The sequence below is a fragment of the Dasypus novemcinctus genome, chromosome 3 (assembly GCF_030445035.2).
Source record: "Dasypus novemcinctus isolate mDasNov1 chromosome 3, mDasNov1.1.hap2, whole genome shotgun sequence".
Classification (NCBI taxonomy): Eukaryota; Metazoa; Chordata; class Mammalia; order Cingulata; family Dasypodidae; genus Dasypus; species Dasypus novemcinctus.
This window is the reverse complement of record NC_080675.1, coordinates 134,342,899-134,487,077: the sequence shown is the minus strand read 5'-3', so window position 1 is coordinate 134,487,077 and position 144,179 is coordinate 134,342,899. Positions and strand designations below refer to the sequence as shown.

The 144,179-nt window shown below is 40.4% G+C and overlaps 1 protein-coding gene and 1 pseudogene across 1 annotated transcript; one reads left to right on the top strand and one right to left on the bottom strand.

Moving 5' to 3' along the window:
* The first annotated feature begins 31,784 nt into the window (after positions 1-31,784).
* On the top strand, positions 31,785-73,985 carry ANXA2 (annexin A2). The gene is made up of 13 exons (XM_058294289.2): positions 31,785-31,915; positions 41,900-41,958; positions 44,856-44,955; positions 58,174-58,268; positions 61,233-61,346; positions 64,659-64,749; positions 65,917-65,996; positions 67,364-67,423; positions 68,832-68,925; positions 70,208-70,303; positions 71,144-71,202; positions 72,395-72,517; positions 73,621-73,985. The coding sequence occupies exons 2-13, from the start codon at positions 41,911-41,913 to the stop codon at positions 73,678-73,680; spliced, it is 1,020 nt and encodes a 339-aa protein (XP_058150272.1). The 5' UTR covers positions 31,785-31,915; positions 41,900-41,910; the 3' UTR covers positions 73,681-73,985.
* Positions 73,986-104,146: 30,161 nt separating this feature from the next.
* Positions 104,147-107,390, bottom strand: LOC101415038 (ERBB receptor feedback inhibitor 1-like; annotated as a pseudogene).
* Between the last annotated feature and the right edge of the window lie 36,789 nt (positions 107,391-144,179).

Genomic DNA, 144,179 nt, shown 5'->3' with positions numbered 1-144,179 from the left:
TGGAACTGTATAACATAGTGTATTGGTCAGCCAAAGGGGTGTTGATGCAAAATACCAGAAATTGGTTGGGGTAAAAGCTTACAGTTACCAGGCCATAAAGCATAAGTTACTTCTTCCACCAAAATCTTTTGCCACATCTTGGAGCAAGATGGTTGCCGATATCTGCCAGGGTTCAGGCTTCCTGGGCTCCTCTCTTCCTGGGGCTTGCTTCTTTCCAGGCTCAGGTTTCCTCTCTTCGCAGGGCTTACATCTCTTTCCTCACAACCAAGCTCCTCTGTGTACTTACTTTCCGGGGCTTCAACCCAAAACTCCAGCATCAAAACTCCAACATCAAAACTCCAACTCCCTCCTTTTGCCCTGTCTTTCATCTGTGAGTCCCCACCTACCAAGGGGTGGGGACTCAATGCCCTATTGACGTGGCCCAATCAAAGCCCTAATTGTAATTATGTAAATGTGAAACTTTACACAGACCAGTTTACAAACATAACCCAGTATCTATTTTTGGAATTCATAACTATATCAAACTTATACATATAGTAAACCTTATGAATATGGGTAAAATATGAATATGAATATGGGTAAAATTGCATATATAAGACTTTTTCTTGCTTATCAAATGCATATTAATACTACAAGATGTTAATGTCAGACAAAAAAAAAAAACCATTATGTTAGGTGAAATAAACCAGCACACAGTATTATTGTATGATTCCACTTATATAAAATGTAAATATAAATCAATTTATAAAGATGAAATTAGATTAGTATTTATTTAGGTTATTTATGGAAGGAATGCTAAGGTGCATGGAGTTTTCTTTTTGGAGTAATGAAATTGTTCTAAAATTTTCTGTGGTGATGAATGCACAATATTGTGATTATCCTCAAAGAAATTGATTATACACTTTGGATAGATCATATGGTATGTGAATATATCCAAATAAAACTGCTTAATGAATAAATAAATATACAATTTGCAAGAATAACCAGAAATAGCATCTATGTATGGCAGTGAAAAGATAGATTGAGAGGTAAAGAATCTTCTTGTTTGTCTGGAGTTTTTTGTTTGTTTGTTTATTATTATTGAAATAATGAAAATGCTTTAATAATGATTGAAGTAATGAATGCACAACTATGTGATTATACAAATACCATTGAATGTACACTTAAGATGAATTGTATGCTTTATTACTATGTATCAATAAAATTGATCTGTCTAAAAAATATTTGGAAATCACATATCTGACAAGGGCTTAATATCCAAAATATATGAAGAAATCTGACAACTTATCAATAAAAAGATAAAAAGCCCAATTAAGAAATGGTTAAGACTTGAAAAGACATCTCACCAAAGAAGATATACAAATGACCAGAAAGCTAATGAAAAGATGCTAAATATCATTAGCCATCAGGTAAACACAAATTAAAACCACAATGAGATACCGTTTCATACCCATTAGAATGGCTGCTATTTTAAAAATAGAAAAAAATGTTGGAGAGGATGCAAAGAAATAGGATCCTCATTCACTGCTGGTGGCAGTGTAAAATGGTGCAGCCTCTGTGGAAGACTGTGGAAGACAGTTTTTCAGTTCCTCAGAAATCTAAGTATAGAACTACCATATGACCCAGCAATCCCACTATTAGGTATATACCCAAAAGAATTGAAAGCATGGGCACACCAATGTTCATAGTAGCATTATTCACAATTGCTAAAAGATGGGAGCAACCCAAGTGTCCATCAACTGATGAGTGGATAAACAAAATGTGGTATATACATACAATGGAATATTATTCAGCCATAAAAAGTAACAAAGTCCTGAAGCAAGTAACAACACTGATGAACCTTGAGGACATTATGTTCAATGAAATAACCCAGACACAAAAGACCAAATATTGTATGATCTCACAGATTTGAACTAATTAGAATAAACGAATTCAAAGTTTTAGCATCTGGACTATAGAATAACGGGGGATAGATTGGGGCTAAAGAATGGGGAGTTGATGCTTAATTTGTACAGAATATTTAGGTTCATTGTAAAAGTTTGGAAATGGATGGTGTTGATGGTAGTACATTATTGTGCCTATAATTAACAGCACTGAATTATATGGGTGAACGTAGTTACAAGGGGAAACTTTAGACTGTGTATGTTACTAGAATAAATTTTTTTTTCCTCTCCCCTCCCCCTCCCCCATTTGTCTGCTCTCTGTGTCCATTCACTGTGTGTTCTTCTGTGACCACTTCTATCCTCATTAGTGGCCCCAGGAATCTGTGCTTCTTTTGGTTGCGTCATCTTGTTGTGTCAGCTCTCCGTGTGTGCGGCGCCATTCTTGGGCAGCCTGCACTTTCTTTTGTGCTGGGCAGCTCTCCTTACGGGGCGCACTCCTTGCGCGTGGGGCTCCCCTACGTAGCGGACACCCCTGCGTGGCAGGGCACTCCTTGTGCGCATCAGCACTGTACATGGGCCAGCTCCACACGAGTCAAGGAGGCCCGGGGTTTGAAACGCAGACCTCCCATGTGGTAGGCAGACGCCCTATCCATTGGACCAAGTCCGCTTCCCCTAGAATAAAAATTAAAAGATAAAACTATAGGACTCTATAACACAGTGAACCCTATCATAGGCAATGGACTATAGTTAATAGTACAAGTGTAAGAATGTTCTTTTATGCATTATAACAAATGTATGACACTGATACAAGGTGTTAACAATAGGGTGGTATAGGTGGGAAAATGCTCTTAATGTAAACTGTGGATGGTAGTTAAAAGCACTGTTTTAATAATTTTTCCTCAATTGTGACAAAGGTAACTACTATTTTTTTAAAAAGTACAATTACAAAAAAGTGCTATTATTAACTGCAACAAATATTCCACCCCATTGCAAGGTGTTGGTGGTGGGGTACTGTATGAAAATCTTGTATTTTATGCACAGTTGTTCATTAAACCCACAACTTCTCTAAAAAAAAAATTTAACAAAAAATGGTGCAGAGAAGGGTAAAGACAAAAGTAATGACATAAAACAGGAGTCCTGTTTTTAAGGTCCAGAGCATGTCACAAAAGTATTTTCTCCTCCTAATTCCTACTATACTTTTTGTAATATCATTAATTCTATCAGATGTTATATAATTCTCTTTCAAGTATTTTGCACAAATCTCCTAACAGATTGTAAGCGCTTCATGGGCAATGATTATGTCTTTAGACAGCTGTGTATCTAACCTAAGACAGAACAGGGCTAAGGAAACTGTAGAAGCTCCATCAACATGTGCTGAGTTGTGCTACCTGAGAGCTCCCCATAAACCAGCATGTACCTGAGTAGTCTCCACCTCAACTTTAGAACTTCCTACTCACAAGGACAGCTCTATGGACAGCTATGAACCCTGCACAAGAAATGAAATAATACGCCCATTTAAAAAAAAAAAACTTGCATTTATTAAGGGCTTTGCAGCTACAATTCAGGACATGAATATATAGTCTGTGATTCTTCCTGAAGTAGGGTTTAAAAAAAGCTTATCTCTGATCGAAAGGAGTGACCTATGTCCAATCACGGTATGCTGGAAAGAAGATGTCTGTTCTTTCACGCAGTTCTTGAGTCATCACCATCTTCAGATACTGTTCTCAATTGCCAAGTAAATACAAGTTGTCCACAGTTTTGCAAATTGGTCTCTCAACAAACCTCTGCCCAATTTGAGCTCCTGAAAATAAACTAAGTTTTTTTTGCTTTTAAATATGTTAGATGGGACTCCAAATACATAGAATATTGTGTCCAGGAGCAGTCTCACTGACTACATAATCCTTCATGAGAATATATGTAAATTTGCTCCTGGAATTTTCAACTGCAAGTGAGAAATAAGTTCAAAATAAATGTCTAAGCAATTAAATTTCAGTTAAAATTTCTATGCAAATAGGAAATTGAGCATATTTTATGTCTAGTTTGTATTTTATGGAGTTTTTTTTTTTTTAACTATTTAGCCATGTCCCAACGATGCACAAACAGCAGTTTTACTAATGTGAAAAGTAAATAATTTAACTATTTTGCAAGTATAATGTCTAACCTATGCCCCACCAAAAGTGATGCAAATGATAGTCTTCCAAGTGCCAGAATGGGCAGCTGGAAATAATTTCTATCCAGTTCCAATATGCAGTCTCACAGACTTGCACAATGAGAATCTTTTGAGTTCAGGGAGTGGGGTGGAGGAAACTGTGGAATCACAGTGCATTAAATGTGAATGTCTCTGTGTATGTGTGTATTTTGCGAGGCTAATAAAGTTGTAGGTCAGTCCCTAATTCAGTTTGGCTTCTTTAATGCTTCACTCTAGTGCCTGAAAACTTTTGCTTTTAAGGAGCAGGGACTGTGTAACTTAGTAACTGCCTAAGGGCAAAATGTCATTTTGCATACAAGGGCATGCTGAGTTTGACAGGACAAGACTTGCCTCCCAGGAACCTCATGCTAAGGTTAATTCACCTCCAGCAGTGGGGAAGTCCAGAGCCTTCAGATTGTTAAAACTGTCAGCTGCAACTTTGAGAGAAGTGTGAGAGACTCAGTCTTAGAATAGCCAGGCCAGAGTTGAGTATTGTTGGAAGAGCCTGTGGAGGGAGGAGGGCTGAGAGTCTTAGCTCCACTATTTACTAAGGCCACATCTTTTCCTCTATTTGATGACTCTGCCTTCCCAGCATATTATATAGGCTATAGTAGCCATCAAATAAATAATGGATATATAAGATCTTTTCCAATAGCAAGTCACTCTCTAAATGTGAAGTATTGTCAGATCAAAGCAAGAGAAGTGTCCTTTGAGCTAGAACTTGAAAGACAAGTAGGAATTTCCCAGATTGGAAAGGGAATTTCTTTTTTTTTATTTTAATATTCATTTATTTAATTCCCCACCTCCCCTGGTTGTCTGTTCTCTGTGTCCATTTTGCTGCGTCTTGTTTCTTTGTCCGCTTCTGTTGTCGTCAGCGGCGCGGGAAGTGTGGGCGGTGCTATTCCTGGGCAGGCTGCACTTTCTTTCGCGCTGGGCGGCTCTCCTTACGGGGCGCACTCCTTGCGCGTGGGGCTCCCCTACTCGGGGGACACTCCTGTGTGGCAGGGCACTCCTTGCGCGGATCAGCACTACGCATGGGCCAGCTGCACACGGGTCAAGGAGACCCGGGGTTTGAACCGCGGACCTCCCATGTGGTAGACCGACGCCCTAACCACTGGGCCAAGTCCGTTTCCCTGGAAAGGGAATTTCAAGCTGAAGGACAAATTATGATCAATGAAGCAAAGGCATAATAAACACATATAGCAAGTTAGAGTGGCACATCATCCAGTGTGGCTAAGACCTAGCCAGGGTGCCTACCCACAGGGGAATAGAAGGAACCGAAGAAAGTTCATGGAGAACTTGTGAGCAATGTGTCTGTGGACAGTATCTTGAGATGGCAAGTAATCAAAAGACTTTTAATGGAAATGGAGATGGTAACATGGTTAAACTTCTATAATTGAAAGTTGTTAGGCTCTAGTATGTATGACCGATTGGAGGCAGGGTAGAAACTAAAGAAGTCCCTATTTTGGGGGGACTACTTTTCAATCTAAACTTAAGGTCACAGTGAGCAATCTTACTTGGCAATCTGTGCACCCCCTGTTTCTCGGGGCCAAATATACCTGCCATATGTGTGAGAATGTGGCCAAGCCAATGAGATAGAAGGTGTAGATCTTAAATCTACTGGGAGTTGGACTTGGAAGGAAATAGGGTGATAAGTACTGGAGACCCTCACACAGGGTGAGTCAGATGCCTTTTCTTCCTCTAGGGCCAAAAGCTAAATGGGGTAGGAACTCCTTTGTAAAAAATCTTTCTTTGGGGAATGGAATTCAAATTATATCCCTTGAAAGTAGAATCTGAATCCAGACAGAAAGGTTAAAACTGTCTTGGTTCACCAGGCTGCTATGGCAAATGCCACACAATGGGTTGTCTTAACCACCATTTACATGGTTTCAGAGCTAGAAGTCCAAAACAAGGCCTCTCAGCAACGCTATGCTTTCTCCTGGGAGTCCGTAGCATTCTGATGCTGGCTTGGGGCAATCTTTGGGGTTCATTGCCTCCCATCCTTCATGAGTTCTTCTTATGTCTACTCTTCTGGTTTCCACCAACTCCCGACTTCTGTGTGGCCGTCTCTAACTGTCCTAATTTCTTTTCTTATAAAAGACTCAAGTAATAGGGATTAAGGTCCACCCTGATTTAGTTCGACCACATCTTAACTAAAAATAACATTTTCAAAAGGTCTACTTATGAATGGGTTCATACTCATAGGAATGCAGATTAAGAACATACTGCATTTGTGTTGAGGGACATAATTCAATCTACCACAGATCCTCCAAAGAAAATCACTTTTAAAAGAATGCTTAACTCTGTAAGTGTTACTTTTTTTTAATCTTTATTTTTTTAATGTTACATTAAAAAATATGAGGTCCCCATAAACCCCCACCCCCTCACCCTCCTCCTCCCCCCATAACAACAACCTCCTCCATCATCATGACACATTCATTGCACTTGGTGAATACATCTGTGAGCACTGCTGCACCTCTTGGTCAATGGTCCACACCATAGCCCACACTCTCCCACAGTTCACCCAGTGGGCCATGGGAGGACATACAATGTCCAGTAACTGTTCCCGCAGCACCACCCAGGACAACTTCAACCCTTGAAAATGCCCCCACATCACATCTCTTCCTCCCACTTCCTACCCCCGGCAGCAACTTTCTCCACACCAATGCCACATTTTCTTCAATTACTAATCACAATAGTTCATGAATAGAATATCAGTAAGTCCACTCTAATCCATACTCTATTCCTCCATTTAAGTGTTACTTTTACCAAATTAGTCTCTCTTAACATTTTAAAACTTAGACTTGGGAAGTGGACTTGGCCCAGTGGATAGGGTGTCCATCTACCACATGGGAGGTCCACGGTTCAAACCCCGGGTCTCCTTGACCCATGTGGAGCTGGCCCACACGCAGTTCTGATGCGTGCAAGGAGTGCCCTGTCATGCAGGGGTGTCCCCTGCGTACGGGAACCCCATGTACAAGGAGTGCACCCCATAAGGAGAGCCGCCCAGTGCAAAAGAAAGTGCAGCCTGCCCAGGATGGCGCCACGCACATGGAGAGCTGACACAGCAAGATGATACAACAAAAAGAAACACAGATTCCTGTGCCACTGACAACAACAGAATTGGACAAAAACAAGAACATGCAGCAAATGGACACAGAACAGACAACTGGGGCAGGGGAGGAGGGGGAAGAGGAGAGAAATTAAAAAAATAAATAAATCTTAAAAACACACAAAAAAGCAAAAACAAAAAAAACTTAGACTCAAGGATATAGGAAAGAAAAATAAAGGGAACCAAGCGGCTGAGCCCAGGTGTCCAAACTGAAACCCGAATTGCCCCCTTGGAGGGGCTTGTCATCACATGAGCTCCTCCTCAGAAGGTTTTATTGTTTATGTTATACTTGCATTCATGTTTAAATGTTGTGACAGTGTGACATTATTTTATGAACCCCAAAAAGAGAAACATTATTTTGTAAACTAATCTATTGCTCTGGTGTGGATATCCTTTGATTGCATTGAATTCAGTTGAGGGTCTGTTGATTAGATTACTTGATGAGATTGTTTTGGGCTTTGGAGTGAGCCATGACTCAGGTTGAATCTCTGCCCTGTGCTAGGTCAGATATAAATGAACATTCAGACAGACAGACACAGGAAGACAGAGCTCTGCCATGTGACAAAAAGGAGAGGCTCAAACAGCTGAAGCCCTGGGGAGAAATGAGCCCTTTGCCTGATAGCTTACAGCTGAACTTGTGATGAGACCAGAACAGCTGAGACGGATATAGGAGGCTTGGAAAGAAACAAGCCCTATGCCGAGAGAGAGGATACAGGATTACTTAAGCACAAGGCCCCAAGAGGCTGGGCCCCATGGAGCAGCTCAAGAGGAAAGGGTAAGCCAGAAGGGGAAGGCTGAAACCTGGGCAGAATCAGAGGCCATCTTACTTCACCACATGGTAACATGCCAGGATTAACAGTAGCTGACTTTGATGAGAAAGCATCTCTGATGGTGCCTCAGTTTGAACTTTTCATGGCCTTGGAACTATATGCTTTTTACCCCCAAATAAATTCCCCTTATAAAAGTCAAAAGATTTCTGGTACTTTACATCGGAAACCTTTGGCAAACTAAAACAAATATCTGAAATGAATACTGTAGACTTGAAAGAAAAAATTGGGTTTAACAGGTAAAAGCTAAACAGTAATATGGAGTCTGGCACTGTTAGCCCATGTGAGTTCCAAGTCTTCTTTGCTGTTCAATATTAAGGTTCCGAAGACTTCACGTGTTTTAAGCCCCGAGTGGTCAGGATCCTCTCCTCTTACTGTCCTTTGTCCATCTTAGTCACTAGACTTGGGTTTCTCAAAGCTCTTCTCAATTGGCCAATATTTGCTTAGACTTTGAAAATACTCCTTAAATAGAGGAATTCCAAAAATATTTTCACAGTTTTCGCAGTGGTGGCACTAATGAAATAAACACACCTTTTCTACATACTTGATCCACAGAAGCAAGTGATTAAGTCTCTTTGACTGTTATTATACTGAAATCAGTTAAAAATAATCAGGGGAGTAGATGTGGTTCACGTGGTTGAGCTACTGCCTCCCACCTGGGAGGTCCTGGGTTCAGTTCCTGGTGCCTCCTAAAGAAGACAAACAATGAACAGACATTGAACAAAACCAATGAGCAGACAATGAGAAGAAAAAAAACGAGCATGGATTAGATGTGGCTCAAGCAGTTGGGTGCCTGCTCCCACGTGGGAGATACTGGGTTCAGTTCCCAGTGCCTCCTAAAAAAAAACAAGCAAAAAAACCCACAAAAAACAAAACAAACAATAACATCAAGCAGACAAAAACAAAACAAAACTCAAGCAGATAATGAGCACAAACAATGAGCAAAAACAAAACAATAAGCAAACAGATGAGGGTGCATCTCAGGGGATGGGGGGAAATTAAAACCATCAGAACAGTGAATTTTTAAAAATAAATAGTTCCATCTCTCTTAAAAATAAATGGTGACACTTTCTGCCTATATAGAGTACATAGACACATGTTACATTTCCTCTTTCATGGTTGAGTAGTGACCTTAAAACCACTATGAATAACTACAAAGGCATTGGCCAAGTTGGGATATCTTACTTCCTTTCTCTAATGGCTAACTGTCCCTGACACAAATAGTCATTCTCTTATTATATCCCACTAGCTCTTTGATTTCATTTCTGATACAGTTGTCAAATTACATTATAATTAATGATTTACCTCTACTAGACCTTAAGGGTAGAATTACCATGGTTTTCTTTTCCTATTTTTTATCTGCTGTAAAGCCCCACCCAAGTGCCTGGCTTTTAGTGGATACTCAATGTTTGTTAAAATAAATGAATTTGTCTTGGGAGTCTTGATATTTTTTATAGTCAGGCAGACACAGGTGATCAGAACCAACTAGGGTTCCATCTGTACTAGAAGAAGCATTTTACCAATTTCATAGAAAAATATTTATGAAACACTTTATAAATACTTAAGTGCATGTAATTGCTGATTAAAGAAGAAGGTTAGGAGACATGGCTATAGGAATACTTTCAAAAAACTCTTTCTGAGTTAGAAGTATTCTGAATTAGATTTTTTTTTCATTCTTTTACAATCCCAACAGTTTATCTTAGATTTCTTCCTTTTCAGCTGCAACATAACCTGAATACTGGAGTTGTTTTATTCACCCCACCCAAGTTGCTATAGCTGATGAATCATAGAAACCAGAGAAGGGAAAGACCAATGAAGTCATTTGGTTCATCTCCAAATTAGGGAGTGGAGAGGACTAACATCTAATTTTAAAAAAGGAAGAAAAAAGGGACCTCAGCTGACTGGAGCAAGTCACCCATCTGTTTGCCTTTAGCTTCTAACACAGTCCAGAGATCCACCCTATCAGAAAGCAATCACACATTCTTACAAGTGCCTGAGTCAGGAAAGCCAGATGCCAAACCGTTAAGATGTTGAACCAAAATCCCACTGCCAAGTAAAAAGTTGGATTATGAATCTTTTGATGGTTCTTTTGAGACTTAAAGAATTTAAGACTTGGTTTCAGCTGGAATTTACAATATTTCAGAGCTAGCAAAAATCTTAGAGATGACCTGGGCTAAAATGTTCAGTTCCCAGACGCAGAAACTAAGGTTACAATGTCAAGAAATTATAAGTGTGCCAAGGTTCAGGTCCATTTCTCTCTGTATCACAATATCACAGTATCCTCCTTCACAACACTTCCCTCTGCCACCTTCATTTTGTTCTTCTTCCTCTTCTTCTTCTCCTGCTTCTCCCCCTCCTCCTCTTTTTCCCTTCTTCCTTCTTTGCTGCTGCATTGGAAGAAATGGACCAAGATGAACTTAGCATCCTTGCCAGCTATTCATTCTAACCAAACCTGACCCCACCCCCAGGTATGACATGTCCTCGATCCAACAAAACAAGTGATGTCACTTCAGCTCCATCTGCACCCGCTGCCCACCACACTCCTTCTCCTTTCACTTGTTTCTGTGTTGTTCCTGCTGCAGAGCCTTGGCTTCATCTCTTCTTTAGATTCTGCCTTTGTCCTTTGCACTTTTTCACAAATCACAGTGTTCTTCATTCCCTTCCTTGGTATCTGGCTTAGCTCTACCCCCTCTTCTTATGTTCTCCCATAGCATCCTCTGCACCAACACCAGCCTCTTGGGTTACAAAATCAGGCTTCAAATTGCTCACTCTTTGCTAACAACCTATCACAGAGAGAAGAAAAATATTTGTACCTTATCGATAGGGATAGCATCTGCTTAAGTATCCCCTGTGTAAACCCTCATATCTAGTTACCTTAGTATGCCATAACAGGTTCACATTATTAGAAATGTAAATTTCTTCATAATATTAGTGATACTTGACATTGCCTGCTATTATTTTTTTCATAATATTCTGCACGGCCTCATTTTACTTTAAAGTGGTGTTTCTCATGGGAAGCGGATGTGGCTCAACTGATAGAGTGTCCACCTACCATATAGGAGATCCAGGGTTCAAACCCAGGGCCTCCTGGCCTGTGTGATGAGCTGGCCCACACAAAGTGTTGCCGTGTTCAAGGAGTGCCGTGCCACACAGGGGCGCCCCCCATGTAGGGGTGCCCCATGTACAAGGAGTGTGCCCCGTAAGGAGAGCCGCCCCGCGTGAAACAAGTGCAGCCTGCCTAAGAGTGGCACCGCACACACGGAGAGCTGACACAGTAAGATGACGCAGTAAAAAGAGATACAGATTTCTCAGTGCTGCTGAGAATGCAAGCGGACACAGAAGAACATATAGCGAATGGATACAAGAGAGCAGACACAGGGTGGGGGGGAGGGTGGCAGAGAGAAATAAATAAAAATAAAATTAAAAAAAAATAACATGTTTCTCAGTCACAGGTATACATTTGAATAACCTGGCAACTGAAATCAAACACTCTGGGGTTCCACATTCCAAAGAGCCTGAATTAAAACAACAGTTTTGCACTGATATATCCAATTATAGGGATACCCTTCCCAATTTTGACAAAAAGGGAATGGAGATAAGGAGGAAGGCCAATCATATTTAATAAAAGTGATATATTGGTCATTTTTATTATGCAAAAGTACTTCCATTTAGAAATCTTATTTGACCTGTTTTAATGACTAGATAAAACCTGTTTATGTATAGCAACATTCATTTGCATATATATGATTAGTGTGCCTCATTCATTACATTTGCACATTAAGGATTGAGTTTTAGAGCTAAAGGAGATTTCAAAGATCTTTTAGTCAAAGTTCCTCATTTTCCAGATGAGAAACTGGGAACCAGGAGGTTTAGATGACTTGCCCAAGAACATCCAATTAGTATAGGAGCTAGGACCGGAAACCCTGCCTCCTGGTTTCTATGATAGTTAGCACAGCACCCAGTAATAGGCCAATCCAACTAAGTCAGGTCTTCAAACAGGAGAACCTGCCATGGGCCCAACACTGGGTGAGTTGCTGGGATTGCACAAATGAGTAAGAGCTCTCAGTTCGATAGGGCAGCCTGACACATAAACAGCCACAGCACGAGATAAGATTTGCAATACAGATAACACAAAGGTTATATGAACAAAGCATGCGTCTACTCTACCCTTTCAATAAACTGCATACCGCAAGTTATCTTATTTGTTAATTTGCTTAGCAAACCAGGTTTTAAAATATGTGTTATGACATATCTAAGCTTTGGCCCTGACTGGGCTGAATATTCATAGATTATGATTAGAGAAATTAGAATCAAATGAGATATGACAATATTGAGTGTTTCTTTATCATCAGAAGGTACTGTGATGTCCAATTTTCTATTTTCAGATCTTTTTTATTGTGTTTTCTTAAATATATAGCAAAAGTACCAGCAATAAACTTAAAGATTTCCTCAAAGCCTGGCATGGGCTATGATGATCTTAATGTGAAGAAGACAGCTCTTGTTTTCACTGGCTCCACTTTTTGTTGGGCCATTTTTAAAAGCATAAAAAGTAATAGCTATCCATTGTTAACAAATATCAAATAATATAAAGAAGTGTATATAATAAAAGATGAACATCCTCTTTCACACCTCTACTCAAATCTACTCCTTTCCCCAAAGCTAACCAATATCAGTTTGGTGTATATCCTTCCACACATTTACATTTGTGTATGTATGTATACACACCTGCACACACATATATAGGTAAACATACATAAATAGTGACATTAATAGAATCAACTAGTCATAATGTCCCGCTTTTAAAAAAACTTACCTAACATGGTCATCAAAGTTTAAAAAATATTCAAAATACTTAAAAAATACATCTAGTAAAAATTCAATACAGATGAAAACATTCAAAGTGTCCTGTGTTTATGCAGCAAATGGACACAGAGAACAGACAACTCAGGGGGGAGGGTAGAGAAATAAATACAATAAATCTTTAAAACAAAAACAAAAACATCAAAATGTCCTGTGTTTCATACTCACTAGAAATATTGATTTCATGAAAAATACTGCCTTATTTTAAATAAGCTCTTACAACATGAGATATATGTTTTATTGCAGAAGTATTTTTCAGTTGATGACAAATACTTAGCACCAAAATATTTTTACCTATTTTGTCCAAAATTACGTGGAAAATGCTGCTTGAAGGAACAAAAGACACTAATAGAGTTGGAATATTCATCCTCTGACTTGCCAACCTATAAAACTGCAGTAAAATGTGCTGAAGTAAGAATTAAGATGCTTAAAGCTAAGGAAGTATCCCTATATTCCAATAGGATAACATAAAAATGATCATGACAAGGTGAAAATTTGTAGCCAAATTACTTTTCATAATGCTTTATATATCAATATTATAATTTAGTATGCCAGCAAGACACAGTTAGGTACTCATTTTCTGCTTCCTTTCATTTAATACTGTATCTTGGAAATCTGTCCGTGACAGAACATATTGATTTACTCCATTCTTCTCAGCAGCTTCATTCCTTAATATCATAATTAATATAGACTCATTGATGGATATTTATGGTATTTCAACATTAAAACACTGCAATAAATATCCTTATACATATATTGTCATGGCCATGTTTGACCAGCTCTTTAGGATAGTTGTCTAGAAGCACAACCACTGAATCAAAGGGCATGAACATATAAAACATTGATAGATACTGCCAAATTGCTCTCTGTCCAACAGTGTGTGAGAATTCCCATCCATCCATTCCCATCACACTAGATTCTATCATCCGCTGAGTTTGTGTAAATATGGATAAGATGATGCATTTATGGAGAGAAATCCAATAGTAACAGGTGCTGGTTAAGATAATGTTAATATAATAATGAAACAACCAAATGTCTGTATTCAATGAACTTTTAACTAGTTGTGGAGAACAACAAATGAAAAAATTAATAATGCAAGATGATCATTGCTGGTGGAGAGATATTTTTAAATGTTAAGGGAAGCAGAGATTTGAGTCAAACGGCCTGAAAGCTTTGGGAAAGGCTCCCCTTCATGAGAAAGTAATATTTGATCTGAACCTTGAAGCATAAGGTCAAATTCACCATTGAGGAGAGTGGGGCGGGGCACTCTAGTAAGGGAGGCAGCATGGAGAAAAGCAGGGAGATGTGAATGTCACGTGCATGGATGAAGGGAAGATGGTGGTAAATCTGTAAAGTCAAGTCACAGGCTGCTGTGGAGCGTTTTCAGGAGAAGGGTCATATAATCAGAACTATTAATATGTCTTAGAAACTTAATTATGGCTGCTTTGTAGAGAATGCCTGTTAGATTGTTTCAGCTGGCAAAAATACCCCCTCTCCCCTGCCAAATATCTCAAAACTAAATAGAAAATGTGATTCATTCACACATACATGCCCAGAGTACTCTGTGTTGTTTGCGTCATGATTCCTTAACTCAACACACATTTGAGGACTTATTATGTGTTTAGCAGGGCTAGATGCTAATTTTTTTTTTAAAAAAAGCTAATGAAATAGCTCCAATGTTTCCAGCATTTACAATGTACTAGGCACTTTTTATACATTGTCTAATACTAAGTTTCACAGATGAAAAAACTGAGATTTTTCAGAGGTTTCACCTGACCGTGAAGAAGCAGAATCAGCATGAGAACTTGGGACTGGTTTAATCCAAACCCCATGCCAGCTCACTTTCTCACTTTACCATTCTCTCACCCTCCCTCCCTCCCTCCCTTCCTTCCTTCCTCTTTAGTAAAGTTATATGTGTAAATAGTTCTAAAAGTCAAATATTTACACAAGGATTCTATATAAATTAGGGTAAAGTTCATTGGTTGGTAACGGAGATGGGAAATAACTAATTTAAACAAGATTGCAATCTATTTATTCTTCCATGTAAAAGAAATCTGGAGTAAAGTAATCCAGGGCTGAATTGATGGTTGCACATTCATCAGAAAAATAGTCTCCATATAACTTTTTGTCCTGCCATCATTTGTGTCTATTTTCCATCTTTAAAGTTTTCTTTACGGTACACAGTTACTGAGGGAGCTCCAGGCATCACATCAAGTATCTGGAAGAGGATATAAGAGATAAAAGGAGTTTCAGGGCAGAAAAAAAAAAAGCCTATATCAACAATGTTTTCTCTTTAAGGAGGTCTAAATGTAATATTTTACCTGGGTACAATCTTTTACCTGGTCTTCCTCCCAAAATCGGGGTTTTATTTTTAAGAAAGAAGAACAGAGTCAATATTGAGTGGACAATTTACACTTTCTATCATACTTAGAACTGTCCCCCATGCACATACATACACTCAGACAGCAGTTACTTGCCTCGATCCACAATGCCCACAATTTCTGTTCTCCAAAATGAAACAATTTCAATACTTTTATCTATTCTTTTGGCAATTTACCAACATAATACTAGTACATTTATTAATGTTTCTTAATTTTTCCATTTAAAATATGATCTATTTATTGTCTACTATGAAAAACAAGGAATTATCTTTCATCCACCATGCTTGCATACTCATAATCCTGAACTGGTTCATTTAAATACTGTTGCCAGTATTATGAGTATAGAAACATCACCTGCAATTTGGGCAGGGCTCAGTTATCTCTGTTCTATGAAGCTTCAGCAGGATTGTCTTATCAGGAGGTTGGAGGATCCACTTTCCTAATGGCTCATATAACTGGCAAGTTGGTGCCAGCTGAGAGCTCAGCTAGGGCTGTGGACTAAGGACCTTGGTTCCTCTCCACATGGGCCTCTCTGTGGACTGCTTGGGCTTCTTCTTAGCATGGGGTTGGGTTCTAAGAGCAAGTACCCCAAGAGTACAAGGTAGATCTTCCTGGTATTTTTAAGACCTTCTCTTAGAAGTCACATAGCATCACTTCTGCCAAAGTCTATTAGTCAAAACAGTCATAAGGGCTTCCCAGATTGGATAATAGGGAACATGGAATTGACCTCCTGGAAGAGGAATGGCAATAGAAGACTATATGGGATAGGAGATTGTTGTGACCATCTTCAGAAAGTATACTCTATCACAGTTCAGACTCTGACCATTATAGTTCACTTTTTTTTTAAGATTCATTTTTTATTTCTCTCCTCTTTCCCTCTTCCTGCTGCCACCCACCCCCCCCCCCGCCCCGCCCAGTTGTCTGCTCTCTATCCATTCGCTGTGTGTTCTTCTGTGTCCAATTGTATTCTTGTCAGTGGCACCTGGAATCTGTGTCTCTTTGGTGCGTCATCTTGTTGGATCAGCTCTCCGTGTGTGCGGCGCCATTCTTGGGCAGGCTGCACTTTCTTTCGTGCTGGGCGGCTCTCCTTACAGGGTGCACTCCTTGTGTTTGGAGCTCACCTATGCAGGGGACACCCCTGCGTGGCTCAGCACTCCTTGCACACATCAGCACTGCGCATGGGCCAGTTCCACACGAGTCAAGAAGGCGCGGGGTTTGAACTGCGGACCTCCCGTGTGGTAGGTGGATGCCCTATCCATTGGGCCAAGTCCACTTCCCTACAGTTCACATTCTGCACAGCTCATGTAGGGTGAAGCCACCCACCTCTCAGATCATGTCCTGTACAAACTTGAGTGTTTGGTGGTGAGGCACCCGGGGCACTGATCACATTCTTGGCCACCTTAGGGCTCTCGTTGAAGCCTGGGGTCATGGGGTAGCACAGAGCCACCTCTGTGGCTGCCATGGTGGAAGGCTAGAAGATCGACTTTTCAGAGGGCTTACTCACAACGTTGGTAGGATGGTGCTGGCTATCCACCAAGAGCTCATTCAAGACCACAGGTCAGTTTCTCTTCATGTTGTCCTCTCCTCAGCCTGCTTGGGCCTCCTCATGGCACAGTGACAAATGTCTCAAGTAAATGAGTGGAAGCACATGGCTTTTATGACCTAGTGCCAGAAGAATACTTCTTCTGTATTCTATTAAGCAAAGAATTTATAAACTTGACATTCAAGTTCGAGGGGAGTGGGCATGGACTCCTGCCTTGATGAGGAAGTAGCAACGTTCTAGAAGAGTATATGGAATGAGAGATATTAATTGTGGCCCTCTTTCAAAAATATATAATGTTTAAGTAATATTTTGTTTTCCTGGGGCTTTTCATTTATAGTTTTCCTTGTGACTCTAATTCATTCCCAGACCATCTAATAAAGGTCCCAGTTTCCTATCAGTATTTTCAAACACATTGGATAATTGTTTCCTTACACTCTTTTTGAGACACCCTTGTGTCTCAGTTCTCTAATCTAGGCTGTGTTCTGTACAGCTATGGCACAAAATTGTCCAAAGGTTTCTTTCCCATCATTCTGAGAGTTCTGTTCAATTATTTTTGCATTGGACAACCCCCCCCCCCCCTTTTCTGGATCCAATGCTCCTGTTTCTTGCTTTATTCACTTATCTTGCGGGAGCACATCCTTCAGAACTTTTCTGGGTATTAGCACGTACTGGGTTGAAGAGTGGCCCCCACAAAGTGATGTCCACATCCTAACCCCTGGAACCTGTGGACCTTACCTTATTTGGGGAAAAAAAATCTTGGCAGATGTAAATGAATTAAGAGTTTTGAGATGACATTATCCATATGGGCCCTAAACCAATGACCAGTGTGCTTATAAGAGACAGAAGACAAGACACAGAAACAGAGGAGAAAGCCCTGTGGAAGAAGAAGTAGAGACAGAGATTGGAGCCATGCAACAAGGAATGCCAACAGACACCAGAATCCTAGCAGCAGGAAGCGTTCTCCCCTAGAGCTCCAGAGGGAGTGTTTCAGATATTCTGGCCTCCAGATCTGTGATAGAATAAATTTCTGTTGTTCTAAGCCACCGAGTTTGTGGTAATTTACTATGGCAGGCCTAGGAAACTAGGGTTCATGGGAATAAATTTACTGAGATCCTAAACTTTGGGGGAAAAAACGTCTTATACATGCATCCTTGATTTATAGTTTGGCTGGGCATAAAACTCTAGTTGTAAAATGATTGTTTTTTCTAATAAATGTTTTCTGATGCTCTTTCCTAATACACTGATAAGTCGGCATTCATCTGTCCACATCCTAACCCCTGAAATCTGTGAATGTGACCTTATTTGGGAAAAAGATCTTTGCAGATGTAAATAGGTTAAGGGTTTGAGATGAGAGCATCTACTTCACCTTTTGTACATTTTTAAAATTAATGATATTATTTGTGTGTATTTAGAATCAATTTTGACTCATTCAATGTGATACAATCAATTCCTATCAAGTTATTCAATTTGATGCTCAAATTATCCCAAATTTTACTAGTGAGAGCCCTTCAAGCTGACTCTTGTGCCTTTTTTAGATGACCCCATTAGGTGCTTAACACAAGACTCACTTCGTGCTTTCCCTGACCCATGCCTGAAATCAGCCATTCCTTCAAGAAGCCCTTATTCCTTTTACTGGAGAAGAGTAATTAGAAACCAAGATCTGGGTATCAAGTATTATGCAGTACTTATGCATAATATGATAAGAATATCATTCACATATGGCTTTAAAAAAAATCTCTTTGGAAGCATTTAAGCACTTATTTCTGTCTCACTCAGGGTTCTGTTATTTCGTGATAATATTCCCTGGGTTGGTTGGTTTATTTGAAAAGTCAATTCAGTGTGACTCTTTCCATCTGAAAACTCATGGCCTTCAGTTCTAAAAAGAAATTGTCTTCAGTTATTTCTTTGATAATTTTCTCCCTCCATTTTGTCTATTCTCTTTCTAAATTTTCTATTATTTGGATGTTGGGCCTCCCAGTTAGAGCTTTTTCTTTTCTCATTCTCTCCTGTTTTCCAGCTCTTTGCTTTCATGTTCTATTTTCTGGGAGAGTTTGTTAGTAAGTGTTTAATTATCCTCCATATCTGTAATTTAATTTATTATTTACTCTCTCACATATTTTTTAATTCCAAAGAGCTCTTATTTGGTCTTTTGAAAGTTACTTTTTTATAGCATCCTATTCTTATTTGATAAATGTATAATAATATCTGCTCTTATCTCTCTGAGGATATTAATGATAACTCTTGAAGTTGTGTAATATTCTGTGCATTACTTTTGTTTCCTTGAAGTTCTTTTCCTGTTTGGTTGTCTTTCTTCAGTCTATCCTTTGTGTTAGAAGCATCCTTCAAGTGTCTACTGATCCTTAACTGCTCACTCAATGTTTAAGACTGGTGCGCCAAAAATCTAACAGGAAACTACATCCACAGGGACGGGCCTGCCAACTGGTGGTCTTCACTTTAAGGTGATCAGGCAGGGAAGCGTCAATGAGGAAACCCCAACAGTTCACACCTGTAGGTTTTTTGTTTTTGTTTTTTAATTAGGAAGATCAGTTTCCTCCAGTGTGGAATGATCCAATCTTATACCTTGCAACGAGGAGAGGCAGGTGGGATAAGGTGTGATAATATGCTGGCCTACAGTGTTCTTGTAGGGGAAGGGCATTGGGAATTTCACATCTCAGTATGGAGACTTTCTATTAATTCCCTTGATTTTGTCATGGACCTCCCGCCCTGGGTTTTGCCTCTTGTACCCAAGTCCAGAATATTTCTGTGTCAACCCTTCTAGAGGGCTGTTGCTTGAGAGTCCAGTCTGTTGCTGGAGTGCTGAATTGTTGAATTATAAGGGACTGTGAAGGGTTTCTCAGGTTAGGTGCTTCTTTTATAGACTTTCAACCAATCCTCCTGCTTTTAGCCCCACAGCCACCCTCACATTTGATGGTACCAGACGCCTCCAATTCTTAAGCCTTTCTGGAGTTCTGTGGCACACACACACACACAAACATGCATCCTGCTGTCCCCCAATGATAGAGTAGGTTCCAGACTTCTAGGTCTGCTAAGTCATTTGTTGTTTGTCCATGTGTTTCTTAGTTTTCCAAATTTGTCAGTGTAATTACTTTCCTTGCTCTCTTTGTCCTGGGGGAACAATCCTACAGTCCTATATTCCCACAATACGTCAGATGGGTGTCTACAGAATAATATCCTCCACTACCTATAGAATCCATCCATCCATCATCTTATTTTTTTAAATTCATTTCATAGTTAATTGCAGAATTCAGTACAATTTGACCCTAAACACTTCAGGATTCACATCATTAACTAGGGAGCAATATTTACTTATAAACCTTTTTAAGGTAAAATTTATATAATATGCAGATATTGTAACTGTACCATTTGATGTGTATTGGTAAATATATACACCTATAACCCAAACCCCCAGCAAGACATAAAACATTGCCATCACCTCAGAGAATTCCTTCATGCCACTTTCCAGTCAATTCCCATCTCTATTCACTGCCTAAAGCAGCCAGTATTCTGATTTTTTTCTAGTATGGTTCAGTTTTACCTATTCAAGATTTTTGCATAAATGAAATCATACATTATGTACTCCTTTATGTATGCCTTCTTTCCCTCAGCATAATGTTTCTGAGATTCACTCATATTGTTGGATATATAATAGTGTTTTGCTTTTCATTGCTGGATACTGTTTCATTATGTCAATATATCTCAGTTTGCTTATCCATTCTTCTGTTGATAGACACCTGAGCTGTAACCAGATTTTAAATTTTTTTAAAAGAAGCTGCTATGAATTTTTAGAAGCTGATATGAATTTTTTTTTTTGGTACAAGTCTTATTGTGGACATGTGTTTTCATTGGGGAAATAACAGGAGAGGGGTACCTCGGGTTCCTGAGGTTCATGAAGGCAGTAAACTGCTGGATTTAGATTTCATGTTTGAGAAAGCCATATTGCTATACACAAAAATGAATTCAGCAAGTGGTTATTAAGGACCGACAGTGTTAGGCATTCTTTCAGGAAATGAGGGGCCATTGCCAAAATAAACGGGCATAGATTGGTTCAAGTGAGATTTCCCTCACCAATAGAGACCTTAACACTTTCCACAAGTGAAGCAAATGGCTTCCTTTTGAAAATGAAAATGACAAAACATATTTTAGAATAGTTCATTCTTTCTCTAAATAATTTTGAGGCATCTTCCAGGAACTAGCATTATATATTTTGTTGAAAGAATAAATAAACAAACAGAGTTAAATGTAAGGTATTGTCCAAATTTTGCTGAATTTATGAACTTAAGAATTCCAGGTCCCAGAGAGAAAGACACATTTAGTACAGGACCATTCCTAGCCACATCTTCAAGTACAAGACATTATAATATACTAATTGTATATAATAGACTCAGGGAAATAACAGCCTTATTATTACTGCGAATCTAAACCACGCCCATGGACAGCCTATATCTCACAAGTAGTGGTGGTGTCTGAGACATATATCGTAATGGAAAAAGCAGTGGATTGAAAGGCAGAAAAGTAAATTCTATCCCTAGCTCTGCCACCTACTAGCTTAAGGATTGTGGTATATTTTCTGCAAAGATGGTTGTCTCCCTTGAAGTGGTGGTCTATATTTCAGCCTGCTCCCCCACCTCCCTTAAATCTGGGTTATATGACTTGATTTGACCAACAGAATGCAGTGGAAGTGACTTAGTTCCAGTTATGGGCCTGGCAGCTTCCACTTTCACCTCCTTGGGGAGAGGCTCTTTTGGATCTTCTAGCCCCAGTTGGGTCAACCTAGCCAACATTACATAGACCAGACATGAGCTGACCCACTAAACTCTGCCCCTTTCAGAATAATGAACAAATAAACGGTTGTTGTTTCAAGCCTCTCACAGTTAGAGGCGGTTTATTTTGTACTAATAGGTAACTACTGAAACTAAAATTGGTATCTGGAGGTAGAGTGCTGCTGTAACAAAAACCTAAAGCATGTGACCTTTGGTTTTGCTGCCAGGTGGTGACCAGAGATTAGAAGGCTGGAGAGGAGATTATTAGTGGAGGTCAGAAGACAGTAAGGAAATTGCTAGGGGAGACTGGAGAAAAGGCAACCGATGTTAGATGGTGGCACAATGTTTGACATTACTGTTACCTATGGTAACATGAATGATAGACACTTTGTCTAATGTAGTTGTGGATCTAGCCAAGGAGATTTCCAGGCAGAATGTTGAAAGTGCCAATGTCTTCTTTTTGCTGCTTTGATAAGGTACAAGATAAATTCAAGAAAGATCTGTTTGGTTTTCAAGCAGATTTCTAGCCAATGAATGATTTGCAAAGTAAGAAAGAGAAATGCTCTCAGCATAAAGATCAAATCACAAGTGTGGCTACAAAAGCCTTTGTTAAGACTTCAGAAAGATTTAATGTATTTCCTAGAAGACCAATTTCTAAGAATTTTATATGCATTGTCCCACTGCAGTCTGACATGCACAGAATAGAATGGGGTCTATTTCAGAAAAAAATGTGAATGTGCATTTTGGAGCATGGAGTAAACATCAGTAAGATTTACAGATGACCCATACAGTTAAGAAAATTGTAATTTTGGATCATGTAATGAATCTCAATGAGATGTATAGAAAATGCTTTTTTTTTTTTTTAAGATAATTGTATTAATGGAAGAACTGCTACCTCAGACACAGAGATAGTTCATATTGAAATGAGGCTACTGGGACTTTGAGTTTCTACTGGCATGAAGCAGACTGAGAGAATGATTCAGCAACAAGTTGGAGCCATTCTTAAGTAATAGGAAAGACATCTCAGAGAGTAAAGCCAAGAGGACAGAGGGCAAAACCAAAAACTGAGCAGGTGATCTATCAAAATGTCAGTAGCCTTTTTTGCAGAAATCAAATGCCAATCCTCAAATTCATGTGGAATTGCAAGGGGCCCTGAACAGTCAAAATAATTTTATCAAGAAAGGGTACTCGACTTTGTCAAATATCTTTTCTGTATCAACTGAGATGATAATGTGAGTTTTCCCCCCTTTGTTCTATTAATGTAGTGTATTACATTGATTTTCTTATGTTGAAATACTCTTGAATTTTGGAATAAATCCCACTTGATCATGGTGCATAAACCTTTTAATGTGCTGTTGGATTCAGTTTGCTAGTTTTTTCGTTTATTTCTTGTGTTTTGTTTTTTGGGGTTTTTTGGTGTTTTTTTTTTGAGGATTTTGCACCTATATTCATTAGGGATATTGGTCTGCAATTTTCTTTTCTTGTGATATCTTTATCTGACTTTGGTGTTGAGGTGATACTGGGCTCATAGAATGAGTTAGGAAGTGTTCCCTCCTCTTCAATTTTTTAGGAGAGTTTGAGAAGGATTGGTGTTAAGTCTTTTTTGAGTGTTTGGTAAAGTTTACCAGAGAAGCCATCTGGTCCTGGACTTTTCTTTGTTGGTAGGTTTTTGATTACTGGTTCAGTCTCTTTAACTGATATTGTTCTGTGGAGAATTTACTATTTATTCTTGAGTCAGTTTAGGTGATTTTTGTGTTTCTAGAAATTTGTCCATTTTAAACTGTTATCTAATTCGTTGACATACAATTGTTCATAGTGTCCTTTTAATTTCTGTAAAGTCAGTAGTATTATTTATGATTTTTATTATCTCCTCTCTTTTTTCTTTGTCAGCCTAGCTGACAAAGTCAATTTTATTGATCTTTTCAAAGAACCAACTTTCGATTTCATCAATTCTCTCTACTGTTTTTTTCCATATCAAATGTAATGAATTTTTATTTTTATTGAAGTATATCATTCATACATGAACACACATAAACAATAAGTGTATAGTAAAGATTGCAAACTTACAAAATAAACATACATAACATCACACAAAGGTCTCATACATCACCCCTCCACCAACTCTTTGCACTGGTGTGAAACTTTTGTTACAAACTATGCAAGAGCATCATCAAAATATTACTACCAACTATATTCCTTATCTTACATTTGGTGTATTTTTCCCCCAACCCAAACTATTTTTTTAAAATATATTTTTGTTACAGATATTGTGAAGTTGCAAAACAATTCTACAGATGTGTAGGTTTCCCATACAATTCCACACCCTGGCGGAACATTTGTTACAGATTATGAGATAATATCATCAGACTATTACCACCAATCATGGTCCATAGCATACATTTGGCACACTTTTTCCATACACTTCCATTATTAACACAGTACAGCTTGGCACTGATGCAAGAATATTATAGTATTGCTGTTAACCACAGTCTATAGATCATACCAATTGTAGTTTTCCCATATTTTTCCATATTCCCATCACACTGCAATAGTGATGTACATCTGCTCTAGCTCACAGAATCTCTATTGGTTTTCTATTCCTGTTTCATTTATCTCCACTCTAATCTTTATTATTTCCTTACTTTTCTCAGTTTGAGTTTAGTTTGCTCTTCTTTTTCTAGTTCTTCCAGATGTGAGGTTAAGTTATTGATTTAAGATCTTTCTTCTTTTTTGATGTAAGCATTTATAGTTACAAATTTCCCTCTGAGAACTGCCTTTACTGCATCCCATAAATTTTGGTATGTTGCATTCTCGTTTTCATTCATCTCATGGCATTTCCTAATTTCCCTTTACTGGGAAATGTATTGTTTAATTTCCACATAGTTGTGAATTTTCCAGTTCTCCCTCTGTCATTGATTTTCAGGTTCATTCCATTTTAGTTGGAGAAGATACTTTGTATGATTTCAATACTTTCAAATTTATTGAGACTTGTTTTTTGACTTAACATATGGTCTATCCTAGAGAATGATCCATGTGCACTGGAGAAAAATATGTATTCTGCTATTGTTGGACCAAGTATTCTACATATGTGTTAGATCTAGTTGATTTATAGTATTGTTCTATTTCCTTATTAATCTTCTCTCTAGATGTCCTATAGATTTTTGAAAGTGGTATACTGAAGTCCCCAACTATTAATGTAGAACCATCTATTCCTCTCTTCAAATCTGTCAATTTTTTGTTCATATATTTTGGATGAATTGATCCTTTTATCAATATACAGTGTACTTCTTTGTTCCTTTGAACAATTTTTGACTTAAAGTCTATTTATCTGATATTAGTATAGCTACCACTGCTCCCTTTTGCTTATTATTTGCATGGAATATTTTTTCCATCCTTTCACTTTCAACCCATTTGTGTTTTTTAGACTAAGGTGAGTCCCTTGTAAACAGTATGAAGTTGGATCATGCTTGCTATTCATTCTGCCTTTGATTAAAGAGTTTAATCCATTTACATTCAAAGTAATTACTGATAAGGCAGGACTTACTTCAGCTATTTTGTCATTTGTTTTTCTGTATATCTTAGATCTTTTTTTTTGCCACCATTTCCTCCATTGCAGACATCTTTTGTTCACACTGATCTTCTATAGTGAAACATTTGATCCCCTTCTCATTTGCTTTTCTGTATTTTGTGTTAACCCTGGAGTTTACATTTACATCCTGAAGCTATAATCATCTAGTTTGAAATGATACTATCTTAACTTCAGTAGAATACACAATCTCTGTTCCTATATCTCTCCATCCCACTCTTTATGATGTTCTCGTCACAAATTATATCTTTAAAATTTGTGTACCAAATGACATAGAAATAGAATTTTATCCCCCATAGTGGTGGTTATGCCTAAGACAGCTAAGAGGGGGACAAAAAGAGTTAATGCATGTGTATTTTAGTGCATGCAAGAAATAAAAAATAAAGTTACATACTAAAAATAAAGGAATAGTTACATTTATATTTACCCACGTCTCTAAATTTACTGTGGTTCTTTATTCTTCATATGGCTTTGAGTTACTTTCCTTTCATCCTGAAAAACTCCCTTTAGCTTTTCTTATAGAACAGTTCTAGTGGTAATGAACTCCCTCAGCTTCTATTTATCTGGGAATATCTTGATTTCTCCTTTATTTTAGAAGGACAGCTTTTCTGGTATTGAATTATTGGTTGACAAAAGCAATGTCATATCACTGCTTTCTCCCTTTCATGGTTTCTGCTGTCAGAATGGGCACTTAATCTTACTGAGGCTCCTTTGTACATGACAAATTGCTTCTCTCTTGCAATTCTCAGGATTTTTTTTTTTTTTTTTAATCTTTGGCATTCAACAGTTTGACTATAAGGTATTTGTGCAGTCTATATGGGTTTATCCTGTCTGGAATTCGGTAACTTTTTGGATATGTATATTCATGTTTTTCATTAAATCTAGGAAGTTTTCAACCATTATTTCTTTGAATATTCTGTCTTCCCCCTTCTTTCTTTCTTCCCCTCTGAGTCTCTCACAATGTGTATATTGTACACTTGATGGTATCCCACAGGTTCCACAGGCTCTGCTCACTTTTCTTCATTCTTTTTTCTTTCTGCTCCTTAGACTGAATGATTTCAATCATATTATCTTCAGGTCCACTGATTCTTTCTTCTGCCAACTCCAATCTCCTGTTAAACCTCTCTAGAGAATTTTTAATTTCTCTTACTCTGGTCTTCAGCTCTATTTGGTTCCTTTTTATGATTTCTATCTCTTTACTGATACTCACTTTTTTGTTTATCTACTGTGTTCCTGATTTTCTTTAGTTCTTTATGTTTTCCTTCTTTGTGAACATATTTAGGATGATTTTTAAAAACTCTTTGGTATGCTTAAGATCTGGTTTTCTTCACTGATGGTTTCTAATGCTTTATTTTGCTCCTTAGCATGGGCCATCATTTCCTATTTCTTTGTATGTCTTGTAAAGTCTTTTGGTGCACACTGGGCATTTTGACATTTTAATATAGCTCTTGAATTTTTCACTGAGGTATCATTTTGTTAAGCTTGTGTCCAGCTATTGTTATGACAGAGATTTACTTGAATTCCAGGAACTAACAGAAAAGAAAAGAAAAAATTAAAAAAAAAATTTAAGCTGTCTCTGTAAATTATCATGTGCAAGTGCTGTCCTTCAGAGCTTAGCCTGCCTAAAAATAAGTTTAGAGAACAGCCAAAGGTGAAAGCAGAGTACCTCTTATTCCACAATCTTTGTGATATCACTCTCTGCCAAAACAATTTTTAAAAAAGAACAAAGTTAGAGGACTCACACTTCCCAAATTCAAAACTTCCTCTAAAGCTCCAGTAATCAAAACTGTGTGGTATTGGCCATGGAAGATATCAATGGAATAGATTTGAAAGTACAGAAATAGACCTGCATATCTATGACCAATTGATTTTTAACAAGGGTGTCAAGGCCATGCATTAGGGAAAGAATATTCTCTTTGACAAATACTGCTGGGAAAACTGTCTATTCACATGAAAAAGAATGACATTGGACTCCTACCTCATACCATCTACAAAAATTAATATGGATCAATAACCTAAATATAAATGCTAAGACCATAAAACTCTATAACATAGGAGAAAATCTTGGATACAACAATGAATTCTTAGATATGACACCAAAAGCACAAGCAACAAAAGAAGCAGTAGATAAATCCATCTTCATCAAAATTTAAAACTTTTGCATATCAGAAGATATTATAAAGAAAGTAAAAAGACATCTTGTAGAATGGGAGAAAATAGGTACAAACTGTCTATCAGAAAAGGGCTTAATATCCAATAGATACAAAGAACTCTTATGTCTCAACAATAAAAAGGCAGGCAACCTAATTAAAAGAATGGGTAAAGAACTTGAAGACATTTTTCCAAAATGGATATGCAAATGGCTAATAAGCACACAAAAAGATAATCAACATCATTAGCCATTAGGGAAATTCAAATCAAAGCCACATTGAGGTACCATTTCACACCCACAAGTATATATATTAATTTAAAAAATGGAAAATAACACATGTTGGAGAGGATGCAACCCTCATGTTCATTGTTCATGGGAATATAAAATGGTACAGCCACTGTCAGAAGCAGTATGGTGCATCCTCAAAAAGTTAGATATAGAATTACCATATGGCCTAGCAATTCTATTGTTAGATATATACACAAAGAAATTGAAAACTGTGATTTAAACAGGCACTTGTACATCAATGTTCACAGCAGCATTATTCACAACAGCCAAAAGTGGAAGCAGCCCAAGAGTTCATCAATAGTTGATAGGATAAACAAAATGTGGTACATATATACTGTAGCAGTTTGATATAGTTATGAATTCCAAAAATAGATATTGGATTATGTTAGTAAACTGGTCTGAACATGGGCATGATTAAGTTATGATTAGGGCTTTGATTGGGCCATGTCATTAGGGTGCTGAATCCCCACCCTTTGGTGGGTGGGGACTCACAGATAAAATGCTTGGCGAAGGACAGAGTTGAGGGTTTCTGATGTTGGAGTTTGATGCTGAAGCCTTAAGCTGGAGCCCTGGAAGTAAGCTCACAGAGGAAAGAGAAGTAAGCTCCAGGAAGAGAGAAACACTGAGGCCAGGAAAAAGGAGCCTGAGGAAGGGAGGAACCCAGGAAGCCTGAACCCTCGCAGATGTCAGCAGCCATCTTGCTCCAACACGTGAAAATAGACTTTGGTGAGGGAAGTAACTTATGCTTTATGGCCTGAATCTGTAAACTCCTACCCCAAATAAATACCCTTTATAAAAACCAATTGATTTCTGGTATTTTGCATCAGCACCCCTTTGGCTGACTAATACACATACAATGGCATATTTTTTGGCCATGAGAATGAATAAGATTCTGAGACATGCTGTAACATAGAAGAACTTTGAAAACATTATGCTGAGTGAAATAAGCAAGGCATATAAAGATAAATACTGCATAATTTTACTTATATGAAATGTCTAGAAATGGCAAATTTCTCTATATTTCTAGAAATAGATCAATTAGAAGTTAGATGGGAGGGGATGTGGCTCAAGCAGTTGAGTACTTGCATCCTATATGGAAGATCTTGGTTTCAATTCCCAGTGCCTCCTAAAAAACAAACAAACGAAAAACAAACAACAAGCAAAACAAATGAAAACAACTCAGGGGAATCGATGTGGCTTAGTGGTTGAGTGCTAGCTTCTTACATACCAGGTGCCAGGTTTAATAGCCAGTACTTAAAAAAGAAAAGTTACCAGTTGTTACTTGGTAGGTGTAGAGTATTTGGAAAATTTGGAAATGTAAAAATAAAATCAATATCTAAAATTTTACTAGTTTGCATATCCTTCCTCATTACAGTTCACATCTAGTTTATTCCTTCCTTAATTACAAAAGTCCAAACCAAACAAAACACCAAACCAAACCAAACAAAAAACTGAGCAGAACAAAAGATTAAAGCAGGGCAGCTGCAGGCTACATCCAGCCTGTCACTTGTTTTTGTACAGCCTGTGAGCTAAGAGACTTGGCAACTTCAACTTTTGTTTCTTGGAAGCCAGCTGCCATGACTACCTTGGTGTAGCGAGAGAGGACCTGGAGGTTGAGAGACCTGAAGGCCTGGCCAGCCCTTGGCTATTCTATGCCACCCTAGCTCACACACCAGACAAGGGACTGAAGCACCTTTGGATCCTCCAATCCCAGTCGAGTTGCCCCAGCCCAAACCCCATGGAACAGAGGCAAATTGTCCTCACTGAGTCCTGCAGAGTTTGGGAGTAATTTGTAACATTGCAATAAGTAATTGATATATGGACCTTGGGTGTATTTTTTAATCTCTTGAGTGGGCAGATTTCATTTGGGCTCTGGTTTCCTCGTCTATAAAAATCAGGGATAGGACAAGTGACTCTTTAAGTTTCCTCTCTGCTCTAGTGTACTCTTATTACTCTGTGAATAATTATTTTATATTCTGTAACATTTTAGTGAGTGTCTATCAATGCTATTAGAAGTACTAGTAGAGTTGTTGAGGTACAGCAGATAGTGATCGAAACAAAGCTGAAGGGGAGCCAATGGGCTCAGTGGTTGAGCGACTTTCTAGTTCGAGGTCCAGGGTTCAATTCCTAGTCCCGTTACCTCACCAAAGGAAAAACAAAACAAAACAAAACAAAAAAACAAAGTTGAGGGAAGGGAATGTGGCTCAGGCGATTGGGCTCGAGCCTGCCACATGGGGGACCCTGGGCTCCATGCGCGGGCGCCTCCTAAGAGGAAGAGCACACAATGAAGAGACAGTGAACTCAGACAATGAGGGGGTCGAAATACATAAAATAAATCTTTAAAAAAAACAACAAAAAACAAAGTTGAGTCCTTAGAGAACAATACACACAACAGCAGACAAAATCTGAGGTCTGATGTGATAAACATTCTCCCCAACCATGGGGGTGGAGAGAAAAAAAAAGGAAGGCGAATCTTTGAACTAAGAGATTCAAAAGTTCTTTATACTGTCTGAACTGGCCTCACATTCCTCAGAAATAGCAAAGCATGACTTACAATAACTTCATCGGCGCCAAGTTCTTTAGCATGAAGCAAACACTGACTATTGTAAAGATGTATATAAATCTGGATTCGCAGGATGACCAGGATAAGTAAAACATTCTTTTGGATTCTTTGGTGGCTTTTATACATTCCAAATGATTTGAATGAAATCTTTTCTTTCATTATGGGCCTACTGTGGTACAATCAGTAGTAAGAGGCTGTGGAAGCTGCTCTGCAAAGTAGAGAATGAAGCCAGACGCATTCACGCTCATGTTTTCTGGCAGTGTCCCCTAATGTCCCAAAATGTTCAAGGAATAGGGAAACACAGTTTCTCCTTTGAAGACCATCATGTTGAAGAACCATAATGTGGCCAGAAATTGTATCCAAAGTGTTGCTTTATTTTCCTTTTGCCCTTCTGTTGGGGTCTATCGTGTATAATTCCTTTTGAAAGGACTAGGCCACGGGGAGCTCCAGAGAGCCCAATTCTGACAGGAATTTTGCAGCTAACTTGCAGGGTGATGTAAGCATGCCTTGGATGTCTTTTGGCTTTAGCCTCCTCTTCTGCCACATGAGCACTGGATGACCTTTCTCACATTCTGATTCCCAAGAGTTAGCTGATGCTTAACTGAAAAGGAAAAATGGTTGTGTAGATAGAAATGGGAGATTAAAACACAGAAGCATCAAGGCGAGGAGAAAGAGCTGTGTGAAGGGAGACTAAAAGGAGGAAATTTTAAAGGCGCACTGAGAACTCTGCGGAACTCCTAGCAAAGCATTCCTGTTAGCTTGAGGTTTGAATACAGTATTTGCTCAGTCACACGCACGAACGTCGATTTGCCCACGTGTTGGCCATGTAGCTCATGGAAGTAAGGCAAGGCAAGGAAAAGCAAGAAGCTGAGCAAAGCCGCGCGAGAGAGCTGGCTAAGTGGCTGGGAAATTAAGGCCTTAATAAAAGAAGGAAGAGAGGAAACATCTTTATTGGAACTCGGGGTTCAAAGCCACCAGCCCCACCCAGACCGGGCCCTCTGCCACCGGGACGCGCAGAGCGGCCAGCCTTTCGCGGTGCGGGGCCGGGTGCTCACGCCGCCCCCACAGGCGTGGGGCGATGCCGAGCACAGCCGGGCTGGGATTTTGGCTCCCGGGAGCCCTCAGCCCGCGCGCTGGGCCTCCCTGCTCTGGGAGAGGCCGGGGCAGGCCAGACTCCGCCGGGGCCGGGCGCTCGCCCTCCCCGCGCTCCAGCCACTCCCGGGAACCGCTAGTGTGTTTGCGGACGGTAATGGGTGGCTAGCTGGGTGCCAGCGGCCCTAGCTCAGGGGAGTCCCGTTTCCTGGGACAATTGTTTTCTCCATTGCCTTGACGCTTAAAAAAAAAGTGCCTTGACCAAGCCTAGGGGCTACTTAAGTGGTAATTTATTAACCCAAGCGCGGGCTGAGAACTCGACGTGGCACTCACGAAAGGCGGAAGAAACCAGGCCGGTACTGGGCCTGCAGGAGTCCCGCGCCCGCCGGGCGCCTCCGCGGGGCTTTCAAGGAGGCCAGGGGCGTGGGGGCCGCTCCCTCGCGGAGCCTCTCCGGGAACGTTCCTTGGCGAGGCCGGCCCTGCGGGCGGGCGGGCCGGGCAGGCTGAGTCACCCGGGGCCCGGGTGGGAGCGGCCCGGGGCGGGGCGGGGCGGGCCTCGCCTCGCAGAGTGAGGATGTGGCGGGTATAAAAGCCCCTCCCAGGCCGGCCGCCTCCGCTCGGCTCCTGGGGACGCTCGCTGCTCTGGTCGCCAGGCCCAGGTAAGCCGGACGCGCCCGTCCCGCGCGCGTGTCCGCGGTGGCCCCGGGGCCGCCGCGCTTGGAGGGCGCGAGAGAGGCGGGAGGAAACGGCCTGCTGGAGAGAGGCTCGGGCGCCCGGGGCCCGGCAGGCCGTCCGCGAGAGGGTCCCGCCCGCAGAAGGGGCCTGCGGGGCGGGCGCAGCGGGGAAGGGGCGTCGGGGCAGGGCTGGCTGGGGGGTGCAGCGCAGAGGTGGGGGGTCGGGCACCCGCCTGACTCCTCGCGGGAAGCCGGGGCGCGGCTGCACCCGGGAGGGGCCGGAGGGAAGTCCCCCTTTGCAGAGGCGCCCCGCGGGCTCGGAGCAGGGCGTGGCCGCCGAGGGAGCCGCGGGTCCCGAGCGGAGCCGGCCTCCGTGGACTTTTCCCTCCACGTTTAGCAAAAGCTCTACCACCATTTAGAAAGTAATTAGAAAGTAATCCCCATCTGTTCTAAATTACTTTACTGAAAACAAATTCGCATTTCTGGAGCGTGAACCTACCAGCAGAAGGAAAGCAATGGGGAGAGGAATGAGGGTGGGAGTTTTCAGGAGCTGGCTAGTCGTCCCCCCCGCCCCCCGCCCCCGCCCAAGTAAAACCAAAACTGTGACAATAACAAAAAAATCTCAGCTGCTTTTGTCTAGATTGTCATGAAGGACAGCAACTTCTGAATTCAGTGTATCTGGAGAGCTTCCCTGTTGCTTGAGAGTCACAATCAGCCTGGTTGAGCACATTTGTATCAGGAAGTGTGTCTCCCCCCCACCCCCCCGTGGTTCTGTGGGGAGGCTGCGCTTGACTGTTGCTCTTATGATGCGACAGTGAGTCAGGGACTGAGGGTACAGAAAAGGGCGTGGCTCCCTGCCAGCTCGTTGCATCTCTGAGGCCCGTCCCCAGCACCTGGTTATGGGAAGGCTTGAGCTCTTATCTCTCAGAGTATTGTAAGGCTGCCCATTCTTACCTCCATCCACACAGGGTTATTACCGAAGATTTAAAAAAACCCATACTTAAATGGAATGAAAACCTCAAGTGCTATACAAATGCAAAGTGTCATCATTGTTGTGTTTAAGATTTGCCAAGGGAGCAGGTGTAGCTCAACGGTTGTGCACCTGCTTCCCATGTATGAGGTCTAGGGTTCAATCCCTGGTATTTTCTAAAAAAATTTTTTGCCATTTTAGATTTATGAGTGCTGAATCTGTAAAAGGGCCGGGCCTCATGGGTGCATATTGGATTTTTCCTTACCATGACCATAAGCTCTTGGAGTCCAAGCTCCTGGGCTTCTGAATTCAGATCCATTCTACTGATGATTCTGTTCAAATGTGTGTGTGTGTCACTGTGCCTGTCTGGAGCATGGTGGTGTGAAATGCAGAACGTGCTTTCCCAGTGAAACAATGTTGTAAGAATGTGCTTTGGTTCCCAGGCTAACCCCCAAAAACCTATTTAATATGCACTGTATCCAAATACTGATAGTACATGCTTGATTTGGGGGTGGGGAGAACAGGGTCAAGGAGGAGGATGTGTGGGTAGGTAGAATGAACAACTGAAATATTTTTCTAGAATTTTTCTTAGTTTCAAGACTGGCGTTGATTAAATTATTTTAATAAGAAAATGTCATCTTGGCCCCTCTCCACTTTCTTCTCTTAGCCTTCCTCCCACTTCCTTAGAGTCTGGGAGTTCGACATGTTACAACAGCCACCCAGCTTGTTCCGACCTGTTACCTTCATTCCTCTGCCTCTTTCAGTGTAGTTACACCCAGTTAGGGGATTAGCAGATTGAATCAATATTCATTAAATTATCAATTGTTTTGTGGTCCTAAAATTCTCAGCAACCCAGAGGAGTTGTGTTATTTAAAAAAACAACAAAAACTGGTTAATCTAAACAGTTCTGTAATTTATAGAACTTGAGGTTATGAAATCAAAGAATAAAAATATGCAGGCAGTATGAAGGGAAAATTTAGGTGAGGGTCAGGTCCAGAGAAGCAAACTTGAAATCCCTATGGCCAATAGCACTAAAAACATTTCAGCTTAGCCGCTCTCTCCCTCCCTCTAAGTGCATCAGTTCTTAAAATCAAGGTTTCACCAGAAGTACCCATCACATCTGCAGTGGAAGGGTGTGGCCATCTGTGTATTTTTTTAGTTGGAGGGTTGGTCTGGAGATGGCCTGCCTTTTATAGTTTCCTGCAGTGCCAAGTGGCCTTCCTGCCTGTGGAAAAGGCACAGGGAATATTGCTGACTCACTGGCTTTGAGCACGAGCTCAATTATGGATTGGAGTCTTAGTATTTAAAGTATTAAAGTATTGATTGCCATTAGGCCTGCAGTCATGGCCGTTAGTTTCCTGGCTAATTTCTGAGTTAAGTAGTTTTCCTGGCAAGGTAGTAGCTATTCTATAGTTGGCTATCAATTTTGAGGATTGAAGGCACTTCCTACCCAGATGGGTGCGGTGTCTGGAACTAGTGCCCTGCCTTGAGCCTTTGTCCCAGCTCTTCTACAGGGCTCTGGGCCTAGTGAGGGAGGGTGGACATGTCACAAAAGGATTCCCAGACTCCAGAGGGCTGTTTAAAAATCCAATCATTGCACAAAATATTTTTTAAGCACCTACTATGTGTGACTCCTAGCTATAGGCTCTGGGGATATAGCAGTGAGCAAAACAGACAAAAAATTCTTTATCTTGGAGACTGTAAATCTAGCAGACAGAGAAAGAAAAGAAACAAACTAAATGAATTTTATAGGCAATTGTCAGGTGTTAAATTTGACATTTACCTAAATTAATGTGCGTTTTCAAACTTGGCTGGGGCTCGTTTCCCTTTAATCCAGCTATTCACAGACCCAAGCATCCTATTTAGACTGCCTCCGGGAAGCGTTGTATAAAAGTTCCTCTTGACTTTACCTGCCTTCCACATTTGATTGTGAGAATTAAATAGAAATGACAAGTTCCTCTTTTTTTTTTTTTTTTAACCAATGGAAATCCACTTTCCTCATTTTCCCTGGTGCCACACCCTATTCTAGTTATAGGCCATACTAGAGAAAATATCCTGTTTAAAAAAATTCTTCCCACCCGTTTACTGTCTGGTATATTTTACCTTCCGCAGTTGCCAGAGGTAGTTTCCAAACGCTTTGTTGAGGGGCAGGTCAGTAGTAGGAATCAGGAGGTGCCCAGGCTTGTGCTTCTAAGTGAGTCCACCAAGGTTACCTCCAAATCTCTTGTCTGGTATACCGAGAAACTTCTAAGCTGTTTTAACTCAACCCTGACAGAGTGCAACTTGATGGCACTCTGAGCTCTAATACTAAGCTTGGGGCGGAAAGCTCTGATTCAAGGGAAAGGCTGTGACACCGAACCCTTGCGGGTTCTCTCCCTGCCACACCCAGTCTACACGCTCCTAGCTCAGGAAGTCAGGAAGTCAGAGTCCCAAGGCCACTTCCTGGGCTTAGGGAAGGGATGGGCTGCGTATCAGGATGAGAAAGAGGTTGCTCTTGGGGTGGTTGATCTCGCAGGCTTTGCAAAGATTTGCACAGAGGCAGGGAATTTAAACTTATAGGAATTGGAACTACATTTAAAATGTTTAGTCTGAGGGAGAGAAAGAAAAACGAGGAAGGAAGATGTGTTCGAATAAAAAAAGAAAGACCTTTTATCATGGAAAGGCCCAGTCTATGTAAAAGATTCAAGAATGCTAATGAACACATATTGCACGCTGTGCTCAGACCTGTAAAGAAACTAGAATGAATAAGACACAAACCCGGTGGGTGGATGGTGGGAAAGACATGCTCCACTCTGGTATTTCACAGACACATAAAGAACCACCCGAGCATAGAGCAGGGAAGTGGTGCCGGAGAAAAGGCAAAATTTATTATTAAATTTTGATTCCTGAGGATTCAGGAGTATGTCGGCTGATCAAGGTGATGGCGTTCCTGGTGCAGGGAGCGCGGAGAGCCAGGCCTGGAGATAGCAGAACAGTGCTGAGTGTGCTTTGAGAAGACTTAGCCCAATCTGACCTCGGTGCTGGGTGCTTTTGTGCGTGGGTGTACGTGTTTGTCCGTGTGTGTACACACACTCGCATGCCTGAGTAGGAGGAATTTAATGGTGGAAAGGTGGGTAAAGCTCAGAGTGTGGAAGAACTTGAAGGCTAAATTTAAACTTTTTTCTGTAGGGCTTGGGTCCCAGTTAGAAATCCAATATTTGAGCCATCAACAGTGAGATTGAGTTGTAAATGTGAAGATCTGGATTTCCCAACCCTGAAAGAGCTTCCTGCCAAGTGATGTCATTCTTCCTGCTAGTTTCTTTCCATCTACTCCAACCTGATAGCAGAAAACTGGCAGAGAAAGGCCCTGAGAGCGAGAAGCTGCAATGCATCTGTAGATAAGAAGCATTGATTCAGATCAGGCAACAAAAGGGACCTGTTGCAGCTAGTCCTGTTGAGTCTGTCCTGCCCAGTTAGATCAAGGCTACTGGGCAGAATTCCTGGAATTTTGGGGAATGAGTTGGCTGTGTGACTCAGGCATTAATGAAGACCATAAAACCAAGGAGAATAGTTACGTGCTTTTAGGAAGTTTCTGTTAAGCGAAGCTGCTTTGGGTGGGGAAGGGTAGAGTACAGTGGGAAGAAATCCCCTCTAACTACACACACACACACTTGTGCACTCTACCAGCCCTCCCCCCCACCTTTCATTTAAAATTCCATCTGGTCTGTAGTCTCTAGAACAGCATACAGTAAGGGTTTTAGTGGGGAAACCCAGCCTCCCAACTTGCACCCCCCTCCCCCATTTTTGCTTTAAAATCTTCCCCTTTATCATCCAGTCCCTGATTGATTCATCGGGGTTGCTAAGGATTTGTTTTGTGGCAACCCATCAACATTCCACGTTTTAAACTCTAAAGAGGGCGTGTCCATGAAACTGCTGGATTAGACTCAGTTTTGGCAGTGCAGACCAGTCGTACTGCAACATGTTTTTGTTTGTTGGAATTAATATTGGGTTTACAGGAGGTGGTGGTTCTTCGTAATTTAGTATGATAGAACTTGTTTTTACTATTTGAAGCATTGACTTTTAGATTTACTTTTTTTGTTTCAACTTTTTTACAAACTTTCTTTTCCTTTTTTTTTGTGGGGGAGAAGTTAAAGCTGCCTCACTTGTACTTTTTGTTGTTCTAAGTTATTGGGGTGAAACAGTATAGTCTACAATAAAATCTACAGGGCTTTTAAAAAAGGACAAACTCTTAAATTATCTCTGAGAATCATTATTTTAAATGTAAATGACTTTTATTTTCCAACAATTGCAGATTTCATTAATGTCTAGTTTTGCATTCTCAGAGCTTTCTAGTCAGGCAATTAACAGTCTCTTTTATTACTGTTTTCAAGGCCAGAGGAAACCGTTCTGTTCCTTTCATTTGGGTGGAGCCAAGCAAGACTTTTCTCACCCCAGTGATGTTATTTCAAACCGGTTTGGTATGGGTGTGGCTCTTTCAGTAAATCTCACTGTACCTCTCCAGTTTAGTTTTTTAAATAACTTTCCCAGACAAGGGCCATTTTAACAGTGTGCCCTTCCCTGGGAATTACAGGTATTCATGTGTAGAGGTACTCAGCAACAGATTGAGTTTGCTGATTTTCTTTTTCTTGTTTGCAAGTTGAAACCAGTTGGTGAGTTGGGTGAGGTTGAGATATTGGAAAGAGTGATGCAAACGGCCATCTCTGTGTTCCATTGAGACGTCTGCCAGAAAAGGAGTGGTGGTTCTACTTCTTGGGTGTTTATGAATTGTACATTGTGCTGAGGAGTTGGTAGAGGTGGCATGGTGTCACATGGACGGTAGATGCAATTTTTATTCTCATTCAAAACAATAGGTCCACTAAAGGCAGAACTCCTGATTTTATATTTTCAGTAAGAAAATTCAACCTCCAGAATAAATGTTTTGGTGAACAGATAAATGTAAGCATTGGGTCCACACCACCTCTTTCCTTTTGAAACCTTCTAGTATCTCCCAAACCAAGCTTAGTTTTCCACCTTTCAGAACCTTATGTTTTAGGCTCCCCACAGGGTACCACACCAGAAATGGCTCGTGGCTCTTTTTCAGACCTGTCCTGTTGACCAGCCTGCCACCTGGAATATTCTTCCCCTTGCCACCTCCCCAGGCCTTCCCCATATTTCTCTGGCTGGAACCTCCCACGGAGATTCTTCTTAAACTAGTCAGTTAATGCTTCACTGTCAGGCCCTTAGCTGGTCTTGCTTGTGCTTTTATCTTTCCATGTCTTAATCTCTTGGAATGAAGAACCATTGTGTTGAGGTTGAAAGGGCCATGACTCAGGAGTCAGGGGAGGTGGTTGCTGGTTGCTGGCCCTGCCTCTGCTACTCTTAGCTGAGTTTCCCTGGACAAATCCCTCCGCCCCGCTGGGTCTCAGGTGCCAAGAAGGGAAGAAATCTTTGGAGGTGGTAGTCTGCATTTCCTCCCGTGTGTCTGCCTCTCAACGCCCTCAGTGTGGTACAGCCAGAGTGTGTGCTTGTTCTGGGTTTATTAATGGATTACTTGAACGTTCCAGTGTTTGTAACCCACAAAAGCACTGCCAAGACTTCCTTTTCTCTGCTTTCAAGGGTAGCAACACACTGACACTTTCTCTTTAGTCAAGTATACTATATTAAACTAATGTTTTAACAAACTTTTATGGGCAGCAAATCTGACTCTCCTAGTGACTAATCAGTCTTGTGCAAAATGACTTTTCATTGCCAAGGGATTTGGTAATGTGAAGAAATGAAGGCTGTGTTTTTCTTTCTAAGATGAAAGTGTGTTGCCATTAAACTTGCACGAAATAGGAAATATTTATATGGTTACAAGGACACTTGCATGGAATAATAAGCCTCATGGATATCGCTTTGGGGTTATTGTGACATTTTTGCTTTTTCTACAGAATGATTATAAATGTAATAAATTAAAATGCCAAACAGAAGTTCATTCCCCCCCCACAAGTTTATTTAGCACCTAGGATGTGCTAAATATTCTTCAATCTGTGGGAGAACTGGGACTCCATTGGAGAGATGTATAACATACCCCCAGCTACCATGGATTTTGCTTATGCATTTGCCATTTGATGCTTGGCACATGGCAGGCACTCAGTAGACTTTTGCCAAATGAATGAATTTACTGGTATCAGAAAGTGTCCTTGGCATTGAAAGGCAAGAGAGAACACTGTGGAATTGGAGCAGGAGCCAATGTAGCGATGACTTAGAAGAAGGTGAGGGTAGGACATAGGGGAAACATGAACCACGATGCTGTGGATTGAAGGAGTGTGGTGTGTTTGGGAGAGCAAGGAAAAAATTTCACTTCTGTCTGCTTTTGCTAGGGAGAAGACAGAGGGAGAGGTAAAACTGGATTCTGATACCAACCTCTGAAAGCTGGACTCTGCTGGGACAGAGGGAGCCATTGAGTAGACTTTGAACTCTTTTGACATGATGAAATAGATTTAGTGGGTGGTGACACATAGCACTGATTTGATGAAAGAATAACACAACTGTGGAGGGTAAAACAGAAAGAAGAATTTGAGGGTTTTAAAAAAATCCCCATTTTCACTCTCCTTCAGTGTGTTATGGCTGTGGGAGAAGAAGTAACTTGAATGGAGAGTGTAAAGAAATGTCAGATTGTCTTTGATCTGTACCGTACTGGGTGGTCTTACGTGGGACACATCTAGCCAGCTGTCTCATAAGTCAATGCTCAAGAGTTGGGAGACAACTTGAAAGAACAACACAATAAGAACTTACTGTGCTGCAGAAAGGTGTTTTCCTAAACATCAGAACCAATAAGTGGAATTTAACTCACCTTTCTTCTAAGTGGAGACAACTGTGTTTGCAGCTCTGCCTTGCTGATCCTTTGTTTTCTTTCTTTTGTGTGTGTGTGGCACTTTTATTCCTTAACTGTTTACAGAGTAGGGACTAGAATTCTACAAGGGAGGTGACAAAGTTTATTCTTCATGCTAAACCAAGTCCAGTACTGATTTAGTCCCAGGGGTGATAGTCAAAGCCAGAATTGGTGGTTAGATGTCCTAGGAAATGTAACTCAGCTTTGATATTTCTCAGACTGAAGGATTCTAACAAGACCCTCTTTTCTTGGCCCAAGTTGAAGTTGGAGGATTCTTGCTGTATCATGGCAGACTTAGAACCTGTCTGTCTTGACAAGAAGCCTCAAACTTAGACTTTAATTGACCTGTGCAGTCTTTCAGACCAGTGCTACCCAATAGAAACAGAACGTGAGCCAGATATGTAGTGGAAAATTTTCTGGTAGCTAATTGAATTTAAAAGAAGCAGGTGAAATTAATTTTAATATACTTTCCTTAATCTGATATATACCAAAATGTCATCACTGCAATGTATAAGCAAAATAAAAATGATTAATGACAGATTTTACATCTTCAAAACCCAGTGTCCATTTTATACTTATAGGACATCTCAGCTAGAAGTAGCCCTACTCCAGGAGCTCAGTGATCAAATTTATGTGGCTGGTAGCTACAGAGCGAGACTTTTTACAAAGCAGAATTTTACCCCAGTGGCAGAAAGTGAGGAGGGTCTGAAAGTTGTAGGAGTGGGGGAAATTGAAATACCCGTGAGTTTCTTCTTACTATGCTCACAAATCTTCTGCGAACATCAAGAAGGGAAAAGAGTGGTCTAGCAGAGAACTCAGGATGAAAATAGTGTGGAATTACATCTTCAACCACAAATTAGGGCATATCCTCTCCTCTCACAGTCCCGCCTACATCCTACCCCACATAGGGCCTGGAATCTGCTTAGTCTAGAGCTTTCCAATAAGTTAGCAAACATCTATGTCAAATACTCATTCCAAACCAGTTTTGTGAAAATATTTAGACTAAACCAAGTAAAGAGAATAGAAAGCCGAATTTGCATGTGCATAGTTTTCTTGACCAAAGAATCTTAAGCAAAAAGAGACCAATGTGAGTGGATGCAATTCAAATGTCATTCTCTGCTCTATTTTCTTTAATTTGGGGGTGATTATATCGAATGACCTGACTTCCATAAGTTGAAATTAAATTGCTGCCAGTTGAGTACTACTTATTGGCGGTGGTTGGGCATATCATTTCTAAGAACTTGATGATTGCAAAGCTGGGAAGCCAATTCATCAGGCTATAGTATCACTGCCCAATTAAATCTATTAACTGGAAGATGACAACTTCAATTCAGCCATTTTGAATCCTAAATACAAAGAATTCAGCCCTTTATAGAATGAGTTAAAGTCAGAAAATCCATCCATTGCCATTTTCGTAAACAGTTTAATATCTTCTAAGCAACCTTTGACTAAGAAAATAATTATGAATAAGGGATTCCGTTTAGGAATGGGACAGCATGAAATGCTGTTGATTTCAGTTCATAGTTTTATGGCCCTTTGCAATATGTTAAATTACTTATGAAAAATACAAAAGTGTAGCGGTTGGCTTGGCATGCTTATCACTTTGTATAAGAAGTGGGATACTCAATTTTGTCGTGTTTAAAAAAGTTTCATTAACTGTGAATAGCAATTTTTTTTTCTTGTTGTTTTTTTGAGGTACTGGGGCTGGGGATTGAATCCAGGACCTCATCCAGGATACAACCATTGAGCCACATCAGCTTCCCTGAGTTGGTTTTTTTGTTTGTTTTGCTTGTTGTTTGTTTTTGTTTCTTCAGGAGGCACTGGGAACCCAGAACCACCGGTGTGGGTGGCAGGCGCTCAACGGCTTGAGCCACATCTGCTTCCCAGCACTTTGTTTTTGTGTTCACAGATCAGTCTCCCCAAGTTCTGTTTAAAAAGAACAAGAGAAAACTGCTTAGTTTGGTATTTCATCCCAAACCTAAACAACCTCCCTCTAAGCTTTAATTTTACCAGTTAGAAGATGGGAATTGCATCTATTCATAAAAATAACTTTAATATCCTCAGATGAAATTAGAATCATGTGTGACTGTGCTTTTGGGGGAAAGGAAAACCTCTTCATAAAAACTTTCTTGTACCTTTTTTCCAGTTTTTTTCAAAATGTCTACCGTTCATGAAATTCTGTGCAAGCTCAGCTTGGAGGGTGATGTAAGTATATCATTTTCATTTTGTATAATTTTTGTGAACTGGATCTCTCTTTGGATAACTCTGCTTCTCTTTTTCCTGGTACATCTAAGGAAAATGGGGACAAATTTAGACAATCATTATTTGGTTCCCCACTCTTCTTCTTTACTTTAACTGTTCCTAGCACTTCAATTTGAAAGAAATGTCATGGCATTACAAACTTTTTTGCCATCACATTAAAATTGCAAAGGCTCATTGACACTGGGAGGACTGGAATTTTTTCCTGCTGAACTTTGTCAATGGCAATAATTGTTATGATGATACTTTTTAATATCATGCCCCTGGATTTTATTAATGGCTAGCATAAGCTACATCCATATTGAAAATGACCCTTAGTCTTTTGGGTTTCTTACAGTGTTCAGGGAAGTTAATACAGGCAAGGATCTGTACTTTTTTATTTTTAATTTAGTACGTTGGAAAGCTTTTCTCCAAAAGACCTAGGATTTTTGTATTTATATTTATATTTTTATTTTTTAAAGATTTATTATTTATTTCCCCCCCGCCCCCAGTTGTCTGCTCTCTGTGTCCATTCACTGTATGTTCTTCTGCATCCACTTGTATTCTTGTCAGCGGCACCAGGAGTCTGTCTCTTTTTTGTTGCATCATCTTGTGTCAGCTCTTGGTTTGTGCAGCGCCACTCCTGGGCAAGCTGCACTTTTTTTTGCGCGGGGTGGCTCTCCTTATGGGGCGCACTCCTTACGCATGAGGCTCCTGTATGCGGGGGACACCCCTGGTGGCATGGCATTCCTTGCGTGCATCAGCACTGTGCGTGGGCCAGCTCATCACACAGGCCAGGAGGCCCTGGGTTTGAACCCTGGATCTCCCATGTGGTAGGCAGACGCTGTATCAGTTGAGCCAAATCTGCTTCCCTGTATTTATATTTTTAAACTAAATAATGAAACCATTATAACATATTTCCTTTTTTTTTTCCTTTGGCTATCAGGTTGCTCAGAATTAAATTTGTCATTCATAGGCAGTATGTGAACCTGGAAATTCTAATGCTTTTGGTTTTATCTCTTAAAGTTAAAAAAAAAAAATTAAAACATATGTAAGAAATTAGCATCATTGCAACTGTCAAAATTAAGTGGGATATAAATTATGGTTCCTTAAGATATCTAAAAATACTTTATCTTCAGGTTATCTTGATAGAAAACTTTTACAAAAACTTAGCATTGGCACTGGTTTGTGACCATATCTTGAATGATATTTCAAAATATGCTTTCATTGAAATGAAAATGCAGAGTACTCAGAATGATCAACAGCACTTTGTGCTACATGTTACAGAACCCTCTGCATTGTCTATTCTATGGCCTTGCAATCAGTGTTCTGTGTGGATGGGGTGTGTTGGAAGCACAGGCTGTATGGAATAAATCTCTTCTTGGGAAATGCACATACTGTTTTTGGCAACAATACAAGCTGCATGTTGAGGTCCAGACAATTTCAGGTGATAAATAATTTTATTTTCTAATGGATTTGTTCTTTAAGTTGTTTTTAGAATCAGGTTTCCTGAGATAACCTTTCTCAGAGCCTTTAAAAGTTGATCTACTTTGTTGTGATGCATTTCTCTGCATGGTGAGATGGGACTCAATTAGAAAATGTCACATATTCCCCAATATTTTAAGAGAAGAAAAGATCACTCTTTCCACAATAATTTGATTATCAGATAAGTGAGTTTTATGGGTAATAGTTGCCCCATGTAATTTTGTTTCCAGATATACTGTAAATTTACACAAAACTTTTCCCCTCTCTTATTTTTGGAAAAAGGTGATGTGTCACCTGGTAAATGAAACTGTATGGGCTAGAGCTCATGTTTAGACTGTCTGCCTTTGTAAATAATTGATGGCACTGTGAATAAATGGAAACATAGTTTTCCTTAGATTTACATCCACATTTTGTAGTCACTGAAGCAAATGCAGTAAGCGTTTCAAATGAGCACATTGCCCTTAAGATTTCCTGAATGTGTGCTCTGTTTCCATGGAGTTAACCTGACTGGAAAATTTAAGTTGTAAAATTAGAAGGAAAATACCTTGATAATCCATTTGTGTTTCAGAGTTATAAATATTAACTGTATTTACTAATTTGGCCAAGGTCACTCTCACAAGTACGTTTTGAAATATTTCATCTAATCCTGAACTTAGATTTCTGGACTGTCCTGGGAGATACATCAGAAGGTGACATCTCAGTTGCTTGCTTGTAGACCTCACCGCTAATAAAATAAAAAGGTGTAGGTGCTGGGGTGATTTGCAGGGGAGGACAGGGGAGTTGGCAAATGCTGAGAGGATGTGTGCTGTCAGGCCAAACCACCCAGATGCCACAGCAGAGGCCAGTAGAGGGGGAGAGGAAAGTGCCTATCTAGATGGTCAGAGACGGCCGGCAAACACTTTAGATTTGCTTTCTCAAGAACTGTGAGCTGTGCAGTAATAGGCCCAGTGGAAAATCCTGTGCATGTAGCAGACATTTGTGAAACACACTTGTCACTCAGGCATTACCACATTTTCAGCTTGTTGCAAATTGTTTCCAGCTCAGGTGAACACTCTTCAAAGCCTTCCCAAATAAATGAGTGGTTCTGGGCCCCCAGCTTTTCATTGTCTGCTTTGAGCTTTCACTAAATGTAAAATAAAAAGTGGAAAGATATACAGTATATCCTAAACTAACTGAGCCTTTGAAGAATAAAAATTTTAATTAAAAAATGAAATTTCCTATCTTTATATGTGATGGCATGTTAATCCTTACCTAGTTTACCTAGTGTGAGAATGATTTCAATTGTCAAAAGAACAGAAAAAAATTATTTTAGGAATTGCTTTTTCAACAAGAGGATTTTAAATGTGTGTTATTTGGGTGTGTTTGTCTTTGAACCTTAGCACTCTACACCCCCAAGTGCATATGGGTCGGTCAAAGCGTACACCAACTTTGATGCTGAACGGGATGCTCTGAACATTGAAACAGCCATCAAGACCAAAGGTAGGCGATGCATTTGTCCTCTGTGGTCAGGGTTGGATCTACGTACATTGGTCGTTTGAAATTGTCCTTGAGCTTTAATTGAGTGGATCGAGACCTATCTCACTCCACATCTCCTCCCTCCCCCCTTCTTCTCTTGTAAAGGAAGATCTAAAATATGAAAAGGTATTTTAACCAAATAGTACCGTCAAATGGAAACAGGCCTAGGCTGAGCGTCAGGAAGTCTGACCCCAGGGGGGTGTGCTTTGGGCTCTGCTATTCCCTTTGAGGCCTCCATCCTGGGAAGCTGGCCATGGCGATCCCTACAGGACTTTCTTGTTCTGAATCCCCTTGGAGATCCTTAAGATTGCAGGGAAAGTTTTACTACATTGCTCTTAGATTGAATTAATAAGTGAAAAGTTCAGACTTTTTTTTAACCTAAACCTTTTTTAACCTCTTTGCCTTGGAGCTCAAATTGGAAGAGCTATCTGAACAAAGAGGACCAGGAGGCATAAAAACCTCCCTTTTGAAATAAAGGAGTTAATAGGTCAGAGTTGAGCAAGAACTTGCTCAGGTCATTGTGTTGTTTGCTGTATCTACAAAAGTAAATGTATCAGACATTTTGACTTATGCTAATGAAGCTTGTATCTTTGGAGTCACTCCATCCCTTCAGTCCCTGGAAATTTTGTGATTCACCACTTTCTTTTTTCCCTTTTGGACAAAGAGCGTCCTTTCGCTCTGAGGCTAGATTGAGATGCAGATGTGACCCAGCAACCGGAGCAGCTGCTGATTCATACCACTGCTGAACATCCCTGCAACACTTTTCTTGAGTGTGTTTTAAGCTGTAGACTTCACATTCAGTTCAGTGAAAGATGGGAAACTTCAACCAGGATGATCCTGGGACCCTGAAACTCGGGTGACCATGCATCCTGGGTTATGCCCAGCACATTTACAAATAGTGCCCCCTCCTCCCCTCCGAACTGTCTTATTTGGAGGATAAATTACATGGCCACCTTCCCTAAAACCTTTGGAGAAACAGAGCTACTTTGTTTTCAGAGACAGGAAGAAAAGTAGAAAGATCATTTACATGCTGTGGTTCTAACAGGAGTTAAGGACTGATACTCTCTGCCTCAAAGCAGCCTTGTGTTCCACGGGTTACAGCGGGCCACCCCCAGAACAGTTGCTGAACAGCTGAAGGAAAGGTAGTGAAGTGTTCAATTAGACAATTAAAGTCTTCATTTTTAAATTTTTCAGTGCTTTTAAATGACCGTACTTGGCAAAATCCAGGTTGGGAAGTCAGGAAGTTAGCGCAAAATTAAACTAAAATCTGGAGGGCTTTTCTCACTGTAGTCACCTCTACTCAGTGGAACATAGTGGATGAGAGCACATGTGAGCCTGGGTTCAAATTCTGGTTCTGCCACTTACTAGTTGTCAGACTCTGGAAAAATGCTTAATGTGTTGCTAAATCTCAATTTCCTCATTTATAAATTTGGGATAGTCAAAGTACTCACAGGATTGTTGTGAATTATGAGGCACTGAACACAGTGCCTAGTCTGGCATATTGATGGTGCTCAAACTATGTTACTTTAACACACACGTGAACACACACACTTTTCCTACAGCTCTCCCTCTTTCACTCTTTGGGTGTGTCCAGATTCTTACAGATTCCCAACATGCCTTTGTAGAAATACACTCTTGAAAAGTAAACCTCAACAGTTAAGTAATCTAACAAAGATGGTGTTACAAGTTTGGGACAAAGGCTCCTTTTATCTATCCCTGCAGGAGAAAGCTTTTAGAGCACTGGAATGTAAAGATTGCGCAAACCAACTGGTCACTGCTGAAACTCCTATGGTAATAAAAATACCTTCAGGCCCTTTCTGAGTTAGAAGAATGCCTTTGTTTCCAAGCTGAAACTCTGGAGGGTTAAGATTTGGATCCCTGCACTCTGATTTGGTCAGAAGCAGCTGACACCATGGTTATTATTGTAGCAACTGTGTCTCCAGTGCTCACTGCCTGACCTTGGAGGTGGGGGGAGGGGAGCATTGCTTAAGGCACTCCAGCAACATTTATTTTAGGAGAACTTCATTTTAACTCTCTGAAGTAGTATTCTATCACCTCAATTTATGGGTGACACAATTTAGGACGAGCATGCCAGGGTCTCCTGGCCTTAGTTGGAATTGGGATTTGAACACAGTTCTGTCCAGCCCCAGAGGTGGGTACAGAAGCACAAAATGTTGTGTCTCACACCTGTTAGGATTGGACTTTTTTTTGTTTGCCTTGAATTATTTTCAGGCATGGAAACACTTTTTAACTAATCCTATGCTATTTGATACATTGTACATTTGTTATCCAGCTTTAGGGACCCTGACATCACTGGTTCTTCCAGACTTAATGTCTGTTTAGTTTCACTTAGAAACACTTTTAATTAATTAATTTAATGGTGCCTAGTGATTTTAGATAATAAATAAATTTTCTTAAGTCCATGGATCCTTTAAAATCGTTTCTAAATTGCCAGTATATTTAAAATTTTATATCTTTTTAGGAAAATTGTGAGGAAAGAATATGACGTTCATACAAAGTGGAATACCAAAGATATTAATATCAGCAGCATTGGTTATGATAGTAAAAACCCAGATAGATCTTAGGGTTGGGGAATGACAAAGTAAATTATAGTAAATTCCTCTATAGAATATCTTTAGAATGTCTATCTGATAGACTTGAAAAACAAAGTTTATGAACATTTAAAAAATCCTTTTAGCAGCTTTATTGAGATATAATTTACATTCCATACAATTCACTTAAATAAAGTATACAATCAGTGGTTTTTAGTATATTCACAGAGTTGTACTGCCATCACCACAACTTTAGAACATTTTTATTACCCAAAAAGAAACCCGTGCTTGTTAGCAGTATGTGCAGTTTATAACAACTTGGAGAATAAATACGTTAAAATATTAAGTAACAAATGAGGGTGTAAATTTTATGTATACATACTCTAATTCTATATAACATTTATTAAGCACTTGCTGTGTGCTAGATATTATTCTCAGTTCTTTATATAAATTATATCATTTAACTTTTACAGTGGACCTGTGAATTAGACACAAAATCTCAAGAATGTCAGTCATGTATATTTTTTAAAATGTGCATGGAAGAAAACTCTAGAAGAAATATACCTATAAGCTAACAGCAGTTCCTTTTGGGGATAGGATTATGGGGAAATTTGGGCTTTTTTGAGTATTCTGTTTTTCAAATTTTTACTTGTAAGCATGCATAATTTTATAATAAGAAAAATGTTTTATATTTATAAGTTTATTTTCCAGGGCAGCTTAATAATTTGCATGAGAGGGTCTTTGCTATGCTGATTAATGTGTAGAGATAGTTAGCAACTGGTGATAGAAGAATAAACCAGAGGTGGGGAATGGGGAGTTATTGTTTAATGGGTAGAGTTTCTGTTTGGGATGATAGAAAAGTTTTGATAATGGATGGTGGTGATGGTAGCACAACATTGACTGTAATTAACACCACTGAATTATATCCTTGAGAGTGGTTAAAATGGGAAAAGTTATGGTGTATGTGTGTTACCACAATAAAAAAAAAAAAGCCACCTTCTCTCTTTTGAGAACATTTGTCACATCTATAGCATGCCTGTCACAGGAGGAAAAAAAAAAGAATAAGCCAGAGTCCTGAAAGAGGTGTACTTGTTTATGAAGTTTCTGAGGCTGTTGATTCTGTGGGAAAGATCATCCAACCTTCAAGTGTAACTGAATATTTTGTAATATTTTTAATCTTTACATAATCCAAATCAGAAGATTGTGCTTTTAAGGTTTAGATAAAACTCCTAAGACACAGTTGTTCCATTTTTGTTCTAATATTTTATTTAAGGTATATTAATTTTGCTTTTAATAAATTACACTGTTATTGTCTAGAATAGAGATTGGCAAACTTTTATATAAATATTTTAGACTCTGCAGCCATTTGGTCTTGTAAGGAGCCATGTAACTTTGACATTGTTGTAGGAAGGCAGTCATAGACAATATAGCTGAAAGAATGTGGCTGTGTTCTAATAAAACTTTATTTATGGAAACTAGCAGCTGTCTAGATTTGGTCTGAGGGCTATGGTTTGCAGATACCCAGTCTAGAATTGCACTAATTTTAGCAACCATTCATCTTAAATATGTCAGTTACATGGAAAAAAGGCATAAAATAGTATATACTATATGATCACCACCACAGTAATTTATTTGCACCAAAAAGAAAGAAATGTCTTAATTAACTGTTGTTTGGAATTATGGGTAATTGATTCTTTTCCTTTCTATATATTCTGCATTCCTTTATTTCCCAAATTTTCTATGATGACATGTATTACCTTCATAATGGAGGGCAGTAAACTTAATTTAGGACAAAAATGAAGTCATTAGTTGGAAAAGGTAACAACCCTTTTTGTTCCTTTCTCCTACCCCTTGATATTTTTCAGATAACTGTCACCATTTTAAAATGACCTAATTAAGATCTTACCTTCCCTTTTGGAATGCCTTCTACCTGACTTGTAATTAAGACACTTAGGCCATACCTTAACCCCACTGCCATGTTAAATACTTGGAAACAGTGACACAATGCTGAGTAGCTGGCCTTTTCCTAGACATCATATGAAACGGTGTAAACCTCAAATGCTGCTAGAATCAAAGTCCAGGGATTGTCACCAGGTGACTACCTGTCTCCTTTTCTCCTAGATATGGGGAGCCCAGGCACGTGCGTGCAAGTCACGTGCAGAGCACGCTGTGGCATTAGGCTCGGTCTGGTGGACTAGTTGTCCACTTCCCTGCTGTGCGTGGAATCTCAGGAGAGCTGGCCGCAAGGCAGCTGTAGGGCAGGGTTAATCCGTGGCTGCTAAACGGGAGCATACCTGGGGTGGGGAGGATTGAGGGGCAGAGCTGGGTGTTGACCTCTGGGCTGGTTCTGCCTATACTAGTCAGAAGGTTCCTAAAGCAGCTTGTACCCACCCCTTCCCTCAGCCCTCACCATCTCTCACCTGGGCAGTTAGGGCCCCCTGCCTCATCCCATTGTGGATTCCATTTCTCGCCTCATCTCCAGGCTATATCCGGAGCCCCAAACAGAACCAGCCTCTGCCTTTGCTCCTGCAGGAGGGCATTGCCCCTTTTCTCACATCTAATATCCAGGCATTTTTTCCTGCTCACCTTTCAGGCCAAGCCGATACACAAGACTCTTATGGTATGGAATTATCACCATAATGTGAGCTGCATGTGGCTAGGACTTTATTTCAGTAATTGTTTTTAATGCCCAGGTCCATAGGATCGTGAGAGAACATATAAATTTTGCCTGAATAATAACCAAAGGGTACACAGATACCGGAGCACACAGGTGAGTTCAGGTGAGGGGAGACGTGTTGCTGGGAATAGGTAGTGATGAGGAAGAATCAGCCTTCTCTTGATAACAGACCCCTAGTAAGCTTTGATCTATTTTCACTAAATGAATTTAGGCCAGTCTCAGAAAGCTGTTTCTAGTTTAAAGGGATCTCAGTATTTCTCAAGTATGTTACCTAAACCAAATGCATGGTTGTATGCTCTGGCTTGAGGGAGGCCATGCAATTACTTCCCTTAATTTATGTCTACCTTGAAACTGAGTAAAGCTATGCAAAAGTAGTAGTATTGCTTAATTAACAAGAGGTTTCTGAGTCTTAAATCCATAGGAGTCTCTTGGTCTAGATTGGCCTTGGGTTAAATATATACTCTGGCGTGTACAACACAGCTGCAAATGGTTTACCATATGGGTCCAAGTAACTAGAAAGGAAAGTCAGCTAAATTAGAAAAGGATGAATCTAGACTACATAAAATAGATTGTAATTAGCAGCAGCACAACCCCAGAGTTAGTGTAAGTGCCAATAAATTGGTACGGCTTTAGTCTCTGGAAGGGGAGGGTAATGAGTTGCCCTATTATTATTGTCAGTTTTGATTTTAGCAGTATTTGTGTTTTCCGGAAGGGATGCAAAAAGTGGGTGATTTCTTTTTTCCCTTTCTCATAAGCACAAGTATAGAAGCATAACTGCAGCAAGTTCTTGCATTTGTTTTTCCCTTATACTTTTAAAATGGAACTGCTTAAGGTTTCCAGCACCACCAAACAACTAACATTCCATGCCATTGAAAAGCAAGCTAGGACTGTTATTTCTTTTTTGTTGCCTGCATCCCTGGAGGTATATTCAACTCAGCACTGCAGTTAGGAATATATTCTCTGGAGGTGCCTTCTCCCCTCTAAGATTAGAAATTGTCCACATTGGGGTGGGTGGTGAAGAGCCACACCAGCGAGAACTCCTAGTGAGACAGTATCTGTGAGAAAGGCCTCATGAGCCCGTGGCCCAGGGCCTTCTCATGCTCCTAGGAGGGACCAGAATGGCATAGAACCATCCCTTTTTCCTTCAGGTTTACTTCAGTCTGAGTTCTCATCTTTTAGCTGGGGGCAAAGAGAGGCCAGTGCCAAATTATGGCTACCTTAACTCTGCAAACACAGATTTTTCTTCGCAGTGTTATTTGTCTGCATGGCAGCGTGAGTGCCAGACCTGAGCCAGGTGGCCTATAAGACACAGGTGAAAGGAGTTCCTGATGCTTTTCTCATCTTAGTGTCAGCTTTTATCATTCTTTCTTTTTTTGCACAGACTCTTACTTCTTTTTCCGGATTAGATCCAAACACTGGGGCAGTGAAAGTAACCAGATTCTTCTCTGGTGTTAACAATGCTAAGACAGTAAATAGTAATTTCCCCACTGTCAGTTGGAAGGGTGGGCATGGAGGTTTCTCTTGCATCAGCTCAAATTTTTATTTTCTATCTCAAGAGGCTGATAAAGGAGCAGGGCCCCCAGTGTTGCTTACATTCTATACCTTTTCCTTCATTTTACAATTTTACCCAATGCGAATATTGCATGGCAGTCTCTTTTTTTATTTTCCTGCTGATTGAGAAGTAGAACAAAGCATGAAAGGCAGGCGGGGTTCTAGATTTTTAGAGTATCCAATAGGATTAGCAAATAGATTATACCTTAAATCTTTTCTACGGGATCCAGCTGACATTAGGTCAGAACATGATGGAAATAGAGGAAGTGTGTTTTCTGGGCCAGACCTTCTTCCCAGGTATTTAGCTAAGCCAGTTTTCCTGAGTTGGGTCTAGGTACTCCGGCTGTGCTAGACCTGGGGACGTGCCTCACTTCCCAGGCTCTCCCACCCTCTGTGGTGTTTGTGTTCAGCCCTGTCTCTCTCAAGCAGCTGCCAGGGTTTAAGCAGGCTGGGAGTCTAATGTTTTTTTGCTAATTGCAAAAATATTCCCCATCTCCCTTTGAGCCTTATATTTTCATAGTACGGGGGTCAGCAATATCAAACGTGTGCAGGGCCAGGCCTGCAATGGAGACGTGAGAAGAGGAGGCAGTGGAGAGGTTCCCAGTCACTAACTGAGCCAGTCCTTTCTGCATTCCTGTGAAATAGGTGTTACCGTGATCTCTGTTTACAGGGTAAGAAACCGAGATATAGGGAGATAACTAATGTGCCCCAAGATCTCACAGTACCGAGTCTCATGTGGTTTCTACAGCACTACAACTGTTGTCCCACTTACCCAGGTGCCTTCCCCTGCACCTGTCGCCCACCTGATGTCCTGCTTCTGGGGGGGGCCCCCTGAGACAGAGTGCTCACTTCTGCCCAGTGATCCAGAGGTGGCTCCCATAGCAGGAGTTTGGGCCAGGTAGCACCATGGCTGATCCAGGGGGAAAGGGTTTTTGAAGGCGTGTCAACTTCTCTCTCCATGAGATCACACCTGATAGACAGGTAGACTTGGAATTGTAGGCTTGTTGGGATAGACTGCCTCTGTCCCACGGAGTTATTAATGGCTGTCTCCTGAAGATAGTCTTCTAGCTCTTTCTTGAAAAAAAACCTCAGGTTATCTTCTTAGAAGCCATGCATTGTTATATGTGGCAAAGCATTAGCTCTAGATTATTAAATGTGTGTATGTACTAGATAGTCTGGTTTTATACACATACAGATACATTACTGTCCCAAATCCTTTTTTTTTTTTTTTCAAGTTTCATTTATTTCTCCCTCCTTGTTGTTTGCATTCGCTGTCTGCTCTCTGTGTCTGTTCATCTTTAGGAGGCACCGGGAACTGAATCCAGGAACTCCCTTGTGGGAGGAAGGTGCCCAATCACTTGAGCCACATCCACTCCCTGCTTGTTGTGTCTCTTCTTGCATCTCCTTGTTATGTCATCTTGTTGTGTTAGCTTGCCGCACCAGCCTGTCACATCAGCTCGCTGACTTGCTCATCTTTAGGAGGCACCAGGAACTGAACATGTTGGAGGTGGGCGCCCAACTGCTTGAGCCACATCTGCTCCCCCAAATCCTTTTTTTTTTTTTTTTTGGAAGTAGGCAGAGGAGTGTGGTGTGAAAACGTGTTAAAGTGTAATTTAAAAATTATCGTGGAAACACGATTCTGGTAACTATAGGATGGACATAGGCTGAAGATTTACTTAACTCATTGAGGTAAACTGGCTCAAAAGGAAATTTGAGAGGTTGGGTATTGATAGGTGCTGAGAAAAGAATGTTGGGAAAAGATTGCTAGGCTAAGCTTGATGCAAAATGGTTAATGTACTACTGGTAGTGAAGCTGCAGACCTTGGGGTTCTCATCCACTCTACGAGAAAGACACCATTTGCATCTCTATCAGACAAATATCTTCACATTCACCTATAACCCCACAGAATCTGTGCCCTAATCTGCAATAAGCAGCCAGCCCTGTGAAGGTGTCCTCCTGGAGACAGGCTATCTTCCTCTTGCCATATTTTCAAGTTTTGGATAATTTTCTGTAACAGAAGGCAGGGTAGCACAGGGTGGTGAGCCTGGGCATTTAATCCTGGTTTGAACCCCAGCCCTGCAAGTTGCTTGTCTGACCTTGGGTGAGTCCCTGCCTTTCATGAGCATTGGTGTCCTCATTAGTGAAACAGGGAGGACAGTAACACTCACCCCCCAGGGATGTGGTAAGAATTATGTGACGGGATTCTGTCTAGAGCACCTGGAAAATGCCTGGCACATAGTAGGTGCTCAGTAACTGGTTGCTAATTTCAGAACAAATACAATATATCCACCTTGTCACAGCAGTGATCTCTGGCGCTCTCCCCTTGTAGTGGCCTGCCTCTGACCTTCTTGTAAGGTGATTTCTTGGGAGGTTTGATACTGATCTGCCCAGCAACCTAGGCAGAGTCGTGGTTCTTCCCACGATCTAGATAAGGAGAGAGAATCTGGGAAGGTTTCTCTTTACTTTCCAACAAGTCAGCGCTCATCCCTGAGGGCCTCCTGAACCCTTCATTAAACACCAAATGCAATCCATTTTCTTTGTGCAGCCAGTGTGTCTCGGCAGATGTGAGTCAGCATCCTGTTCAGAATGGCCCGTTGGTTCATTGCCATGGACAATAAAGCCACACATTTTCCATGGAATGCCAGACTGGCGAGCTGACTTGGGATTTCCACCCGCAGAGAGGAGGAGGCGACTCCAGGAGGCTGATTTGTGGTTTTGGATTCCGCCGTCGTTCTAGACTGGAAATGTTCTTTATACTTTAAAAATATTGCAGATGGTTGAAGGGGCCCAGAACCTCAAAGATTTCTGCTTGAGTTCTGCTGTCAGTGGTGGGCATTCACTTAGCAGAGTTGTTGCTTCAGGTCCACTGACTTTTAGACACCCTGTCAGATCAGAGTGTCGCGAACATTTTTGTAGTTAACCACTTGAACTGTTTTCATTCAAGAAGTAAAGGCTTAAAACTTCATTGTGTTGTTTCCTGTAGGGAGTCAAATAAATTGGTGTTGCATTTCCTCACTGGACTTGAAAACTAGTTTACTTCCATTAGTTTTCAAAAGAAATTTTAAAAAATCTGCCAGGATCACAGCATTTGCCATGTTCTCAGGCCCATTCAATGGGGCCCGTCCACCTGCATCACTGTCCCCCAGGCTGAGCCTTTGCTTGGATTACTTTATGACCACCTGTATCAAACAGGAGAGGAATGGACTAGAAAAAGAAGCATCATTCAGACTGGTGGTTTCTTCTGTAGGCTTTTGCTGTCCCCACAGTTTTAGATCCAGGCCCTTCCATCCAGTAAATCCTTCCCTAAGCATTGAAATGAGAGGTTTGAAAGTGAAAATCCAGAGTGGCAAGAGCCTCAGCTGCCAACATCTGGGCCTGCTGTTGGTCAGGAGTGATGTTGGGTTTCAGGCTTTCCTGGTGCATCAGCACTCACTGTGCGTGGTCAGTGATGTTGTGCTGACCTAGGTAGCTGGGTGCTCAGTCCTCAGCGCGCAGCTACATCCTGGGCAGAAATGGTGAGTAACCGGATGACCCTTGCAGCTTCAACCTGTACTGAACTATTTTCCACAGGAATAAACTGCCTCACCAATTATGATGGAAGGTCAAGAGGAAGCAGCTGTGTTCCTAAGATAAGATGGTTATATCCCGCTGGCAGACGTGTTACGACATAGGACATGCCTTAAGTGGCTTTGGCCAGGCAATGGGTGCTGGGCTCCAGATCTTTTCCTCTTTCCAGTTCATTTTGAGATGTGCAGACAATGGGTATGGGAAAAATAGCTGATGCTGGTGAGGTTCTTGGGGGCTGCTGCTTGCAGAAATAGCCTCCATATAATTTCTTTGTAGTCCTGGCATTAGCATTTGTATAATGGATCAGATCGTTCACTTGTAAAAGGTCTCAGCATGTTATATGCTGCATCTCAGCAGGCTGTTTGCTTGGTAAATAATTTAGGTAAAGTACATTTAGATTCCTTCAGATTGTAGTTGCTGCCTCCTAGACGCAATTCAGGTTAACCACCCAAGATCCTTATGGGGATTTCCAAAATATAACTGGGTTGAATTCTGACTCTGGCTAGATGCTTACTATCCAGCTTCTAGGGAAAGAAAGGCAAAAAGTCGTTACGTTAACAAAGAGCATGGGCTCTCACTGCAGCTCATGCATTGAGAATGAGCTCTTTTTGGATGTTATTTCTTACCTGGGGCATTTGGGCAAAGCTAAGCATTTCTTTCCCTAAAATTGTCGTGGACCGGGTACCTCACAGTAGCATAGGCAGATTTTCTAAAGTCCTTCCCCTTTTCCACCCATGTTTATTCACCTCAAATAAAGAATCACCAGGGAGCTTATTGAAATGCTGCTTGCTGGTTTCTAAGTCCTGTAGCGTCTCAATCACTAGATCTAAGGTGGGCTCAGGGAAACCTTTGTCTTAAAAAAGTACGCCATGTAATTCAAATCCAGGTGGACACAGTACCATAGTTAGACAAAAGCATTTGCTTCCAAGAGGGAATAGTTTTTCGTGGGTCAGTGCTCTTGGTAGTATTTAGGTCACTGGACCCTGAATAGATTTCAGGAAATGTTAAAACAGAAGTTAGAGGACATAGTTGTATTTTGTTGTGGCTTTTCAGCATTTTCAGATTTGGGTAATAAAGTTAAGTATAAGGTGAAAACACCTTTTCAAAGGAGTAGTTTTCCTAATATAAAGTTGGAGGCATAGAATTTTTGAGAGGAAGGGAGGGCACACACGTGTGTACTTGAGCACGTGTGAGTGGATAGCAAGCCATGTCCACTGAAGTAGCCTTGCACCCTGAAGGAGTCCTTGAACTCTACCCTGCCTGTATCAAAGTGAAGCTAATACAAGGTAGGGCTTGGTTATTATGTCTGTCTGCGTTCCATGGAAGCAGAACCAGAGGTCATTGTTCAAGCCCCTTCCTTGTGCAAATGTAGAAACAGTATGTTTTTCCATGTCAGTGAATTCTTCTGTGCCACTTTTAAATGGTGCACAGTATCTCAATATAGGGACAAAAGAACTAGTTTAATTAAGCTCATTATTGGACATATTTTTCCCTTTATTTTTGATAGTTTATATATAATGTTGGCATAAGTATATTTGAAGCTGAATCTTATATGTAGCAGTTGGATTCCTTTGTTTACATTGGTTACAAAATCAGAGCTGAAGTTATAGGTGTGGCAATTAAAATAATCGAGTAACCTCTTGGTATGAGCTTACTCTGACATGTCATTTATTTTTATACCCGGAAATTCTAACTTTATGCCTTTTGATCTTTCTAACATATTTGAGAGTTCAGGATATCTCTTCTGTCAGTCTGCTCATTGCCTTTGTCTCGGTGCATTATACTTTTGACCTTTCTGTCTTTTGTGGGACCCCTCTGATTTCCTTTCGGTCAAACTGTTTGGGGTTCATATGTGAGTTTGTGGGCCTTGCTACCCTGTTCTCTCACCCCAAAATTACCTATCTGGTTATAGCAAATATTCTTCCTTTTATTAAACAAAGTTCATAATCAGTCAGTATAGAGACCTTCCATACTCTGAATTCTTAAAATCTTGCTTTCTTAAGTTAAATGGCATGTTAGGAGGATTTCTAATGTAAAATTGGAAACTTTCAGATGCCAGAGGCATTGCTTATCTTTGTAAATACACATGTTCCAATTAAAATAGGTACTAAAATATTTCGATGGTACTTCAGAACTCCCAATTTAGATTTAATTTAGATTAAAACACTTACTCTTTTTAATAAAGTTATAAAATTGATTATTAAAATTGCCTATTGAAGATTAAAAGCAGTGGAACGTTTATTTTCCCTGCAAAACAATTTAGTCTTCAATAAGTATGATTGTGTTAATCAATTATGCTATTAAAATACAACTGCCATATTAAATCTGACTCATTTGTCATGGCAGTTTCTATAATTATGGAAATTATACCTAGCTGCTTATATAGCTGTAATCCTGCAATAAATAGAAATAATTGTCTCTATTAACTCAGTCTGCAGTTGCTGTCTATTAAATCCCCAGTTAAATGGCAATTTGGGGACCTTCATTTAAAATCCTACTTAAACCTTTGTTCCCTCTGACTGCCCAAGCCCCAGAAATGCACCCCTACTCTTGATTCCAGAAACCAATTTATGACTAAAAAATTAAAAAAACAGAACCAAAACCAAATATTATAAAGGTCCCTTTAGGCTTGAGGTTGGAGGCTGACAGGAAAAAAGGAGGCTGTTCACATTAGAAGATGCTCTCAAGAAAGAACACATCTTGATGTCCTAATATTTCAATTTGGATAACAGTATAGAAATTCCAGTTTAAAAAACTCTGCTTAAAACCTTCTATATAAGTGCAAAGTACTACAGCAAATAGTTGAGTAACCATTTACCACTTGTATTTCCACAGGTGTGGATGAGGTCACCATCGTCAACATTTTAACTAACCGCAGCAATGAACAGAGACAAGACATTGCCTTCGCCTACCAGAGAAGGACCAAAAAGGTACATGCAGTTTCAGGGCTGGAGGCCATTCCTTGCCGAATTTAATTTCCTCAGCCATTGCCTTTTCTTCTCATGGATTCTCAACACTTCCTGAAATGAGAGTGTTAATAGCAAGAACCTTCTGGAACCCTTGGGTTTTCCTCTTGCATCCTAGCAAGAGTACTAATCCCTTACACCTTGCCCTGGAATGCTTGGGAACTCTTCCATGAAGTCAGTGCCCTCCTTCAGACCAGAGTATGTGGAGGGAGCAGCTCTGGAAATAGGAAGTTAAGAGGAGTTGGGATAATAATAATAATGACAATAGTAGGTACCATTTATTGAGTGCTTACTTTGTGCCAGCACTATCATTTTATCTAAGTGACTTCTGCTTGCCCTTGTAACACATCTATAAATTAATCTTAGGATACTGGCCTCCCCTGAGTATTGGTCCTGACTCATTCTTCTCATTCTTAAAAAAATACACTTAAATTCTTAAGAGCCTTGCATTTTAATAGTTCATTTGGTCTACCAGGCTGTCTTCAGTGTGCCATGTTCCCATTATTTAAAGGGTCTTTGTGTGCTGTATTCTCTCGCTTGTCCACTAGGTTTAAAGAATAACCCAGTGCTTGTTCATTCTATTTTGCTGTAGTGTTAGGAGAATTTATTTTTAAGGACTTGCTGCTTTATTTTTAACTTCTTGCTATTTAAATCTTTTGATTTATTCTTGGATGGTGTAGTAAGAGTGATTTCCTGCAGCTCCCCTTTGACTTACAGCTTTCTCTTGTAGCCGTGGTGGAGGTAAGCTGGAAGGATTCTGGTTCTGCGTGGGACATGTCAGCCTTTGGGATTGACATGACCACCAGGGGCCTGGTAATTGCAGGTCAAGGCCTGGTATAACTCCCCTACCCCTGAAAAAGTTGGAAAGGACTTAAATAGGAAAGCATCTGCCTTCTTTCATTCCATGTGCATTAAAATTCTTCTTCCAACTAGACTTAATGCTAATCTTCTTTCATGAGGTGTGGAGGGCAGTGTTTTATTTCTCCTGCTTCCCAAAAGGATCTGTGAGCTGATAGAGCTGAATCCCAGTTGGATCAGGCGGCCTACTCTTTGGATGGTATGGCTGTAATTGCTCTTCCACCTGTCACAGAGTGGTGTTAGAACACACTTGGTGCTCACAGATGTGCACACAAATGTGGAAGCCTGGATCTCGATTTCATATGATAGATGAAGAGCAAAACTCTCATATACCCTGTTGGAGGGACGGCATCACCAATCTCATGTTGGGGCTCCGTGAGCTTGTAAGCTTTGTGGTGTGCTGGGGACAGTTCACTGTCCTAGTGATTTCTTGTTGTCTCTCAGCCTTGGGTCAGGGAAAGTTATATCTTTTACATAAAGATGCACAAACTACTTGAGATAATTTCTGAAGGAAATCCTGTAGGCTGAAAGTTATTGTTTCAAATGAGTTGTTTGTGAAATAAAGGAAAAAGCCCTGTATTGTAGGGCAGCTTTAGGAAATGGACCGTGGCTGCCGTGGTTTTAAGATCATGAACGTGACAAGTATGGGCACAGCTAGTAGAAGTGGAGAGGGGCTGGAAGAGAGGACTAGTTTTATATTTCTCTCATATTCAAGCAGATGCCAGGTTTCTCTTTTTAGGGAGTGGTTCTACTTTATTTTTGAAGCATTTCTGGAGTTTCTGCTAAGTGCAAAGCTGTGTGTTAGCTATTATGGGAAGAAGGAAGTTGAACAATTGTAAGGAGTTTGTAATAGAAGTGGAAGAAATCAGTCGGTGCCCAAATGCTGTTTGAGGTTTGTACAAAGGTTAGGGAGTAAGAATGGGGAGAGGAGAATTTCAAGGTGTAGGCTAAGTTTGGAATGAGTTAACCTCAAAGTTCCAAATGGGAAAATCTGCGTTATAATTGGGCGGTGTTGCTTTTAAAGCCCCCTGCTGAGTGCTCTGTGTTATAGGACATTGGGAAGCAGAAGAAAGTAGGTTGCTAAAGAGTTGGGCCAGATGATTTCTAAGATCCATGTCAATTCTAACATTCTTGACATTTATGAATGAGTTACGAATATTCTGTGAAGCAGATCACCTCCTATAAGTACCTCTTGGAGCTAAACATTGTAGATGCCATGGGATGCTACTGAAAAGCAGAAGAGAACGAAAGAAGGCAGAAAAGAGGAGGGGCAAAGTTAAAAGAAAGAAGAGAACAATTACAATGGGAGTCTTCAGTCATCTTCCAGTGCTGTGGGCTGCCTGGGTCTTGCAGGAGGTTTAATCCCTGAGGAAGCACCTTAAAAGCCACATTGAATTGGGGTCTCTGTCTACAGACATGGGTGCTCAGTCAGACTTCAGACCTAAATCCTTGTGTTAATCATGACAGTGGAACCCTTAAGAAAGACCACGCAGTGGGAAGTCAAGGAGGCAGTTGAGGGGCTTAGTCCTCTGTCTTCTCCATCAACACCACCCTGGTTTGATACGGACAAATACATGTTTTCTCAAACTTAGGTGATGTGTTTTGCCAACACTGCTTCATTACCGTGCTCCTGGCTATGTTGGAGCACTGCATTCTTTCTGGAGACATTCAGGAGCCATCCCTGGAGCGGCTGCACCGGCATTTCTTATAGGACGATATCAGAAGGCCCTGAGGACTCTGCTTCCTGGGGAGCTCTTCATTCTAACCACCTCGTTCTTAGCAGGGTCCCTGGACCCCAGAAAGTGCCCTGCCTTCCACAGGGTGTTAGGACCTTCAGCTGTGCTGCAAAGCCCCCATACTCTGAGGAGTTGCATACTCCTCTGGTCTCCTTAAATGACTGTGGAAGAAGGCAACATCAGTGTGTTTTTTTAAAGGGATTTTGTTAAAAATACACCTCATCTTTATGTTTCTGACATCTGGGGTATAGAAGGAAATAACATTTGAGGGATAGTTTGACCCAAGGATATTGATAACCAACCAGTTTTCCATGTGTTGTCTGTTTTTCTAAAGGAACTTCCATCAGCACTGAAGTCAGCCTTATCTGGCCACCTGGAGACGGTGATTTTGGGCCTATTGAAAACACCTGCTCAGTATGACGCTTCTGAGCTGAAAGCCTCCATGAAGGTAAACATGTGTGAGATTTAATCTCTCTCACATCTGCCATTAATATTTGTGAATTACAGCTTTCTGAGTATAATTAGGTGATTTTCAATTTTGTTGAATTCTCATTTGGAACCTTTTTTTTTTTTTTTTTAAGTGAACTGAATCTATAAGTCTCAGGATTTGTACCAAAAATATTTCAATTACTTTTTTTAAAGCTGTAAAGAAATTTCATGATGCTGAGAAGTCAGTTACCAGCTGCTACTGGCTCAGCACCTGGGCAATTGGAATACCATTTGGAAAACTACTTCCTTGATTACACTTCCTCCTTTAAAAATATATGTTGTGATATTAAGGCAAAAGTAAAACTCACAGTTTTGTTAAGTGAAGCTTGCAAATTCTGCCCATACTCTCACAGGCATTTCCTCTCCTGACCTTCTCCCTGTCAGTCCCCTTGTTCGATTCAAATTGGTCAAAGTCAGAAAATCACAGTATATGTAAGGAGTGCTTTCAGATCATGAATGTACCTGTATTTTCTTCAAGGTATTGCAGCACATTCTTTTGCAAAGTTATTTTGAACATGAAATTATAGGCTGTATTAGTAAAAATTCCAGGTTGGAAATCCCAGAATTTTGTGCATAGCTAAAAGGTCAAATATCATATAAATATAATAGCTGCTTAAATATAGACGCATGTTACAGCAAAGCAAATGAAACCTTTCCTTAAGCGTGCCTGAAACATTTTGAATAATCTGATACTGCCCTCTGCTGATATAACTGGGTAAAGTCTCTACAGTGGGGGGACAACCATCATTCTGATTTGTTATTTTAAGTCCAAGTAGATTTTCTGTGATGCCACTGTTCCTGAATTATGAAGAGTGCAAGCTGTAAGCCTGTCACCAGAGAAAATGTCTCAGTTTAATTGTCATCCCTGTGCCCAGAGAATAACTCGAGAGTGAGGCAGGTTCACACACTGGGCATTTCCAGGGCCTTAAGCTCAGTAGCTCTGGGCTGCTGAAAGATGTGTGGTTAAAGTCTCTCTCTCTTCACTTCTTCAGGTTAGCCCAAGCTTTGCTCAGTTTGAGTGACTTTCTCCGAGTTTCCTAAGTAGGCTGTACTGCAGGGAATATATAATTAAGAATGATAAAATGTCAGCACCACTTAATGATCTTGCTCATACAGATAACACTCCTGAAAACGAATCTTGGGACTTTGGAATTATAGATGAGCTGGCCTCCCCTAGGTTTCTTCTGACCATCAGCACTTCAGATCAGTTGACCTTATTTTCATCAAGAATCCATTAAATTGGGATTCATGTGATTTTACTTGTATCTGTGATTAGGGATTAGTGACTTGAAACCAACTTGTTTGAGCTGCCAGTCATGTTGTCATCTATGTAATTGGGCCCAATGAAAGGTGCATTAACTACTAAATCTCTGACCTTGAGCCAACTCTTCCATTAACTATCACAGCCGAGTACCCTTCTGAAAATCCATAAAGCTCGAAGCAACATTAACTGAACTCTGCTTTATAAAAAATCTGTTTTGACTTCTGGCAATACCAGTGTCTCCCTTATGTTACAGTAGAAGTTGCCTTTGTGATAGGAATTGTGGAGAATCTGTGGAAAGCTTGGGCCATGTTTTGGAAATTGCCAAGGTCACCTTCAGATTTAGAGATAAAGTCATGATTAGAATTCTCAGATATTAATGCTGACATGTCATGATGAAAGGAAGCAAATCTTGGATTGTAACCTGTCAGGATATAACATTTCTTCCATTCTCCCAATGCATGAGTTATTTTTAGACTATACTTCCATCAACCTTGAGATTGAAAAACTGCCCCCCTAAAATATTTGAAGATACTCAATAGTCATTCTCTAACATTTGTGTAGAATTTGTGTGGGGACCTTTTATTAACAAGGGGAGAAATTTCTGTCTTTGCTCAAAACTCTACAGATCATGATAAAAATTCTGGCAGAAAAGGCAATGACTCATAGATGAGATGAAGTATAAAATTCAAAATTAACCATTGACCTTAGGCTTAGCTTATATTACACAAACCACTTTTTCAGGGGCATATAAACTCTAATAAGTTTAATTAAGAGCTGACACATTTTACATGTGGATAAGTAAGTTTCTTATTGTATTAACACCTTGTAATTGATTTACATTTTAAACAGTTGTAATTCAACATAGTTCAAAGTGGTATTTCCATATTCAGAAAGACAAGTATTAGAGAATCCTGATTATTAAATCTTGACTTTGATCATGAAGCTAGCTTTGAAATACATGTTTCATCGAGTCCTTTCAAGCTATCTGGCCTACTCAAAAGTGTATATATTAAATTTGAATCCATCACCCATCAAATTCTTCTTCCTTATTGAAGTGTTGGTGTCTAGGTTTATTTGGCAGTTCATTATTTCCTTTTGCTTCCGTAAAATGCCTGAAGAGTGTATAATAATCAAGCAAAAAGTATAGGTACAAGAATGAAATTTTTAACATTAACCCAATTTTACATTTCAAAGAGGTGAAGCAAAAATTTTTATTTTATCCTTTTCCCTCATTCTAATCTAATGATGCTGGCTGCAAGTGACAGTGTAAAAATCTCTATATTCCTTTGTCTAAGATGAGTGGGAATTGTTTAATGAAAAAATGATTTCTTGGCTATTAAAATAATAGATGGTTACTGTAGAATTTAAAAAATAAATAAAAATAAAAAGAAGAAAAATGATCTCTTTATAAACCCATCATCTACTGACACTGTCTTTTGTCATTTTTAGCATTTGATGTCTTTTCCCATTCACTTTCTTTTCACAGTTAAACTCAAACATGCCATTTTGTAATTTTGTGTTCTGGCTAATGGTTCCCTTGTCTGTTTGCTTGTTGTCTGAGCTCATTGTCTGAGCTTGTTGTTTAACCTTAAGAGGTGGTGGGAACCAAACCCCCATGTAGGACCTCCCGTGTAGGAGGAAGGTGCTCAAATGCTTGAGCCACGTCTGTTCCCTGCTTGTTTTTGCTTGTTGTCTGCTCATTGTTTACTTGTTGTCTTGCTCGTTGTTTTTGCTAGACGTCTGCTTGTTGTTTGTCTTCTTCAGGAGGCACTGGGAACCAAACCTGGGACCTCCCTTGTGGGAGGTGGTTGCTCAACCGCTCCTTTTTTTTTAAAGTCTAGAAATTACTTTATACTAAGGAGTACAGTATAGATCCCTCAGTAAGAATGTAGGAAGGGGAATGCTGACAGATCCAATCCATGTTTGGAGTTTATTTGATGGAGAATAGAGAAGTAGGTTAATGGTAAGAGGATTTCCCTGCTCATTTCCGTGCTGCCTGATTCACAGGGCCTGGGAACTGATGAGGACTCCCTTATTGAGATCATTTGCTCAAGGACCAACCAGGAGCTGCAGGAAATCAACAGAGTCTACAAGGAGAGTGAGTAGCTCTATTTCTTTGATGAATCCCCTCAGACTGATTTCCATGGTTCCTTTATAGCTCGCTGGGTTAGAGTTTGGGAAGGATACCCGGATCAGGCATGCGGAAAACTTCTCCATCCTGACTGTTCAGGGGGGTTGTTGTGATTCAGGTTCTATTGCCTGGATTTAAAAAAATTGGTTGTGGCAAAATACCCAGAATATAAAATTAACTATTTTAAAGTGTACAAATTCAGTGGCACTAAGTACATTCACAGTTTTATGTAACTGTCACCACTCTCTAGTTCCAGAACTTTTTCACCACCCCAACAGGAAACCCTGTACCCATTAAGCAGTCATTCCTCTCCCCCTACTCCTGACAACACGAATCTGCTTTCTGCCTCTGGATTTGCCTGTTCTGCATATTTGTATAAATTCAATCATACAATATGTTATTGCCTGGACTTTGATGATTATATCCCACTAGAACTTCTACAAAAGGAGGGAAAGGAGAGTAAACAAAATTTATTAAAAAAAAAAAAAGATTTGGTGTAGGAAAATAGGAATCATTACAAGTGGATTTCTTTTTTTTGAGTTCTGTCCAGTCACTGTTTAAAATGTTCCCAACCCTGGACTCTGGATCTCTGAGGTGTGTGGACTTACATGTACCAAGTATAGAGGCTGTCAGTGGGATCAGTAGTATGGCTTACATTGTTATGTGTTACTACATTTCAGTGTAGATGTTTGGTTTAAAGAAAACATTCATTCTAAAGTATTAATTCTTACTAGCTTTTTTGCCATTGTTTTTTTTTTCAATTGGTGAATAATAAAAGCACAAGTGTGTGTGTGTATAATGTTCCAAAAGTTTTGATATTCAAAATGAGTCTTCATAGTCAAAAAGGTTTTAGGAACCAGTATTTTAGCTATAAAAGAGACGACTTATCCAAGGTGAACTTGAGGATCCCTGATTTGATTTCACTTTGTTTTTTGTTCTAGCCACTAGTAATGATGTTGGCTGAAATCATGTAGAGAATCTGTCCTCAGTCTGGGGATAAGGAGCAGGGCTACACCCATGTGGGCACAGCCTTTTCTCCTTTTTGGTGTCTTGGAGGGGAATGGGGTCATTGGAGTTGGCAGGGGGTTGGCTGCATAGACAGGAAGCATAAAACCATTTGTGGTGTTTTCCAAGTGTACAAGGCTGACCTGGAGAAGGACATTGTTTCCGACACATCTGGTGACTTCCGCAAACTGATGGTTGCCCTCGCAAAGGTCAGTTTCTTGGTTTATTCCTTTACCCTTGCTTCCTCCCAAGTCCCGTCACATCCCTCATTTTATATTTGGGAGCAAATTAACGAAATCCTCTGTGCCTGCATCAGAAATTCAGCTGCATTTCCGACAGTGGGTTTTCACTGTCACTGCAGAGTTGTCATTTTTGTGTAATAGGAATTCTTATCCTGTGAAACCGCATGGACAAGTGGATTTTGGGGCCAGGGGAAGAATAGGCAGCTCTCAAGTTCTGGCCTGGATTTATGTGGCAGCCCTTGCTGTGTGCCTTAGGGAAGGTCACTTTGTCTCTATCTATGTTCACACAGGACCCAGGGGCAAGTGATTCTCTTGTTTCACCTGCTCTTTCTTCTTGTGAGGATTTGTCTGTTTAGTCCTTTGCCTGGAGGTGGGGGACGTTGTGGACCCATTTGCTAATGATAACACGTTCATGTGGATGAAACCCATTTCCCCTCCAAGACTGAGTTCTGACCAGTGTTCAGTTTAATACCTATGTGCCAGGGGCAGGAAGAAAAATTATTTTCTCCAGGACCCTGACAACAAATGACTGATTGGGGTGCTGCACCCTTGTCCACTCCTGTCTCCATTATTGTAACAACTGCCATGTCATTCTCCCCGGCCCTCATCTCTTATCTACCACCTGCCCTGGGTGCTGCCATCCATGGGTCTTTTAAAAATCCACAGTCATGAGTCCACTCCCCTGATCAAAATGCATTATGGCTGCGTCAAAGCTAAACCCTCAGCCACCTTTACCGGTCCTCTGTACCTGTACCCCGGCCCTCCCTGATGGATCTTCTTCCCGAGGCTTCTCTGATGCTCACCTCTGCTCTAACCAAGGAGCACACTATCTATCCCCTGCGAGCGTGCCCTGCCTCTGCCCGTGCTCTTCCTCTTGTGTAGTGTCTTCCTCCCCCTCCTCCTTACTGCCTTATCTGGTTCATCTGTCAAGATTCAGCCAGAGCCTCACCTGTCATTACAGGCTTTGCTGACTGTACTGTCTGACTGCTTTTTACGTTTCTTGTCTTCTTAGACAGTCATATTATTTGACTGTTTGTTAAATGCTTATTTCTCCATCTGATATAAACTCTCTGATGGAAGGAACCAAATAACATTAGATTTTTGGTAGTGGTTTTATAAGGCATCTAGCGCAGTACCAAGGAGGGGTTGATGATGGTGAGGCCTCAACTCTTTTACCATTCTTTTGTTCCTGTCTAGATTTCAAAATGAAAAAATTTGAGGTGTTTATTTAGTAAATTAAATAATGGCCTACATGAGTTGGGGAAGGAATAGTTTCCATTTTAAGATACACACAAAAAATATATTTGACGTTCTTAAATTTCTTTTCTCTGCAGGGTAGAAGAGCAGAGGATGGCTCTGTTATTGATTATGAGCTCATTGACCAAGATGCCCGGGTAAGTGTCAGACTTCTTGGTTTGGAATTCGGTGTTCTAGTCTGTGTATTAGTTATCTATTACCGTCTAGCAGATTAACCAAAACTTTCATGGTGTACAGCAGCAAAACTTCATTATCTCTTCCTTTCTGTGTCAGGAACTCAGGAATGTCTTGGCTGGTAGTTCCAGCTCGGCATCTCTCACGAGGTCGCAGACAAATGGTTGCCCACACTGCTGTCATCTGCAGGCTTCCAGGAGGGCACACCCACACGGCTGTGGGCAGGAGGCTTTGGTTCCTCTCCGCTGGGCTACCTGGGTGTCTCGAGGGGCTGTGTGAATGTCCTCACAACGTGGCAGCTCCCTTTCCTTAGAGTGAGGGATCCAAGAGAGAAGGCAATAAGGAAGCCACAGTGCCTTTTATGACCTAAGCTCTGAAGTCACAAATGGTCACTTCTGCCATATTCTATTTAGTAGAAGTTAGTCGCTAAGTCTAGCCCACACTCGATGGGATAGGAATTAGGCTCCACCTTTGGAAGGGAGGAATGTGAAAGAATTTGTGGGCATACGTTAAGCAGGCTTATTGCTCCACTGTGGTGGAGACAGAGGGAGGCAGAGCGCCTTCCTTCTCTTCCAGCTGAAGAGAACTTTTGCAGTTTGAAGTCCAATAATGACCGAGAGCTATTTGTTAAAGCTGATTCAAACTTCTGTGAACTATATTCCTTTCCCAGAAGGTCAGTATTTATCTCAGAACATTTCACAAAAGCTGTAGAACAAAATTAATTAAATTCATTTCAGTTTTAAAATTTAGTATATTTTACACAACACTCTTAGCAGAAAGCAGAGAAGGGTTTTAAATTAACAGAAGTTGGGTTTTGTTACTCATGGACAGTAGAGAGCCACTGAATGATTATCCTTCCACCTTACCTTCCTCTCATTCTTATAGTCTTATTAGTAACCCCTAAACTTTTCAGAAATCAGAAGTGACAGCGGACCTGTTCCTTGTCCAGCTCCATCGTTTCCTGAGTCCTAAGACACTTGAGTGTGGGCCTCTGACCCCCAGCTGTCTTGAGCAGATGTCCACTGGCTTATCTGCTACCCAAATTGCCCAAAGGGAGGAGGGCCCGATGTGCAAATGAACATTTGCTTATCCCTTTTATGTGACTAGAAGCTTTTGGTCCTTTCATGTTCAAGGAAGGAGATTTGTACAGCACCCACCTCATGAACGTTCCACAGTTTTAAGTGTCTGTCTGTGCCTAAGGAAGACTGCTTGTGATGAAGACTTTTGACCTAAACAATATATTTTTGTCTATATCATCCTCTCGTATTTAGCATTTTGAATGTGTGGTTTTTGGTTTGGTCTTTACATGAAATTTTTTATGCCCTTGCCCTGGATCCTGTAATTAACTTTCCTGATTGGCTGTGCTCATAGGATCTCTACGATGCAGGAGTGAAGAGGAAAGGAACTGATGTTCCAAAGTGGATCAGCATCATGACTGAGCGGAGTGTGTGCCACCTCCAGAAGGGTAGGTGTTGTGCTGAGGAGATCTGGAGCCTGTGAGCCAAAAGCCCTCTCAGGCAGTCTGGTTGTGTGTCTGGGATGGGGCACAGGTCTTCCAGAATGTGGTTCATTCTCCATGTAGCACTCCCATGGGCTCACCTGGTTACAATCTCTGAAAGTCCATTTGCAATGTTCTCTCTCTAGGCTCCCAGTATTTTCCGTGTTCCATGTGCTTAGCTTGCTGTCCTTTCTTGTTTGAGGATTTGTTTTAGTTTGCCAAAGGGCTGCCAATGCAAAGTATCAGAAATGTGTAGACTCTTATAAAGGTAAATTTGGGCGTCAAAACTCACAGTTCCAAGGCTATGAAAAGTCTAACTCAAGGCACCTTAAGAGGTGATTTCTCTCTAAAGTCAGCTATCGTTGATCCTGGTGGTGTAGCCATGTGGTAAAGCAAGATGGCTCCCAATTTCTGCAGAGGTCTTGGCCTTTTCCTCCAGAATCTACTGTCTCTTGAAGCTCAGCTGTGAGCAGCCAGGCATAGGGCTTGGTTCTTTCTGGGCCTCCTGTATCAGTCAGTTTTGCTCTCTTCCCAAGTCCAGCTGTAAGCTATCAGGTATATAACAGGGCTGGTCTCCTCTTGAACTGCTTCATGGTACCAGCCTCTTGGGGGATTTGTACTTAAGCAGTCCTCTCTCACATTGCAGAATCAGAAATTTGGTTCCCTTTTTTTTCTGTCTGTATGTCCCAGCAAGGGGATGGAGACTCAAACTGAGTCACACTTCACTGATAGAATCCAGTCCAAAGCCGTATATTGATCTTATCAAGTAATGTAATCAAAGGCCCCTCAACTGAATTTAATGTAATCAAAGGGTATCACCTCCAGAGAAATAGATTAGTTTACAAACATAATCTTTCCCCTTTTAGGATTTGTAAAATAATCTCAAACTGCCACAGGATTGTTTTGTCTTATCACGTTTGCTGAAGTAGTGAACTTTTCTGGGTGGTACATACTGTTTCTCTTGGATTTCAGATAGAATTGGTTCCACTCAGAGTTGATGGTCAAAGGACGTGGCCTGGGAGATGCCATTCAGGACAGATCCATGACCTATCAGGACAGGCCCTGTTTGCCTTTTCCAGGGCAAACTGGTGGCATGTCAGCTCTGGTCTATTGTGATAGCCCATGACCCTCTAGGATCCTCTGATCTTCCTCATTTTTTAAAAATCATGGTGCAGTCTGTGTGGGTGATCATTGACAGCTTTGACTAGTGGCTCTGTTATTCTAATTATTTGTTGTTTAATTTCTTTAGTATTTGAAAGGTACAAGAGCTATAGCCCTTATGACATGTTGGAGAGCATCAAGAAGGAGGTCAAAGGTGACCTGGAAAATGCTTTTCTGAACCTGGGTAAGTAGGTGTGACCCACCCATCCCTGGTGGACATCAACTTGTAGTACGCAGTGGCCATCATATCATCCTATTAATTCAGGTGTGTTTGGGAGATGTGGCTTCTATACACAATTTGGGTAATTTTATAATCTTAATTGTATACATTTGAGGATATAAAACTGAAGAAGGGGTTTAAACTGGTAGAATGGAGAGTCAAGGGAAGAAAGTGTTCTGTCGGCGAGACTCATATATCCACGTGGGTTTCTGTAGCTCTCAGAGTTCCCTGGGTTAAGACCACAGTGCAGGGAAGTGGATGTGGCTCAAGCTATTGGGCTTCTGCCTACCATATGGGAGGTCCAGGGTTTGGTTTCTGGTACCTCCTGGAGAAGGCAAGCTGGCATGGGGGAGGGGCAGGCATTGTGAGCTGACGCAACAACATGATGCAACAAAAGAGACACAAAGAGGGAAGACAGTGAGAGACACAACAAACCAGGGAGCTGAGGTGGCTCATGTGATTGAGCACCTCTCTTCTACATGGGAGGTCCTGAGTTTGCCTCCTGGAGCCTTCTAAAGAGAAGATGAGCAGACACATAGAGCACATAGCAAAATAGACACAGAGAGCAGAGAGCAAGCACCAACAACGGTGTGGGGGGTTAATAAATAAAGTAAATCTTAAAATAAATAAATAAAACCACAATGCAGCTTAGTTTTTCAGAGGATTTCCAGTTTTCCCTGAGCCTTTCTCATCTCTGCTGTCAGGTCATTTCTGGGTTTATGTCCTAGAGTCGGGGCATCAGCTCCCACTGCTGGAGGAGATAGGAGTAGCTGTACCGCTGACCCCATATCCTTCTCCCCACAGTTCAGTGTATTCAGAACAAGCCCCTGTATTTTGCTGATCGACTATATGACTCCATGAAGGTAAGGGGAGGTGGCTGAGACATCCGTGTTTCCACACCAGGCTTCTTTGCTTTTGTGCTCCTAACTAACTCTCCTGTAAAGTTTCTGAAAATATTTATCTAGTAGATGGAGGAAGGAACCCAACTGTCTAGATTTAGGAGCTCACTTGTCATCAGTGGATGTATCTGACAGATGAGAAAACCACAAACCCATCATCCACTTCTCTCAATGACTTGAACATACTTGTGTACAAGTAGAAAATGAAGTACCACAGAAGAGAGAAAATGCTAGGTGGCAATCCTATCAGTTTCCTGCTCAGATTTTCCAGTGATTTCCTTTTGTTAACCTCCGGAGTAAAGACAAACAAGGAAGAGAGATATTATTAAGCAGTCACTATGCAATAGATGCTGTGCAATTTTGTACTTGGGATCCCCTTAAATCATAACAAAAACCTTCTGAAGCAGGTATTGTACATAAGGAGACTAGCTCAGAAAACCTCAGCTTGCTTGTGATTACATGGTCAAATTTGAACCTGGGTCCATGTGACTCCAAGGCCAGCTGTGCAGCTCTGCCTCCCAAGGTTTAAATTCCTTGGCTCAGTATTGAAAGCCCTCTCCAGTTGGTTCCCAATGAAATATCCTCCCTACTTACCTCCCTTAAATGAACCATCTCTGCCCCATAAACCCTGTCCCCCACCCCTCAGATGTGCCTTGTGCTTTCTGGCTTTCTGTGTGTTTGCCACTTCCCCAGGATCACTTGTCCTTTCCTACCCTGCCTCTCTCCCGTCTCTCTTCAGTCTCCATGTCAAATATCTCTCCTTCCCTGGGCCTCTGTCTGAGGCTCTGGATGTACACTCCGTGTTTCCTACTGCTCATACCATTCAGGATGGCATAGAGCCGTGGTAAAAAATGTGTTGCCAGGCCTTTTCTGAGCCCTGAGAATCAGGAACCTTTTGTTACGCATGTAAAATACCAGACTTCCTTGAAGGAAGTAATGGTAGGTGCTCAGTGTACATTTACTGAATACACAATGGTGTGTTTGGAATCCCAAGATGTGCATTTTTCTTAAGGAACGCATATCACTGTTGTCTTTGCAGTCTCTTAGAGGGCAGCATCAAGGACCCAGATCAGTTCCATGTGTGAGGAAACACTAAATTCTCTGTATGATAATATTTTCAGTGAATTGTAACTTGGAACCTCAACTTGACTTTCAGGGCAAGGGGACTCGTGATAAAGTCCTGATTAGGATCATGGTCTCCCGCAGTGAAGTGGACATGTTGAAAATTAGGTCTGAATTCAAGAGAAAGTATGGCAAGTCCCTGTATTACTACATCCAGGTAAGGCCCTGCTGTCCTGTGTCGGCCCCGCCCTGCCATCCAGAGGGCTACGATCCCTGGGGAGATGGACTGTCAGAATGACGACAGATGGTGATTTTCTGAGGCTCAGGGAAAGAGATGCCGGTCATCTGATATCTAGGATTTATTTTGAAAACATCTTTATGACTTGTCCTAGAGTCTTAGGAAATCAGTCAAATATTTTATATTCCCTACATCTGTTATTCTACAAAGATAAATGGTGTTCATGATAATGATCCTGCAAATCTTACTGACACCCCTAGGAGAATTCAAAGATAAATTAAATTTTACATTTTATTGTATTTCTTGAAAAATCATCTAGAACAGGCTGGCAACTTTCACTTACTCAGTTACTCAGAATGCCTGTCTGTCCCATCAGTTTAGTCACTGTTCACTTTGCAGAGATGGGACATTCATATATAAGGAGGGATTGTATTGATGTTTTGCCTGGACACCACTGTTTATAGAGTTCTGATGAGCTCTGTAATTCTCCTTTCTATGAGATTTTGAAATTTCCAGTGGCATGTCCTTGGCTACCAAGGATGAATTTAGAGGTGGGTTTGGTATGCTCAGGTTTATTATAGCATATGGTTAAAGTTTAGCGACCAGTTAGTTTCTTAATAATTGTTTCCTCACAAGCTTATTTTGATGTGACCTTTGGAAGCCATGCATCAGCACAGCGAGGCAGGAAAGTACCCCTGTCCTCTCTGGAATGGTAGAGTGAGGGAGAAAGTGATGGCGTTTGCAGAACATCACAGCCTTTAGAGGGAGCAGGGCAGGCTCTGCTGTGCTAGTTGCTTAGCCACCTTAATCCTCAGGTCCTCGCATTTTCTCCACCTTTGTGGTAATAATGTGACTCGACACATGCCGCTGGGCACATCTTCTCAGACCCCACTTCCAGACAGTGCTGTGATGATGGTTGGGTGTAGCCTCCAGGCTGGTGCTTTCAGGGCAGATCCTGCAGTCTTCACTTTGCTTTGGAGTGGGGGTAGCTCTGCGGTGGGTGGGGCTTGCTTGTATGTCCGTGCAGAGTTTGGGTCTTGTTCTTGATATCTCCTTTCTTTTTTTCCCTTGGCCATTTGTAGCAAGACACCAAGGGCGACTACCAGAAAGCGCTGCTGTACCTGTGTGGCGGAGATGACTGAAGCCTGAGATGGCGCGAGCATCCAGCGCGCCGCTCCCCATGCTTCCAGCTAACAGTTCTAGAAAATCAGCTTGTGGCTAACAGCCTGTTGTGCTCACTCTGGTGAGGATGACGTCAGCATTGGCTACCCCCTACCTTATTTTAGTTGCCTAAGAATTGCCTGGCTTTCCCATCTAGTCTCTCCTTTTAGCCAAAGAAATGAACATTCCAAGGAATTGGAAGTGAAATCTATGATGTGAAACACTTTGCCTGTTATGTACTGTGTCATAAACAGATGAATAAACCGGATTTTTACTTTAGAAACAAGTACTTTGTTGGCCTTATTTTCAATTTAATTCTTTTAAAACATGCTTAAGAAAAAAACTAGCACTAAGCTATCCTATACAGTAACCACTATCTAGATGTGGCTATTTAAATTAAATGAATTCAAATTAAATATGCTTATGGTTCTTCAGTCACACTATCCATATTTCAAGTGCTCAGTGTCCTTATGTGGTTCGCAGTTTCATGTGTTTGACAGTTCAGGTAGAAAACATTTCCGTCAGCACAGAATGTTCTACTGGGTAGTGCTTAGATGCCTTGGGGATGATAGTACCTGTGTGTGTGTAGGGGAAGGGCAGGGAGACATCCCAGAGTGACCCCTCAGTTAATTTTTCTATACGTAAAATAGGTGGAAATAAGCATCAGCGGTGACCTCCAATTGGGAATGGTAGGACTGGGGTAGGGTGGTGGATTCCACTTTGCAAATATTGCAAATAATTCTGTAAACCCCTGGACTTAATAGAAATAAATACCATCCTGGCCCAGCCTTAAGTTCACAGCTATTAGTGAGTCAGGCCTTAGCATTCTTATCGTGGAGGTCTAAAAAGTGCAGTGGGAAACAGAGAAGAAAGTGATTGCTTTGGCTGGGAAGACAGAGGAAGATGGGACAGAAAAGGGAGTATTTCAGGTGGGCCCTAAAAAGTAAAGTGAAGTTTCATAGTTGGAAGGAATTTCTCCAAGCAGATTCTTAAGGTTCTGTTAAGGTCATTGATGTAAGGGGTACACCATTCAAAAGGAACAATGGCTTCCAGTGAGACTTATGTTCAGTCCCACTCGTCTCCAACTACCCAGCATCATTCCCTAGAGTCCACTGGTTTCTAGTACATCCTTTTGTGGATAGACTGCAAAATAAACACACGTGTGTGTGTATGTATCTCTCTAAGACTAGCAAAGGACACCTGGCTGACATAGTGAAACCCAGTAGCCTACGGGGATGAGGTGGGTAATGTAAATAGATATGTATGTAATGGGCTGGTTGGACCAAAATCTGGAGTCTGGAGAAATGGACAACTCCCACCCCACTTTGGACCCTCTGGCAAACTTGGGATGGAAACTTAGATGGAGCTTTGCTCTTGAATCACTCGTGGCCCATAAAGTGTCCATAACATCACTGAGATGTTCTTTAAAATGCAGGTTATAATGTTCCACAGCAATGCAAGGTGTTAATAATAGGATGGTGTAAGGGAATCCTGTAGTTCGTGCATGATTGTCCTGTAAACCCACACCTTCTCTAATAAAAAATATGTAAGTGATGCAAAAACAGGGTGTTTTATCAAATGTGTCATCCACTCCATATTAGAATTGATGCCCCAAATCCCAAAATATACTTTTTAGTGTTTGGAGCAGAGTTTAAGAAACTGCATAAGAAATAAGACTTTTCTGTTTAACCCCAAATCATTGTGATGAACTTAGACTTGATAGGACTGAGCAAAGGTGGTCAGGAGCAATATTTCAAAACAGGAAATATTTAGACTTTGTTCTTCCCACCCACAAAGTACCTTTCAGGCTGCAAAGGGAGGAAGGCAAGGCTGCTTGTTGGCAAGGATATGGGGGTGCATCCGCTCCTGCTATGCCAGGACAGCCTGGCCATTGGTCTGGCTGATCTGGCTCCTCTGGCAGCCTTGACGACTGACACCGTTGCAAGCTGTGCTTGCTGTCTCTGCCCTGAATGGTGGGTAATGGTTTCGCTAGTGTTTCAAAACTGACAGAAAGAGCTGCTGGAATTCGGTCTTATTTCCTTTTGGATTCTAGCCTGCCCAAACCATTTCTTGAATCGAAGTAAAGAGAACCATCTGGAGATTTGACTATTCCCCCAAATAATTTTACTTTGCAGAGAAAACAAAAAGGGCACCAGGCAGTTGAGCATTTTGTGAGTTGAAAGCAGAATGAGAACTTTAAATGTTTGATTCTTTGAGGAGTGAAGGGCAATGCATGCAGTGTAGCCATGGAAAGCTTACTGCACTCTGTTTTCGTTTCTTAGGCTGCACCAACAAATACCATGAAATGGGGTGGCTTGAACAGTGGAAATTTATTGGCTTTCAGTTTGGAGGCTGGGAGGATGTCCAAATCAAGGCATCATCCTGGTGATATTTTCTTTCCGAAGACTGACTGTAGGCAATCCTTGGAATCTCTGTCACATGGCAAGGCACGGTGGCAGCTCCTGTTCTTTCTCTTCTGGATATCATTAATTTTAGTTTCTTGCTCCTGTGCGTTCTCTCTCTCCGAATTTCATTTTTCTTATAAAGGACTCTATTCAATAAAAGGATTAAGACCCATCCTGGTTGAGGGGGGTCACACCTTAACTGAAGTAGCCGCATCAAAAGGTTCTGCTTAACAGAGGGTTTATACCTACAGGAATGGATTAGACTTAAGAACATGTTTTTCTGGGGTACATATAGCTTTAAAATCACCACATACTCTGACACTGACTTTTTTTTACCCCAGACCTGGGTGGTGGGGCTGGGCAGGGCCATCATGTTGCACAACTCCAGAGGGTGCCTTTCCCACTGTAGTCTATGTGAAAGGTATCTCTCCAGGAGTTGTGCAGTGCTCAAGATGAGCAACCATACATGATGACCCTCTATGGCAGCCCTGACTATGTGTGTGGGAAATGGCCTATTTGGTCTTTTGCCACAGAGTTGGCTTCCAAATTAAAAAGCCAGAATACCAGTCTCAGTTTGAAGATGGATGACCTCTCAAGGCCTCATCATTTTCATGGACTTTTTATCTCTAGACCCATTTTACTGGTCCATGCACATATGACTCTGTATATGAATCTTCCCTAGTATGGAAGTTCCTGTAGTGTAAATTATTAGTCAAGACAGTTAAGGCAGGGAAAAGCAGGTTCACAAAGTGACTACATTTAGCAAGAAAAATGATTTGGGGACAGAAATCTTTTAAATCAATTTTTAGTCTTTAAATGACTCCAATCTCCAAGCTTCTCCCTACATTTTGACAAACGGCTTTGACTTCTTATCCACATCAGTTTATTTGACCTCCTTTTTTCATCAACTACCAAAATGAAAACTCTGCTGTGAAAGAGAGGGAGCAATTTTAAACATCCCTTAGCAATGAGGCAGAACATGCTATAGCCATCAAGTTCTAGTTGTTCATTCTATTTATTGAAAAAAGCCTGTAGCCTGATTTCTTTTATGCAAGTACATTTGAGCTAGCAAAGTTTATAGAGATGACTTATCTCATTACATTAGAAGAGTGATTTGCTATCTCAGCATCTATAAGCAATTTTAACAGACATTTCTGGATGAAGAAAAGCTTTTGTAAATATATGCGAAAGACACGATTTCATCAAGCATTAAATTGGAGGTGCCCTGGAAAAATATTACATTTGTGCATTCAATTAGCTTGATTGTGGCTGAATTTTGTCCACTGAAGGCAACATTTCTGCAGAAAAACAGAGGCATTTCCTATGTCAGCAGGTTTCCTAAAACAGAAATGCACACATCCCCTCTTTGCAAGTCCTCCTGTGCATTTGTGCTGTTCCCAGCTATGCGTCTCTAATCAGGATGCTCAGTCTCTTTCTCCATATAGAATGTAAGGAGACAGTGAACCAGAGAGACTTAATTTCAGCCTTATGGAAATCCCAATAATTCCAACTTTAAATAGCCTTCATCTAATCTAAAAACTAGGCAAGCCTTGGGCAAAAGTGGGAAGTGGTCAAAGATAGACTTAAGGGAAGTGGATTTGGCGCAACAGATAAGGCGTCTGCCTACCACAAGGTTCAAACCGAGGGCCTCCTGACCCGTGTGGTGAAGCTGGCCCACAGTGCTGATGCCCACAAAGAGTGCCATGCCACGCAGGGGTGTCCCCGCTTAGGGGCGCCCCACATGCAAGGTATGCACCCCATAAGGAGAGCCGCCCAGTGCAAAAAAAGCTCAGCCTGCCCAGGAATGGAGCTATACACACGGAGCGCTGACATAGCAAGATGACACAACAAAGAGAGACACAGATTCCCGGTGCCGCAATACAAGTGGACACAGAATCACACACAGGAATGAACACAGAGAGCAGACAATTGGGGGGGAGGGGGAGGGGAAGGGGAGAGAACTAAATAAAAAATAAATCTTAAAAAAAAAGAAAAAGATAGACTTAAGTCCTTCAAACTTCCCTTCTTGGTCTCTTCCCTTCCAAGGCATGTGGGAAGCTGTTTAAACCTTGCTATGGCTGTTAGCCCAAGTCCTTTTCTCAGAAGTGAGTTTACTGGATTGACCGTCTCTTTGTTCTTCTATTAGAGGAATGAGAGGAATTGGTAAGGAAATGGAGAAAGGTTGGGATAAAAGAGAGCTTTCTTGGACTCTAAAAATCACAGTGAAGAAGAGCTAAGTATTTAGGATGATCACCAGCCCTCCAAGTTCCTCCCCAGTGAAAAGCAGGAAGGGGTATCTTTTTATTTTTCCTTTTGACATCTTCTTATCTGATAAGTCATAGACAATACAAAGTCCCATAACTTAGGGCATATAATTTTTGCTTTGACCAAGTGAACTAAATTTTGTTAATCAGTAGGGAAAAGAGTTTCTTATTGAAGAGTCATAAAACAAGAGAAGGAAAATGAAGGATACACACTGGCTATTGTATTCCAAGTTGCTGGGAAAACAAAGAAATAATAGAAAGGATTTCAGATTGTAAATGAAACAAAGGAAGAAGTGGAATCAAAACTTTGCATCTTTTCTGTGGGAAATTGCCAGTTCTGTTTTAAGACAAGTTTCCCATATAGCTAATACCTGGCATCTAGCATCAACAAATGCAGTGTAAGATAAGGGGTACCAGTCCCTGCCTTGATGATAGCCTCTGCATTGTGCTCTTCCCCCAGCTGAGGTCTCCAAATCCCTGAATGGAATTTAGTTCCGTCCTGCCCCGGGTCCCAGACCTATGCTGGCCTGAGCATGGGCTATTCACCCGGTTATGCCTCCTTTGTAAGGCTCAGTTCTGCTCTGGGATGGAGTGAGCTGCTGCTGCTGGGGCTTATGCTCTACTCCCCGCCCTGTGCCCTGTCTGATAAGGAAACTGCTAACCTGATCTGGACTCTACCCTGCTGGGGGTCAGGTATGTTCTAGCTTGATACCTGCCCTGGTAACTGACCTCATCTCCCACCTGCCCCTCAGTCCTGTTCTAACATGACCCCTCCCCGATGTCCTAAGCTTTTCCAGCAAATCCCAGTCCTACTGTGCTCAGTCCCATCCGGGAGAGTGCCCACATTATACTCACAGCAGTTTGTACTATGGGCTCGGCCAGCAACAGGAACATCCCACCACTTTCCGTGAGGGGCTCCACTGTCTCTTTCCATCTCCACGGGTAGCTATTTGGCTCTCCTTAGAGCATTTTTCTATGGTTCCTGTCTTGCCCTGCCTTACTATAAATAACTGGCCAGGCATGGATGAATTCAGAGAAAACAATGCAAATTGTTTGACACTGTAGCAGTTTGGTATTACTTATGAATTACAAAAGTGGATATTGGATTATGTTTGTAAATTGGTCTGTAGGAAGTTTCACTTTTACTTAATTAACTTATGATTAGGGCTTTGATTGGGCATGTCAATAGGAAATAGAGAAAATGACAAGGCATAGGAGTTAATAGGAGTTTTAATGCTGGAGCCCCAGGAAGTAAACACACAGAGAAACAGAAGGCTTGATTTGACATGGCAGAGGCCCTAAGAAGAGAGACAAGCCATTCGCTTGACGATTTATAGCTGGCCTTGTGGAGAGACAGAGCAGCAGCTGAGCCTGGAGAGGAAGGAGCCCTGGGAAGAGAGGAAGCCAGGAAGCCTGAACCCTGGCAGACATTGGCAGCCGTCTTGCTCCAACACGTGGCAACAGATTTGGTGAGGCAAGTAACTTATGCTTTATGACCTGGTAACAGTAAGCTTCTATCCCAAATAAATACCCTTTATAAAAGCCAACAGATTTCTGGTTTCTTGCATCAACACCCCTTTGGCTGACTAATACAGACATACAGAATGTGCAATACAGGTTCAGAGTAAGCTAATCTTTTCTTCTCTTCTCTTCCTCCATTCACTGGTGGCTCTGCCAGAACCCTCATCAGCTTTGACATGAGTCTTTGCATTAAGACATTGTCCCCACGAAGCTTTTATAATGTGCAAAAATAATAATTAGGAGGGGGATGCATTTCCTCTTTATCACACTTGATTTTATATTCATTTATTATTTCTTCAACAGGGAATATAGCTCTTAAGGAAGGGATATGGGATGGGGAATTGTGAGTGGGATATGAGGAAAATAGTGTGCAGTATATCTGGGAGCTAAATATAAGTAAAGCACTTAACTGGGAGAGTCAGATAAAATGAGTTGTTAATATGCTAGTTGATATATTTTTTAATGGAATTCTTGCTTGATATAACAAATGTGGCAGAATGCAAATAGTCGGTAAATCTGCATGGTGGGTATGTAGGAGTTCTAGATACTGTTTTTGTATTATTTTTTGCAACTTTGCTCTAAGTTTGCAGTTATTTCGAAATAGAAAGTTAAAAAAATGGAATTCTGGCTCAGATACTAGAAGTTTTTGAAGGCTCCCTCTCAGAGATGGGTTAAACAGCTTGGTCATTCCCAAACCCACCAAATAAAGAGCACAGGATTGAGTGTGCCTGGTGGTTAGCCTGTTGGGTCTCACATTTCTGGATCCAGCTCTGCTGCTCCAAGTTCCTGGTAAGTGGGTCAGTGGGCAGTCAGGGTTAAAGTCTCTGGGTTGGACTCAGCACCAATTCAGGCTTGTTTCCCTTGAACTGCCACTCTAAGCGTGGGGGTCCTCTGACAATCTTTTCCCCGGGGTCTCCCATATCAGTGTGTCCTGTAGTTCTGCTCCCCTGGGAATAATAGTATTTACTTATTGGGCTGTTGTAAGCTAATGGAAAGTTGCTGGGCGAAGTTCTTGGTAGGGAAGAAGCATTTAATAAATCAAATAAATAAATTGAATATATAGTTAGACAGATAATAGAGAAATAAGTAATATAAAAACAGTAATATGGCTATTAGAGAAAACTGCCTCTCAGAATGGGTCCCCATGATTCTAGGAGTGACTGTTCCTGCTGTGTGGCATTTGCCCTTGGAAGTATCCAGAGGGCATTTGGCAATCATTTCAGGGTTCTCATGTGGCTTGTCTGCTGCTATGGTTTGTTTCCACCTGGGTTTCAGCCTCCTTGGTTCTCTTGGTGCTTTTTCTTGTCAAATAGTTAGCTTTGGGTCTTCTGCTTCCTTCCTTTCTGTCTGTCAATCAATCACAAGACCTTTTTCTTTTGAGTCCTTGAAGGAAACATACAAAGTGTTGGGGGTATGTGTGTAGGGTGCCCTTGAGTTTCCTGTACAGCTAACATCATTCATCTTCTTGGCAGTGAGGCAGATTTTTTTTTTTCAAATCTCCATCAACTTTGGACTGATGAAGTAGATGAAAATATGTAGGGTGATGATGGTCAGGAAATAATGTTTCATAATGGCCAATCCTTTCTTTTCCTGAAAATCACTTAAATTGATTACCTAACATAGACCACTAATTTCTTAAAGGAGAAGATTTAAGTTTTACTTCCTGGAACCAGGTGATTATGACTCTGGGATAAAATGATGGTAGGTAAAAACTGCAGGAAATAGCAACCTGACTTGATCTCACATGATCATATCAGGAAGCTAGAGGTACATGGCTTCAATTGCATATGAACATGTTAAACCAGCCTGATGAGGATTACTTTCAGGAATTAGGTCTCACACTTGTTCTGGTAGTCTAGAAGTTGGTTCTGGGAACATCATGGAATAAGGATCCTTTTTACATTTATTATATAACCCAGAAGCAGTTTTACTAGTGGGAAATTTTGTAATTATATGTATGCAGTTTCCCCCATGCCTCAAAAATATTGAGAAAAAATACATAAAATATTTTTAGGAAATGACATGTATGGTGATGGATTTTTCTCCTTTTTGCTCCTGTCCTCACCTCCTTTCCTTGAGTCTGGACCTTGATCAAACTGGGTAGTAGAAAGATACCTTCTACTATAAGACTCAAGGTGCAGGTGGGCACAGATATCCTTTAAGTGTAATAATATATAGGAAGGAAGGAGATTTGCTGGCAGAAATTCATCATCTTAGGACATAACATCTTGATTGTCCTTTTTTTTTTTAAATTTATTTTTGAGGTACCAGGAGATGGGAATGAACCCAGGACCTTGTATGTGGGAAGCCAGCTTTCAACCACTGATCCACATCGGCAACATTGAGTTGGTTTTTATGTTTGTTTTTGTTGTTTTGTTGTTGTTCTGTTTTCTTTAGGAGGCACTGGGAAACAAACCCAGAACCTTCCATGTGAGAAGCAGGTCCTCAACCCCTTGAACCTGCAAAAAAAATTAACAGAATTATGGGAATGAAAGACACAATGGATGAGATTAAAAATAGATTAGAAGCATGTAACAGCAGATTTGAAATGTTAGAAGAATAAGTGATTTTGAAGATAGGACATTTGAAATTAAAAGATAGGAGAAGAGACAGAGAAATGAATGCAAAAAAATGAACAGGGTCTCAGGGAACTGAAAGATAACATGAACACAAAAACATGTGTATTATAGGTGTCCCAGAAGGAGAAAATAATAGAAAAGGTGTAGAAAGAATATTTGAGGAAATACCAACTGAAAAATATCCAACTTTTATGAAAAATACGAATAGCAATATTTAAGAAGAATAACTTACCCAAAACAGAATAAATCCTATTAGACCTACTCCAAGACATCTATTCAGATTGTCAAAGGCCGAAAATAGAAGATTTTGAGAGCAGCAAGAGAAAAGCAATGTATTATTTACAGGGAAGATTTAATAAGGCTAAGTGCTGATCTCTCTTCAGAAACCATAGAGGAAAAAAGGCAGTGGTAAATTATATTTAAGGTACTGAAGGAGAAAAACTGCCAAACAAGAATTCTTTATCTGGCAAAACTCTTCTTCAGAAATGAAGGTGTGTTTAAAGTCATCACAAACAAATAAGAACTGAGAGAGTATGTTACCAAGAGATGGAAACTACAAGCAATATTAAAGGATATGTTACAATCTGACAGGAAAAGACAAAGGAGAGAGCCCTGAAGAAGACTGTGAAATAAAGAACATAACTAAGAGAAATTGAAAGGGCTAAAAGACAAAAAATAGTAAGAAATGGCAGCAGAAAGCCAAGGGATAAAAAGGATGAAGTAAGTAATGCCTTTACAGTAATAACACTGAATGTTAATGCATTGAACTCCTCAATTAAAAGACACACACTGATAGAATGGATATGAAAACATGAACCATCTATTTATTGTCTATAACAGACTCAGACACAAGGATATAATTGAGTTGAAAGTGAAAGGTTGGGAAAAGGTATTCCATGCTAATAGCAATAAAAAGAGTGGGTGTAGTAATACAAATATTGGATAAAATAGATTTAAAATGCAAAACTATTATAAGGCAGCAGACTTGGCCCAGTGGTTAGGGTGTCCGTCTACCACATGGGAGGTCCGCGGTTCAAACCCCGGGCCTCCTTGACCCGTGTGGAGCTGGCCCATGTGCAGTGCTGATGTGTGCAAGGAGTGCCGTGCCACGCAGGGGTGTCCCCCATGTAGGGAAGCCCCACGTGCAAGGAGTGCACCCCATAAGGAGAGCCTCCCAGCGCGAAAGAAAGTGCAGCCTGCTCAGGAATGGTGCCGCACACACAAAGAACTGACACAACAAGATGATACAACAAAAAGAAAAACAGATTCCCATGCCGCTGACAACAACAGAAGCAGACAAAGAAGACGCAGCAAATAGACGCAGAGAACAGACAACCGGGGTGGGAGGGGAAGGGGAGAGAAATAAATAAATCTTAAAAAAAAAAGTATTATAAGAGATGAAGTGGGTTACTATATACTAATAAAAGGGACAAGTCACCAAGAAGAAATGACAATAATAAATATTTATGCCTCTAACACAGGCACCCCAAAAATCATGAGACACACACTGGCAAAACTGAAGGGAGAAATAGGTGTCTCTATGATAATAGTTGGAGACATCAACACTTCATTCTCAGCCTTAGCTAGAAAGAACACTGAGACCTTGATTAATATGATAAATGAACTAGATCTAATAGACATTTATAGGGAATTACACCCCCAAACAAAAGGATATACATTATTCTCAAGAGTGTTCATGGATCTTTCTCCGGGATAGACCATATGTTGGGATATAGTCAGATCTCAAGAAATTTAAAAACATTGAAATTATACCAAACATCTTTTCTGATCATAATGGACTTAAGTTGGAAATTAATAACAGGCAAAAAGGGCAAAATCCAAAAACATATGGACACTTGGGAAGTGGACTTGGCCCAGTAGTTAGGGCGTCCATCTACCACATGGGAGGTCTGTGGTTCAAACCCTGGGCCTCCTTGACCCGTGTGGAGCTGGCCCATGCACAGTGCTGATGGGCACAAAGAGTGCCATGCCACACAGGGGTGTCCCCACATAGGGGAGCCCCACGCACAATGAGTGCGCCCCGTAAGGAGAGCCGCCCATCTCCAGTGCGAAAGAAAGTGCAGCCTGCCCAGGAATGGTGTTGCACACACAGAGAGCTGACACAACAAGGTGACACAACAAAAAGAAACACAGATTCCTGTGCCGCTGACAACAACAGAAGCGGACAAAGAAGAACACGCAGCAAATAGACACAGAAAACAGACAACTGGGGTGGGGGGAGGGGAGATAAATAAATAAATAAATAAATAAATAAAATATATATGTGGACTAAACATTATCCTTTTAAATAATCAGTGGGTTAAAGAAGAAATTACAAGAAAAATCAGTAAATACCTCAAGACAAATGAAAATGAGACCATGACTTATCAAAACTTATGGGATATAGCAAAGGCAGTGCTGAGAGGGAAATTTCTGGCCCTTCAATGCTTATATTAAAAAAAAAAGAAAGAGCTAAATTTAAAGACTTACCTGCACACCTGAAGGAATTATGAAAAGAATAGCAAACCAATTCCAAAGCAAGCAGAAATAAATAAAAAATAAGTATCTTTTGAAAAAATTAAAGTATATTTAAAAAAATAATATTGATTAGAGAAGACAATAATAAAATGGAGAAAGAAATAGAGAAAATCAGCAGAAGTGTGGGTCTTTGAGAAGATCAACAAAATTGATAAACCCTTAGCTAGATTAACAAAGAAAAAAAAGAGAAAAGATGCAAATAAATCAAATCAGAAATAAGAAGGGTAACATTGCCTCTGACCCACTAGGAATAAAGGAGCTCATAAGAGGATACTATGAACTAGATAATATTGAAGAAATGGACAAATTTCTGGAAATATATGAACAAACCACACTGATCCTAAAAGAAATAGATCTCAATAAATCAATCACAAGTAAAGTAATTGAAACAGTCATCAAAAACCTCCCCCAAATGAAAAGTCCAGGACGAGGTGGCTTCACAGGTGAATCCTACCAATCACTTAAAAAAGATCTAATACCAATCTTGCTCAAATTCTTCCAAAAAAACTGCATAGGAAGGAATGCTACCAAACTCATTCTCTGAAGCTAACATCACCACAATACCAAAGCCAAATAAAGATATCACAAGAAAAAGAAAATTGCAGACCAATTTCTTTAATGAATATGGATGCAAAAATCCTCAACAAAATAATTGCTAACCAAATTCAAAAACATAAAAAATTATATGTCATGATCAAGTGGGCTTTATAATAAGTTTGCAAGCATGGCTCAACATAAGAAAATCAATCAGGGAAAGTGGAGGTAGCTCAACTGATAGAGCTTCCACCTACCATATGGGAGGACCTGGGTTCAATCCCTGGGGCCTCCTGGTGAAAAAGAAGAAGAGAAAGCGTGCCCACGTGGCAAGCCAGTGCCTGTGCGAGTGCCTGTGTGGTAGCCAGTGCCCTGTGCAAGTGAGTCACACAGCAAGATGATGTTACATCAAAAGAGAGACAAGCAGAGAGTCAAGATGAACTGCAGAAACCAGGAACTGCAGTGGTGCATCTCACAGGGAACCTCTCTCCCCATCAGAGGTCTCCAGGATTGAAGCCCAGTGAATCCTAGAGGACAGAAAATGAGAAGAAAAGACAACACAGACAGCAAAAACAGCAGGGTGGGAGGAGGGAAAGGGGGGAAAATAAATAAATAAATCTTAAAAAAAAAAAAAAGAAAATCAATCAGTGTAATATACCACATTAATAAATTGAAGAATAAAACTCACATGATCATTTCAACTGATGCAGAAAAGGCATTTGGCAAAATACAACATTCTTTCTTGATAAAAACACCACAAGATAGGAATGGAAGGAAACTTTCTCAATATAACATGTATAACTTTGTACTTAATGGTAAAAGACAGAAAGCTTTTTCACTGAGATTGGGAAAAAGACAAGGATGCCCACTCTCCCCACTGTTATTCAATATTGTGCTAGAAGTTCTAGCTAGAGCAAATTAGGCAAGAAAAAGAAATAAAAGGCACCCAAATAGGAAAGGAAGAAGTAAAACTGTTGTTACTCCCTGATGACGTGATCCTATACTTAGAAAATCCTGAAAAATTCACGACAAAACTATTGAAACTTATATAGACAACTTCAGCAATGTGATAGGATACATAATTAATATGCAAAAATCGATCATATATCCATACAATACTAATGAGCAATCTGAGGAGGAAGTCAGAAAAAATTCCATGTACAATAGTGACTAAAAGAATTAAATATGTTAGGAATAAATTTAACCAAGGACATAAAGGACCTGTATTCAGAAAGCTGTAAGGCATTGCTAAAAGAAACCAATGATGGGAAGTGGATGAGGCTCAACTGATAGAGCATCTGCCTACCATATGGGAGGTCCAGGGTTCAAACCCAGGGCCTCTTGGCCTATGTGGTGAGCTTGTCCACAAGCACTGCTGCTGTGCTCAAGGAGTGCCATGCCACACAGGGGTGTCCCCTGCATAGGGGAAACCCACACACAAGGAATGCACCCCACAAGAAGAGTTGCTCTGGGCGCAAAGCACAGCCTGCCCAGGAGTGGCACCATACACATGGAGAGCTGACGCAGCAAGATGACGCAACCAAAACAGACACAGATTCCCATGCCGTCTGATGAGAATACAAGCGGACACAGAAGAACACACAGTAAATGGACACAAGAGAGCACACAATGCGGGGGAAGGGGGAGGTGGATAAATAAAAATAAATCTTAAAAAAAAAAGATATTCTATGTTCATGGGTTAGAAGACTAAATACCATTAAGATGCCAATCTACCCAAATTGATCTACAGATTTAACATAATCCTGATAAAAATTCCAGTATCCTTTGTAGAATTAGAAAAGCCAATTATCAAATTTATCTGGAAGGATTAGGGCCTCTGAATAGCCAAAAATATATTTAAAAAAGAACAAAATTGAAGGACTCTCACCTCCAGACTTTAAAGCATATTATTAGGAAGTGGATGTGGTTTAAGCAATTGGGCTCCTCTCTACCCTATAGGAGGTCCAAGGTTAGATGCCCAGGGCCTCCTAGTGAAGGCAAGCTGGCCCATGCGGAGTGCTTGCCTGAGCAGAGTACTGCCCTGCATAGGAGTGCTGGCCCATGTGGAGAGCTGGCACAGCAAGATCATGCAACAAAAAGAGACACAGAGGAGAGATAATGAGAGATGCCGCAGATCAGGGACCTGAGGTGGTGCAAGAGAATGATCGCCCCTCTCCCACTCTGGTAGGTCCCAGTATCGGTTCCCAGAGCCTCCCAGTGAGAATACAAGCAGACATAGAAGAACACACAGGGAATGGACACAGAGAGCAGACAATGGAGGGAGGGGGGAGAAATAAATAAATAAAGCTTTAAAAAAAATAAAGCATATAAACAGCATGGCACTGGCATGAAGATGAACATATCAACCAATGGAACTGAATCAAGAACTCTGAAACAGACCCTCATATCTATGGTCAAATGATTTTTTGACAAGGCAGTTAAGCCCATTCAGATGACCAAAACAGTCTATAAAAAAATGGTGCTGGGAGAACTGTATATCCAGACCAAAAGAAAGAAAGAGGACCCCCATCTCACACCTTATATAAAAATTAATTCGAAACTGACTAAGGACCTAAATATAAAAATAGAACCATAAAACTCTTACAAGAAAATGTAGGGAAACATCTTCAAGATCTTGTGCTTGATGATGGTTTCTTGGACCTTATGTTAAAAGCATGAGCAACAAAAGAAAAAACAGATAAAAGAGACAGCATCAAAACTAAATATTTTGTTCAGAAAAATTAGTCAAAGTAAAAAGGCAGCTTACTCAATGAGAAAAAATCTTTAGAAATCATAGATCTGATAAGGGATTGATCTCCATACTATATAAAGAGATCACGCGACTTAACAATAAAGTGACAAGCAAGGCCATTAGAAATGGACAAAGGAATTTGAACAGATATTTTTCTGAAGTTGAAATACAAATGGCCAAAAGACACGTGAAAAGATATTCGACATCACTAACTATAAGGGAAATGCATATAAAAACTACAATGAGATAACATCCCACACCATACAGAATGACCATTATTAAAAGAAATAATGAAAAGTTCAAGTGCAAGAGAGGTTGTGGAGAAATAGGAACACTCCTTCATTGTTGGTGGGACTGTAAAATGGTGCAACCTCTGTGGAAGACGATCTGATGGTTCCTCAGGAAACTAAACATATTACTGCCATTTGATCTAGCAATCCCGCTGCTAGGAAAATATTCAGAAGAACTGAAAGCAAGGACTCAAACAGATATATGCACACAGATGTTCATAATGGCATTATTCACAATTGCTAAAAGATGGAAACAACCTAAATGTCTGTTAACTGATGAATAGATAAACAAGATGTGGTGTAGTCATATAATGGAATATAACTCAGCTGTAAGAAGAAATAAACAGGGGAAGCACATGACGACATGGAGGAACCTTGAGAATATTATGTTGAGTGAAATAAGCCAGACACAAAGGACAAATATTCTACGGTCTCAGTGATATGAACTAAATACAATGAGTAGACTTATGGAGTTGGACTACGAAATGTAAGTTGGTGGGAGATGGAGTGTGAGATGAGAAGGGAGAGAAGATGCTGGATGTGTGTCGAATGTTTAATAAGGTCAAATGTAAATATGTGGTATAGTTGGATTTGATGGTAATGCATTATATTGAATGTAACAAACACTGTTGATTTATGGATGTGATAATGGCTGAAATGAGTAGTCTAGGAAGACTAACGTTAGTTGGAGGACAGCTGGAGGATAATATCAGGAATGTATAATGATTATTTTGGAAGTAGATGAGGATTGTGCTTAATATAATAATATAAATACAGGCATGTTCTACTATAGGTTGTTAAGAATTTGATGATACATGGGAAAATATAACTAATGTAATTTATGAATTATAGTTAACAACATTGTATTGCTTTTGTAGCAAAAGCAAAGTTGGTACTATATTATTTCTAAAGGAAAAAAAGAACATGGGGTTTGGTTTTGTGAGCTATGATACAATTAAGTATTTTTTTCTCTTCATTTTTTAATTAATAAGGAGATCTTGACTATGTCATTTTACTAATCTGTTTATCTGTGTATCTTTCTGAACACTAGAGGAACAACTGAGTTAGTTGGAATTAGTGGAGATAAAAGTGCTTGAAAAAGAACTTTTTAGGAGTAATGTTACCATAATTGTTGAGCTGCCCTTTTCCATTCTTTTATTTTTGTGAATTTGAACTAGTTGTTAAAAAAAAAAGTCCTACTTACATTGGGCTCACACCCACAGGAAAGGGTTAAATTTAAGAACATGTTTTTCTGGGATACATACAGCTTCAAACCACCACAGCAGGGCTAAGGAGAGAGGGCATCTTCTACAGGTTGGTCCCAGAGGCTCTAGAGCCCACGTGTCTCTAGTTGACTGAGTCCAGGAGTCAGCTGAACACATGAGAGAAGAAACTCCCAAATCTGTCCCACTTGAAGGACTTTCTATTTTTTGGAATATACTACTCAGAACTACAGTAAATAACTCATTGCTTATTTTTCTGGAGCTGGTATTGGTGGCTTGATGGATTAAACATAAGATCATATCATTCACCCATGATAAAGAAGTAAATTCTTAAATCTACTTAGTACCTCGACATTCATTTTCTCAACCAGTACATCCTGGCCAGCTAATGAGAGCAACAATTTATTGAGCTTACCTCTGTGTCAGACTCTGCAATAAGTGCCTTACATAAATTATGAGATTTAATTCCTACACCACACCTGGGAAGTGGGTAGCATGAACCCCTGTTGGCTGATGAGAGAACTGAGGCTCAGTGAGGTAAAGCAACTTTTCCAAAGTCACACACTAGTAATAGACAGAAGCCAAATCCCTTACTCCAACACCTTTGTTGGTAATCAACTCACTCTACAGCCTCTGCAAGAGTTGATGCATCAGATTTTCAGTAAAAATGGATGGAAAAGTAAGCTATGCATTAATGTTGTGTAGATGTGAATTGGGAAAAGACTACCAAATTTTTTTCAAACAAACTTTTTATTTTAGAACAATTTTAGATTTAAGAAATTATTGAGAAGATAGTACAGTGAGTTCCTGAATACCCCACATCCAGTTTCCCCGTTATTAACATCTTATGGGAAGTGGATGTGGCTCAACTTATAGAGCATCTGCCTACCATATAGGAGGTCCAGGGTTTGAACCTGGAGCATCCTGGACTGTGTGGTGAGCTGGCCCACGCGCTGTGCTGCTGCATGCAAGGACTGCCATGCCACACAGGGGTGTCCCCCACATAGGGGAGCCCTGCGTGCAAGGAGTGTGCACTGCAAGGAGAGCCGCCCTGCGTGCAAGAAAAGTGCAGCCTGCCCAGGAGTGGCATTGCACACACGGAGAGCTGACGCAGCAAGATGATGCAACAATGGGAAACAGACTTTGGCCCAGTGGTTAGGGTGTCCGTCTACCACATGGGAGGTCTGCGGTTCAAGCCCCGGGCCTCCTTGACCCGTGTGGAGCTGGCCCATGAGCAGTGCTGATGCGCGCAAGGAGTGCTGTGCCACGCAGGGGTGTCCGCCGCGTAGGGGAGCCCCATGCGCAAGGAGTGCACCCATAAGGAGAGCCGCCCAGCGCGAAGGAGGGAGCAGCCTGCTGAGGAATGGCGCCGCCCACACTTCCCGTGCCGCTGACTACAACAGAAGCAGACAAAGAAACAAGACGCCGCAAAAAGACACAGAAAACAGACAACCGGGGGAGGGGAGGGGAATTAAATAAATAAAAAATAAATCTAAAAAAAAAAAAAAAAGATGATGCAACAAAAAGAGACACAGATTCCTGGTACCACCGAGAATGTAAGCAGACGCAGAACACATCGCGAATTGACACAAGAGAGCAGACAACTGGGGTGGGTGGGGGGAAGGGGAGAGAAATAAATGAAATAAATCTTTAAAAAACAAAAACAACAACAACAAAAATCTTATATTAGTATGGTACATTTGTCACAATTAATGAAACTTTATTAATACAGTATCTTTAAATGAAGGCCATACCTTATTCAGATTTCCTCCGTTTTTCCTTAATGTCCTTCTTTCTGTTCCAGGGTCTCATTCAGGATACATTACATATAGTTGTCATATATTTTAGTTTGCTAATGGCTACTGGGAGCAATATACCAGAAATGGGTTGGCTTTTATAATGGGAATTTGTTAGGTTAAAAACATAGTTTTGAGGCTGTGAAAATGTCCAAATCAAGGCATCATCCGAGATGCTCTCATCAAAGGTCAACTTTTGGTGATCCTGCCACTTGACAAGGCACATGAAAGCATCTGCTTCTCTTCCAGGTCTCATTGATTCAGCTTCTGGCTTCTTCTTCCATGGCTTCCTCTTGCCTGGGTTCCTCTCTGAGTGCCTGGGTTCTTCCTATCCATCTCTGTGCCTTTTTCTCTGTGTGCCTCTGATTTCAGTTCTCCATTTATAAAGGATTCTAGCAAGAGGATGGAGACCCACCCTGGGTCACACTTCAATGAATCAAGCCAATCAAAGACCCCACAACTGAATCCAATCCAATCAAAGGGTCCTACTTCCATAGGAATGGATTCACTTCAAGAACATGATCTTTTCTGGAATCCACAAAAAGCTTAGAGCTATCACATCCTATCTACTCAGGCTTCTCTTGGCTATGGTGATTTCTCAGACTGTACTGGTTTTTGATGACCTTGATAGTTTTGAGGAGTACTGGTCAGGTATATTATAGACTGTACTTCAACTGAGATTTGTCTGATGTTTTACTCATGATTAGACTGAGAAAATATATTTTGGGGAGGAAGACCATAGAGATAAAAATACCATTTTCATCACATCATATTAAGGGTTCATACTAGCAACATGACTTATTGCCTTTGAGATTGACCTTGATCACCTGGCTGAGGTAGTTTGTCAGGTTTTTTCACCATAAAGTTACTCTTTCCCCCCACTCTCTTTGCTTACCATACTCTCTGGAAGAAAGTCACTACATACAGACCATACTTAAGGAATGATGAGTTATACTCTACCGCTTTAAGGGTACAGTGTTTACATAATTATTTGGAATTCTTCTGCACAGGGAATTTATTTATTTATTTATTATTCATTTATTTATTTATGTCTGTATGGACTCATAGATACTTATTTTATACTTTGGGTTATAATCCAATATTTTATTGTTCAGCTTTCTCCAGTTTTGGAATCATATAGTATGTAGCTTTTTCCAGATGGTCTTCTTACTCATAGCAATATGCATTTAATATTCATTCATGTCTTTTCATAGCTTGCTAGCTTCTGCATAGAAGTACCACACTTCCTATTCTTTTACCTGTTGGAGGGTCTTTTGGTTGCTTCCAGTTTTTGGCAATTACAGATGAAGTTACTATATACACTCACATGAAAGTTTTTATGTGGACTTAAGTTTTCAAATCAGTTGGGTAAATACTTAGGAGTGTGATTACTAGACCTTATTGTAAGACCATGTTTAGTTTTGTAAGAAACTGCCAAACTCTTCCAAAGTGGCTGTACCATTTTGTATTCTCAACAGTAATGAATGAAAGTTCCTCTTGCTCCACTTCCTTACCAGTAGGCTTTGAATCATTCTAATGAATGTGAAGTGGTGTCTCATTGTTGTCTTGATGTACAATTCCTTAATGACAAATGATGTTGAGTATCTTTTTGTATATTTCTTTGTCATCTGCACATCTTCTTTGGTGAGCTGTCTCTTCAGATCTTTTTTGATTGTTTTTTTTTTAAAAAGAGGTACCGGGGATTGAACCTGGGACCTCATACATGGGAAGCAGGTGCTCAACCACTTGAGCTACATCTACTCCCTTTTAATTGTAGTTTTAAGAGTTCTTTGTATACTTTCACATATGTCCTTTGTCAGATAGATGTCTTAAAATATTTTCTCCTAGTCTTTGGTTTATCTTTTCATTCTCTTAAAAGTGTCTTTTGTAGAGCAGAAGTTTTAAAATTTTAATAAGTGGAACTTATCAATTCTTTTCTTTCACAAATGGTGCTTTTGGTGATGTATTTAAAACCTCTTGCCTGAACCCAAGGTCATGTAGATTTTCTCCTGTTTTCTTCAATAAGTTTTATACTTTGTATTTTGCATTTACCTCCATGATCCATTCAGAGTAAATTTTTGTGAAAATTGCAAAGTCTATGGATAGGTTCATTTTTTTTGTATGTGGAGTCCAATTGTTCCAGTCTCATTTGTTGAAAAGCTAACATTTTAAAAATAAGTAAAATATTTCTGTCTAGTTTGTGCAATGCTGTGGTAACATAGTTTGAGAACTAAGGGTCCAGTTGTTAGGGTTTTATAATAACCTCCATGATTTTTTGTTCTTTTTTAACCATCTTCTTGACAAAGCAGATGTTATTTGCTTCCTATTAAATGCACAGGAGAGGCATTAGTATAGAGGCTTGGTGATATGGACAGAAAAGGCCCTTCAGAGAGGACAGTTGTGCAGAAAGTGGTGGTGATTGGAGAGCCTTTGTTTTAAACTTGATGGTAGAAAGCTCTTAATAAATCACTGAATTCACCTTTTAGGAAAAACATGTAATCCTGCAAAGCACATGCATACATACTAAGCCTTTCCTCCTCAGGACAGGCATTCTCCAGCAGCCGTTTCCACACCCCACCCAGAGCCTTGGGGAGCCAGGCAGGAGGCCTGCACCACACCTCCTCAGGGAGGCTGTGTGTGCAGAGTTTTATAACTGATACATGGTAGAATATTAAACGTGATAGTATATGAAATCAGCTGTGTATTTCACAATCCTATTTTTTTCAGAGACAATAAAAATCACTTATTTTTTCTTTTTGGTCAAGGTGAATTAAAAGCAAAGAAGAGTGCCATCTTGTGGAGGATATTTACTATTACCATAACCACATTAGATTTTGGTTGAGGTCCATCAGGAGAAGTATTATCCTTAAATGCAGATTTGTATATAATGTCTCAGTGGAACACTTTAAGGCCTTTTGTCAGTTCTTTTGCCTAAAGTGAATGATTCTATAGATGTTGAATGACTAAAAATTAATACTATGGGAAGCAGACTTAGCCCAACGGATAGGGCGTCCGCCTACCACAGGGGAGGTCCGCAGTGCAAACCCCCGGTCTACTTTACCCATGTGGAGCTGGCCCATGCGCAGTGCTGATGCCCGCAAGGAGTGCCCTGCCATGCAGGGGTGTCCCCCGCATAGGGGAGCCCCACACGCAAGGAGTGCGCCCTGTAAGGACAGCCGCCCAGCGCGAAAGAAAGTGCAGCCTGCCCAGGAATGGCACTGCACACACGGAGAGCTGACACAACAAGATGATGCAACAAAAAGAAACACAGATTCCCATGCTGCTTACAACAACAGAAGTGGACAAAGAAAAACATGCAGCAGATAGACACAGAGAACAGACAACTGGGGGGGGGGGAGGGGAGAGAAATAAAATAAATAAATAAATCTTTAAAAAAAAAGATAAGAAAACAAAGGAAATACAGATTCTCAGTGCCGCTGATAAGGATAGAAGCGGTCACAGAAGAACACACAGCGAATGGACACAGAGAGCAGACAACTGGGGCGGGGGGGATAAATAAATAAATACATCTTTAAAAAAATTAATAATAACCTATAAAGTTAGTCATTGGCATGTATAATGAAAAAAATGGCACATTAGCAATTCTTTTACATATTCTCATTTTTCTTTACATTTTTTTCTTTACTAGAGAAGTTGTAGGTTTACAGAACAATCATGCATAAAATACAGGATTCCCATATATCACTCTATTATTAACAATTTGCATTGGTGGGGAGCATTTATTACACTCGATGATAGCACATTTTAATAATTATTCTATTAACTAGAGTCGATGGCTAACTTATGGTTCACTAGTTTAGTGCATTTCCATGGATTAAACATTTTAAAAATTCTGTTACCATAATATACATTCTATAATTTCCCTTTTTATCACATTCAGATATATATATATTTCAGTACTGTTAATTACATTCACAATAGCTGTATGAACATCACTACCATCCATTACCAAGACATTACTAATATTACAAATAGGAACCCTGCATATTTTAAGCCCTAACTTCCCATTCCTTGTCCCCATCCTGTCCCCTGGATTCTGATTCTATGAGTTTGCTTATGTCAATTATTTCAAATCAATGAGATCATACACTATTTGTCCTTTTGTGTCTGGCTTATTTTACTCAAGATAATGACTTCAGGGTTCATCCATGGTGTCTCATGTATCAAGATTTCATTCCTTTTCATGGCTAAATAATAATCCATTGTATGTATCTACCATATTTTATTTATTTAATAATATCTACTCATAGGTAGATGGACTCTTGGGTTACTTCTATCTTGTGGCAATTGTGAATAATGCTTTTATGAACATTGGTGTGCACATGTCTATTTGAGTCCCTGCTTTCAATTCTTCTGGGTAAATACCTGATAGTGGCATTGCCAGGTCTATGATAGTTTTATACTTAGCTTTCTGAGGAACTACCAAACTGTCTTCCACAGTAACTGCACCATTTTACGTTGTCACCAGTAATGAATGAGTGCTCCTATTTCTCCGTGTCCTCTCCAAACTCTTATTTTCTCTGTGTGTGTGTGTGTGTTTTTAAGCAGCCATTCTAGTGGTTGTGAAATGATATCTTACATAGTTCTGATTTGCATTTCCCTTTTGGCCAATGATGCAGAGCATCTTTTCATGTGCTTTCTGGCCATTCACATATCTTTTTTTTTTTTAAAGATTTATTTATTTATTTATTTATCTCCCCTCTCCCCCCGCAGTTGTCTGTTCTCTGTGTCCATTCGCTGTGTTCTTCTGTGACCACTTCTATCCTTATCAGCAGCAGTGGGAATCTGTATTTCTTTTTGTTGTGTCATCTTGTTGTGTCAGCTCTCCGTGTGTGCAGTGCCATTCTTGGACAGGCTGCACTTTCTTTTGCGCTGGGCAGCTCTCCTTACGGGGCGCACTCCTTGCGCGTGGGGCTCCCCTACGTAGCGGACACCCCTGCGTGGCAGGGCACTCCTTCCGTGCATCAGCACTGCGCATGGGCCAGCTCCACAGGGGTCAAGGAGACCCGGGGTTTGAATCGTGGACCTTCCATGTGGTAGACGGACGCCCTATCCATTGGGCCAAGTCCGCTTCCCTGCATATCTTCCCTGCATATCTTCTTTGGAGATATCGGTTCAAGTCTTTTTCCCATTTTTAAATTCGATTGTTTGTCTTTTGTTATTAAGTTGAAGGATTTCTTTGTATATTCTGGATTTGATGATTGGGTTTTCCATTTCTACTAAGAAGGCTGTTGGAATTTTGATTGAGATTACATCAAATAAGTAAATTTACTTGGGCTAGAATTGACATCTTAACAATGTTTCATCTTTCAGTTCATGAACACAAAGTTTCTTTCCATTTATTTAGGGCTTTAATTTCTTTCCACAATGTTTTATAGTTTTCCATGTATATGTCCTTTACATCCTTGGTTTAATTTACCTTAGAGATTAGATTCTCTTAATTGCTATTGTAAAAGGACTTTTTTCTTGATCTCTTCTGATTGTTTATTATTAGTATTTAAAAACTATTGATTTTTGCTGCCCATTCAGCTTTGTTGAATTTGTTTATTAGTTCTAGGAGCTCTGCTGTTGATTTTTTAAGATTTTCTGTTTATAGGATCATTTCATCTGCAAATAGGAAGGTTTTACTTCTTCCTTTTCCAATTTGGATTCTTTATATTTCTTTTTCTTAACTAACTGTTCTGGCAAGAACTTTCAGCACAATGCTGAATACAGTGGTGAGAGTGGGCATCCTTGCCTTCCTCCTGATCTTAGATGGAGAGATTTCACTCTTCCACCTTTGAGAATGATTTTAGCTGTGGGTTTTTCGTATATGCCCTTTATCATATTGAGAAAGTTTCCCTCTATCTCTATTGTTCTTAATGCTTTTATCAAGAAGGCATGATGGATTTTGTCAAATGCCTTTTCTGCCTCAATTGAGGTGATCATTCTGTTATTGTGGTATATTACATTAATTGATTTCCTTATGCTGAGCCCACCTTGCATACCAGGGATAAACCCCACTTGATCATGTTTTCTAATTCTATGTGCTGTTGGATTCAGTTTGCTAATATTTTGTTGAGGATGTTTACAATTATATTCATAAGAAATGTTGACCTGTGTTTTCTTTTATTGTGGCATCTTTACCTGGCTTTGATATGGGGGTGATATTGCCCTTGTGGAATGAATTGGGGGCTGTTCCCTCCTTATTTTTGTTTTCATAACTGTTTTCGAGAGTCCAAGCAGAACTGGATTTAAGTCTTCTTGGAATATTTGGTAGAATTCCTCTGTGAAACCATTTGGTCCTGGCTTTCATTATTATTATTTTTGGAGGATTAAAAAATTACTTATTCAATTTCTTTAATAGTAATTGGTTTGTTGAAATCTTCTATTCTTTTTTTAAAATATTTTTTTAATTAGAGAAACTGTGTGTTTACAGAACAGTCATACATAAAATATAAGATTCCCATACCCATACCAGCCAACACATTGTTCTATTTCTTCTTGAGTCAATGTAGGTAGTTTTGTTGTTTCTAAGAATTTGTCCATTTCATCTAGGTTATCTAATTTATTGATGTACAATTGTTTGTAGTATCCTCTTATAGTTCTTTTTATTTCGGATAGGTCGGTAATAACACCCCCTTATCATTCTGAGTTTTGTTATTTTTATCCTCTCTGTTATTCTTTGTTAGTCTAGCTAAGAGTTTGTCAATTTTACTGATCTTATTGGTTTTGTTGACTCTCTATATTGTTTTATTATTCTCTATTTTATTTATCTCTGCTCTAGTCCTTTTTATTTCCTACCTTGTGTTGCTTCAGTTTAGTTACTCTTCTCTTTCTATTTCTTCTAGTTTTGTTGTTAAGTCTCTGATTTGAAGTGTTTCTTTTTTTAAAAAATGTAATCATTTAGTGCTATAAGTTTCCCTCTTAGCATTGGCTTTGATGCATCCCGTGTTTTGGTGTGTTATATATTCATTTTCATTTACTTTGAGATGTTTCCTAATTTTGCTTGTTGTTTCCTCTATAACCCACTGGTTGTTTAAGAGTATGTTGTTTAATTTTCACCTATTTGTGAATTTTCTATTTGTCTGTCTGTTATTGATTTCTAGTTTAATTCCATTGTGGTTGAAGAAGATACATTGTATGATTTCAATGTTTTTGAATTTATTGAGATTGTTTTGTGATCTAAGATACGGTCTATCATGAGAATGATCCATGTGCACTTGAGAAGGCTATATTTTGTTTTTGTTGGGTGAAATGTTTTATTTAGTTCTAGTTTGTTTAGAGTATTGTTCAAGTCTTGTGTTTCTTTACTGATCTTTTTTTTTTTAAGAGATTTATTTAATTCCCCCCCTCCCCCAGTTGTCTGTTCTCTGTGTCTATTTGCTGCGTCTTGTTTCCTTGTCTGCTTCTGTAGTCGTCAGCGACATGGGAAGTGTGGGCGGCGCCATTCCTGGGCAGGCTGCACTTTCTTTCGCGCTGGGCGGCTCTACTTAGTGCACTCCTTGCATGTGGGGCTCCCCTATGCGGGGGACACCCCTGTGTAGCAGGGCACTCCTTGCGCACATCAGCACTGCGCATGGGCCAGCTCCACACGGGTCAGGGAGGCCCGGGGTTTGAACCGCAGACCTCCCATGTGGTAGACGGACGCCCTAACCACTGGGCCAAGTCTGTTTCCCTCTTTACTGATCTTCTGTCTACATGTTCTATCCATTATTGAGAGTGATGTGTTAAGCTACTATTAATGTAGAAGTGTTAATTTCTCCCTTTCTGTATTTGCTTCATATATTTTGGGGCTCTGCTGATAGGTGCATATGTATTTAAAATTGTTACATCTTTTTGTTGAATTGTTCCCTTTATCAGTATATAGTCTTTGTCCCTTATAACTGTTTTTTAAAATAAGTGTTATAAGTTTATTAAAATCAAAAGACAATATTATATTCAAAATAATGCAAGAAAATGAATAAAATCCTTTGTCCAATACTGTACATATAATACAGAAATCAGTGCATTTTCCTAAAGCATGTTTTACCCTTCATTTAGTTCATACGAAAATATAATAAACTTTATTATTTTTTGATAAGTAGTAAGTAATATGCTTTATTTATTTATTTTTAAGATACTTAGATTATACAAATGTCACATAAAAAATATTCCCATTTGCCCTGCTCCTCACACCTCCCATATTTTCCCTCATTAGCAACATCCTTCATTAGTGTGGTACATTCATTGCAACTGATGAACACATTTTGGAGCATTGCCACTAAACATGGATTAAAGTTTACATTGTATTTTATACTCTCTCCCACCAAATTTTATAGATTATGGCAAGATTTATAATGGCCTGTATTTATTGTTACAATGCCATTCAGGACAATTCCCAAGACCCCAAAATGCCCCTGTATTACACCTGTTTTTCCCTCTTCTTGCCCTTAGAACCTCCAGTGGCCACTGCCTCTAATCAGTGATATAATTTCTTCCATTCCTAGAGTCACAATAAGTCTATAGTAAAATACCAGTAAGTCACCTTTAGTCCATAGTTCATTCCCCGATCTTAAGGGTTCTGGGAAGGTGATGTCCACTCCAACTTTAATTGAGAAGGGGCTGTGATCCCATAGGGCTGATGGATGGGACTATCTTGCTTGCAGTTGTAGATTCTCTCAGTTCCTTGGAATGGTAGTTTTCTGTCATCATCTCCATGTTAATTGTCCTGCGTGAGACCAATGAGCTAGAGAGTAGGTGTTGCAACTCCTTTGGAATTCAGGGCCCAATTGGCACAAGGACAGCTCAAAGATTTAAGTCTCTTGAATGTACACCTACCAACTCTAGTACTAATTAGAGTTTCAAATAGAAGGATAGAAGAACAATGTGCAGAGAAACCGCAGAGTCCAACTCTGTCACTCTGGGGAATAAATTCCAAAGTAGGGCCCACTGGCAAGTTACCAAACTCCTGAGCTGCCTGCCCTGACTATAGTGTCTGGATGTCTCCAGAGCCCGCAGGGGCCCTGCTATCTGGGATCGTATCTACTTGATAGTCAAAGAGATCCTGGTAAGACATGCATAAGAGTAACCTCTGGAATGAACTCCTGACTCACTATGAAGTCTCTTAGCCATACAAACTCGTTTGTCTTTACCCTTTCCCCTTTTTTATCAAGGTCTTTTTCCAGTTGCATTGCTAGCTGGTGTATGGTAGTAATTCCTAGGTGCCAGGGAGCCTCATCCCCAGGAGTCAGGTCCCATGCTGGGAGGAAGGTAATGTATTTATATTGCTGAGTTAGGCTTAGAGAGAGGCCACATTTGAGCAACAAGGAGGTTTTAGCAGGCAACTTTAGGCACCCTATAATACCAGGCTAAGTTTCAATTTCAAAAGTAAAGGTTCATAAGTACACATATCAATATGAAGGGTCCATCAACAGACCATTCTCTCTCACTAGTCATTGCCCCTGTACTTGGAGGATTCCTGCCACATTAAAGAATGTGGCAGAACTCCCCAGGATGGGGATTTGATATTCCTTCGGTTATTGGATTAATCTCCACCCACTGTGACAATGCCCCACAAACATTTGAACACATTTATATGCATCATCATCATCATCATCAACATTATTATTATTATTTCTCTCCCCTTCCTCCTGCCCCTCAATTGTCTGCTCTCTGTGTCCATTCATTGTGTGTTCTTCTGTGACTGCTTCTATCCTTATTAGCGGTACTGGAAATCTGTGTTTCTTTTTGTTGCATCATCTTGTGTCAGTTCTCCGTGTGGGCGGTGCCATTCTTGGGCAAGCTGCACTTTCTTTCACGCTGGTCAGCTCTCCTTACAGGGTGCACTCCTTGCACGCTCCCCTACGTGGGGGACACCCCTGCGTGGCACGGCACTCCTTGCACGCATTAGTGCTGTGCACGGGCCAGCTCTACACCAGTCAAGGAGGCCCGGGGTTTGAACCACAGACCTCCCATGTGGTAGGAGGTCGCCCTATCCATTGGGCCAAGTCCACCTCCCTGTATGCATTTTATGTATGCCCAGGTGAGCTTCCTCCTACGTATCCCTTTTCACTAACACCGCATACCAATGATCCTCCCCTGCCACAGTTGTAACCCTTCTGTGATCCAAAACTTCTTCAAAAATGAAGTCAATAGGGAAGTGGCTGTGGCTCAGTCAGCTGGGCTCCCGTCTACCATATGGGAGGCCCTGGTTCGCTCCCAGGGCCTCCTTGTGAAGGCAGGCTGGCCCGTGTACTGTGGAGAGCTGATGGCCAAGGTGGCCCAGAGAGCTGACAGCCTGTGCACCGCAGAGAGCTGGTGCATCAAGACGACGCAACAAAGGGAGACAAGCAGATACAGAAAAAATGCGCAGCAAATGGACACAGAGAAGAGACAGCAGAGAAAGGAACAAGCTGCAAAGGGGGGAGTAAATAAATAAATAAATCTTAAAAAAAATGAAGTCAATATAATAGCCAAATATAATTGATAAGAAAATGAAATAATAATGATAGTTTTAAAAATACAAAATAAAATACAAAACATTTAAAAAATAAAAATTTGGGATATTAAAACATAATGAGAAAAAATTAAAATTTTTTTGACATTTTGCCTTTAATCACTGTAAGATCTGTTGTCCTAAATGTACAGTAGCTCAAATAATATCATTCAGCAGTTTAAATGGTAAACAACCTGTTTAACTGTCAAGAGAACACTGTGGTAGTGTACCACCATGAGTGAGCACCTTCTCTTTTGTGTTCATCTATACAAGATAAACACAGTAAAGCACATGAAAATATGAGCACAAGCAGTGCATCTCACTGGATCAAACTGAAGCAGCAGAGCAGCCAATTGTGATTAAAAGCAGAAAGATCCTGATGTGACCCCTGGAAATCTCCTACAAATACTGAATAGGAACCAGGAACATAAGGCCAGTTTGTGTTGTATTTGCTTATTAATAGTGTCTAAAAAAACAAAAGCAAAAAAATACAGCACACATCCCTGCACAAAACACTCTCAATCACACAGCTAACTGCTTCAATAATGCTTAAAACTGACACCTGAACACTGGCACCTAGCATGCTTTCCATTATGAGCCTAGAGTGCCTCACTGTCTCTGTGAGGCTCATACTCAGAGGCCAATTTTAGTAGGTGGGATAAAGCAGGAATTGTAAGGAAAATTATTTACAAGTTCTATCATCTTTTCATTTTTCAAATTATGAGATAAGTAGAGATGAAAATATGGTTGCCAGATAAACTGCTATCTTTTCCCCTCAGCAAAATAAAAACTCAAAACCTAGAAATATTAGACCTCAGGATGGTTTTTAAACTAGGTAGTTAAAATCATAGAAAAGAATGTATACCCTGCCATCAATGGAAATACCATTTGCAAAAATAGATGAATCAGAGGAGCAAATATAGAGCAGTTAATTGCCTGCATCCCACATGGGAGGTCCCAGGTTAGGTCCCCAGTGCCTCCTAAAAACAAAAACAATTAACAAGCAAAAAAATGGAAAAACCAGCTGAAGGGAGCTGATGTGACTCAGTGGTTGAGTGCTGGCTTCCCACATACAAGGTCCCAGGTTCAATTCCCAGTGCTGGTACCTCAAAAAAATAAAAAAGTAAATGAACAAAATATAACAAACCTAAAAGCCAGAAGTCTTCAAACTTACCAAACAGAAATAATACTTTTAAAAATAATTTTGATCTAAACAACATTGTATTTTCTTCTGTTTGCTAACTTTCAATCTATCAAGAGTCATTTTCACCGTTTGAGTTTTTATTATTCTGAATATTTATTACGCTAAGATAGTATCTAGTTGGTTAACCTATCACTATGGTCAATGGTTATAGAACAAGGCTATACATCATATGCGATATATGCACCCCCCTCCATCATCACATCTTTATTTATTTATTTTTTTAAAACGATTTATTTATTTATTTCTCTCCCCTCCCCCTCCACCCAGGTTGTTCTCTGTGTCTATTTGCTGCGTCTTCTTTGTCCGATTCTGTTGTTGTCAGCGGCACGGGAATCTGTATTTCTTTTTGTTGCATCATCTTGTTGTGTCAGTTCTCTGTGTGTTCGGCACCATTCCTGGGCAGGCTGCACTTTCTTTCACTCTGGGCGGCTCTCCTTACGGGGTGCACTCCTTGCGCGTGGGGCTCCCCTATGTGGGGGACACCCCTGCATGGCAGGGCACTCCTTGTGCGCATCAGCACTGCACGTGGGCCAGCTCCACACGGGTCAAGGAGGCCCGGGGTTTGAACCGCGGATCTCTCATGTGGTAGACATATGCCCTAACCACAGGGCCAAGTCCGCCGCCACATCTTTAAATTGCAGACTTGAATGGCCTCTTCTCCAGCACTAACAAAATTAGGACTTCTCAGCAGAACAACACTTCACAACTGCTCTAATCCTCCCTCTTAGAGAGAGAGTTCAACTCTCTCTCAAATAAATTTATTTGCAATTTACAAGATTTTTCTGTGACTCTCAATCAGATTTGAAAACTGCTTGAGAACCATTCACTCTGAGTATGCCCTCTGCAGAATTATAACTCCAAAGTCTAAGGAGAAACCATATAGGATAAATGTTTAGAGTTTACATGGCTCACTAAGCTCATTTTTGTTTTGGGGTACAGTTTTCCTGGGGCTGAAACTATACTACAACTAGCAGATAATGGCTAGATTTTGGGTGTTTGCATTGGTTTCTCCTGCTTCCCTATTTTTTTCCCCTTATTTGTCCAGGTATGATGGTGTCTCAGGTAACAGGAAATAATGTGATGAACTAACTTTCTTTCCATTTTCAATAACGGGTAGAATGCAGGGAACCTTACTGGCAGATCCTTTGCTGTTCTTTCTTTGCCGGGTTTTGCTACTGACATATTTGAGGTCAGAAGCAAACCTCTGAGAAAGGGGCAGGACCCCATTGAGCTAAGGCAGAAGGCTTTTAGGGCTTGGCATATGGCAGTCACTCCATGATAAAGCTTCTTTAATTGGTAGTTTGGGAGGTCTTCATCACTGTATGTGCTAGAAGTCACTTCTGCTGACCACCTTCTATAATCAGTTTTTTCTGACCTAGGAGGTATGGGAACCCTGGGGGAAACCTGTGTAATAGCTGGATATCTTAATGATTTGCTTGTTAAAAGCCCCAGCTGGTCCTAAATGATTACTTAATCTTTGTTGGGTTTGAGGTGGGGAGGATTTGAAGTTTGGACAACATTCATTTGGTCACATGCCTAGTTGAGATCTTCTGTTGCAGAAAAAGCTATGGTATCAAGATACATGTAATGGATCTGTTCACACTCACGGAAGCTTCACCTGCCGGGAAGACCATATTTGTAGTCAGAAAGTATACAGTCATCTAAAAGCTAATCAGGAATTCTACGTCACAGTCTGTCTCATACAGAGAGAGGTCTTCAGAGATTGGTAGTGGTGAAAGGGGCTTAGAATTGCGATCACAAAGAGTCACACAGGGGAAAAGGGAAGGTAAGATTTTTATGGGCGTATGGGGAGGGATGAAAGCACAAATCCCATTTACTGATAGTTTCTTAAAAGCACATGCAACTTGATCTTCTTCACGTTGTCCCAAGTTTTCACCTGGAGGAATGGTAAGAGGAGGCAAGGTGGACCATTTTCTGCAAGGGAGTGACAATCCACTGGAGCAGATTTAAAAAAAACCAACTCCTTCTCACCACTGAGACGGCTCCCTCATCTGTTTGTTCATTGTCTGCGCATTGCCTGTTTGTTTTTTCTTTAGAAGGCACTGGGAATCGAACCCAGGACCTCCCATGTGGGAGGTGGGCACTCAATTACTTGAGCCACATCCACTCCCCCATTGGAGCAGATTTTGAAGTACACCCCACAAATGTTAGGTGTGCCTCAGCAGTGAGTTCAGATTGTAGGCCAAGGTGATTGTGTCAAAATTGAAAAGTTATTTTCAAATTCACTGCGACTGCCCCAGCAAGTCTTCATAGTTCCTGTGACTTGGCCATTATATAGAAATCCAATTTTAAATAGGACTCTAACCTCCTGACCAGCAACTCCTGCTGTTGCTATTTTGCCTTATTTTGTGATGACTTCAAAAAGTCCAGGGTTTTCTAGGCACCCCACTCTCTTTCATTGCCCCAGTCAAGCCTGGGCTCCCCCTATCGCCCTCCTGCTCATGTCTGCCTGGGCTGACTCAGCGCCTCAGGTACAAGGGCCCTGAGCTCAGGGGCGCTCACATTGTGCAGGCGTCTCACCACCTGCCTCCCTTGCTCCTTCAATTGCAGTCACTATTTCCTGCTTAGCCACCGTCAGGCCTTGTAACTGTTTTTGACCTAAAGTATATTTTAACTGATACTAGTATAGCTAACCTAGCTCTCTTTTGGTTGCTACTTGCAAGATACACACACACACACACACATATTACATCCCTTCATTTTCAGCTTACCTGTATCTTTGATTTTAAGATGAGTCTCTTGCAGACAGCATATAGTTGGGTCATGCTTTTTTTTTTTAATCCATTCTGCTAGTCTCTGTCCTTTGACTGGAGAGTTTAATCCAATCACATTTTTTAGGGGTTACCAGCGATTGAACCCAGGACCTTGTACATGGGAAGCAGGCACTCAACCACTGAGCTACACCCACCCTTCCAATTACATTTAAAGTCACCACTAATAATGCAGGAATTTTTTCTGCCTTTTTGCTAGTTAGCCCTTGTATGCCATAATTTTTTTCCCTCAAGTCTTCCGTTAATGCCTACTTTTCTATTTGTTTGATTTTTTTGTGTTGGACCATATTGAATGCCTTCTCTTTTCTATCTGGATATACTTTTCATTTATTTTACTTCTGATTACCATGAGTTTAAAATTTAACATCCTAAATATGTAACAATAACATCTGGTATGATATCAACTTAACTTCAATAGCATACATATACTTTTCCTATACCCCACTGTCTCCCTACATTTAAAAAAAATTATTACCGCTTATAACTTTGTACATGCTATGTCCAAAACCATAGATTTATCACTAATTTTTATGCAGTATGCCTAAGAACTGGAGTTACATACCAAACAATATACTATAATAATACTGGTTTTTATATTTACCCAAATTATTACCTTTACCACAGGTCTTTATTTCTTTATGCTGCTTTGAACTACTGTCTAGTGTCCTTTCATTTCAGAAAGGAAGAAACCCCTTTAGCATTTCTTGTAGGACAAATCTATTGGTGATGAGCTCCCTAGGCTTTTGTTTATTTGGTAATGTCTTAATTACTCACTTCTTTTTGAAAGAAAGTCTCACTGGATATAGAATTCTTGAATGACAATTCTTTCAGCATTTTAAATATTTCAATCCACTTCCTTCTTGCCTCCATGTTTGTGATGAGAAATTGGCACTCAATCTAATTGAAATTACCTTGTATATACCATGTTGTTTTTCTCTTGCAGTTTTCAGAAGTCTCTTCTTGTTTTTGCATTCAATGGTGTGAGCAATATATGACATGGTGTATTTTTCTTCATGCTTATCCTGTTTGGTGTTCTCTGGACTTCTTGACTGTGCATATTCACATCTTTGTTTATTTTTATTTTATTTTTATTCTTTTTAAAACTCCTGAGATGGTGCCTTTGTCTGATTGTTATCTGCTTGTCTTCTTTGGGAGGCATCAGAAATTGAACTCAGACCTCCCATGTGGGAGGTGAGTGCCCAACCACTTAAGCCACATCCGCTCCTTACTGGTTTTGGTGTCTGCTGGTTGCTGCTGGTTGTGACTGGCTTCTGCTTGTTGTGGTGTCTGCTGGTTGCAGCATGGAGTCTGCTCATTGCGGCATCTGCACACTGTGGCAGTTGCAGCACCTACTGGCTGCAGATTCTGCTGGTTGCGGCTGGTTGTGGCGTCTGCTCATTGTGGCAGTTGTGGCATCTGCTGGTTGTGGTGTCTGCTGGTTATGGCAATTGTGGCACTGCTGGTTGAGGCATCTGCTGGTTGCTGCTGGTTGTAGCTTCTGCTCATTGTGGCATCCGCTTATTGTGGCTTCTGCTGGTTACAGCATCTGCTGGTTGCAGTGTGGCATCTGCTGGTTGTGGTGTGGTGTCTGCTTGTCGTGGCATCTGCTAGCTGCGGCATTTGCTCATCTTCTTTAGGAGGCCCTGGGAATGCAGGAACCCGACTGCTTAAGCCACATCTGCTCCCCCATATTCACATCTTTGGTGTGCTTGATTGTGTCCCAGAGGTGTCTTAGGCTATTTTTTTTTAAAAAAGATTTGTTTCTATTTCTCTCCACCCCCTTGTTGTTTGTACTTATTGTGCCTCTTTGTCTTCCTTATTTCTTTTGGGGGCACTGGGAACTGAACCTGGGACCTCTGATATGGGTAAAAGGTGCCCAAACACTTGAGGCACCTCTGTTCCCTGCTTGGTTGGGTCTCATTGTGTTTTTCTTTTTGTGTCTCCTGTGTCATCTTGTTGCATCAGCTTGCTGTACCTGCCCATCGTATCAGCTCACTGTTTTGCTCATCCTATTTAGGGGGCACTGGGAACCTCTGCTCCCTGCTTTGTTTGATCTCACATTATGTTTTTCTTCTTGTGTCTCTTGTTATGTTAGCTTGCCACACCTGCCCATCGTGCCAACTCACTGTCTTCTTTAGGAGACACTGGGAACTGAACCAGGTACCTCTCATATGGTTGGCGGGAACTCGGTCACTTGAGGCACATCAACTTGCCCATCTTAGGCTATTTTTGCATTTTATAATTCTTTTTTTCTTTCTGCACCTCAGCCTTTCTCATTTCAAGTGTCTTGTCTTCAAGTTCACTGATTCTTTCTTCTGTCAGCTTTAGTCTGTTGTTGAAACCCTCCTGGGAATTTTTTATTCATTTATTTTGAAACTCCGGTAATTCTGTTTAATACCTTTTTAAAATTTCTCTTTACTAATGTTCTCATATCAAGCAATCCCACTGCTGGGTACATACCCAGAAGAACTGAAAGCAGAGACACAAATAGATATATGCACACCAATTTCATAGAGGCATTACTCACTATTGCCAAAAGTTGGAAGCAACCCAAATGTCCATCATCAACAAATGAATGGATAAGCAAACTGTGGTATATACACACAATGGATTATACTGAGATGTAAGAAGAAATGCATTATTTTAAAAAAAGATTTATTTTTATTTCTCTCCCCTTCCCCTCCCCACCGTTGTCTGTTCTCTGTGTCCATTTTGCTGCGTGCTCTTCTCTGTCTGCTTCTGTTGTCAGAGCACAGGAATCTGTGTCTTTTTTTGTTGCGTCGTCTTGCTGTGTCAGTTCTTCATGTGTGTGGCATTCCTGGGCACGCTGAACTTTCTTTCACACGGGGTGGCTCTCCTTACGGGGCGCACTCCTTGCACGCGTGGCTCCCCTACGCGGGGGACACCCCTGCATGGCATGGCACTCCTTGCGCGCATCAGCACTGCTCATGGGCCAGCTCCACACAGGTCAAGGAGGCCCAGGGTTTGAACTGTGGACCTCCCATGTGGTAGACGGACGTCCTAACCACTGGGCCAAGTCCACTTCCCGAGAAATGCAGTATTAACACACAGGATAACACAAGTGAATCTTGAAGACCTTATGTTGAGTGAAGTAAGCCAGGCAATGAAAGACAAATATTACATGATCTCACTGATATGAAGTAAGCAAATTGAGCAGACTCACAGAGCTAGAGCTAGAGCTAGAAGATAGGTTTACAGGAGACAGAAAGGTGTAGAGGGTGGTGAGCCAATGCCCATATGGGCAAAATCTACTATAGGTGGAAGGATGTAGTTATGCAGTGGATGAGCATAACAATGGTACAGTGATGTGATTGGGTTTGGTGGTGTTGATCTGTGAGGGGGAGCAGGTTGGGAGGGTTGGGTTGTACTAGTCATGGAACCAGGGGGAGGGCCAGGGGGAAGGAGCAGGTGAACTCGGGATTTGCAGGTCTGTGGTTAAAACTAAAATGTTGGGAATGCTATTTTGTCAAATATGGCAGGGGAGGATTACTGGTGTAAGATATTGGATGTGGGTGGGGTACATGGGACAGGGCATACATGGAGCAGGCTTCTATGGAATATGTAAGTGTTCATTTTGTTGTAGTGTGTTATGTCAGTGGTGAACCACACAATATTCAAGAAAATATCAAACCTCTATCCTGGGGAGTCCTACTATGCTATCAACTAGAAGGACAAGAATCCTTTGAGAATATAGGCAGTGCCTGAAAAAAGAAAATAGACCAATATGTCAAGCCCTCAATATTATTGCAGGTAAGTATGAATCTTATTCTTCTAAAATTGAAACTTAGTGAGTATCATGGATTCCAAGGGGAGGGGAGGGAAGAACAGAATAGATGAAGGAAATTTTTAGGGCATTAGAACTGTTCTTCATGGTCTTGCAATAATGGATATGGGCCACTTCAAATTTTGTCAAAACCTATAACAGTGTGTGATCCAAAATGTAAATCATAGTGTAAACCATTGACCATGGTTAGTAACAAATGTTGCATCCACCTGTTAAAATGTTATTAATAAGGGAGAGGGGAAAGGGAAAGGGTGTTGGATATATGGGAATCATCTGTATTCTCTATGTGATTTTTCTGTATCCCAAAGCTTCTTTAAAGATAAAATGAAAAAAATAAGACATAGGTGGGGATATATGAAAGAAAATGTCACTGTACATAGAAGACAGCAGATCTTACAGTGATGAAAGACACAAAGTCTAAATTTTTAAAAATTGTTTCAAATTGTTTTAAATTTTAAATTTTTTGTACTTTATTGGTTATTTTAAAAATTATTTCATTTTCTTATTAATTTTATTTAATTATTTTGTTGGCTTCATTTTTGGAGAGGTTTTGGATCATAGAAAGGTCACAGCAGTGGCAGGGGAGGATCACTGGTGCTGGGTGTCAGTGATGTGGGGATGCATGGAAGGGGTTCACCTGGGGCATGCCTCTAAGACATGTTCCAGTATTCATGGGACATTATCTCTGTGGGTAAAGATCTACACAATAATTGAAAGAATATTGAATTCCCATCTTGGGGAGTCCTGCTACGTTCTCCAATAGGTCAGCAAGAATCCCCTGATTTCAAAGGCAATGTTTAGTGAATGAAGATAGGCCATTATGCCAGTCCCCTCCCTTCTTTTTTGAAAGATTGATTTATTTACCACCCCCACCCCTGTTGTCTGCTCTCTATGTCCATTCACTGTGTCTTCTTCTGTGTCTGCTTGTCCTCTCTTTAGGTGGCACTGGGAACTGATCCTGAGACCTTCCCAAGAGGGAGAGAGGTGCTCAATCTCCTGTGCCACCTCAACTTCCTGGTCTGCAGTGCCTCTTATTGTCTGTCTTCTGTGTCTCTTTTTGTTGCATCATCTTGCTGCATCAGCTCTCTGCTTGGACCAGCTTGTTGAATGGGCCAGGACTCCTGCATGGGCTAGCAATCCTGCATGAGCCAGCACTCCACTTGGGCCAGCTCACCGTGTGGGCCAGCACTCTGCTTGAGCCAGTTTGCTACCTGGGCCAGCTTGCCTTTACCAGGAGGCCCTGGGAATTGAAACCTGGACCTCCCATATGGTAGATGGGGGCCCAATCACTTGAGCCGCATCTGCTTTCCTATGCCAGGCCCTTGACATTGATGACTGTACTTATGAACCTTTTCTTGTAAAATTGAAACTTAGTCTAGTATTATATACTGCCAAAGGGTTACCTCCTGAAAGTGTCCTTGTTGCTCAAATATGGCCTTTTTCTAAGCCAAACTCTGCATATAAATGCACAACTTTTTCCCCAGCATGGGATACCTGGGGGTGAGCCTCCCTGGTACCATGGGATTATAGCCAAGCACCAACTAGCAATGCAGCTGGAAAAAGGCATTGACCAAAAGGGGGAAATGGTAAATACAACTGAGTTTTCATGGCTAAGAGATTTCAAAGTGTGTCAGGAGGTCATTCCAGAGGTGATGCTTAGGTAAGTCTCAGCGGGATCTCATTGACTGCCACAGTAAACAGCACCTCAAATAGCAGGGCTTCTGAAGGCTCTAGAGATATCCGGAAACTATAAGCAGGGTAGACAGCTCAGGAATTCAGCACCATTCCAGTGGGCCTTACTTTGGAATTTATGCTCCCCAGTGTAACAGAGTTAGACTCATTTATAGATTCTTTTTTAAAAAAAATATTTATTTTTATTATTTATTTCTTTCCCCTACCCCGCCCCCCCAGTTGTCTGCTCTCTGTGTCCATTCGCTGTGTGTTCTCTGTGACCACTTCTATCCTTATCAGCGGCACCAGGAATCTGTGTTTCTTTTTGTTGCATCATCTTGTGTCAGCTCTCCATGTGTGCAGCGCCATTCTTGGGCAGGCTGCACTTTCTTTTGCGCTGGGCAGCTCTCCTTCTGAGGTGAACTCCTTGTGCATGGGGCTCCCCTACATGGGGGACACCCCTGCGTGGCATGGCACTTCTTGCGCACATCGGCACTGCACATGGGCCAGCTCCACATGGGTCAAGGAGGCCCCGAGGTTTGAACTGTGGACCTCCCATGTGGTAGGTAGATGCCCTATCCATTGGGCCAAGTCCACTTCCCTCATTTATTTTTTTTACACATGGCTCTTCTGCCCCTTTTATTTGAACCTATACTTAGTACTATACTTGTTAAATATATGTCCAATAGACTTAAACTTTTGATCTGTCCATGTGCCAGTTGAGCCCTGAATCTCAGCAGAGTTGCAACACCCACTCACCAAGGACAGCTAACAAGGAGATGATGATGGACAATGCTCATGTGAGGGAACAGAGTGTTTGCAACTGCAAGCAAGATTGCTCCATCCATCTGCCACATGGGATCTAAGTTCCCTGTCAATTAGAAGCATAGTGGGCATCACCATCCCCAAATCCTCAGATTGGGGAATGAATAATGGACTAAAGTAGATTTATTATTATTCTACTATAGACTTATTATTATTCTACTATAGAAATTACTATACTAGCAATGGAAGAACTCTTATCATTGATGTAAAGGCAGTGGCCTCCAGAGATTCTGAGGGATGGGAGAGGGACAAATAGGTGTAACATGGGGGCATTTTTGGGACATTGGATTTGTCTTGTGTGGCATTGCAGTGATGGGTACAGGCCATTGTAAATTTTGTTATAACTTACAATATAGTGTGGGACAGAGTGTAAACTATAATGTAAACTGTAGTTGATGGTTAGTAGCAATGCTTCAATATGGGTTCATCAATTGTAAACAAATATACCACACCAATGAAGGATGCTAATGTGGGAAAGTGTGGGAGGGGGAGGGAGTGGGGCATATGGGAATTCCTTACATTTTTTACATAACATTTATGTAATCTAAAGCTTCTTTAAAAATAAAAATAAATAATTAAAAAAAGATTCTCATATACTTCATTCATTGTTTTCCTGATATCTTTTAGTTCTTTTATCCATATTTTCCTCCATCTCCTTTAAAGACTTTGTTTATTATATCAACATTCTAGTTTTTCTGGAATTCATTCTCTTGTTTGAATGGGCCATCATTTCCTGTGTCTTTGTTTGTCTACTACTCTTTTGTTGCACACTGTACATTTTACTATTTTAAAATGTTAACTTTGGGATTTATCCCCTGAGATGTCTGTTTCTTGATTTTGTAACCAACTGCTGTTAAGACAGAGATTTTTTTAAGTTTCTGCCCAAGGCGAATGCAGTGTGCAGGGTTTTCCTTGTCTTTCTGGGCCTCTGTCTTATCCTGGACTTTTACTTGCTAGCTGTTTTGGAGTTTCCTTGTTTACAGGAGTTTGGTTGTCCCCTCTGCTTCCCACGAGACAGACCTCTCTCCCAGGTGAGTGAAGCCAGCAGGCTGTTGCCCCAGATTGTCTGCATTCCTTTCATTGTTTCAAGTTGCTTTTGCCTGGAGAGCAAATTCTGGAAGAAGGGGCATGCTATACAGGACTTTTCCAAGTCAGTATTTCCCAGCTGAAACAGGGCCAGGGACCCAGATGGGGTGTGCAGACCAGCTCCAAAGTGCCCTGGGGGAAGAGATCAGGAAGGGCATGAAAAGCCTCTTCCACAGTTTTCCAAAGGTGAGCTTTCCTGGCCTGCCCAGCAAATTCAACCCCTACAATGAACTCTCCCCATCAGCCCTAAGGAAGAGTAGCATCTTTAAGGCTTCTCTGCCATAGCCTCTTTCTGTGGTTGGTTGATACAATGGCTACCCTCAGAGCTGGGCTTCCAGCAATCTGATGCCAGCATCAGTGATCTGCCATGCCCACCCTGGCACAGATTTTTATATGCCTTTTGGTCACCAGCTACCTAGCCAGGGGCAGGACCCCACGCATTCTGCCACAAGAATGGGGGATAGGTGCTGGCAGCTGCCACAAGGAAAGAGGAATTTACTGTTCTTCACTGTAATTTATAGCCTCTTCTTCCTACTCCTCCCTGGATAGCGTTCTGACTCTGGAGTTTCAAAATAACTGTTTCATGGAGTTCCTACACCTGTTTTAGTAGTTGTTCCAGAGGAACTGAGACTTTGAGCTCCTTACTCTGCCATCAATCCTTTCTAATTTTTTAAATATAAGAAATCTGATGACAAGCCCCACAATTCATGAGCCCACATGGAGTAGGAATTCCAGAAATTTCCAGGGAAGCTGCTTTGTTTTCAGTGTTGTCTTGAGTTTGTTTGTGGTTTTCGGTTGCTGGTAGTCTTGCCTTCATGAATATGGTTATCATTTATTGATTATTATGAGGAAAGAACCAAGACAGACCACTCAGTCTCAGTAACAAGATGGACATTTTAGGAGCAGAGCAGGGGCAATTTTTGGGAACGTTCCTATACCTATTTCAGCTTCAGTTTTTTTCATCCACAAAATGATAAATTTGAAATATATAATCTCCAGGGTCCCCTCAAAACCTAAAATTTGATGCATCAAGGAGGCCTCATTTCTCCATCCTTTTTTAAAACCCAAGCTTTCTGCTGGAAGGCAAGATTATCACAAAGATCCTTATTTTTAGGTAAGCTTCTAGGTAGAAGATTCTGAAGCCATACAAATGATTCATAGTTTTATATAGTTAACAGAATAATCACTCCCTTTGAAACTTTTTTCCCTCACTTTGAATTTCACAGCCCTGTTGGAGCAGGAATCAGAGAAAACACTCATTTTCACTCAAGGATTCACGCAGCTGGGGCTCTTGCCCCACTGGGGAAATGGATTCCTCAGGCAGATGGGTGCATTCAACATCACAGCATTTGAAGAAATCCCAGGCAATGATAAAGACATTTTTATCCAGCCTGATTCTGTCTCCTCAACCTTATGCTATTGTCATCTGACAGTGGTGCTGATGTTAAGAAAAGAAACCATTCTTTCCACGGCCAGCTGAAGGAAATCTGGGAATGGGGTGTCATTTCATTAGGCAGACTCTCTCCAATCACTAAGGAACATTATCTTGTATTTGTGTTTAATTTGTGTGTGTTTTAAGAATTCTCATAAACTTAAGTACTCCATGCAATCCTGTTTGCTTGAGTGAAAGCAGTTTAAGGTGTTTTCAAAGAAGATGAGAGGTTCCAAAATCTAATAGAATACTAGAAAGTACAACCCTGAGTTGTAGTTTCTCTTTGTCAACATTATGTTCCACTGTTGTCAAAAGAACAGCAGTTGTGTTGGTGACATGTGACCACAAGAGAGCGCTCTAACAAAACACCTCACGCACAGCTCAAACTTCTGCATCTACCTCCTCAACATTTACATGTTGCAATTTCTGGCTGGTCTTATGACATAAAGCTTACTGTTACAAATATTGTTTCAAACTTTATGAAAAGATGTTTTTTTTTAGAAGGTTGGGAACCTGGAAAGTGAAACCTGAGCACAAGTTAGAGTACTTTGATTACCTGGAGGTGCTTTATAATTCCTCTATTAATTTCCAAATTAGGGGTAAGGCATTTAAAAACCTTTACTTTCTTTAGCAGCAGAACAAAACAACACAAAGCACATTAGGAACATTTCCGTTTCTAAGCTAGAGATTTTATGGATCATCCTAAGAATTCTAAGTCTAAGAATGGTCCTAAAGTGATAAAAACCCCATTCTCCACTAACAAAATGCTGCTTTACCTCTTCCTGCTGAACACAGGTACTTGGAAAAGAAGGTGGGGAGAAGCTATGTGTGAGGTAAATTAAAGTGCCCAAGACTGTATTTCCTAATAAGCAGTGAAATAAGACTTGAGGGCATAATTGCCAACAATGAACACCCTTTACACTTAAACAATTTTTACTGATAATAAAATAATTAGAATAATTTATGTGCATCTGAGCTTCTATTAACATGGCTTTGCTTAAAGGAGATTCTCTGGTTATTCACAGATATTAAGAGCCCACCTCCCTTCTTCACAGATGACATGTTTATACTCAGGCAGCACTTCTAAATTTTTAATAGAGAGGAAGAGATTCCATTTAATTAGGTAGAGTGAATTGTTTATGTGCAGGTTATACATTTACAAGTTCTAATGAAGAACGGAAAATACCAATTGAGCTGCCTTTGAAGTTTCGCTTGTTTAAGGATAATTGTAAACCCAGTTCAATGGAAACAGCATCACAGTCAATCAAGTAATTTGAGAGTAGAGTATAGGGAGTTAAATCCAGGTAAAATAATTGCATAAATCGCATGCCGATTAGTGTTCAAAGGATTTTTACCTTCCCAAACCAAAGCCTTGCATTTGATTAGAACACTGAAACTGGGTTTTAAGAAAAAATGTTAAAGAGGTAATAAGATATTTTTTCTTCATTTAAAGAGCTCACCATTTATATAAACACCTTTCTCTTTCTATCTTTCAATTTGTACTTCATATACTCTGTGTAGCCTATTCTATTTGTGAATTAGATGACATAAATATGTTACTGTCAAAATCATTTTTTTCCATGCTCATAAATCCTTTCTGAAAATGAGAAGTTAATTTTTTCCTCAACTCCGACCAAAGGTAAAAATTCCAAATATTTGCATGCCTTGGGTGTGCTGCAAAAAGGCCACCTAAATTAATGAGGTTTCCTGAATTGGTGTACAGAAATGAATTACAAAGCTTAAGAAGTCGAAGAGACTTCTCGTGATTTTTAAAGCAATATTAATGATCGCATGGAATGAGAAAGTGGGCTTTGCGTTATTACTATAGGATTAGTTTTTAGTTCTTGAAGCTGCTCTATTTATGGGTACATAGGATGGAATTAAACTCTGAAAAGGTTAATTTTTTAAAAAAAATGTTCTGTAGAAGGTTTATTTCCTATCACCTTTTGTAAGTTCCCTTTGAATTGCAGTTGCAATCTGCATTTGGAGCGAGTCCAGGAAGCTTGAATAATAATGTAATCCCCAGTGGAGACTCTCTTCGGGGAGGGAGCGGGATAAATGAAATGCTACATACAGGTTCCTGACAATATATTCATCTTGATATTATCACAGCTGATGGATTGTAGCAAGGCTACTCCTAGGACTTGCTCTTGCCGTCTCTAGTTATAATTTCAGTGCGAAAAACAAAATCCCAACAAAAGAAATAAAGCAGTCCCTAATTCAAAAGTACTGCCTTAAAGTATTTGTCAAAAGAAAAAATATTTGTCTTGTGGGGGAGAACGGACAATAAAAGGCTACAGAAGAGGGGAAAGAAATCATTGCCCTTTGGTCAGTTCTCTGACCACATTTAAGGCTCTCGAGCTTTTTAGCAATTGTACATCCATTTTCTTTTTCTTCTGTATGTATATAATTTATTTTCATAAGGAAACTCTGTTCTTCTTGTGTGGAGCCAGCATTAGGTAGTGGTTATTTTGGATGGTGTGTGTTTAAGAACAAGCGATATCTAATAAGGAGGGATTTGCTTTCTTATTGATCTTCTTGTGCTCGGGTCTTGCCGAAGTACTGAGAAGTTATGGGGAGGAATTAGGGCAGCAGCTCTTCAGAGAAAAGCATCCTGGCAGGACTCCACCTTGAAATGGGAGAGCCAGAGACTGCAGAGCTCAAAATGAGGGGCTCCCAGGCTGAATGGAAGTGGGTTTGAGCGAACATCCATTAGAATAAACATTAACTGTGGAAGATGCTAGCTGAATTTTGAGTTCTGGCAGGCTGGCTTATGTTCTTGAACAACTCTAAATCAATAAACCCAAGTCAGGCCTAAGCTAAGAAACGAAAGCCTCCCAACTTATTGGAAGGCACTGGAATTAAGGGCAGGAAACCATCCATGTATGAGAAGAAGAGTTTGATGCTTTTTTAAAAAAGTACACTTAGGAGTGAAAAAATACTGAATTGTTTAAAGGAAGAGAAAGGAAAAGAAAGTAAAGTGGGAGAAGAGTTTGTGAGTAAATTGAACTCTTTGTCAGGAAATTGAAAGAAGCAGGAGAAAAAGGTTGTATGAGAGAAAAAGTACGCTATTACTACAAATAAATCTTTCTGACCCAGTCTTCCAAAAATAGATCATTGAATTAAACAACCATTCATGTTCTTGTTAGATAATGTTATTGAACTAGGGAACATTAAAATGTGTCTTTGTTTTCTAATATGTAAATAATTCATGTTTAATGTTTGTATTTGAACTAGAATTGCAGTGTTTTCACAGTATTGGTAAGCAAGAAAATTTGTGTATAGATTTGACTTCAATTTAGAAAATCACCTCGGCTGGATCAGGCATTAAGGATCCTGTTCTGTTTCTGCCTCCCTTTTAGTGCTTCAAAGGAGCAAGAGGGAAGCACAGAACAGAAGGGAGTAGCCATTACACGTGAAATATTGTTGAGGGCACTGAAACTCCCAGGTCTGAAAGCTGATTTCTGGAGGCTCTATGGCAAAGTATTTACAGATGCAATATTTCTGTCATCCCCCTCCCTTATTCCACTCTTTGTTCCTTTAATGGGTGAATTAGTCTTCGATTCTTGTTAAATCTATTCCTTTTGGGAAGAGAAAATGATGTATTTTGCTATAACAAGTCACTACAAGGCAAAATATTGGTTGGAGGAGCATGTGCATCTTGATGGGTGCTTCATCCTTGGCATGTGGCTTTCACCTGTTGGTGGAATGTCAGCTCGTTGGTCCGCCACACACCCCATTTCCTTATTGCATACCTGCTGGCAATCCTACAGGGTGAAGGGAAGGTACTCAAAATTGCCCTACTGAGAAAGAATTTATTTCTATTTGGACTTGGGGAAATTTCCTTCACTGTTAGAGATGGGAAGGAACATAAAGACCAGCTGCTCCTAGCTTTTCATTTCATAGATGGGTAAATAGAGGCCTTTTGCAGCTCAGCAAATTGCCCAAGACCATGCAAAGAGTAAGTGGTAGAATAATTTCACTAAGGCAAGGTACCTTTGAGGAGGAAAGTGACTAGGAAACGGAGCATCTTTTAGTGACTGGGAGGGGCCTTCCAGTAAGAGAATTGTGATCCTTGCTTCTCAAAGTGTAGTTCTTGAACCAGCGTCTTTGGCTTCATCTGGAGCTGGTTAGAAATGCTGCATCTCAGGCTCCAGCCAGATCTACAGAATCAGAATCTGCATTTTAACAAGATCTGCAGATGATTTCTCTGCAGAAAATTTGATAAGCCATGATAAAATTTGAGATGCAATGATGCCTCAAACCCAAGCTAGAGATTTATGGTACAGCTTGAAACTGCCTAATTTCAGCAAGTGTTATAATTACTTCTAAAAAAGATGCTCTTGTAAACAACATTTTATTTAGGGTAGGCACTTTAAAATGTAAAGGTCCTAAGGGCAAAGAATAAAAAGAACGATACTATATAGTGAGGGTGAAGAAGGGGGGATATGGTAGCATTTAATGGTACAGTCTTTCTGGAGGGCAGTTTGGTAATAGGTATCAGAGTCTTCAAAATGTACATACCCTTTGATCCAACATTTCCATTTCTAGGAAGTTATCCTGAAGAAATAATTGGACAAGTTGTAAAGCTGTATGAATAAAAATGTCATAATATTTATGATAGCAAAAAAAAAAGTCACAAGTCTACATTTCCAATGGCAGGGTATAATTAAAGGAATTATGGTACATATAGTGGAATGCCATGCAATCACTTAAAATGATAAATTAAATTAGCATTTGATACTCTAGAAATATTTTTATGATTGATGTTTATTGAAATGTGAAAAACATAGGTGTAAATATGATCTCATATCTTATTTGGGAATAGATATATACTTAAAAGTCTGGAAGGCCATGCAGCTAAATGTCAAAGTTGTTTTAGAAGATGAGCTTACAGGTGCTTTTTTCTTTTTTCTTGTCTTCTTTTTATGATTCTTTTGCAACTGATGCATATTAGATAACCAGTGAGGTAATATAGTTATTGTTTTGGAAAAGCAATTTTTCTTTAAGTCCTGAATATTTTTCTTTCCAGGCCAAATTCCTAAAAGGACAATTATCTATTAACCAACATTTCCCTCATTGGACAGTGAACATCTTGACGACAAAGACTGAGTCTTATGAGTCTTTGTATTTAGGGGCTAACACAGAGTGAAAACTTAGTAAGTGCTTAAAATGGATGAACTTGAAAGGACCTTGCCTGACTGTCTTGAAGTGCCCTGCCCCCTTCACGAACGACCTCTAGGATTAAAGTTCTTAGCACATAGGAATTGACTGCTATTGCATAAAGGCAATGTGCTTGACCAGAAAAGGAGGGAGAGCAAAGTTTTAGCTGGCATGTTGGTTTAGCTGTGATTTCTGTTCTGGTAATAAATTACTCGACAAGGAGTGGGCCCGGACTGAATGAGTCAGGAGGACGGGCTGCAGAGGCTCCTGGAGGCTCAGAGGGAATGCGCTTCGGGGAGTTCACCACAACCAGCTCTGGTGGGGTGGCTTCTCCCCGCGCTGGCCCTCGGGGATGGGGGGTTCCTAGGGAAGGACCGTTGCCTTGCTCAAGTGGAAGTTCACGGACAGCGGGTTCCAGATTGTTTGCTTCACTGTAGTTACAACTTTGGATCTTATCAGGAGACTGTTTCGAGGGGCTTTAACTATTGCTAACTAGGGCTTACTCTGTTTCAGTGTTAAGCTAGGAAGCATTTGCATGCATTCTCCCACTTAATCCTCACTGCTTCTTTCTGAGGCAGGTACCCATTTTATAGAGCAGGAGACTGAAGCTGAAAAACCTTATGCGATGTGCCTGAAGTTCAGTCATGGAGAGGCGGAGCTGGGACCCAATGCGGGCCCCTGAATTTAGAATCCAGGTCCTCCCACTGTGCCATAAAGAAGTTGGTGGGGGGTCAGAGGGTCCCTGCCAGCTCTAGCAGTTTGACATGAGGGTGTCAGGCCAGTCGCCCCTGTTGCTGGGCCCTTCTGAGTTTCCTCAGTTCTCCTCACTAACCAGACTCTATTTAAGAATGGGCCTCTGCATTCTGTCATCACATTCTTTCTCCCTCTTGTGTCAATTTATTGAAGCCACCAGAAAATCAGTTTTATAGCTTAAAAAAAGCTTAAGAGAAAAAAATGTTTTTGATAAACTAATACATATTATCCAGAAATAGTCATAAGTGTCAAGAAAGTGGCTTGCAAACTTTATTTACAGGTAAGCCCTCACTTTAATTTGGCAGTTATTTCATAAAGTTTTAGAAAATTCATGGAAGACTCATTGAATGTATCTGAACATAGGCTTGCTTACTGGGTTATGCCAGTTTCTACATGAGAAAATGTTAACGGTGCAAATAAAACACAAGTTCTAATCTACAAAATTGGGGAAAATGTTTCTGACATTGAGTGATATAGTAATAAAATATGAAATTTTTAAATAATATTTTGGACTACTCTGCATTTGGAATTTGCATAGTAATACTGGAAGATCTTAAAAAAACATGATTTAGTCCAAATTGTATACCCAAGAGGTTTCAAAAATCATAAAACGATATAATATGAGACTAGCCTGGGATTTTCTTAGTTTTTTTTTTTTTTTTAAACAAATGGGTTGTGTCTTAATTGTAACAGTTTGTAACATATTTATTTTTGTGATTATATGTTTGATGTCTGTCTCTCTGCCACTAGACTGTGAGCTCTAGGAGAGCAGGAGAACCAGATCTGTTTTGCTTTTCATTGTAACTATAGTACTTACTACATAATAGCATATAACATAACAACAACAATGAATAAGAATGATAACAAACACATGTTAGACCCTCCCTTACTCTGTGCCAGGTATTTTTCTCAGTGCTTTATACTTAACTCATTTAACGTAACCTTTCAACAGATCTTGGTTGAATGAGTAAGACTTTTATATAAGTGAAAATAAATGTTAAGTTGCATTTAATAACTATTTAGTGTTGTCACAGTTTAGTGTTGCGGAGGTTGGTGTCTTTATAATGACATGCTTTTCACAGTGATAATTGGAAGATACTGGGTTGGAAGTCGTTTGGTAAAGTTTTGTTTTTTGTTTTTTTGTACCAGACAAATTTCATTTTTTATGTTCTTTTTTATTTGTTGTCCCCTAGAGCAAATTTTAAGAAACACAAGTAAAGCCTTAGAGACTATCTAACTACTTAAAGAAATAGCATAGCAACACAATTCTAAAACTGGGCTTTATTTTATTTGAGAAATCTCTAGTTAACAGCTCTCAACTTCTATGGTGGGAGGGTTGTCTTTCAAGGAAGTTTCAAGTTGACGTCTGTGTTGCTGCTGCAGTAACCTCTGGTTAATTTATTATCATTTGGTGCAAAAAATTGATGAGAACATAACCTTTGTAAGGTTTTTATGTTTTATTGCCTATAAAAGATAAAATATGGAGTAAAAGGAAGTAAAATAGAATTTTGTTAGCTCAGGGGATGGATTTATGCTTTAACTAACTGATAGAATAATCAGAGGGCCATAAATATCAGAGTCCCTGCCTCCTATCTCTTCTTTTTATGTGTGCATTCAACAAGCTTCTTTTTGTGGCTGCCAGGCCCATGGGAGCTCACCCAAACACCAGGCCTCTTTGTCCAAGCGTATTAACTCAGCTGTTTAGATCAAGAAGAATATCACGGAGGCTTCTGTTGCAGACATTAAGCAATTGGGATAAGTCTAAATGAATCAGATACTTGACATGTGCAAATGGGATGTTTGTTCACAAGGGACTCTGGGGCTACATTGTGTCTTGAATGAACAGGCAAAAACAAAGTGCGTGAGTTAAATTGAATTTTGCGGGAAACACACAAAGAGCTCCTGATCTTCCTGAATTACCAGTTATTGTGCTGGGGGGGTGGGGGTGGGGGTGTGAGCTGGGAAGGCCCACCCGCAACTCCCATACCCCATACACCCTCCTCAGCCAGTGAAGGAGAAAATAAAGGGGGTGGGGAGGGGGACAAAAGATATCAAATTTCAAAGTGATTACATTTGATTGTCTAGGCCAGGGGTTCTCCAACTCTAGCACCCTCATCAGATTCCCCTGGAGGATTTAAAATGCGGATTGCTGGGCCCTACCCCCAGAGATTCTGATTGATTAGGTCAGGGTGGGGTCCAAGAATCTGCATTTCTAACAAATGTCCATGTGATGCTGATGCTGCTGGTCTTGGAGAACCACTGGTTTGAGACTCATTTGTCTGTGGTGGAGCAGGGGGAACATGACTGGAAGTGCTGTAGCCAAAGGTCAGTGCAGCAACGTGTGTGTGCCTGTGTGGGGTACAAGATCAACATTCAAAAATCGGTAGTGTTTTTATATACTAGTAAGAAATAATCAGAAGAAGAGATTAAAAAAAATCCATTTCCAATAGCAACTAAAAGACTCTAATCTCTAAGAATACATTAAACCAAGGAAGTAAAGGACTTGTACATGGAAAACTACAAAACATTGCTGAAAGAAATAAAACCTAAACGAATGGAAAGATATTTTGTGTTCATGGATTGGAAGTTGAAATATTGTCAAGATGTCAATTTTATCCTAAGCAAATTAACATTTTTGATGCAATCCCAATAAAAATTCCAACTGCCTTGTTTGCAGAAATGGAAAAGCCAGTCATCAAATTTTTATGGAAGGGTAAGGGTCCCCAAATACCCAAAACATCTTGAAAGAGAACAAAGGTGGAGAACTCACACTTTCTGATTTTAAAACTTGTTACAAAGTTGCATTCATTAAAATATGTTCCTGGTACAACTGTAGACATATAGACCAATGTAATCTAATTGAAAGTTAGAAATAAACTCACAGCAATGGCCAATTGATTTTTTTTTTAAAGAGGCACTGGGAATTGAACCCACGACCTCGTACATGAGAAGCAGGCACTCAATCACTTGAACTATATCTGCTCCCCTCAATTGATTTTTGGAAAGGGTGCCAAGTCCACTCAATGGGGAAAGAACAGTCCTTTCAATAAGTGGTGCTGGGAAAACTGGATATCAATATGCAGAAGAATGAAAGTGGACTCCTCTCTCACACTATAACTAAAAATCAACTCAAAATGGATCAAAGACCTACATATAAAAATGAATACCATAAAACTTCTGGAAGAAACATAGGGAAGCATCTCCAGGACCTCGTGTCAGGGAATGGGTTCATAGACTTTACACCAAAAGAATGAGCAACAAAAGAAAACTTAGATAAATGAGACTCAAAATTAAAAAACAAAAACAAAAGTTTTGTGCTTTAAAGGACTTCTTATGGAAGTAAAAAGACAATCTACAGAATGGGAGAAAATATTTGGAAACTACATATCTAATAAGGGATTAATATACAGAAATCCTCGAACTCAACAACAAAAAGATAAACAACTCAATTTAAAAACTTACAAAAGACTTCTTTCCAAAGTAGATATACAGACGACCAAAAAGAACATGAAAATGTGCTCAACATCATTAGCCATTAGGGAAATGCAAATCAAAACTACAATGAGATACCATTTCATATCTACTAGAATGGCTACTATTAAAAAAATGGAAAATAACAAGTGTTGGAGAGGATGCAGAGAAATAGGAACACTTGTTCATTGTTGGTGTGAATGTAAAATGGGACAGCCACTGTAGAAAACATTTTGGCGGTTCCTCAGGAAATTACCATTTAACTTGCAATCCCACTTCTAAGTATACAGCCCAAAAAACTGAAAGCAGGGACTCAAACAGGTATTTACACATTGATGTTCATAGTGGCATTATTCACAATTACCAAAAGATGGAAGAAACCCAAGTGTCCACCAACCAATGAATGGATAAACAAAACATGGTATATACATGCAATGGAATATTATTCAGCTGTAAACAGTAACAAAGTTCTGATACAAGCTATGAACATGGATGAACCTTGAAGACATCAAGTTGAGTAAATAAGCCATACAGAAAAGGACAAAATTGTATGATGTCACTCATGAAATATTTAGAATATTCAAATTCCCAGCCAGAAATTAAAATACACGTTACCAGGGGCAAGGATGGGAGTGGGGAATGGGGAGTTAATGCTAAATTGGTACAGTGTTTGTGTTTACGGATAAGTTTTAGTAATGGATGGTGGTGAAGACAGCAAACATTGTGAATACAATTAACACTACTGAATTGTATACTTGAAAGTGGTTAAAAGGGGGAAATTTAAAGTTGTATATATGTTACCAGAATAAAAATAAAAATAAAAACAACACAAAGAGGAAACCCTAAGGTAAACTACGGACTATAGCTAACAATATAATAAATTCATATTTTCTCATCAATTGTAACAAAGGCACTTTACTAATGCAAAATGTTAGTAATAGGGAAAACCGCATGTGGGGTCTTTGAGAATGCAGTGCTTTCTGCATAATTTTTCTGTAAACCTACAACTGCTCTAATAAAAATAGATAATTCGGGCTTAAGTTTTAGAGAAAAGTTCTGAGAACATACTCATAAATGAAGTTATACTATACTATGTAGTTACAACCCTTATCTTCACTTAAACATATCTGTATTTCCAGTTAACTTCGCATATCTCAGGCTCCTGGGCTGACTTTTCTGATGATGTTTATGATTCCATCTGTAGTTGACTGAATTGTGTACCCTAATTTAGATACATTCTTAATCTCAGTCCACATTCCTGTGGACATGACCCCATTATAAATAGGATCTCTTGAAAATGTTATTCTAAATTAAGGTATGGCCCTATTGAATGAGGATGGGTCTTTTTTAAAAAAAATTAATTCCCATTTTTTTTCCCCCAGAGACTAGTTTTGTTCTTTTTTACCATACACCACCCTACCACCAACATTTGTTACAACTGACAATAGCACTTTTTGTAATTACAGTATTTTTAAAAAATGATTAATGAAAGATTCTTAAAATAGTACTATTAACTATTGTCCATAACTTACACTAGGTGTATTTTCCCCCATATACAACCCTATTATTAACATCTTGTGTTAGTGTTGTACATTTCTTATAATTCATGAAAGAACATTCTTATACCTGAACTATTAACAGTAGTCCACCAAACACAATAGAGTTCACTCTGTTATACTATCCTGTAAGAGTTTTTCATTTTTATTCTAGTAACGTATACTTGTCTTTAAGGACTCAGCTCCTTGTGGGGTCCTTATGAACGGCACAACTCATGTAGTAATGTAGTTTCACATACAGCTTAGGAAGCATGAAGGCATCAAAGACACTTGCTTCAGAAATGTCCTTGAGGGCTGTGCCTCTACTGTGTATTAAATGATGAACTTCTTAACGGGACACAGCAGGCATAGGCAAAAAACCATCCTTCCTTCTTTTCTATGGTCTTGAAACGGAACACCTGATAGCGAGGTTGGGTCTTGATCTACATTATTGGAGGTCTTATAAATAGAAAGAAACAGAAAGTCAGAGTGAGGGAAAACCAGGGGATGAGCCAGATGCTGGAAGTCCATGGAAGCTGGAAAAGAAAGGAGAGGTGGTTGCCATGTGACCCGGGGATACAAACTAAGGGACTCTGAGCATGGCTGGCAGCAGGCACTAGAAAGTTAGGGACATTGATAAGAAAAAAAATATGTTGGGAGCATAGAGGAAGTACGCGCATGTGTGGTTTGTGTGTGTGTGTTGGGGAATTGGATCAGTAAGAATACCAAATACTTATTTTCAAAAGGGGAAGTCGATGGTTAATACCTAAAACTTAAAAACTCAAATGGAAAACGTTTATGCTTGCTATCAGAGATAATGGAGACAGCTACCAAAACAAATGGTAAAAGTGCTTTATTGCAGTGGGGGAAATTGCGGGGAAACTACGGTTTTCCACGATAAATAGCCCTTATAGAGATATTTGCTTTTTTTAAATCCTTTGCACATATAACTTACATTAAGATAAGAACAAATCAAGACACAAAACATTAGAAATGAGGTGTCATTACCTGGGATGGCAATCTTTTTCAAAAAAACTTCTGAAAATTGTTTGGGAAAAAGATAAGAAATGCTATCAGGAGTTCAAAATTTTTGTCTTCACTTTCCCAAGCTTGTAGAACTAAATTTGTTTGTTGTGGCTGCAAATATCTGAAATGATGAAAATGAAAAGGCCTACCATAGCCCCTTCCTCCTCCCCACCAAAGTTACAGAGAGCATGTGCATTAGTTTGCCTAGGCCTTTTTCCTGGTAACAGCCCTGGTAACACCTCACCTTCGGGTGAGGTACTTCATTTCCACTTCAGTGCATCAATGCTGGTATAAATGTCACGGTTCTTCTTTTTTTAGATGATTTTATTGACACATACTAATAAATCATACAGTCCATCAAAAGTGTCCCCTCAATGGTATTTGGTAAAATCACATAGTTGTGTAACCATCACTTCAATCATTACTAGAGCATTTTCATTATTTCAATAATAATAGTAAAGAAACAAAAACCAGACACACAAGAGATTCATCACGTCTCAATCTCTCTATGTTTGCCCTACTATACACATCAGCTGTTTCTGGCTATTCTTGCTTATTTATTTATTTATTTATTTATTTATTTATTTATTTATTTTAAAGCCATTTTATTGAGATATATTCACATATGATACAATCTATCCAAAGTATTTTAATATAATATAATCACAATGTTATGCACTTATCACCACAAAAAATTTTGGATAAATTTCATTACTCTAAATAAAAAAGCTGCACACCCCTTAGCAGTCACCTTTCAATCCCTCTATTCTTCCCAGCCCTACATAATCACTAATTTAATTTTGTCTTTATAAATTGATTTATATTTACATTTTATATAAATGGGATCATACAGTAAGTAGTACTTTGTGTCTGGTTTCTTTCACTGTTTGGTTTTTTGTCTGATAATATATTGTAACATTAACATACATTTGTTTAATTTGAAACTAACAGTCTTATATAAGCAATATTACGCACATTCAAATTTCATATAAGGTTTTCCTATGCTATAGAGTACCATGTTACATTTTTTATCTTTCTTGTTAGTAACATACATGACCTTAGACTTTCCCTTTCAACCACCGTCATACCCATATAATAGCACTGCAAGTTACAAACATTTTGTTGTGCTTTCAACTCTTCTATTTATTTCCAAAGATTAACACACACCCTTTTTACCAGTTGTGCACAAGTTAACTCTCAGCTTTCCAGTCTCTAACCTCATTCTATTTTCTGGTGACCTATATTCTGGTTATTAACCCCATGAGATTACATAATATATTTAGTTCATAATAGTGCAATCATACAGAAAATATTTGTCCTTTTGTGCCTGTTTTGCTTCACTTAACATAATGTCTGCCAGCTTCGTCCATGTTGTCATAGGCTTCACAGCTTCATTTCTTAAAACTACATAATATTCCATTGTGTGTATATACCACTGTTTGTTTATCCATTCATTGGTTGATGGACACCTGGGTTGTTTCCATTTTTTGGCAATTGTGAATAAAGTTGCTATGAACATTGGTGTGCAGTTGTCTGTTCGTGTCACTACTCTCAGTTCTTCTAGTATATACCCAGTAGTTGTATTGCCAGATCACGTGGCAAATCTGTATTCAACTTCCTTAGGAACTGCCAGACAGACTTCCACAGTGACTGTGCCATTCTACATTCCCACCAACCATGAAATAGTGTTCTATCTCTACACATCCTCTCCAACACTTGTAGTTCTCTGTCTTTTTAGTGGTGACCATTCTGATAGGTGTGAAGTGATACCTCATTGTGGCTTTGATTTGCATTTCCCAGATTGCTAGTGACTTGAACATTTTCTCATGTGTTTTTTCACCATTTGTATTTCTTCTTTGGACAAATGTCTATTCAAGTCTTTGGCTCATTTTTTAATTGGGTTCTTTGCCTTTTTGTTGTAGTTGTTGAGTTGTAGAATCTCTGTTTATATATCATGAATATTAAACACTTATCGGACATGTGATTTCCAAATAGTTTCTCCCATTGAGTTGGCTGTCTTTTAACCATTTTGAAAAAGGGTTTAATTTTGAGCAAATCCTCTTTATCTGTTTTTTTCTTTGTTGCTCATACTTTGGGTATAAGGTTCAAGAAAGAACCACATACCACAAGATCTTGAAGCTGTTTCCCTACATTTTATTCTAGTAGTTTTATGGTCCTGTCTTTTATGTTTAGGTCTTTGATTGTTTTGTGTTGACTATTATATAGGCAATGAGATAGGGCTCCTCTTTTATTCTTTTGGTTATGGATATCTGTTGGGAGACTATTTTGTCCCATTAACATGAACTTCATAGGTTTGTCAAAAACCAATTGGCATAGAGGTAAGTTTTCATTTCTGGACTTTCAATTCTATTCCACTCATCAATGTATCTATCTTTACACAAATAACATGCAGTTTTGACAATTGTAGCTTTGTAATATGTTCAAAAGGCAGTGAAGTTCCACCCACATTGCTCTTCTTTTTCAAATTGCTTTGGCTATTCAGGTGCACTTTACCTTCCAAATAAATTGGCAATTTCCTTTTCTATTTCTGTAAAGTAGTCTGTTGGAATTTTGATTGGTATTCCATTGAATCTATAAATTAGTTTGGGTAGGAATGACATCTTCATGATATTTAGTCTTCCAATCCATGAACATGGAATGCCTTTCCATTTATACAGGTTTATATTGATTTCTTTTTTTTTAAACTTTATTATTTCCTCTTCCCCTCCCCTCCCCCACCCTGCTGTTTTTGCTGTCTGTGTCCATTGGCTGTGTGATCTTCTGTATCTCTTTCTCTTTTTTGTCTTCTCTTCTCATCTTTCTCCTCTAGGATTCACTGGGATTTGATCCTGGGGACCTCTGAAATGGAGAGAGTTTCCCTGTCAATTGCACCGCCTCAGTTCCTGGTCCCTGCTGTGCTCTACCATGACTCTCCCCTTCGTCTCTTTTGTTGCGTCATCATCTTGCTGCGTGACTCACTTGCGTGGGCACTAGCTTACCACGCAGACACTCAGCTTGCTGCATGAGCACTGGCTCATCGTGTGGACACTGATTCACCATGCAGGCACTTGCATGGGCACTCGGTTCATTGCAGGGGCTCTTGGCTTGCCATGCAGGCACTTGGCTTGCCAGGCGGACACTTGTGTGGGCACTCAGCTCACCACATGGGCACTCAGCTCACCCTGTGGGCACCCACATGGGCACTTGGTTCATCACGTTGGCACTGGGTCACTGCACATGCATGCTTTTTCTTCTTTCTCACCAATGGGACCCAGGGATTGAATCTGGGTCCTCCCATATAGTAGGCTAGAGGCCTTATCACTTGAGCCACATCTGCTTTCCTATATTAATTTCTATTAACATTGTTTTATAGTTTACTGTATGTAGGTCCTGTACTTTGGTTAAATTGATTCCTAGGTATTTGAGTCTTTTTATTGTTATTATAAATGGATTTTTTCCCCTTGATTTCCTCCTCAGATTGTTCAATACTAGTGTACAGAAACATAATTGATTTTATGGGATGATCTTGTATCCTGTCACTTTGATGAACTCATTTATTAGCTCAAGTAGCTTTGCCATAGACTTTTCTAAATATAGGATCATGTCATCTACAAATAGTGAGAGTTTTACTTCTACTTTTCCTATTTGGGTGCCTTTATTTTTATTTTTTTCTTGTCTGATTGCTCTAAAATTCAACATTCTAGCACAATGTTGAATAACAGTGGTGACAGTGAGCATTCTTGTTCATGATCTTAGAGGGAAAGCTTTCAACCATTCCCCATTGAGTACAATGTTGGCTGTGGGTTCTTCATATATGCCCTTTATTGTATTGAGGAATTTTGCTTCTATTCCTATCTTTTGATGTGTTTTTATCAAGAAGAGATGCTGGGTTTTGTTGAATGCCTTTTCTGCACTGATTGAGATGATCATGTGGTTTTTTTCCTTCAATTTGTTAATATGGTGTATTATGTTAATTAATTTTCTTATATTGAACCCACCCTTGCATAACAGGAATAAATCCCACTTGATCATGGTGTATAATTATTTATTTATTTTAAAAGATTTATTTATTTATTTCTCTCCCCTTCCTCACCCCAGTCCCAGTTGTCTGTTCTCTGTGTCTATTTTGTTGCGTCGTCGTCTTTGTCCACTTCTGTTGTTGTCAGCGGCACAGGAATCTGTGTTTTCTTTTTGTTGTGTCATCTTGTTGTGTCCGCTCTCCGTGTGTGCGGCACCATTCCTGGGCAGGCTGCACTTTCTTTCGCGCTGGGCGGCTCTCCTTACGGGGTACACTCCTTGCTCGTGGGGCTCCCTTACATGGGGGACACCCCTGCGTGGCACGGCACTCCTTGTGAGCATCAGCACTGTGCGTGGGCCAGCTCCACATGGGTCAAGGAGGACCAGGGTTCGAATCGCGGATCTCCCATGTGGTAGACGGACGCCCTAACCACTGGGCCAAGTCCGCCGCCCCATAATTATTTTGAAATGCTGTTAGATTCTGTTTGTTCATATTTTGTTGAGAATCTTTGCATCTATGTTCATTAGAGAGATTGGTTTGTAATTTTCTTTTAGTGTCTTTATCTGGCTTTGGCATTAGGGTGATATTGGCTTCATAAAATGTTTTGGGTAATTTTCCCTCTCTTCAATTTTTTTGGAAGATTTTAAACAGGATTGGTGTTAATTTTTCTTAAAACATTTGGTAGAATTCACCTGGACTTTTCTTCATTGGGAAATTTTTGATGACTGATTCAATCTCTCTCTCTTATTTTAAGATTTTATTTATTTCTTTCACCTCCCTGTCCCCGCTTGCTCTCTGTGTCCATTTGCTGTGTGCTCTTCTGTGTCCGCTTGCATTCTTGTCAGCAGTACTAGGAATCTGTGTCTCTTTTTGTTGTGTCATTTTGCTGTGTCCGCTCTCTATGTGTGTGGTGCCACTCCTGGGCAGGCTGCACTTTTTTTGTGTGGGGCAGCTCTCCTTGAGGGGAGCACTCCTTGCATGTGGGACACTCTTGCATGCCATGGCACTCCTTGCACACATCAGCACTGCATGTGGGCCAGCTCACAACACGGGTTGGGAGGCCCTGAGTTTGAGCCCTGGACCTCCTATGTGTTAGGCAGATGCTTTATCAGTTGAGTCAAATCTGCTTCCCTGACTTAATCTCTTTAAATGTGATTGCTTTGTCAAGTTCTTGTTCTTCTTGTAGAGTCAATGTAGTTTGGTTATGCATTTCTAGGAATTTGTCCATTTCATCTAGATAGTCTAATTTGTTGGCATACAGTTTCTCATAATATCCTCTATGATCCTTTTCCTTTCTCTGGGGTCAGCTCTAATTCTCCACTTTCATTTCTGATTTTAATTATTTTAATATTCTCTTTTTCTTCTTTGTTATTCCAATTAAGGGTCCGTCAATTTTTTTTGCTCTTCTCAAAGAATCAGCTTTTGGTTTTGTTGATTTTCTGTATTGTTTTTTATTCTCAGTTTCATTTATTTCTATTCTAATCTTTATTATTTCTTTTCTCCTGTTTGTTTTGGGAATGGTTTGCTGTTCTTTTTCTAGTTTATCCACTTGTTCAGTTAGATCTTTTATTTTAGCTCTTTCCTCTTTTTTAATATAGGAGTTTAGGGCTATAAATTTCCTTCCCATTACTGCCTTTGCTATATCCCATAAGTTTTTATAAGTTGTGTAATCATTTTCATTAGTCTCAGTGTATTTACTAATTTCATTTACAATTTCTTCTTTGACCCACTCCTGTGTGTTGTTTAGTCTCCACGTATTTGCATTTTTCTCCTTTCTCATCTACTACACATTTCCAGCTTCATTCCATTATGATCTGAAAAGGTGTTTTGTATATTTCAGTCTTTTTATATTTATTGAGATCTGCCTTATGACCTCACTATGGTTATGGTCTATCCTGGATAAAGATCCATGGGCACTTGAGAAGAATATATAACCCACTGATTTGGGATGGAACGTGCTATATATGTCTATTAGGTCTAGCTCACTTATCATATTGTTCAAGTTCTCTGTTTCCTTGTTGATAATCTGTCTAGTTGTTCTATGTAATGATGTATGTGCTGTGTTGAAGTCTCCAACTATTATCATAGAGCTGTCTATTTCTCTCTTCAGTTTTGCCAGTTTGCCTCATGTATTTTTTGGCATCCTAGTTATGACTCTTATTTCTTCCTGGTGGTTGTCCCTTTTATTAATATATAATGACTTTCTGTATCACTTATGACTTTTTTGTCCAATATTAGTATAGCTACCCCTGCTCTTTTTGGATTACTGTTTATATGGAGTATCTTTTTCTAAATTTTCTCTTTCAGCCACTTTGTATCACTGGGTCTAAGGTGAGTCTCTTGTATGCAGCATATGAATGACTCATGTTTCATACTCCATTCTGTCATCCTATGTCTTGATTAGGGAGTTTAAGCCATTCACATTCAATGATATTACTGTAAATGCATTATTTACTTCCACCATTTTTATTGTTGATTTTCTTATATCATATCTTATTTTTGTCTTTTTACTTTTTTGGGGGTATCATTTCTGCTGCTCTTGCCTTCTACACGTTTCTCCAAGCCTCTCTCTCCTGTCTTTTTGTTTCAGGCTATAAGGCTCCCTTTAATATTTCTTGCAAAGGCAGATTCTTTTTCATGAACTCTCTTAGTTTCTGTTTATTTGTGAATATTTTAAACTCACCTTCATATTTGCAGGACAGTTTTGCTGGATAAAGAATTCTTAGCTGGTAATTTTCCTCTTTCAGTATCCTAATACTATCATACCACTGTCTTCTTGCCTCCATGGTTTCTGATGATAAATCTGTGCTAAGTCTTACTGGGCATCTCTTATATATGATGTTTTGCTTTCCCCTTGCTGCTCTCAAAATTTTTTCTTTATCTTTGTTGTTTGCCATACTGAGTAATATGTGTCTTGGAGCATAAATCAGTATAAATTGGATTTATTCTGATTGGGGTATGCTGTACTTTTTGAACATGTAAGGCCATTTCTTTCATGAGTTGGGAAAATTTCAGCCATTATTTCATCAAATACTCTTTCTTCCCCTTTTCCTTTCTTTTCTTCTTCTGAAACTCCCATGAAATGTATGTTATTGTGCTTCATATTATCATTCAACTCCCTGAGTCTCTACTCAATTTTTTACATTATTTTCTCTCTGTTCTTTTCTCTCTTCAATTCCAACTGTTCCGTCTTCTGTATTGCTTATTCTTTCATCTATCATTTTGAGTCTGCTTTTGTATGCCTATAATGTGTTTTTTGTTTGTTTTAATATATGTTTAAATTTTTAAAAATGAGAACATATTTTAGAAGTTTATTAAACTCAATACAATTATAAAATCATTGATCATAAAAGGAAAAAATCCAGGTGATTAAAATTCAAGAGAAAAAAAAAAGAAGAGTGAAATCAGACTCTCATTTGTAAGATTTAGAGCTACAGATTTTAAAATAGCAATAGGTAGATAATTCCATTGTTTCATCCTGCAACAAGACTCATTGATGACATTATAATTGAAATATGCCAAAAGATTTAATTAATCTCTTTTCTTTTCTCTCCTCTCTCCTCTCCCTTTCCCTCCTATCTTCTCCCCCACCTCTTCTCCTCTTCCCTCCCCTCCTCTCCTCTCTTCACCTCCCCTCTACTTTCATTTTATCATTTACAATCTACTCTACTGTATTTTTATTTTATTATTATTTTTAAAGATATATAAATCACACAAAATGTTACATTAAAAAATATAAGAGGTTCCCATATACCCCACTCCCCACCCCCCCCCCACACACACACCTCCCACATCGACAACTTCTTTCATTAGTGTGGTACATTCATTGCATTTGATGAGCACAATTTGGAGCATTGCTACACACCAGAGATTATAGTTTATGTTGTAGTTTACACTCTCTCCCAGTCCTTTCAGTCAGTTATAGCAGAATATACAATGTTCTGCATCTGTTCCTGCAGTATCATTCAGGACAACTCCAAGTCCTGATAATGCCCCAATATCACACCTTTTTTTCCCTCTCCCTGCCCCCAGCAACTCCCATGGCCACTGTCTCTGAATCAATGATATAATTTCTTCCATTGTGTGTGTGTTTTCTTTTTTTTAGTTATATTTTTCATTTATTCTCCCCTTTCCCCTAGTTGTCTGCTTTCTGTGTTCATTCGCTGTAGTTCTTCTGTGACCACTTCTATCCTTATCAGTGGCACCGGGAATCTGTGTTTCTTTTTTTGTTGCATCACCTTGCTGTGTGTGCTCTCCATGTGTGCTGCACCATTCCTGGGCAGGCTGCACTTTCTTTTGCGCTGGGCAGCTCTCCTTACGGGGCACACTCTTTGTGCGTGGGGCTCCCCTACAAAGGGGTGCTGTGTGGAATGGCACTCCTTGTGTGCATCAGCACTGCACATGGGCCAACTGCACATGGGTCAAGGAGGCCCAGTGTTTGAACTGCGGACCTCCCATGGGGTAGGCGGACGCCCTATCCATTGGGCCAAATCTGCTTTCCTACATTGTGTTTTTTTTTTTTTTTTTAAGATTTATTTATTTCTCTCCCCTTCTCCCCCCACCCCAGTTGTCTGTTCTCTGTGTCTATTTGCTGTGTCTTCTTTGTCCGCTTCTGTTGTTGTCAGCGGCACGGGAATCTGTTTCTTTTTGTTGCGTCATCTCGTTGTGTCAGCTCTCCGTGTGTGCGGCACCATTCCTGGGCAGGCTGCACTTACTTTCGTGCAGGGTGACTCTCCTTACAGGGCGCACTCCTTGTGCGTGGGGCTCTCCTATGTGGGGACACCCCTACGCGGGGACAGCCCTGCATGGCAGGGCATTCCTTGCGTTCATCAGCACTGCGCATGGGCCAGTTCCACACCAGTCAAGGAGACCCAGGGTTTGAACTGCAGACCTCCCATGTGGTAGATGAACGCCCTAACCACTGGGCCAAGTCCATCGCCATACATTGTGTTTTTGATCTCACTTATGTCTCTCATTCCCATGAGCTCTTACTCACTTTTCTATTCAGATTTTCAAATTCTACTTTGTGCTTGCTCAGTGCCTTCTTTTTTTTTCTATCCCCATGGCTTTTTTTTTTTTTTTTGCATGCTGTCTGCTCTTTGTGTCTATTCACTGTGCGTTCTTCTGTCTCTGTATTTATTTATTTTTATTTTCCCTCCCCCTTACGGCTTGCTTGCTGTCTGCTTTCTGTGTCCACTCGCTGCACACTCTTCCGTGTTTTTGCTTGTCTCCCTTTTTTTTTTTGTTGCGTCACCTTGCTGAGTTGGCTCTCTGTAGCACTTGCAGGCCGGGCAGTGCTCTGTAGCATGCAGGCGAACCTGCCTTCACAAGGAGGCCCCAGGACATGAACCTGGGGCCTCCCATATGGTAGACGGGAGCCCAACTGATTGAGCCACAGCCATTTCCCTCAGTGTCTTCTTGATGTCCTTTATCTCTTTAGCCATTTTGTCTTTCAACTTATTAATTTGATTTTAGAAATTTGTATGAATCTTGCTGATTACTTATCTAAATCTTGTATCTCACGTGGGGTTTTGATATATTCTTTGCTTTGTCCATTTCTTCCATTTTCTTGTAAGGCTTGTAATTTTTTGCTGATGTCTAAAATAATGATGGTGAGTTTACTCTGATGCTGTAGGGATTTAATGGCAGGAGATATGTTATTGCCATTCTTTGATTCTTGGTTCAACCTGTTTTAGGTCACCAGAATAGTCCCTGTTAGTTGCTCAAATCTGGGTCCTGGACCCAGTAACGGGCTGCATACCTTCTTCGAAGGGCCCTGGAGAGGGAGACTGTAAAGGTCAGAAAAAGCCTCTTTTATTTATTTACTTTTTTTTTTAAGGTACTGGGGCCTGGGATTGAAGCTGGGATCTTGAATGTGGAAAGCCAGTATTTAACCCCTGAGTCACGTTAGCTTCCTTTTTCACTTTTAATTCTTTCACATGTACTTCCTTAGTCGGCCAGCAGATGTTGCTCTTCAGCAGGCTTCTCAGTTCAAAGCCTGGTAGGAATGTGTTCACTGCAAAACAGACTGTATCACTGTGATGGGGCATCCTGACTGCAGGTGAAGGGACTTGCAAGTCAAACTTTCTCAGTGTCTGTTTTCCAAACTTTGCTGGCAGCCCCCTCTTTTCTCCTGGGTAGGAATTAATTCTACTCCCCTCTGCCTGTTAGTAAAGAGGGTGTTTGAGAGGGTCAGAGGTCTTCAGTCCTATGCTGGCTCCCTGGGCAAACAATGGCACAGTATCTCACAGCCTGGAAGAGCCCGTGGGACACAGCAGACCAAATTTCTGAGTCAAAAGCTGAATCAGCCTTAAGTTGTGTTTCTCTCTCTCCCCTTTCCTGGGGTGGTGGATCCCTGGGGGCCCCCTTTGTCTGTAGCTGCAGGCCTCGGGCCAGAGAATTCACAGCAATCTGCTTGGAGGCTGGGGAGGGTTGCTGGCAGCAGCAGTGGAGTTTCTACTCATGGTCTTTATGTCAAGGTTATTTTCCTGTGCCCCTCTTTCTTCTGGGCGGTGTCCAGCCTTCCCTTGGTGTCCTACAGCCTAGAAGGTTTTCATGGTTATTCTGAGTCTTGGCCAATCATCTTTACTGTCTTTGTTCATTGGACTGGCCCTGGAAAGGGCACATGACTCATAAATGTCCAATCAGGATCCTTCCCTTTTCTAACTGCTAGTGCTGGAGGGGAGTTGTTTGTTCCCTCTTGACTGTGTCTGTAGTGCTCTAAGCCTAAACCGCCTAGTGCTGTATTCCCAAGGAGTGAGGACAGTCTGGAGAAAGTGAAGCAATCAAAAGTTAAGTACAGAGATATGAGAGAGGGAGAGAGAGGGAGGGAGAGAGAAGTCTATCTCCATCCCTGCACTGTCCATGGTTTGAATTCAGGTGCCTACAAATCCACTCCCCTCCCCCTTAAAAATAAAACTGCTTGCAGTTGGAGTTTTGTCACTTGCAACTGAAGACTCCAGAGTAGTACTATTAGCCATCAAGTTTTATATCATTAGGCAATAAAACAGTTTTTCACATCCAGGTAAGAGGGCATACAGACATACCTATTACTAAGTTAAAAACAAAAACACAAACAGAAAAAAATCCAGTAGGGATTATATTTTTTGAAAGGAAAAGCCTCTCAGATGGGGTAAAAAAGAAATCTGATAGGTTGACAGTAGAAGCCTAGAGCTCTTCCGTTTAAACCCTAGAAACAAGAATGTTTACTTTTTTGCTGTTTTGTGCTGAGATAAATTTGATTCAATTCAAGATGCGGATTTCATAAAAACTGTTTTTGAGGATTTAGCAATGATCTTGTGGGCATAGTGTTGGCTGTCACCTTGGAGGAATAGGGAATATGTGTAATATGCAGTTCATGCCCTCATGTGGCTTAAAATTAGTTAGAGAAAGGTGATGCAAACCAGTGAAATACTTAGACATTACAATAGAAGATCTATAGGTCCTAACCCAAAAGAAAGGAGCGGTTCTCTTGATGCTACTATAGGTCAGTTCAGCCTAGAATTTTCTTGTAAGTCTCTGCCTTATAGACTGATCATTTTTCTCTCTCCTCCTTTTTTTTTTGTCTTATCTCCCTCCCTGGACTCTTGAGGCCTGGCGTGGGGCAAAAGACTTTGGCTATGCATGGGACTATAGCAACTTTTAGAAGAGAGGTCGTAAAAAACACTTTTGGTATCAACATGGAGACCAAAGGACCTTTGTTAAGAAGGAAGTGAAAAGTTCAGCTTTCCTGTGGGGCAGAAATGCTGAGCCTGCAGGATCCTCAGCAAGATGGCAGAATCTCAACTCCTGCAGGATTGCCCTGCTTTCATCAGATGCTTTCCGTGTTCCCACAGGCAGGCATCGCCCAGAGGAGAAGGGGATGGCAAGGTGCCAGCCATAAATAATAAATAACACCTTCATCTACATTCTTTTTTAGTGGCGCCTGTTTGTATACAGCATTGCAGGAACCTGGAGCCCGAGGAAGTGTGACTTGGAGGCCACTTGGGCTCCTTCCCTCCAGTGTGCCTAGCTAGGGAAAAGGCAGGGCTCTTTCCGGCAGACCATCTGGCTTTCTGGAATGTGCTTATTGGTAACAGTGGAGATGGGTCTGTTAGCCTGGGACAGCATCTCGGAGACAGATGCTGAGTTTATGTGTAAAATGTGGCTTCCAGCCAAAGCACTAATCATGATTGCCTCTGAAGTGGTTCCAATCGTCTGCGTGGTACGGCTCCGGCTCTTATGTTGTTTGCACAAGCTGGTAGTTAGAGGTGTTGTGTACAAGATATTTGTAGTCATAATTTCTCCAAACAGGTTAAGGCAAACATTATGAGAATCAGCATATTAATGTGCTGTTTCAAATTAGAATTATAAACACACTTTCCTCATTGGAGGCCTAATCTGCTAGGAAGAAACCAGATGTTTAATGATGAAACCATTATTCAGGCGGACCTATCAAAATAAAACAAATTGTTGTTGTTTAAGTGGGGGGGAAAACCTGCCTATGGAAAGGACCTTGGAAAAACTGCTTTGAGAGGATTCTGGCTTGTGTTGAGTTTCCATGCCTTTTACCACTGCTCAAGAGCAATGATGTTCTTCTAGGAGGTGGGAATTCTGCCCCTCGTCAGGCAAAACTACAGGCCAGGGCAGTGCATTTCTCCTGTGAAGAGGTGGTAGCTGGTGTGCTGGAGTAGTAGTGTGGGCAAAGTTTGGTCTAAGAGGCTTTTTCCTATGACTTGAATCCCCTTTCTCTCTCAGTGCTGTTTCTGAGGAAAGAGCCAGGAAGCAAAGTTTGATGATGATTACTATCTGTCCCCTTCACTTGGCAACTGTGCTTCTTCATACAGAATTGGTTCTCACATTCCTACTTCTTAGATACGGTCTCCTTAAGGGGGCACAAACCCACAACCTTTGCATCTGTCTGTGAATACATCTTTCTTTCTCTTCTCTTTTTTCCTCCTTTCCCTTTATATTCTACTCCACTTTCCCATCTGCCTCTTCTCTCCCGCCCTCCCCTTCCCTTTTTCTTCCTTCTTCCCTTCTTTCCCTCTTTCCTGTAAGAAATATATCTTAGAAATATGTCCAGTTGCTCCTTTAGGCCAAATAGCAGACAAAGAGTAGGAAGAACCACAAAGATGTGCACTGGTCATCATTTTAAAAACCTTGACATGGTCATGCGTCTTGTCCTAAGTATCCAAAATACTCCCCTATTGTTTTTTAAGAATTCCAAGTTATTCATCTTCAAAACTTTTGCTTCCTGCTGGTTGGATTTTTGGACTGTTCAAGTCATTTCAGAGTACATCAAGCAAATTAGCTGAGGCCGTTTGACATACACACATTTTTAGTAATAATAGCAGTGAGAGGGGCAGCAGCTTGAAGTGGTTAGAACCCACGGATGGCTGGAGGCTTTCCTTCTGCTGGAGGCTAGAATCTGGGAGCTATCGAGTCCTGAAGGAACTCAGAAAAGCCAGCACCTCACATGAAGTTTTTCCACAAAACCAGGAGGGTGGAGGTGGCTATTATAAGGGGGAATCAGAAAGAAATCATCACAGAGATGAGAATTTGTCCTAGTTCTGGAAATGTCTTAATTACTATTAATGGCACTTCATTTTCCTTGAAATACTTTTTGATTCTTCCTTCTAATCTGTTTCTTATGTTTCATGTTCTTTGGTGTCATTCAGTCAAGCATGTCAGCTCTTCTTTGCTTGTATCTTGCATATATATATATAGATTTATTATTTCTCTCCCCTTCCCCAGTTGTCTGTTCTCTGTGTCTATTTGCTGCGTGTTCTTTGTCTGCTTCTGTTGTTAGCGGCACGGGACTTTGTGTTCTTTTTGTTGTGTCATCTTGCTGTGTCAGCTCTCCGTGTGTGTGGCACCATTCCTGGGCAGGCTGCACTTTCTTTCATGCTGGGTGGCTCTCCTTACCAGGCGCACTCCTTGCTCATGGGGCTCCCCTACGTGGGGACACTCCCGCATGGCGTGGCACCGCACTCCTTGTGCGCATCAGCACTGCGCATGGGCCAGCTCTACACAGGTCAAGGAGGCCTGGGGTTTGAACCACGGGCTTCCCATGTGGTAGACGGATGCCCTATCCACTGGGCCAAGTCCGCTTCCCTGTATCTTGCATATTAACTCTTTCCTTTTTCACTTTAGCAAGTCATAGAAGGGACTTGAAGTATGATCTAACTCAGCTATCCATTGGATACTTGAATTTTCTCCATAATATCTCCTTACCTACATGATTGGTCTTCTCCAGTGACAGGACACACATCATTTTCTAGTACTGCCTATTGGAATACAGAGTCGGGTGACTGATGGCTAGGATAGTCTTCTTTGTATTGTCTTTAAATCTATGTCTTGATAACTACCACTCATTAATGCTAGGATTGTTATGACAATTAACTGGGATAGTAAATATAATGCCCTTAGCATAGTGTCTGTTGCAGGGAAAGAACACAATAAAGGGTAACTGCCTTTCTTAGCATTGCTATTGGTTCTCTGCATTTTGTGGATTCTGCATCTAGGATTTGTTTAACATAAACCAGTTCTTCCCATGGAAGTCTTTTGCATAACTGAAGACAATAATTATCTCTCCCTGACCCCTAGTACCCCTCTCAATTTTTTTTAATGCCCTTTTTTTGTCTTTATTTATTTTTTAATATTACATTAAAAAAATATGAGGTCCCCATATACCCCCAACCCCCCTCACCCCACTCCTCCCCCCATAGCAACAATCTCCTCCATCATCATGAGACATTCATTGCATTTGGTGAATACATCTATGAACACCATTGCACCTCATGGTCAATGGTCCACATCATAGCCCACACTCTCCCACGTTCCACCCAGTGGGCCATGGGAGGACATACAATGTCCAGTAACTGTCCCTGCAGCATCAACCAGGACAACTCCAAGTCCCAACCCCCCCCCCCCCATCTCATCTCTTCCTCCCATTCCCCACACCCAGCAGCCACCATGGCCACTTTCTCCACACCAATGCTACATTTTCTTTGATTACTAATCACAATAGTTCATCAATAGAATATCAGTAAGTCCACTCTAATCCATTCTCTATTCCTCCCTAGAATGGCCATGTCCACTCCACATCTATATCAAGAGGGGGCTTAGATTCCACATGGATGCTGGATGCAATCCTCCTGCTTTCAGTTGTAGGCACTCTTGGCTCCATGGTGTGGTGGTTGACCTTCTTCAACTCCATGTTAGCTGAGTGGGGTAAGGCCAATAAACCAGAGTGTAGGAGTTGCAAGTCTGTTGAGGCTTAGGGCCTGGCTATCATATGGTCAGTCCAGAGATTCAGATCCCCTGGGTATATATTAAACCCCATCACCAACTACAGTTCTGGTAAAAGTAACAGGAGAGTCTTGTGAAAAAAGATCACATCTGAGTCCTGCTCCATCACACAGAAACACAAACTCCAAAGTAGGGCCAACTGACATGGCACTGAACTCCATCTGCCATGACCATAGAACCTGTGGGTCTCTGTAGCCCTCAGAAGAAGCAATACCCGGGGTTGTATCTACTTTATCTGTCTCTGGGACTCTGCTGAAGTGTGCACGAGGGCAACCCCTCTGATAACCTGCTGGCTCTTTTTTGGAGACTCATAGCCATATAAACTCATTTGTCCTTTCCATTTCACCCTTGATTCAGATCAAAAAGCATTTTTAACTCCTGATGTTATATGTAGACTGAGATATTCTGCTGGTCCGAGTTGGCCCTTTTATTCAAGGTCATTTTCTAGTTACATCATCAGCTAGTACTTGGTAGTAATCCCTTGGTGCCAGGGAGGCTCATCCCTGGGAGTCATGTCCCACGCTGGGGGGAAGGCAATGCATTTACATGCTGAGTTTGATTTCGAGACTGGCCACATTCGAGCAACACAGAGGCTCTCAGGAGGTAACTCTTAGGCACCCTGCAGCTCTAGGCCTTGTTCTTATTTCAGGTGCACAGGCTCACAAGCATAGTCATTATATCAAGGGCTCATTGTTGGACCTTCATTCTTTTTTGGTCTTTGCTGTTGTACTTGGGGATTGTTGCTGTTCCTTTAGGGACTGTGATAGAGCTCCCCTGGCTAGGAACTCGGCACTCCCTCAGTTGTTGTTTTTAATTGTATCCACTATGAAAATATCCAGACATTTTTATGTACCCTGGATATATGTCCTGTAAAACTCCCTGCCAACCATGTGTCCCCTGTCATTAACATCCCACACCAGTGTTCCTCCGCTGCCATTGTTGAAACCTCTCTGTGATCCAAAACTTCCTGAAAGGTGAAGCCCAATATATTGCCAGGTTCCATTAATAGTAAAATGGAATATAGTGATGAGTTTAAAGGTTAGATATAGAATACATATTAATTTGGAAAAATTATGGTAAAAATAAATTGGGGTATCAAAAAATTGTCTATGTCCTATCTTTTTCTTTTCTTTTTTTCTAATTATTAAGCCTATCTTCACAAGAGTTTTATTTTTATTTTTTTTTAAGATTTATTTATTTATTTCTCTCCCCTCCCCACTGACCTGGTTGTCTGTTCTCTGTGTCTATTTGCTGTGTCTTCTTTGTCTGCTTCTGTTGTTGTTAGTGGCACAGGAATCTGTTTTCTTTTTGCTGCGTCATCTTGTTGGGTCAGCCCTCCGTGTGTGCAGCACCATTCTTGGGCAGGCTGCACTTTCTTTCGCACTGGGTGGCTCTCCTTACGGGGTGCACTCCTTGCACGTGGGGCTCCCCTATGCAGGGGACACCCCTGCGTGGCACAGCACTCCTTGTGTGCATCAGCACAGCATGTGAGCCAGCTCCACACGGGTTAAGGAGGCCCGGGGTTTGAACCACAGACCTCCCATGTGGTAGACGGATGCCCTAACCACTGGGCCAAGTCCACCGCCCCAGAAGAGTTTTAGATCACAGTAATTCATATATACAATATACAGTACTCCCACATATCCAACATGAAAACTTTTCCCTTCCACAGCAATTATCTTTTTACATATTCATACAATATTTACTGAAACTGATGTATAGATATTGAGACAATAGCTTTGAAACAAGGTAACATTTGGGTTTGCATTGTGGTTTATATTTTAGACTATACAATTTTCTAAATTTTTAGTTATCTTATGTTTTACATTATGATTTACATGTTAGCCTATCAGCCCCTATATATTTTTGGTGTAATTTAACATGTCTTATATCCATCCTTGCGTACTCTTGTGGAACACTTCTGTTGCCCACACAGTTACATTGGTTCCATCTATTCAATACCTCTTTCCCCCTCCCCTTAGGGCCCACAGTGACAGTCAATCTTCATTGCTTGAAGGGCCATGTTCA

Bases quoted from the DNA above. Each gene is read 5' to 3' on its own strand.
- ANXA2 (XM_058294289.2), top strand. From the start codon at position 41,911: ATGTCTACCGTTCATGAAATTCTGTGCAAGCTCAGCTTGGAGGGTGAT. The intron at 41,959-44,855 runs GTAAGTATATCA...TTTGAACCTTAG, and splicing joins AGCTCAGCTTGGAGGGTGAT to CACTCTACACCCCCAAGTGC. The intron at 44,956-58,173 runs GTAGGCGATGCA...GTATTTCCACAG, and splicing joins AACAGCCATCAAGACCAAAG to GTGTGGATGAGGTCACCATC.